Here is a 116,891-nt window from a genome sequence, read left to right on the forward strand (position 1 = left end):
TTGGAACAATGTAGATTGACCTGAGGTCTGGCGCCTATCCGCTTTCGCCCCCCCCCCCTCAGTGTGCATTGGTTACTGCCTGGACACCCTTATAAACATTTCCGGCTATGCCTCGGTTTGTAGAAAGTATTTAGTTATTTATTTATTGTCATTCAGTGCTTTGTGATACCCAGGGGTAGAAATGTGATTTTATTTTTTGTTTGGTTAGCCACTATGCTATTTGTCTTGTTGCATCATGCGCTTGGCCAGGGGAGGTCATGGAGCACCAAGTCTCCACGGCAACCTTTAGACGCTATCTATATGTCAGCTACTTTGCTTATAATTTGTCCAGTTAAAGTGATTCATAAACAAATGTTGCTTGTTTACTTACTATTTTTCCAGCATACATTTTTTTTAACCCATCAATAGGACAGCATTTATTCTGACCTCACATGTTTAGAGCATAGAGAGGGATCTTAGCCTAATAACCCACAGCATCATGGATCCCCCATCTGGTTTAAAAGCAGGAGGTGATTTTTCTTTCTTCATATCAAAGTGTACATCTTTGCCTGGAGAGAAAATTGCTTTTTCTAGCTTCAATCTCAAACAATAAAAGCCTCTACTGGATCTGCATCTATATCAAAAAGCCTTCACCGGATCCTTTGGAGACTCACTGAATTGATAATGCTTCTCATCGCTGCAGCTCTCCAGCAATAACCTGTGGAGATCCCCAAACCCGCTCATATTTCATGTCATATTTATGCCCCAGATCAAATAGAAAGTGATGTATTATCAAGTAGAAGTTCCCAGAAAAAACTAAAGGAGTATCTTTAGAAAAAATGGTAAATGGATGCTATTGTATGCAGTGTTTGTCTTATGTAACCTTAATTTCTCTTAAGGCTTTTTACACATTTTGAAAAATATTACAATTTTAAAAGATCTATTTTCATGAAACCCACACAGATGAGATGGTATAAGCGCTGAAGCTGTCCGTTATAAATCTGCATCTCCCCAGACTTAACTGAGCTGCTGTTTTGTTCAGCCCTGTACTGGTTTCCTCTTCCAACCCACCGGCTGTCCTTTTCTGTTAGTGTTAAACATGATAATGAATGAATGTCTGCAGTCAGTTTTAAATGTTCCTGTTTTAGATGTTCCTAAGTGGCCAGTGAATTAGTTACTGCAGCTTTGTAAGCATTTTTCTCACTGAAAGGTACCTGAACTCCTAATTTTTTATAGGTGCCTATATATCAGAATATAGAGGCCATGAAAGAAGGAGGGAAACAACCTGCTATAAACCACTTTATGTAGCTCTCTGTCGAAGGAAGAGAATTAGATCCGTTAGAGAAAAATAACACAGTTTTGCTCTTCAAAGCATTACCCAGAACCAGACATTTCAATGGTATAGCTTGCCAGACCAGATTTATCCACAGTGTCTCTTCATTATGTAGCTACCTAGAAATATGAAAAAAAAAAACAAGCCTGTGGCTGCATATTATCCCTCTGCTTGTTGCCAGGTTACAGGGCCAATAGAATGGGATTAGGGAGAAGCTGTATAACTGATCACATCAAACCTGTTCAAAGCAAAACTGTGGAAAAATTTAGCTCAGAGCGGAAGAGTAGAATAAATTATTACAGCATTTTACATTTGCATCATGAATTTAATAACTCCATGAAATTCATCTTAGTGAGTTTAAACATTAAAGGAAAACATCATTCACTTTTTTTGATTTTTTTTTTTTTTTTTTTGCAAATTTATTGTACGTCAAAAAAAGAAACCCCCAAAAATCTTTATTAGAGAAATATTTTCCACTGATAATCACTGAGATGTGTCCATGTGCTTAGACCCCTCCTGTTGAGCTGACTGAATATCCTTTGGAATATAACACATCCATGTCTATATAAGGTCTCACTGTTAACAGAGCAGATCAAACCAGCAAGCACACAAAGTCAAATAATCGCTTGCAGACCCTGGAGACCAGAATGTTTCAGAACTAAAATCAGAGTTGATCCAAAAGTGTTCCTGTAGCGTTAAACTTTCAAAAAGTCATCCTGATCACTATGTTTAGTTTAAAATAAAAGATGTTTTGAATAACTGCACCCATTTTAGATCTAGCCACTCAACCCAACTGGGTAATCAGTGAAGAACGGCCCCAGTTAGAAAGGTAACCAAGAAACCCACCCGTTAGAGTGGCAGAGCTCCAGCACCCATCCTAAGCTATAAAATATGTATCCAGAAGGTCAAACAATGTAAATATACATCTTCAATCAGGCCTTTTGGAGCAGTAGGGTGGTGAGCATGGCAGCCAGTTTGTGTTTTGTGGAAATAAGTCATACATTTAGTCAGATGAGGGGAAACTAGATGAAACCAAATGGATCCTTTTGGCCTGAATGTAACACAGTATCACAGCATGTACTGCTACCTGGCCAACAATATTTCAATATGAAGCATGGGGGTGGCAGCATCATACTGCGGGGTGTGTTTTCTGAGGCAGGAACAAGACTAACAGCCTGGAGAGACGATAAGATGACAGGAGAAAAATAATTTAAAAAATCACTAAAGTAAAACAGCTCCAGAGGTCTCTGCATTTCAGCCTCAGGGGATTATTCATCTTTCAGCACAAAAAAGACCCCATGTAAGGAAAATCTGATTTCAGGAGTATTTTTTGTTCTCTGGCCAAAGACTGGACTTAGATTCAGTCTCAGAGAAGGTCTAAGAACATCTGTCCTCTGATGCTCCCTGTGTATTGAAATTAATGCAATTGGTTAGATTTAAAACAGCTCAAATGTGGATGGAGGAGATCATCTGATGACTGATGCTCCCCATCAAACATGGCTGAACTGGAAGATCCTCTGACAGGACCAGGAGAAAAAAGTTTTTTTGTGGATGGTTGGTGCAGAATTTTAAAAGAACATTAAACTTTGGAATAAAGCTTTAGCACCAAAAACCTCCTAGCATCAACAACAACCAAATAATAATTCAATTTTTTTCTTTACATTTGCATCCAGAGGGTTGGGGGACTTGAGGAAAGGTTGCTATCCAAGGGTCTCCTTGGATATGATGATGAGGCATGCCCGAGGATGATGTCAGAGAAGCAGTTTAACAGAGAGGACGAAGAATTATCCAATTGGCTCAGAAATTTCATTCAATACTTTTCTAATATGCAATTATGCATTCTTTGGTGATTCAAGGATAGAAATAAATACTTTTAGATCTATAATTACATTATCTATGGTGACCTGGATCAATATCTGCTTGCATATGTGCTAGTGACAGGACCAAACAGAGCTCAGAAAGAGGGAATACTCTAAATTGATTGGTCATCATGACTGGACTATTTTTTTTTATTTGATTGGGATATTCATTTATTTAATGGAATATCTATTGACAATTTATCAATAGCAGTATTTATCTAATTTTGAATTAAAGGGCTCTCCATACTTCTATGGTTCAAAGAACCACTGGCTGATCCTATATGGAAATAATACACCAGCTCGGAGCAAACAGTTCCCTTCTAAACCAGAGGGTGGCAGCAGTGATCCTCTAACTAGTTTGACTTTTCAATGCAGAAATGAGCCATTCAAATCAATATACTAGCACTAAAGAACAGATTTTGTGTTTTTTTCAATAAGTAGTTATTTATTTAATTAAAGATCCATTGCTCGGCTCATTTGTTGTTTAGATTATTGAGAACAGTAAATGATTCACTTAGGCATCATAAATATGTGTGTCATTTTATTTAATCAGGGATTTATATGGTAAATGTTGACATTTTTAAAATCATTCTCCTCTTTGTTGATAATGATTGGTGTAGATTTACTCCTACACCAATAGGTAATATGGTTATAAACTTCTGGTTCTCTGGTCTTTATGTTCCAGTTAAGCACAACTGGGACTTTTCCTGTTTGCATTTGGGATCCTTTTCAATTTCTCCATGTGTGATCCAAGGGTAAATAACACATACACACTATTCTTGCTATATGTAGTGAGGGTCATGTGTTGACTCACACCTATTTTAAGTCATGTTTAACCCTTAGTTAAACTTTTTCATTACTAGTGCATATTTCACTGGTGAATATTTTCAATCATCCAGGTCATAGTTATTCCAAAAAAATAAAAAACAATCCATTGGACTTTGTTTCCAAGTTTGAAGATATTTCATCTCCCACCCAGGAAGCCTTTTCAACTCAAAATGTCAGAAATAGCTTTGAGTTCGAGGCTTTATAGAGTGGACCAAAAACAGTGCATATTGTGCATTATGCAGATATGCAAAGTGCAATATGCAAAAAAGTGCATATTTTACCCCGACCTCAACCAGCGTTTAGATTGTGATTACTGTTGCAGTCTCACCTTCCAAGAGGCCCTGATAATCAGGGAGATAGTCACCTGGTGTGTATGAGTGATCACATGTGCTCAGTGGAAAGCAGGGACCAATCCGATCTCAAATATGTCCACTGTCCTCCCAGATTAGCATCTCTAAACAAGCAGAAGGCTGAAAGCTATTTTATTTCTCTTATCAACATAAACTCATACCGGTGTCCATGCACTGCAAACATTGTCCATTTAAATAAGTCTTTCCATCTTAGATCTAGCTCAAACGTCGTTTTGATCATTTTGAGCTTGCCATACTAAGCAGGAGCAGATTATGAGAAGATTAGACTCAGAAATAAGTGCAACAATCTGCCGGATCAGTGAGATAGTTGCAGTCGAACAGAACGATCCCCAATTGTCTTTGTGTTTTTTCTGTTACTCCACCAGTAGTTCATATACAGGGAAAACGCTCAGGGCAAAGTTTGTCCCCTTTTAGCTACGCAATATGCTAACCCAACATGGTGTCACCCACTGGATGCACCACGAACCCTGTTTTTATAAGCAACTCATTCTAAGCTTTGGGAGAGCTCCCAGATTTTAAATGTTTTTAGACTTTAACAGAATATGTATTTATGAAAGAAATACTTGATTTCCAACTTATAGAAAACAAAATAGTTTCACACCGCCCCTTAAAAAGTTGTAAAAAAAATCACTGGACAGTTTTTACAGACGTCACTATGCCTAAACAAGGAAACTAGGACAGCAAAACGTCTTCACTTTAAAGCCACAACTATGGCCAACCATGATATGATGTAACATCCGTAATTATGGAGTTCAAGGTTCCCCAATATGTTGTTTCCAGTCATGACAGTTTAGAGAGACCACTTAACCTGATATTGATGTTTTTGGACTGTGGAAGAAGGCCAAAGTACTCAAAGAGAACCCATCCATGCACAGGGAGAACATGCAAACTCCATACAGGAAGACCTAGGCACCTTTTGCTGCTAGGCAACATTGCTACCAACTGTGCCTCTTTGCAGCTGTAATGAGACCATAACATTTTGTGAATATGTTAAAAGAATACTTAGATGGGGAGTTAATAAAAAAAAAGCAATAGTCAAAGATAGGGTTTCTTATCTAAAATTTGAGTAAAATGTGAAGCATCTATCTAAGACTACTATTTCAACATCCACAGTAAAAAAAATAAAAAATAAAATAAAAAGATGTCTCCTCAATTTTAAACAAAAAGGTCATAATGGTGTCTACAGGTGTATCTCTGTGTGCAATCAATATGAAATAGGCATACATCTTTAGGTCATGGCATACTGAGTTATGAGGAATTTGGGTTACACCACCTAACTAACAATGCTGTTAAAAGCTTTACTGACAAATCTTACCTAACTGCTTGAATGTGCATAGCATGTTAAGAATTGCAGCACCAAAACGGACAGATTTATCACTCCTATGAATGTGATATATGTGTCTGACATCCAGTTGTGTTTTTGTGTCTAAAGGTTGAAGTGGATCATGCTACTCCATGCGAGAGTGAAACACAAAAGGACAACCTGCATCTGCTCTACAGAATAATTCTTCAATGAGAGACATGAGAGAATGAGAGTCCCCTCTAGTGTGTCCTAGGTTAATAGTAGTATCACAGTTTTTAAAACATCCCATAATAACCGTCTAGTAGGAAGCAACAAAACAAAGGTATGCTCTGCTCCAGTCTTTATCGTCCAATCCCACAAGGTGTGAAGGCGTCCATGGTTTCATTTACATGCATACATACATTTTTTTTATTTCATTCTGCAATTTAGTGCCTTATCCAGCAGATGGCGCCTCAGGCAGCTGCCAGTGTCACCTGTTGGCAAGGCCGGCCCTGCCTTAGGTTACAGGATTTGGTAAATTTCTTTAAACATTAATTTGCTTTTATTTCATGTTGAGGCAGTGGGTGCGCTGTATAGCATACAGTTATTAACCTTTGACTGAAGACATTCTGTTCTTCAATGATCTGATGAAGAGGAGGCTCACTGTTTGCCATAGTGTTCTTTGTTTTATTTAAAATTCTTATTTGTGAAATTTTACCAAATTTGATCTCACATACAGAATGACTTTAGTCTTCCAGATCATGAAGTAAGTTTACATTTATCAACATGATTTTCATGAGTTAGCAGCTAAAGTAATAATATTTAAAACTAACAGTTATGTAAAATAACCTTAAACCAAAGGAAAAAAATGAGGTTATAAAATCCAATTTCACTATATTTGCGGACAACGCATTTTATAGTCTATATGGGACATTAAATCTAATAACATGAGAGGTAAACAATCATTTTTAATGCTATGTGTAAGTCAGTGGTTAGTGCAGGTTGAAATTCTAAGCTTCTGCTTCAGGAAAAGATCTAAACTATTGATTTAAAGTGTGCATTTAGCTATTTTTGAATGAACAAAAAAAGACTTATTCTAAAACTTTCATTTCTCCTGTTGTTGTACTTAGAGGCAGTGGTGGACAGTAACCTATATTTACTTGATTACTTTATTTAAGTACTTTTTTCGAGTATCTTCACTTTACTTGAATATTTTTTGGGGGGACACTCATAACTTTCACATCACTACATTTCAAAGTCAAATATTGTACTTTTTACATCACTATATTTTTAGGAAGCTACTTGTTACTTTGCTTTGTAATCCGCTATTGCTTTTTTTCTTCCTTGAAATGCAATTTCACCATGGCAGATAGCAGACGCAGGTTTATACATTTTATTAAGGCTTTAGTCATTGCCATGTGGCCCAGTTATTTAGTAATTTTCTCAAATCAGAGATGTTGTTTCTTTGTGATAATAGATTCAACCGTAAACCTCTATTCCACAGTAAAAGTGTGAGGAGAATCAAGACTCTCCTGTTTTCTTTTTGGTTTGTTTTGAACATGAAATAATTGTTTGTGGCATTGTTATGCTGGAGTCCTTTTAAAGGTGGTGTAGAATCTGCAGCAGGTGTTTCTACGCATCAATAAATCAGGTGATTTCTGAAAGTTACAAGGTTATTTAAAATGAATTTCCTTTCTATCTCCTCTTTCTTTCATCTTTTCTCTTTTTTTCTTCTTCTTCTTCTGTTTTTTCCCATTCTATTCTATTTACATTGCAGTGTTCATATAATCTGTTATACTCCCTGCATAATTATAATAAAGCAATTTATATGCATGAAACAAGAGGAACACTATGGCGATAGCCCTACTACTCCACTTGTGAAAGTAAAATCTGTTGGGCTCTTTTTGGCATCAAGACAATTATTCTTATTGCCACATTGCTAGACAGGACACTGATAATAAAAAAATAAATAAATAAAATAAAATTAAATTACAAAGAAAAATACTGATATTATAACATTTTGTTTGTATTTTTGACTACTTACGTGCTTTTAAAAACATGTACTTTTAACATGCAAACATGTACTTTTAACAACTACAAGTAACTGTTACTTGTAGTTGAGTAAGATTTGACTGTGAGTATCAATTCTTCTACTTAAGTACTACCATTGAGTACTTTGTCCACCACTGCTTAGACGCAGGTTTTCAGTTTTTGTGTTTAAATTTATGACAATAATGTTTTAACAAGGAATTGGCTAAGGAAAGTTTTGACTTCTTTAGCAATATCATGCATTATCCAGCGCTATCAACAACTCATACTTAGAGGGATTCTTTTTCCCTCTATTTATTTATGCCTTAAACGAGATGTGTGGAGTATTGTTCATTATTTTAAGAACACTTCATTTCAACATTCATGGTACGGTGCAATGTGAGCCAATGCATCATCTCTTCATGTCAGATGCTAGTTTTTAAACCTCACGATGAATAAGTCAGATGGTTTCTCTCCTTTTTATTTGTGGGGACTTGGTGCTTATTCAACAAACCACAGGATGTTTGTCCCCCCGCTTTGTTCTTGTTCCATCTTCAATGAAGCGCAGGTCCAGAGGAGGAAGCAACAATAGAGGAAGCAATACTTTTGTTATGGAAAAAGGCCAAACTTCTGCTGGCTGTTTTAGAGAGACAAACTATTTTAAGCTTTATTTTTTTATCTAAAGCTTATCGATATCATTAAGGCTCACAATTGTTGTGACAGATAAAAACATATAAAATTAATTTAAAAAAAAACAGATTTTCTAAAAAAAAAATAAAAAATAAAATAAAAGGATGCCAATGCCATTTAGTTCAGTTGTAGCATTTGTTTTTTCTTCATGTTTGATTTCATTCTTGGCTGTGCTCTTATTATTTAAAAATGTTATATTTCCTTTCGTGATTTTGTCCATTGATGTTTATTTTCCCTTTGTGTCATCGACTGATAGAATAATCCTAAAGCCCATATCCTGACATGAATGCCTCCATGTTATAGTTTAGGAGTATTTTGTCAAACAAAGGGTGTTTTTTTAGTTCCACTGATTCATACCCTTTTGTCACTACAGCGTCACTGGGGGCTGGTGCCTCTTTCCAGTGGCCAGTAGGCTAGAGGTGGGGAAAACTCATCGGATTGCCAGACCCTTACAAGGCAATGCATATTTTTTTATGCTGTGGGAAAAGGCCAAAATGCCTGGGAGAAGGCCACACATGCATGGAGAGAAATGTGCATTTCATGCAAGCGTTTCGGCTGCAAGGCAACAGTGCTAACCATTATTCCACTGAGCAGACCTGTTTTCACTTTCAGACAAGCCTTTTATAATCAATCTGTCATGTTACCATAACAAACTCTCACTGTTTTTTTTTTTGTTTTAAGATTTTATCCATGATCTTGCAATCTATCCCGCGGTCTGAGGAGATTTTAATCAGGTCTAGATCTTTTTGGGAAAGTTTACTTTTTGTTCCAGACTTGAAGATTACACCATGCTGTTGTCTCTGCTAAAGACTGGCAGTGCTTTGCTGAAATCCTGCAGTTCTGTTAGCTTCTGGACCCTTAAAGCCTGCTTTCCTACCCTGAATAGTGTTCTTAGTGTTGACCCTGTGAAAGAAGAAAGGCCAGTTGTTTTTATTTTTATTTTTTTGGAGGAACATCCCATTTTTCTAACCTCATAGTACACATTTTTTTATCTCATTACTGATAAAAAAAAACTTATTACGTAGTGCTGATTTCTTTTCCCTAACATACTTTTTTCAGTGAGACCCTTTGTGGCTTTTCCTGAAGGTTGGCTTAATGCCAGGAAAATCTGACTAGAAAAACAGAATTTTAGTTCAAGCTAATCAATCACTACAGCAGCTTGCATGAGTGAAAGGAAAATTCTGTCTTGATAAATCCATATCTTAAGCACACGCGAACTATGCAACTAGATTAGAACATCTTCTTTTCCCACTTTGCCTAAAGAGTTGTTTTTCATCAAAATGTACTGAATCTAAGTCCTATTACAAAGTCAAGAAGATAATTGATTTATTATTGTTTTAGTGTTCTCCTCTAATCTTTTCCCTGTACGTACACCAACAGCTGCACCTCCAGTCATCAGTCTATCAAGCTTCTGAAGTGTGCGGATGACACCACTCTCATGTGACTTATCTCTGTTGTTGATGAGTTCGCCTACAGGTGGGAGGTTGACCATCTGGCCACCTGGTGCAGGGAGAACAACCTGGAGCCCAATGCTCTAAAAACAGTGGAGGTGGTTTTAGACTTCAGGAAGAACTCAGCCCCAGCTATCCCCATCGCCCTCTGTGACTCCACATTTGACAATGTGGAGTCTTTCTGCTTCCTGGGAACTATCATTTCACAGAACTTTAAGTGGAAGCTGAACCAACAGAGGATGTACTTCCTCCAGCTAAGTATATAAAAATATATGTTTAAAGTAAATGAAGTATGGAGTCTGAGGGCTTTCATTGAAAAGACCACTAGAGGGAGACACCTGTATTCTGTTTTACATTTTCTGCACCTCATTTTAGCAGCTTGGCCATTCTTAACTTGTTAAACTTCAATTTATTAATTATAATTTTTGGCTCAGAGTTAAAAACAGAAAGAAAAAACATGAGCAACTCTTCCGTGGATCATCTACATATCTTTAATGAATCTTGCTTCAGACTTTCTCTTTGTTTGATCATATTTTATGTGTTTTCACAATGTTGCTGCTCCCATAAAAAAATAAATAAATAAAATAAACATTAAAACCTAAAGCTTTACAGTTTTTTTTAGAACTAGATTAAAGATATTTCTAAACTCTAATGGGAGATTTTTTTTCTGTTTACTTCTAGATTAAAGGTATAGTGGAGGATTTTTGCAAATTTTTTGAAAAGACCTGCCCTCCCTACTTTAAAAAACAGATGCATATATAAAACCCTGTACCCGCTCCCGAGAGGGAACGCCTATTAAATGCGTGCGAGAGCATGCACAAGGCATGCATGCTGTGTTTAAAAGTTGCTGTTTGCATCGCTCATACAAGCTTACTTTCCAAAAGCAGATTTGCATTTTTTCCACTAAGTCAGACTCAAAATGGGGACGAGCACATAGGACGACCTTATGTAAACATATCAGCAGAATGATTGACAATTAGGAGGACCACTTATTTAGAAGACCCATCCGGAAAAAGAACATCCTCCACTTTACCTTTGAATATGTCCAGGGTCACAAAAACCTAAAATCCCTTATTAAAACATTAACATATGTTGCAGAAGAGGTTATTTTAATATGATTAGTTAAATTAAAAAGTTTATTAAATATTTTTAGACTTTAATAAAAAAAAAAAAACAGACATTAGACTTAGGTAAAGAGGTAAAGTAATTTTTATTTATAGAAACCATCCATCCATAATCTGCTGCTTATCCATCAGTTTAACAGAGGGCTGGTGCTTATCTCCAGCAAAGAGGAGAGACAAATGCTGGACAGGTTGCCAGTCCATCGTACGGCAACACATAGACATATAACCACACACTCTAACACCTAAAGTGATGCCAATTAACCCAACAGTCTTTTTTATAGACTGTGAAAACAAGTTGGAGTACCCAGAGAGAAGCCACACATGCACAGAGATGACATGCAAACTCCAAGTGAGGAATCAAACCCAGGACTTACTTGCTGCACGGCAGATATGCAACAAACTCCAACAGCTTTATACAGAAACATTTCATTTTAAAACTCAATTCAAATCCAAAAATATTTTGTTTTTCCCAAAGGGAAATTAGATTTCATAACTTATAGGATGTTTTCTTTGTTCAGATAGTTGTAGATGTTAATATCTGTGGGCAGGAAGGATCTTCTTTATGCCTTGCAGTGAATCTGAAAATTGTATCTACATTCAAACAAAAAATGATTAATCATTTGTCCCTAATAAAAAAAAAAATTGTAAAAAGTTTCCCTCCAAGAGTATACCAGAATATCATTACAGTGCAACTATTGTGTAATGTTGCAATAATGAAAAAGATTGATTTGGATTAATCCATGTTTTTTTGACAAAAGTTTATTTTTCCTCATCTGTTCCTGTTTGGCTGTGACACCACCCTGGAGAGAAATATCAGCTGTGCTGCTGCCATCAACACCTTTGTTTATAGATGTTGGAGATCGGCCTGTTTTTCCAGTGTAGTCCTGTTTCTCTGATTGTGACTGGCTGGATGTGCTCTCTTCATGGTCTGACATGGGAGTTGGTTGGAGCTTGTCTTGGCTGTGTGTTTCCTGGACGGGGCCGCCTTTTACAGCTGCTTTCTGTATGTCTGCTTCGGTCTCCTTGAACCCCAGTCGGCCTCAGCAGATGGCTGCTCACACTGAGCCTGGTTCTGCTGGAGGTTTCTTCCTGTTAAAAGGGAGTTTTTCCTCTCCACTATCGCTACATGCATACTTAGTGTGAGGGATTCCATCCGAGTCAGTGAGTCAATGCAATCAACTGGTTTTCCATAGATAGAAAACTTTGAATCAATTTGACTGGATGATCCGGTGAACTGTAAAGTGCCTTGAGATGAGATGTTGCGAATTAGTACTATAAAAATAAACTGAATTAAATTTTTTTCCATCATTAGAATGTGACCATTGCTCTTCCTGAAAATACATGATCTTAGTTGCTGGGACCTACATTTTTGACATGAATAAGGCAAAGTGACGGATCTTCCCAAGGAGCCATGTTTGTCAATGAAAAATCTAATTTTAACTGTACCCAATCTGTGATTGTTACCATAGGGGCGTGATTTTCTTTTATTGTGCTTCATGAATAAAAAGCAAAACCTTTCTGTAAAGTACGGCTCATGTCCTTATTTATTTTTTCCTTTTTTTTTCTCTTGGACAAAGGTTTTTAGGACTCAAGAGCCAACGCTGGTCTAGTTCATTGATTCCCAAAATTGGGGTCATGAACACACTTGCACTTCTTTCATCAACCAGTTTAGGTCTTGAAATCCACTATAGAAATTAAACAAAATTATAAACATAGGTGTAAAAGTAATTAAAGATATAAAAGCATAATTCAAAAATGGAGAAAATCAACTATTCTGGCCATTGATGATGTCTGTTACGTTATTACTTCTGTAGTTAATTGATTTTGAAAAAATGTTTTTAAACTCAAGCAATAGTTTGCGTTGTAAGTCAAATGCGTTACCATTTAATTGAGTCAGAAGCTGAAAGGTTTGGGAACCTCTGCTCTAGTTCATAAAGAAAGTAGAATAGAAATCATTCATAAGTTAACCTTGTACTTTTAATCTATTTATTCATTTTTGGTCTCAATCATTCAATAGCTATGTATCATTCAGATAAAATAATTCCTACTTCTGGCAGGTTTAGATTTGAAACTATTTCCGTTCAGTCAAGAGGTTTGATTTAAATAGGGAATAAGAGAGGCGTCTCCCAAAAGATAATACAACAATGTAAAACAAACCTAAAGGCATTTTGAAGCTCAATTAAATTCAGTTTATTAATACAGCACCAATTCCCAACACTTGTCATCTCCAGGCACTTTAGAGACAATTCAAACATACAGTCAGATTGGTTCAAAGTTGTTCTTTTCCCTTCTCAAGAATCAGTGAAAGCAGCACCCAGACATCTATATAATACTGATCAGATATTGTATGCTCCAAAGAGTATTCTTTTTTTTTAACTATACAGTATATCTTCCATAATGAGCCACAAGTCTTTAAGGCTGGAAATGTCTTTATTATCACCCTGATTTTTAGCTCCCTGTTCAAATATTCTGTCAGATTTAAGTCATAGAAGCATGTTGGTAAAATCAAAAGATGTCTTTAAGTCTAAATCTCCTGTGGGTAAGGTAGTTCATCCCTTAACTGTTGATATTTATATCTTCCTGTGGTAAGATGTTGTGAACTTTGGTTTATGATGTAAGGGTAATAAAATATTTTGCAGCTGGCAGAAAAATAAATCTCATAAACTACATTATAATGTGTTCATGTTCAGCGTATGTGTATGTGGTTCCTATAAATCCTTGAATCACTGCCTCTGAGCCGTGTCATTCGACCTTATATGGTTCTTCTGCTGCTGTTCCTTTAAAACCCACTCTGTTATTGGCGCCCAGCCCAGAAAGTTTATTTCCCTTTTCCCATCCAGCCACATGGACAGGGCTCCGTCACACAGACAGACAGAGAAAGAGAGAGTGGGAGTTTTATCTCTGAGAGCACCGACTCCACAAGCACTACCACCAGCAGCAGCCTGATCATCCCTATCTTCCACCAAGGACATCTTCATCATCTGGGGTGCGAACATCCCCAAAAAGCTGTCACAACTTTAGAAAAGTGAGGTGAGTCTGAAAACATACATGAGGTCATATCTGCTCTGTCTGCTGACTCTAGTGCCTAACTTTACAGTGAGCTTTAAACATTCTGCTGCCGCATGAGAGCTTTTGTGTTTTGACAACAAAGGCTCTTTTAACAAATCTATAATCCCCCTTCCACTGGTTATAGGCCAGCAGTATGTAGTCATTTGGATGGGAACTCTAACACTCTCTGCTTTGTTTAAGGTTTCTGTTGAACAAGACTTAAAATAAGTGTTTATGAAATCAGAAATGAGGTTGGAGGACCAGAACTTGAGACACAATCCAACATCCTCCGCTTTGCTGCAGTAGTAAAACATCCTCAGCTTGTCTCTGTGTGGAAAGCAAACACAGACGCTCTATGTCTGCTGCTGCTGAAGTTTGTGGATTGTAATTTTCTTGTGGAGATGAGGTAACAGGGCAGACACACCCTAAAGGCTCAGAGTCAGAGCAGGAAAAATGGCCAGGGGTGTGGGAGGCTATCCACGGCAGCCTTGAGTGACTCGCATGCTGGGAGGAAGCAGTGGATGTGTTGGAATTTCCATTCTGTTTGGAACACAGGAATTTTGGCCTGGATATGGAGTTTGATGGGAGGAGTCAGCTCACTGTGACACCGGCCATGTGACTGCTCTGAAACAACTACTGAATGAGCTTTTTTTTCCTTTCCAATCCTGCACTTGCACTTATTTATTACTGTATTCGCCCTGGAATGTGTTTGGAATGTATATCATTTCCTTTTTGAGAACAAGTTAATTTTTGCACGTGCTGATGAAGATTCCCAGTCATCCAGGGCATAGTCATTCCTAAAAAGTAAAAAAAACAAAAACCCACTGGACTTTGTTTTTCAAGTTTGAAGACATTTTGCTTCCCATCCAGGAAGCTTTATCAATTCAAAATAAAAGTTACGCCTTTTATTTTTTCATTTCAGATCTTTAATATTTTTTTAATTAATTTTGATTTTGAATTGATAAAGCTTCCTGGATGGGAAACAAAACATCTTCAAACTTCAAAACTAAGTCCAGTGGATTGTTTTTTTTTTTTTTTTACTTTTTTGGAATTAGTTTTGCATGATGTGTTTAAAGCCTCACTTCCTGATGCATTTCCCCCTAAATCTACACATTCACATTCAGTCTGGATGATTGTAACTCTGTGTTTTTGGCATGAGAGCCCTGCTTTTGTTTAAAGAGATCACAGACGTACAGGCATGGCTGGACAGGGAGAACCGAGGCGGAAGTAGGAGGTTGGGGTGGATTGAGTCAACACAGGATTGTTTCTCAGACTTTTCACTTCTGGTCTCATGCCTCTCAATGGAGCGCTGCAGACCGTCACGGTCTGGATTAAGTGAAATCAAAGTGTGAAAATTTTATATTTTCAGCTTCTTGATCAGGAACTCATTGCAGTGCTTCCCTTCTTTCTTTCTTCCTGATCTGGAAGCTGCATTTCACAATTTCCTGACTGTGAAAAAAATGCAAGCTTTTGTGGAAAAAATTACTTCTTTCATAACTTCGACCTCTCATTACTCTCTTAACCTAAGGGCTATGTACTACTATTCATTTCTCTCTGTTTTAGAAGAAGTACAGTATTCATATAAATGGACTTTTCCAGTTGCTCCAACCCATGAAGAGAATCAGTATTCAGATTTTACAAAACACACAAGTTTGTCCCCTTCTATAAGTTATCCTAAAGCATTGCCTTGTATTCCTGCCATCATTTTGACCAGCTTTTCTGCCCTTGCTGTTTAAAAATAAAGAATCTCCACAGCATGACGTTATCACCACCATGTTTCATACTGAAAAGAAGAAGAGAGGAAGTGCGAACATTTTGCATACAGACAAGAAAGTTCAGTTTCAGAGTTGCAAGGCAAGCTGCAAGCAGGGCAGGAGTCCTTTTTACTTTCATGTTGCCAATCTTCTTTAATCTTCCGTTCATTTCTCCCATAATCAAAATTAAAATCCTCTTGCCTGCAAGTCTAAATACTGCTGCGAATAATGTTTAAAACTTGGGACATTGTTTTCTAACCAATAAGCTTTAAATGTTTTTTTTTTTTTTTTCTCCCTGTCTGCTGTGCTCCTTGGTCTTCATGAAGCTGTTGGTTCACTAAGGTCCTTTAACAAAGCCCAGGGGGCCTACACCCAGCAGCTGGAGTTTTATTGATGAGCCTATTTAACAATTTAAAGGCATCGTAGTAAAAGGGGGCTGAATACAAATTCACAGCTAACTTTTCAGATCTGTATTAATAATGTAAATTTTAAATTGAGTGTAAGTTTCTTACCACTTTACTGATAGCTTGTGTTGGTTTGTAATGAGAATTTAAAGGAGCATAACTTCACAAGATTTGAACAATGTATAAGAGATGATAGATAGGTTTGATAAACAACTGATAAACAGCTGATTAATTTTTGGATAGAAACTTTCCCCTAAACGTTTCTCCTTTGGGCTCGTTTGCTGCAGTGAAGGCTAAACTGAATTCAGACATAAAATCAGCTGATGGGTAAAAGAGCATAAACGTAGAAAACTAAAGCTTGAAGTAACTTCTATTAAGAATACTTAAGTATGAAATTAGTGCACTTTTAGTGTACTTGAATAAACTACTTTTTGCTAAGGGTTGCTCTGCAGACTTTCTAATCTTGCCATCAATCTGATCAAATAATTTTAAAATGTAACTTTATTGATCTCACAATGGAGAAATTAACTCTCTTCATATAACGCATCCCCTTTGGGGAGCAGTGGGCTGCCACTGTGTTAAGCCTAGGAGGCAATCTGGGGTTAAGGGTCTTGCTCAGAGAGCCAGAGTGGCAGTCTGTTGAAGTGGGTTTTGAATTCACAACCTCAGGTTTCCTGTGTCCTAACCACTAGGCGGCCACTCCCCAATAATCCACATCAGTCCTCCTGATATATATAAATACCTCATGGAAGGACCCTTAATGTTACTACAGTAAGAAAGAAAAACATTAAGCTGAACAGTTTGGATTCGATTTGGAGGATTAGCTCTAAATTGATTATCTCAAAGTTATAAATAATAAAGAAAATAGAGTATATTTAGCTGCGTATGTGAGGGAAGTTAATAGAAATATTTACTGGCATTTCTCTAGTTATTCTCATTTGGATAAATGCTGATATTTTTTTTTACATATTATGATATATATATTTTTTACTATTTTTCAAGGCTGCACTTTTAAAAAGATGAAATTGTCCAGAGAACTCATCCAAACGAAATTTCTCTCTTTTTTTTTACACTTGTCTAAACAAAATGACAAATAAAATCGAAGACTAAGTCTAATATATGTTATTTCTAACAAATAAGAAATAGCTATTTAATTCATGGGAAGTTATTTAGTGACAAACTAGTTTAAATATCTTTTTAAAAATTATTACAGGGTCAGATTTGTAAACAACAGAAGTGCATAATGTGCTGACAGTTTTACGTGATCTAATCTGGGTGTAGAAAATGCAAATTCCTTTCAAGCATCAAGATAAGAAGCAACATTTTACAGAAACTAAACCTGGACTTTGTGTCATTCATCCACAGGAGAGTCCTGAGCTGATTATCTGGTTTTGGTCGAAATACTAACGGCAGTTGTTTTTTTTCAACAAACAGGGGAAAATGCCTCCATGTTGCTCAATTAATCCTTAAAGCTACAGTGTGTAATTTTCAGCGACATCTAGCGGTCAGACTGCAGACCGCAGCAACATGAACATCTCCCCCCCACCGCTTCTCCCCAACAACAGTACGGCGAGCGTTACGGGACAAAATTTCTTCCACGACGTCCACATCACCTACCCTCTCAAGTGATGAGGTTTGTTTACATAGATAATTTTACAGATAGTATTTCATTAGTCTGTGTAGGGTATAGATTTCATGTAGACTTAAGATAATAAATATACCCGTTATTTTTTCTACATCGTTGTGACGTTTTGGTGAGCTGCTTTGCATGGTGATATAAACAGACGAAGTAATGGTAGTCATTAGTTTAACAGCGAGATTGTGTTCGCTGGAAGAATATATATTCCCCGTTTACAGAGTCCAAGTCATTTTGGTGGCACGGGGGTTACAACGCGAGGAAGAGGGAGAGGACGAGGGCGAAGGCAGGGAGGCCGTGCTGCTAGGGCCAGGCGAGAGAGGGGTGCCAGCGGGGTGAGAGCAGAGGAGGAAACGCTTGAAGATCTCCAAAGGAGCCGGAGAGAAGTAACCGAGGTATATATCCAGAAAATTATTTTACAGAAAATTACTGAATCATTACCTATGAAACGTCAGGGACGTTGCTGAATAAGTATACTGGAGAGGAACAGCATCATCACGCCGCAGCATGTTATTGTTTTAGACAGGTCTGAGCATCCTGTACTCCAAAAACTGCAGTGACATTAGACAATTGTGTGTGTAGGATTAATTACCTGTCCAAGAGAAAACTGGCAACTTGAGCGTCACTTTGAAAACCTTTTTCCTCCATCAGTGACTTCCATCGTGTAAATGCCGTGCCAATGTTGATCCGTGTTTTTTGTCGTTTCTTGTCACGCTTGCGTTTATTCTCGTCGTGTTTCCGCTTCTTAGATGACGGGGGTTCGGTGTCCGCCGTTTTTCGTTGTGATACAGAGTAGGCATGATCCTCCATTCGTCTGATGTTTGGCCAAACAGTTTGCAAAGTCACTTACGCCTGCCGCCTTGTTCACCTTTCTTGTTACTGATGCGCAGTATACCTGCTTCTTCTTCTTCTTTGGTTTCAGGCAGACTAAACGCTTCTCAGGCATAATACTGCCATCTACTGTTCAGTACCGTCTCAGTTCATCTCTCTCAACTTGCCGTAGTTATTTTCGAGCGTCATGGGAGATCTCGCAATCGCTAGTTTGTTGCCTCTGCGCTTGCCGTAGCGCAAAGATGTCAGCCTCCATGGCTGCGAGACCCGCTCCTATGTAATTATAAATAACGAATTCTAAGGCAACGCAAATATTATGGTTAAAAGGCTGAGCTCATAGGTGATGATAAATAACATAGTTATGTATAATATATTAAATTTCTGACTTTATATGCCTGTAATTATTACACACTGTAGCTTTAACAGCTTGATAAAGGCTTATTGGTGATTTATTCTCTTTTCTCCATCAACAACAGGGTTACTCATCATAACAAACTACCACGGCGGCAGCATTTCCTGTTTTGTGCCTTTCACCTCTTTATGTCTTGTGGGAATTTATTCCAAAGCAAAGTTCTTCCTGGTCTGTTGATTGTTATAAAAACAGACCCTTTCTTCTGGACTCTTGCATTGACCAACCAGCTTTAATCAGATCCACATACAGGTGCTGGTCATAAAATTAGAATATCATGAAAAAGTAGATTGATTTCAGTAATTCCATTTAAAAAGTGAAACTTGTATATTATATTCATACATTACATACAAACTCATATACACTATATTGCCAAAAGTATTTGCTCACCCATCCAAATTATTGGAATCAGGTGTTCCAATCACTTCCATGGCCACAGGTGTATAAATTCAAGCACCTAGGCATGCAGACTGTTTTTACAAACATTTGTGAAAGAATGGGTCGCTCTCAGGAGCTCAGTGAATTCCAGCGTGGAACTGTGATAGGATGCCACCTGTGCAACAAATCCAGTCGTGAAATTTCCTCGCTCCTAAATATTCCACAGTCAACTGTCAGCTGTATTATAAGAAAATGGAAGTGTTTGGGAACGACAGCAACTCAGCCACGAAGTGGTAGGCCACGTAAAGTGACGGAGCGGGGTCAGCGGATGCTGACGCGCATAGTGCGAAGAGGTCGCCAACTTTCTGCAGAGTCAATCACTACAGACCTCCAAACTTCATGTAGCTCAAGAACAGTGCGCAGAGAGCTTCATGGAATGGGTTTCCATGGGCGAGCAGCTGCATCCAAGCCATACATCACCAAGTGCAATGCAAAGCGTCGGATGCGGTGGTGTAAAGCACGCCGCCACTGGACTCTAGAGCAGTGGAGACGCGTTCTCTGGAGTGACGAATCGCGCTTCTCCATCTGGCAATCTGATGGACGGGTCTGGGTTTGGCGGTTGCCAGGAGAACGGTACTTGTCTGACTGCATTGTGCCAAGTGTAAAGTTTGGTGGAGGGGGGATTATGGTGTGGGGTTGTTTTTCAGGAGCTGGGCTTGGCCCCTTAGTTCCAGTGAAAGGAACTCTGAATGCTTCAGCATCCCAAGACATTTTGGACAATTCCATGCTCCCAACTTTGTGGGAACAGTTTGGAGCTGGCCCCTTCCTCTTCCAACATGACTGTGCACCAGTGCACAAAGCAAGGTCCATAAAGACATGGATGACAGAGTCTGGTGTGGATGAACTTGACTGGCCTGCACAGAGTCCTGACCTCAACCCGATAGAACACCTTTGGGATGAATTAGAGCGGAGACTGAGAGCCAGGCCTTCTCGTCCAACATCAGTGTGCGACCTCACAAATGCGCTTCTGGAAGAATGGTCAAAAATTCCCATAAACACACTCCTAAACCTTGTGGACAGCCTTCCCAGAAGAGTTGAAGCTGTTCTAGCTGCAAAGGGTGGACCGACGTCATATTGAACCCTATGGATTAGGAACGGGATGTCACTTAAGCTCATATGTGAGTCAAGGCAGGTGAGCAAATACTTTTGGCAATATAGTGTATTTCAGATGTTTATTTTGTTTAATTTTGATGATTACAAATGACAACAAATGAAAATCTCAAATTCATCATATCAGAAAATTAGAATATTGTGAAAAGGTTCAAAATTGATGGCCCCTGGTGCCACACTCTAATCAGCTAATTAACTCAAACCACCTGCAAAAGCCTTTAAATGGTCTTTCAGTCTAGTTCTATAGGCTACACAATCATGGGGAAGACTGCTGACTTGACAGTTGTCCAAAAGACGACCATCGACACCTTGCACAAGGAGGGCAAGACACAAAAGGTCATCGCTAAAGAGGCTGGCTGTTCACAGAGCTCAGTGTCCAAGCACATTAATAGAGAGGCGAAGGGAAGGAAAAGATGTGGTCGAAAAAAGTGTACAAGCAAGAGAGATAACCGCACCCTGGAGAGGATTGTGAAACAAAACCCCTTCAAAAATGTGGGGGAGATTCACAAAGAGTGGACTGCAGCTGGAGTGAGTGCTTCAAGAACCACCACACACAGACGTATGAAAGACATGGGTTTCTGCTGTCGCATTCCTTGTGTCAAGCCACTCTTGAACCACAGACAGCGTCAGAAGCGTCTAAAGAGAAACAGGACTGGACTGCTGGTGAGTGGTCCAAAGTCATGTTCTCTGATGAAAGTAAATTTTGCATTTCCTTTGGAAATCAAGGTCCCAGAGTCTGGAGGAAAAGAAGAGAGGCACTTCATCCACGTTGCTTGAAGTCCAGTGTAAAGTTTCCACAGTCAGTGATGGTTTGGGGTGCCATGTCATCTGCTGGTGTTGGTCCATTGTGTTTTCTGAGGTCCAGGGTCAACGCAGCCACATACCAGGAAGTTTTAGAGCACTTCATGCTTCCTGCAGCTGACCAACTTTTTGGAGATGCAGATTTCATTTTCCAACAGGACTTGGCACCTGCACACAGTGCCACAGCTACCAGTACCTGGTTGAAGGACCATGGTATCCCTGTTCTTAATTGGCCAGCAAACTCTCCTGACCTTAACCCCATAGAAAATCTATGGGGTATTGTGAAGAAGAAGATGCAATACACCAGACCCAACAATTCAGAAGAGCTAAAAGCCACTATTAGAGCAACCTGGGCTATCATAACACCTGAGCAGTGCCACAGACTGATCGACTCCATGCCACGCCGCATTGCTGCAGTAATACAGGCCAAAGGAGGCCCAACTAAATACTGAGTGCTGTACATGCTCATACTTTTCATGTTCATACTTTTCAGTTGGCCAACATTTCTATAAATCCTTTGTTTTTATTGGTCTTCAGTAATATTCTAATTTTCTGATATGATGAATTTGAGATTTTCATTTGTTGTCATTTGTAATCATCAAAATTAAACAAAATAAACATCTGAAATATATGAGTTTGTATGTAATGTATGAATATAATATACAAGTTTCACTTTTTAAATGGAATTACTGAAATCAATCTACTTTTTCATGATATTCTAATTTTATGACCAGCACCTGTAGATGGCAGTCAGGCTGACATATTTAATTTAAAACAAATAATTAAAATTAAAAATCATTTGTTTTACAGTGAAACAGGTATTTATAATTTTCTACATTAGGCAGCTATTATTAGTTCTATTCAGTTTATTTATATAGCACCAATTCACAAAATGGCATCTCAAGACACTTTACAGTTTAACCAGATCATACAGTCAAAGTTGGCAGTACAAAAAATAAAAAAAGGGCACATTTGTTGACCCTAATATTTATCATAAAGATAATTTATCTTTGCAGGTTAGTTCATTTACAGCCTGTGTTACAGCTAAGAATGCACCAATAATGATATCCTACATTAATATTGCTGGTTATGGCTTAAAATACAATATTTACAGATTAAACATATATTCCATTACCATTTAACCACTGTTTGCAGTTCTGACATGTGATTTTAGTATTGATATATTCTGCATCTCTTGTCAATAGTTTATTTTCAAAGCTTATGTATTTCGTACTTGATTAAAAGCCGAACACAAACAGTTATGGAGCAAACATCTTAGTCAACAAGTATTGACAGGAATAGGGTTTTTGTCAAATTCCGTTCAAGGACAATGGGAAAAAACATATCTGATAGTTTTAAGGTTAAGATAAAACCTTTTTACTCTGATCTTTTATTTACAGCTATAAAAAAGGCCCATGTTTTAAAACAAATGTTTGCGGTTTGTGAGGAGCAGTGAGCATATTTAAATTAGAAACAGTTGGAAAAGAAACAAAAGTATAGAGCTGCTTCCTTTAACAGTAGTTTTATCTCAGTATTGTATTTAGATTGCCATGGATGTAGTTCATGGCTAAAGGACTGGTGAAAATCTCTCAAATAAGCTACATGTTTAAATAACAGTTTTCCCTAAAGATTGATCACAAGGTAGAAAAGAACCAATATGCATGTTTAAAACTTTACGTCAGGGAACCAGTGAGGTTGTCTCAGCTTCAACCCATCATGGCACACAGAGCATGTTGGTGCCTGTTTACGGCAGCTCTTTTCAAAGAAACTCTGTTGCCTTTGGGGGTTTTTGTGTTTCCACTGTGTGCAAAGGATCAGCGAAAACACGTCATCATAAATAAATTGTAATGTTAAAAACTCTCATCATGAAGTTCCTGTTTTTGCTTTGATGCTTTTAAAGACTAGAACTGGTCAAGTCACATCTCTTAAACGCTCTGGGCCACGTCCCACCTTATCTCATGACTAAGATCTTTTTATGGCTGATGGGTTTTACTCAGAACAAGGCAACACAGTGCAGATCCCTCCTACTTTTATTCCACTGTAATATATCACACTAAGTGCAGATTAGTTGAAGGAGGAGACTTGCAGGGCTGCCAAGCAGAGGAGGGAGGAGTGGCCCACCTGTCAGGAGAGAGGAGCAGTGCTCCGCTGCTACCTGCTGAACTGTCAAAGAGCAGAGCATGGGAGACGGCTGAGAGACGTTCGCTTTCGAGTCTGTCCGTCCATCAGGTGGAGATTTAAAATGGGTGGCTCGCAAAGCCAGGATCGGAAGAAGAGCATCAGGCGAACCAGTTTAAGGAGCGTGGTTAAAGACCTAACGTGAGTCTTTTCTCACTTTAAAAATCTCTCAACATAATCCTGAAGGTCTACCAGTTAGACACACGGGTTAAACGTTACAAACTAAAAGCTGCAAAACTGTGTAGCCGGTGTCTTGTTTCGCATTCAGTATGACACCGACCTCTGTTCGCACATAGATGCAAATACTCACACACCCTCATAAGGCAGATAAGGCTGCATGCGGACAAGCTGGGCAATGTTTGCTTCTGTGGACTTAGAAGAATGTGGCTGAACGTTTTTAGCAGACAAATCACACAGATGTTATCCCACTCAGAAAACAACCAAAAATTAAGAGTCACGTCTGTTTTGAAAAAAGGAGTTCATCACATGTTTGACTTTTTTTTTTTTTTAGGATAGAACCATAGTTGCTTTATTACAGTACGATCTCACTGTGAGAAATTTAGCTTGACTGTGTCAATGTTTGCTTGAGGCGGCTTGTGGCCTGCAGATCAGCTTCAGCTCCTGTTTTTAGCTTGAACAGTTTCCATACAGAAAGAAAACAAAAATGCATAAGCTTCTTTTTTGTGGTTGTTTTCTAGAAACCAGGATGAAGCACAGCACTATTTCACACCAACAGGAGGAAAAGCAAACATTTAAACCAGTTCCAGTGGTATTGTTAGACAAAACCAGGAGTTACTCAAGCTTTAATGTAGTCATATTTTATTGGGACGTTGAGGACACTCCCTCCTCTCCTCCACATTAAACCAACAATGAGTTCAGGCAGAAGTTATTCCTGATTCTGGCTGCCTGTTTCCAAACTGGTTTCCAAGTTCTCCGCCTCCTCTGACCGGATCCAGGCTTTACTCTGCTGGGTTTTGGTCGTGAGCAGGTTGGGAAGACAAGAATCGGCGAACCGCTCGCGAGCTTTCTCCCAGTTCTTGTGGGACTTGGATCGGGGTGCCGAGACGTCGTCCACGGACATGACGCCACCCGCTCCCAGACCTGACTGGGACTTTCTGATTTTCAGCTCGATCTGTCAGAAGGACAGCAGGTCATCACAGTTTGCAACAGGTTTACACAAGATGTATCGATCCATTTTTTTTTATGGCCGGTCAGTTTCTGGACTGTACAATTATATCATTATATCATGTAAAATAAAAAAGGTTGTAGATTCTAGTCTTCTAGATGAACTGGGGAATCTGATCTGTCTTAAACTCCTATTTTGCCTAAAAGTACATCCTGTCTGTGAAACCGTTTACAGGCTGCAAACATTCAGGGTTTCTCGGTTCTGATGCAGAACAGATTTTTCAGAAGGAAAAAGGTTGACTGATTAGGACGTCTGATTAACAAAGGATTATCTTACCGGATCCTTCATCCCCCTTCCCTCCTTTCCCAGTCCTTCTCCTTTTTTCCAGCCCATTTTTTCCAGCATCTTCCTCCCCTTGTTGACTTCACTGATCTCCCTTCAAATGAGACACACAAAAAAACATGAATCCAACATTCAAGGTTTCTTTATCAGTTTCTTTGTAAAAATTAGTTTGAGTTTCTTGGCTTTTGAGTCATTCCTCTTAATAAAAAAAACCCTAAACATCAGTGTAAAATTATGGCAGATTATGATTTTACATATTGAATCAGCAAAAAACAAAAAAAAAGCAAAGAGAGAAATATTTAAACAGTACAATGGGAATAAAATCAGACATTTTTCTCTCTCCTGGATTATCCAGAATATCACTCTGTACTAACTCCCTATTATCCTTTAGATGACCCTTACTCGTGCACAGAAGCTGGGGCATCATCTCTCTGGAAAACACCTTCGCTGCCGACAGTCTGCCGCCGGGACTCTGCTCTGTCCTTATATTTAGGGTTCTTCAGGGATTTGGTCTCCTCATACTCATTGCTCTGTATTAGTAAAATAAGGATAACAACATGTTTACCAGATAAAAACAAGGAATTTGAATCCCAAACCCAGATGTAGTAGTAAAAGACTCACATGCAGGCCATATTTGGCCTTCATTTGCTTCAGCTCTTTCTGTCTCAGGGATTCTTTATCCTCTTTGCTGAGGCCTGGACCGTCTAGAAACAAGGACACCTTCGGTTTGGAACATTTTAAACAAACTAAACAAATGCTCATTTTTCTCTGTGGGATTTGATCTCTCACCCGTGGTCTCCTCTCTCCTGTGCTTGCTGATGTGAGCCATCACTTGTCCGGGTTCACAACCATCACAGGTATCAGTGCCTGAGTGGATGTGGAAGGACAGCACCGTCTCCCCCATCTTAACTTCATCTCCGTGCATGAGAGCCTGAGGCTCCGACTTGGTTTTGGGCTGTGAATGGAAATCTCACTCAGGAAATCACAGCTTAACTGGACGTTTTGCCTTTTTCTGAACTCACTGACCTGTAAGATACGGTTTCCATTGATTACCGTCCCGTTCTGGCTTCCCTGGTCCACCAGCATATAGCTCTGCTGTTCCTGGTCGAAATACACCTCTGCGTGGAACTGGAACCAAACATTTGGAAAAACTGTGTGAAAACATCTGAATGATTTACGACCCTGCAGGAAAAGCGGAGACATGTACCTTGCTGACTCCCATCTCTGGTATTCGAACTGCATGGTTCATCTCTTTTTCTCTGCAAACAAATACAAAGTGTAGAGGATTAACTTTTTCTCACATTATACAACATTACAACTATCCAACATTATATTACAATAATCAAATCTTCCTTTAAAGCAGCATCTCTTCTGGAAGATGCTGCTTTGTTTAGTTTTTCCACATTTTTCTATGCCACACTCGAATTTTAATGGAATTTGTTGGGAACGTATGTAAAGCTCGAGAAAAAGGAAAAGCCAAAATGTTTCACAAATAGAGGTGAGCATTTAGTGGCCTGTAGAACAGAGAACCAACCTGCCGAATGTGGCTGAAGAGTCGGCTGTGATGATGAACAGGGTTCCCACCTGCAGCACCGGAGACCTGACCACGGTCACTCTTACACACGGAGGCCAAAAGCTATTCACTGGAAGAAACCAAAGAGGCCAGCTGGTTTAGCCAGCTGAACGAACAGACACGGGAAGCATCAGAGGAATCAAACGAGCCAAAGGGACTTCTAGCTTTGAGGGACTGTGTCACATTCCAGCCTTATTTCTTCTCACCTTCTTGGCTCTGCACTTCCATTTCTGACTCTGGACTCTCCCTGGAATGTTTGGGGCTGGAACACGATGAAGGTGATGAGGTGGACTCACAGTCCTCTCTCTCAGACTCTGTGATCTCACCCTCCTCTGGCTCACTGTTGGCCTCAGACTCATCGCTCCGAGCCAGGCTCTTCTTCTTCTTCTTTTTCCTCTTCTTCTTTTCCGACTTGGATTTTTTCCTCTTCTTCCTCGAACTGCTCCTATCCTCGTGGTGGGAGCCATTTTTCAGCCTCTTTCTCCTCGACGGCGATTTGTCCCTTTCTTTCCCCCGTCTTGAAGAGTCTCTTTTACTCTTTGACAATTCTGGGCTACGAGACCTTTGATGCAGTTTTCGGGACTCGGCCCGTTCAGTTTCTTCTGTTTCCAACTTTGCCTCATCCCCTTTGTGTTCCTGCCACCGGACAGTCAGCAGTGAGTGAGATTACTGTATCTTAAGGCAACGGGGCAGCTGACTTTTATGGTTGATCCCAGATCTCAGTCACAGCATTATTTCATGGGTTTCAGTCTCTAAAGTGGACTCTCTCTGATGCCGTGAAGATAACCTATTTATAGCCATAAATGACCCTGTTAAAACCAACTACAGACCAACATCACTTGTTCCCATGGCAACGAGCATGAGGGTGATAAATGGTTAAATTGATAAATATCATACACTAGGGAGGAATTATTAAAGAAGCATACAAATTAGCTTAACAATGTCCTAAAGCAATCGTCATAATCAGGAGCGGATTTAGGAAATTTGGGGCCCTAGGCAAAGACAGGCAGGGGGCCTTCTCAATTGAGAAGACAACACATAAAACATCATAGAGACACCGAAATTTTAATAGCATAGAAATCCATTATTTGTTCTACGTTTTGTCCCTCTCTTCTTGTCCCTTTCCTTGTTGTTTTCCTCTCTTTGTTTTGTACTCAGCTGGTTTTTACTGCTGTCTCAAAAAGAACGAACGATTTTTCCAAGCACTACGCTCGCTTAGCTGATTGCTCCTTCCTGTGTTTCCAAAAAGGCGATGGCAAAAGTAAATAACAAAGTCATTCTTTTCACTGTAGACAAGCCATGATCTGCTTATCTGTTCTCTATTTGTCAATTGTATGAAATAATATGAATGCGTCGTTTCTACTTGGTTTGAGGCTAACCTTAAAAGTAGGGCTGGACGATATAGAAAAAAAGCTTATCGATAAAAACAAATGCATATTGATCGATATCGATAATTATTGAAAAGATTTGAAACCATATTTCCATATATGTGCAGCTCTGCCTGGACTTTTTATGATATTGCTAAATGATTTAATTTCAGTAAAGAACACAAACACAGACTTCCAATTAAATATTTATTGAATCAACTTTTTTAACCATAACAATTGTTTTAAAGAAAAATAACTTAAGAGACCTGGGTTATGTTATTAAATACTGACAAAGAATAAACTAAAGTGACCAGAAAAGTGACCAAAATAAATATAACAAATAAATAAATAGAATAACCTATTTGGGTGGGAATAGTACACCACCAGCTTGTGGTAATTAAAAGATTGTAGGACTAGGCTACCATGTAAACTCCAGTCAATAAGAACAAAAACCCAAATCAACTCACCCTTTAACCTAGCATTTCTATGGGGTATTTTTTCTCACCCCCATTCTTCTAGAGGTGCTGCTGGCACCTCGTTATGGTTCAGCTTAGGTTCCTGCTATATATATATTTTTTTTTTTTTTTTCCCCCGAAATTCCCGAAGATTCCTCGGAGGAGAGCCGCGCCAGGGCCTACACAGCTCGTAGTCCTGCGGGTGTGAGCGGCTTAGATGATAAGAAAAAAAAAAGTTGGTTGTGTTATTAGACTTCGTTTTCACTGGTTTCCTACACATTTTACAGATGACTGTGGTTTGTTTTTTATCCGACTTGCCATGACCGGAATACTGCCAAACTGGTGAACTACAAAAACCCTTCTTTGGAACAATTTCCTCCGCCTCTCCTTGCTGCGACATCTTCATGTGCTCTGTGTTGTGGTTTGAGAGGGCGGCGCTTTGTGACGGCGTGCCTGGGTCCGCGATTGTGATTGGTTGGACGGAAGTAGTGACTAGCATAAACCTACATTATAGGCTACAATGAGAAGGAAGGAAAACTGCCTTTCTTTATTGAACTTTTATCAACACTATTTTTTTCTATTGCGCCACACGTCTATCGATCGATATATGTTATTGAATTATCGCCCAGCCCTAGAGTTCAAGTTTGCTACGCCAGAGCGGATCTAGAAAAAGTGTTTCCATGTCCCACTTTGAGCATAACACCTTAAAAAGCTTAAAAACTTGTTTGAACTTGCCTTTTCCATCAAGTTTTCCTGATGCGATGCTTCAAAATGCGCATCAGAGAAAGCTGATGGAAACGCACATATAGTAAGTGTTGGAATTTTCAGTCAGTTTAACTTCCACAAGAAAAAGTTATGTTTCTAGATGTTTTGAATATTTTTGCCAGGTTATGAACCATTGTGTCAGTGTGTTTCATTCATTTTCAAGTTATACCTCGGTGGGAGGGAGGTTTCCAGTAAGAGCAAATCCTCATTTTAGCCAAAGAGTTTGTCACATCTTGAACCTAGGTCAGAAAAACAGCCTTTTTCAGTCCACTATCCTGCGTTGTCACAAACGGAATAAAGATTTTATCTTTCTTTAAAGAGACTGAGACCCATGAAAGCTAAGAGAACTTGAGGAAAGTACAACTTAAAAAAGCCAGCCGTCAGCCACCTCATATTTCTGAGCAACGATGCGCTGTACCTGGCCGGGTCATTACTTACCCCCCCATCCTGATAAGATGACTTCTTTACTCCTTTTGGGAACTTTCTCCATTTCTTGTCAGGAACATTCTCTGGCAGAGATTCAACAGCACTCTGGACAGCAGGAACTTCAATCTTGGAATGAAACTGATACCGTCCACTTTCTGCATCGTAGTAGTAGTATATGCCAGTGTTGGCATCATAGTACAGCTGGCTGACCTTTGGAAAAAGGGGGGGAACAATGAGAACGCTTACAATTAAGCTGAACCTGCAACCCAACTAAAATTAATCTAAATAAAAAAACAACAAACCGAGTCATAGTAGAAGCCTGTGCTGTGATCATAATACATCCCAGTCGTCTCATCAAAGACAAAGCCAGTCTGTGTCATGGCTTCTTCAGCCGTGGCCCTGAGCATGTCGGCTATGGAGCCCACATCACCTCCCTGAAACAGACATTTTATCAAACAAATGAATCCAGGGTCAACTCAGATTTTACTTTAAGATCCAATGACATTATTAGTGTCATCTCAAACAAAACGTTACCTCCGTTGCAGCTACTTCGCTGCTTTCTGCAGGAGCGGTCACATCTGCTGCTTCATTTGTCGGTAGTGCTTCTGCTGCTGTGGTGTAGTCGCTGACCTCCGCAGCCACCGCTGCTGGCGCCGTCTCCAGACTTTGTTGGGATTCAGCCCCCTCCGCGTTCTGACTGTAACCTCCATAATAGTAATTGTAGTAATCTAAAATACAGAAAAATTTTACAGAACATTTTTTTGTGATATCAACCTGCAGTAAAATCTTTATCCTGAGATGATGTGTAAATTCACCTGTTTCTGTCCATACGTATTCTTCCGTCTGAGTTTCCCGGTTTACCCTGCTTTTTTCTTTCTTCTTTCGCTCATGAATCTCTGCGCTGAGCTGGTCAACCTGGGGTGGTACAAAAACAACAACGCTTTTCTTGTAGGATTTTAACACATTTCAGCTAAGACTGCGGCAGTCTGAATTAAGCCTAACCTTATTTCCTACGACTAAACCTTTCTATTCATCATGTCTTGTAAAAGCATTAGTAGCTTGTTTTTACATCTGCTACTTTGTAACTAGAGACAGACCAATTCATCACCTCTAAGGGAAGAGAGGAGCAAGCGCAGTTTAACCAAGGTACAGATAAATGGGTTAGTGAGGGAGGTAGAAAGTTGGATACATTTGGGGGACTGTTTGACAGTGTTGGTCTAGTGGTTAGAGCAGTGCGCTTGAGCTCTGAGAAGGTTGAAAGTAACCGGTTTGATCCCCGCAGCCTGCACTCTTGGGGCTACATTCTCACTGCAGACCTTTATGCTCAATTTCAATTTTTTTTTTGTGAAATCCGATTTGTTTTGCGTTGCCTTTCATATTTCGAAATATATGCGACTTGTATGTGATCTCCTGTGTGAACTGCAGTCATACAACGCAAGTGTCCCGCATGTGCAGTAGAGGACGCAATGACGTCAAAGGCCAGCATGCTCTATGTTTATGGAAGTAAACATGGATGGTAGTACCGTTGGCATCTAGCCGTCTTTTCCAACCATTAAAACTCAATCTTTTCAATATGGTTAAACATAAATACTGCTCTCCGCATCATCGTCTGCCATGGTTGTTTTTTTTCTTACCGCTTCTGCATAGCAAGACGCAGAATAGTGACCTGTGTCAGGTATTAAAGATGTTCAGGCCGGATAAATCCGACCCGGCCGTTTAGACACAGGTTGTATTTGAAAAATCAGATTCGTATCGGATTCAGGACCACATAGCCAAGTGGCCTTGGTCAGATTGGAAAAAAAATCGGATCCGTTTTGCCATGAAAAGATCAGATCCAGGTCGCATATGGGCCAAAAAAATCGAATTTGGTTAACTTTAGGCTGCAGTGTGAACGTAGCCTTGGTCTCTGAGCAAAACCCACACCGCTCCGAGGGTGCCGCACTGCTCCCAAAGGGATGGTTTAAATGCAGATAGTGAAATTCTCCAGTGTGAGATCAATAAAGTTAAACTACATGTTTGGAGGTACAGTAGTGAAGTGAAAAATAAATGACACATTCAGAGTCTGGTGTGTTGACTGATCATACTTACAAGGGCAGCACTGCGTTTATCTAAGATAGTAATTCTAAAATCTATAAATGATGTTATAGAACAATTTTGTTCCTAAAAGAAGCTTCAGACAATTAAATATGTTGTGTTTAATTAAGACTTGCAGAGTAGACTGCACTGGTAAGAGGCTTTATTCTGGAACCCAGAGTGGTTAACAGCTTTAAATAGTTTTATACAAAACAAATAAAATACAAATCCATAGAAAGCAAAAGCATCACACCTGTCTATAAGATTTAACATGAGAAAAAAAATGATTGAATGTCTCTTTAGAACCATATACCCAGCTACTCCCTACTTTAAAGTCCATAACACCTGGACCCCTGATCAGTATAATATATTAGTGAGCATGTCACACATTTCTGAATTGCTTTTGAAATAAATTAATTTTCCATATCACACATTTTCACTACTTTGTGAGAAGTTTGTACTTGTTACAAAAGGTGTGAATACTTCTGCCGTGCTCTGAATCCTACTCAGATCAAATCCAGGACGCTGCTGGTGTTAATGAGGACCGACCTGCTTCCTCAGGTCCTCGTTGTAGCTCTCGGTGCTCTTCTGCAGTCTCTCGGAGTTGCTCAGCTGCTTCTCTAACTTGGTCAGCTCGGCACGGCACTCTTTCAGCTCCTGCTTCAGCGACTCAACCCTCAGACGGAGCTCAGCCACCCCACACTCCGAGTCTTCCTCTCTTCCTTCTTCCTCCTCCATTAGGAACGCTGGAACAAAAACAGTCAAAGCTCCAGCACGAATAATACAATATAACCCAAGCCATTTAACAAACCATTTATTAAGTCAGAAACTCATGTCTGATATGCATTCGCTACACGGTAGATATAAAGTTCTAACAATAATGAATTGGATTCCTCCGGACTCCATGTTTCTTTCTTACCGTATGTTTTTTCTTCCACCGGAAGGCGAATTTTTCCTCAAGGCAGCGACCTGAAAGTTGAACATAGACATCTTGTAACTTCCATGCGTGTTGGACACAGTCCAGTACATGTTTTGGAGACAATTAGAACAGTTACAGTTGTGGCAGCTGATATATTTACAGTCCACCCTCGCAACCGCCATTAACTCTCGGCGGAAGTGACTCTTCTTCGACGTCTGGCGCCAATCAAAAAGGGCGGCGTCGCCACCTAGCGGTTGACAACAATTATGTCTCTGCTTCAATCAATTTAAAGTTTGTTAAACCTTTAAAACTCATGAAAAAGGGGGACGAGTCACCTTTAAAAATGGTTTTATCGTTCCTGCAGTTAACTACACATGTCTTTAATCGTTAACTGGGAATTTTATATCTAAGGTTGTCCTCTTTAAAGGGAAACACAGTGGAATGATGTGGGCCTCACATGGAAAACATCCATGATCTATAGACCCATTTAATACAGTTTAACATTATTAAAAATATCTTAATTTATTTCAGTAACTGACTCAAGATAAATGAAAAGATAAATTGATGTTTGTAAGCTTTTCTGTCAATAATCAGGTTTTTGCTCTTACAGCTAATTAAAAAAAGGATTAGAATAATAAGCCAGGTTGATTTAAAAGAAAAAAAAACATATAGAAAAATGCAGCGTTAATTAAAAATTTATGTTTAACCCCTCAAGTTGTATTTGCTTTGTAATCTGACAAGTCTTTATTATTCTGTAATATTTACTCTACTTTACTATATGGGACTGTACATGGGCAGTAAAAAAAAAAATTTTTACTCATGTATTCACACTATATAGAAACAATTGTGGTTTCATACAGATGTAATTTTGTAAATTTGACATCCAAATTACCATAAATTAGTGGCGATTTTGGTGCCTTGTCCAAATTATTAATTAATATTGAGTTTTTTTTTATTGTTTGTCCCATTTTTAAAGTTGATTTCAAATATGCCACAATTTATTTTGAAGTCTGGATGTAGAGATGTAATGCGATTACTTCTAAAAGAGAAAGAAAAGAGGGTGTGGAGCATGTTCTTAAAGCTTAGAGCCGGCCTTTTCTGGCCCCCACCATTCTTAGTCCTTTTGCAATCAGTATATTTCCGGCTCATTCAACATTGCCAAATTCCAAAAGGTACACTGACCTTTAAACACAAGCTACATGGATGTTTTATTAAGCTATATATAGCTTAATATCTTGTGCATAGTTATAATCCAGAGACATGCTTGAATTGATTTTTCCCCCCAAGAAACATCTTTGGAAGTGCTGGGGTCGAAGGACAGGTGTCATGTTTGCCCTTTATATAGTTTTTTTAATCAACAGTGCAAATCAATGGAAGCCCGTTTCCGCAACTCTGTTAAAAAAAATAAAAATGAAAAAATATCTCATTATAATGAAATAGTAACTCATTATAATGAGATACTATCTCATTATTGTGACACTGAGACCAATGAGCTGACCTATGCCACAGCTACAGTGATCCTAGAGATGCTTGGCTATAAGATAGTTGAGAATGACCGAGCAAAGATCCTATGGGACTTCAAAATCCAGACTGACAAACGGGTGATGGCTAACCAACCAGACATTGTGTTGATCGACGAACAGCAGAAGAAGGCAGTAGTGATAGATGTGGCAATCCCAAGCGACAGCAACATCAAGAAGAAAGAACACGAGAAGCTTGAGAAATACCAAGGGCTGAAAGTGGAGCTAGAAAAGATGTGGAAAGTAAGAGCAGCAGTGGTGCCAGTGATAATTGGAGCACTTGGGGATGTGACCCCCAAACTGGGAGAGTGGCTACAGCAGATTCCAGGTAAAACATCAGAGGTCTCTGTCCAGAAGAGCGCAGTCCTAGGAACAGCTAAGATACTGCGCAGAACCCTCAAACTCCCAGGCCTCTGGTAGAGGACCCGAGCTTGAGGATGACACATACCACCCCACGAGGGGTGAGAAAACAGTTTTATTTATATATATATACATATATACACTCACCTGCCACTTTTTTAGGTACACCTGTGCAACTGCTCGTTAACACTTAATTTCTAAGCAGCCAATCACATGGCGGCAACTCAGTGCATTTAGGCATGTAGACATGGTCAAGACAATCTCCTGCAGTTCAAACCGAGCATCAGTATGGGGAAGAAAGTATGGAGAGATATTTGTGCCATCGGTTTGAGCGCGCAGGAACCAATCCGAGCGCGCAGTGAGACAACACGCGCGCGCGCAAAACCGGTCTGGCGCGCGCTCAACTCTGAAAAACCCTCTCAACACACTGTTCTCGCGCTCAGTTTCATCTCTGCGCGTGCTCGAATCCGTCTCTGCTCGCGCTCGCTCGACCTGCTCTCTCTCTGCGCTCAACACCAGCTGTGCGCTCGGCTGTTTCTCCGCTCGCTCGACTCTCTGCGCTCGCAACTTCAGCAATGTATGTAAATGAACCATACCATCAGCCAATCACACCCAGCTTCTTTTCATCCAATGAAAGCATTCCTTCCTTCTTCTTCTTTTCTATCATGGCGGTTCGCAAGCAACTTCAAGGTGCATACCGCCACCTACTGTTCATGAGTGTGTAGCAACATTGTTTTACATCTATTAAATTCTATTTTTTAATTTTGCATTCTGAAGATAACTAAATAATGCTTTCCTTAATCTATAAACATCCTTTATATTTCCTTTATTTCCCAATAATCCTTTAAGACTCCATTCTTGGCCTGTCATTTCAACTACTCTTCTCAATTTTTCCCTTTCAGGTTCATATGTTTTACAGTTCATTAATATGTAAGCATTCGTTCCAAATACTACATCCGGTTAGATGAAAAATAAATAAATAAATAAATAAAAACACAATCAGGAAAATCAAACTACTCTTACAGTTATTTTGTCAACATTCCTAAGATAGTACTATAAAATATCTTGAATTATCTCAAATAAACTTCAGTAAAACAGTTATTAGATCATTGCCTCATCCATCTCTTTTACCTGCTATTGACTTGGATTTAAATTTGCTGTTTTAAAAGAAAAATAAGGAGGATATTTCAGGTTCCAGTATGGTTCAACAGTATATAGATAATGTTTTGGATCATATTGGCCTTACTCTTAGCTTTTGTGGCGGGTGTTTCTTCTTTTTGTTGTTTTTTATGGAGGTTGGCAAACAACAATTACCGCCACCAACTGAAAAATCCTGTTTATCAAATTATTCTTTTTAATATATATAATAAAGAATAACCCTCTTATTTAGAGTCCATCTGTAAAAGGTCTTCTAAATAATAATTGTTAAATTTCAGATCACGTCTGCTGTCTGAATAATTGCGTTTAAATTAATATAACGGTCGCTGATCTAAAATGAGAGCAAACTAAACTTCTTAATGGAACGATTTCTTCAATCCATTGTAAGGCCAATATGATCCAAAACATTTCTCCTTTGTAGGCTGAATTCCATCACTGATTCTTTTACCCGATTTAAAAATAAATTATGAAACTAAAACAAAACACCATTCCTAATATTGGAATATTTTGAAGCATCCATAAAAAATTTAACATATCCATAATATTTTTTATCTATATATTGTTAAACCTGAAATATCCTCCTTATTTTTCTTTTAAAACATCAAATTTAAATCCATGTCAATAGCAGGTAAAAGAGATGGATGAGGCAATGATCTAATAACTGTTTTACTGAAGTTTATTTGAGATAATTCAAGATATTTTATAGTACTATCTTAGGAATGTTGACAAAATAACTGTAAGAGTTGTTTGATTTTCCTGATTGTGTTTTTATTTATTTATGTATTTTTTTTCATCTAACCGGATGTAGTATTTGGAACGAATGCTTACATATTAATGAACTGTAAAACATATGAACCTGAAAGGGAAAAATTGAGAAGAGTAGTTGAAATGACAGGCCAAGAATGGAGTCTTAAAGGATTATTGGGAAATAAAGGAAATATAAAGGATGTTTATAGATTAAGGAAAGCATTATTTAGTTATCTTCAGAATGCAAAATTAAAAAATAGAATTTAATAGATGTAAAACAATGTTGCTACACACTCATGAACAGTAGGTGGCGGTATGCACCTTAAAGTTGCTTGCGATCCGCCATGATAGAAAAGAAGAAGAAGAAGGAAGGAATGCTTTCATTGGATGAAAAGAAGCTGAGTGTGATTGGCTGATGGTATGGTTCATTTACATACATTGCTGAAGTTGCGAGCGCAGAGAGTCGAGCGAGCGGAGAAACAGCCGAGCGCACAGCTGGTGTTGAGCGCGGAGAGAGAGCAGGTCGAGCGAGCGCGAGCAGAGACGGATTCGAGCACGCGCAGAGATGAAACTGAGCGCGAGAGTTGAGCGCGCGCCAGACCGGTTTTGCGCGCGCGCGTGTTGTCTCACTGCGCGCTCGGATTGGTTCCTGCGCGCTCAAACCGATGGCACAAATATCTCTCCATAAGAAAGGTGATTTGAGTGACTTTAAACGTGACATGATTGTTGGTGCTAGAAGGGCTGGTCTGAGTATTTCAGAAACTGCTGATCTACTGGGATTTTCACGCACAACCATCTGTAGGGTTTACAGAGAATGGTCAGAAAAAGAAAAAACATCCAGTGAGCGGCAGTTCTGTGGGCGGAAATGCTTTGTTGATGCCAGAGGTCAGAGGAGAATGATCAGACTGGTTCGAGCTGATAGAAGGGCAACAGTGATTCAAATAACCACCCGTTACAACCAAGGTGGGCAGAAGAGCATCTCTGAACGCACAGTACGTCGAAATTTGAGGCAGATGGGCTACAGCAGCAGAAGACCACACCGGGTGCCACTCCTTTCAGCTAAGAACAGGAAACTGAGGCTACAATTTGCACAAGCTCATCGAAATTGGACAATAGAAGATTGGAAAAACGTTGCCTGGTCTGATGAGTCTCGATTTCTGCTGCGACATTCGGATGGTAGGGTCAGAATTTGGCGTCTACAACATGAAAGCATGGATCCATCCTGCCTTGTATCAACGGATCAGGCTGGTGGTGGTGGTGTCATGGTGTGGGGAATATTTTCTTGTCACTCTTTGGGCCCCTTGGTACCAATTGAGCATCGTTGCAACGCCACAGCCTACCTGAGTAATGTTGCTGACCATGTCCATCCCTTTATGACCACAATGTACCCAACTTCTGATGGCTACTTTCAGCAGGATAATGCGCCATGTCATAAAGCTGGAATCATCTCAGACTGGTTTCTTGAACATGACAATGAGTTCACTGTACTCAAATGGCCTCCACAGTCACCAGATCTCAATCCAAGGAAGTGGCCGGTGAGTGTATATATATATATATATATATATATATATATATATATATATATATATATATATATATATATATATATATATATATATATATATATATATATATAGGATATAGTATAGTATTTATATACTAGTATAATATATAATGAGATACTATACTATACTTTGACACTATTTTATATATATATATATATATATATATATAGTATTTATTTAGTAGTATAATATAATAATGAGATAGTATCTTGTTATAATGAGATACTATCTCATTATAATGAGTAACTATCTCATCACAATGAGATATTATCTCATTATTTTGACACTATAATATATATATATATATAGGATATAGTATAGCATTTATATAGTAGTATAATATATAATAACATACTATCTCATTATAATGAGATACTATCTCATTATTTTGACACTATAATATATATATTGGATATATCATAGTATTTATATAGTAGTATAATATCTAATGAGATGGGAAGTGGCGGTCTAGTGGTTAGGGCATAGGGCTTTGAATCCTGAGGTTGTGAGTTTGATCCCCCACAGTGCATCACTTTCGCTGTGACTCCATGCTTGCCCATCTCACAGCCGATGTGAAAAACAAGGTGAAACAAATGAACGCTGTGCTTGTTGTTATTCCGGGAGGTCTGACAAAGGAACTTCAACCGCTCGACATCGGTGTGAACCGGCCGTTCAAAGTAAGGCTGCGAGCGGCGTGGGAGTGATGGATGAACGACGGAGACCACAGTTTCACGAAAAGTGTAAGTCAGCACCGGGCAAGTTACGCCACAGTTTGCGGATGGATTGTTGATGCTTGGGCTAACGTGTCTGCTGGCACTGTTGTTTGAGCTTTCGCAAAAGCCGGGATCATTTCCGAGGAGCCGCCCGGCACGGAAAGTGACTCTGACAGCGAAGAAGGGGAAACTGGCATGTCTGATTTAGCGCAGCTGTTTAATTCAGAAGCAGAGGATGATGACTTCGATGGGTTTGATTAAGACTTTGTAATAAATACATGAATAAAGCACAATCATACTCAGTTTTGCTCCCGCTCTATTTTTAAATACGCAGTAGAGGTATTTAAACGTAGTAGAGGACATGCACCTGTATATAAAACCCGCGCCCTATAGTCCGGTGCGCCTTATGTGTATGTTAAATACAGTAATGGCACACATAACTGAGACTGCGCCTTTTAGTACAGTGCGCCTTCTGGTCGTGAAAATATGGTAATATCCCTCTGGGATTATTAGAGTATATTAAATAAAAATATAAAATAAAAAAATAAAAAGAGATACTATCTCCTTATATTGAGTTACTATCTCATTATAATGAGATAATTTATTTTTTTAACAGAGTGGTGGAAACAGGCTTCCATACAAACCAAAACACCTTGCAGTAATCATTGTTGTAAACCCTAACTTGAATCTAGTCAGCTAGATTCAAGTTAGTTGGACAACCCTGCATCAATGATTTTTTTTTTTACACTTGAGGCTAAAATTATTCAGGCAAATTCTGAAGTAGTCATTTTCCTTCAACCACAATGTTTATTTCTGACAGACAATCACAGACATCTCCCAATTAAAATAAGAGCAGTTCATCGCCTAAAGGATGGAAATTATTTATCAAAGTGACAACAATTAAATTAAAATTTTCTGACACACTTTCTATATGTTTCCACATAAGAGTCTTATTAACTTATATTTAGTTAATGTGTCTGAGATTGCAAGTCCTGTCTGCCCTCATACTAATCTGCAGCTCACTCCACTGATTCTCCATCCGATTCAAGGCGGGACACTTGGTGGTTGGATGTTACAGCTTAATGTTATCTCCAGTCTGAAGAATCATGTTTGTAGGGTTCAAAAATCAGTGAAGCCGTGTTGACTCACTGCGCCCTTAACATTTCCAAAGACAAGTTGTCCAGATGATTTGTCCAAAAATCCACGGAGACGTTATTGCATTTAAAAATGTCTTAGTGAGTTGATAGGATAAATGGGTGCCAAACATACATACAAAAAATAAGGACGACAAAGGTCAAAAAACCATTTGACTCCACTCTGTGAGATACACAACAACCCAAACTCCCATGATGCATCATCTTTAAAAAGTGACACGTATGCTTCCTCAAACCAAAGAAGTAATGAAAATAATAACAAAATAACCACAATAGCTAATTATACAAATTCCCCAAATTAATATGAATTACCAATACTATTTAATAATCTCAAGAAAAGTTAATTTAGCAAGAAAAACAAAACATTAACCATAATGCATACCAAGAAAAAAACAATGTTGGTCAAATTAAAATGTTAATTAAAGGCTAAATCTGTGAGAGGTAGAATTATTAGTATTTATCTCTCATATCTCGTATCTTTCATTTTGGACTTTAGCATTTTCAGCTGTTTGCCAGCAGCTGTTTCACATCTGCTTTTGTCAATCTATGATTTAAAGAAGCTTTGTTGTAATCCTAAAAATTACTGTAAATAAATTAGGTTTTATTATTCCAATAACTAAGATCTACCAGCAGGATGTAAACAAATTATTTTGGGTCATATATTCTTATATTTCATAAGACCTAACAGCCACCACTACAAAATATAAGTTTAACAGAAAAAGGAAGGAACAAGTTAAATATACATGAGATTTAAGATTTATTAGATTGTTGTTTTTTTAAGTTCTAAGAAACAGAAACTATTACAGGTCAGTTTACCTACATAGGATAAGAAATAGGTTAACATGTTTGTATAAAATGTAAGTAAGAAACAACAAAAAGGTACAAATTTGAGGTTAAGCTGGGGGAGCAAGTTACATTCAGTATTTTGTTCACCATCCAGCGGATGGCACCCACATCATTAAAACACTGTCATTTACTGAATTATTCAATACTGATCAAAGATTGTTTCAAACACATTTTTTGGTTTGTAAAACTTGTAAGCTTATAGACAATTTTAAAAAGTGAAAAACAGATTGTCTTAGTTTGCTATTCATATAAGGACTTGGCTGTATTGATATCCATGGACTATTGTAAAGATTAGCAGACCTCTTTGTTCTGTTTGTTGTCTTTTCTAACAGACAGATCTCGGTTTAATGTCCCTAAACTATGTTTTTATACAGATATCCAGGTTTTGATTGCAGTGACTGACTTTCAACAGTAGATGTCAGTAAAGCACAAGCAATCTGGGAATAATAGTTTCCAGAAGCCTTATAAAAATAAAAAGAAACGTGCTGCAAATAGATTTGATTTGGATATTTCTTTCTCACCACAGAGTGTGGAAAAATACTGTGAAAATAAACACATCTGTTAGCAGTTTTCCTATTTATGAAAGAGTCCTCTGCCTTGTTACGTAGCGTCCGTTAAAACTTCCTCACAAGGCAGAGAAAGAAGTGTCATTTTGCTGACTCAAAATATTTTTCAGCCCATCCTTGTTCCTCTCCCTCATCCTTTGTCTATATCTCTGTCTCTCTCTCTTTGGTCAGAATTCAGTTACCCTTCATCTCCCACTCCTTTCTTTATGGATCTTCCTCTTCTGACCTTTTTTTCCCCTGTTTGTGCGTTCAATAGTTTCCTGGAATGTCTGGTCCTGAGTTACAGGACACAGCCAAGGCGAGGCTATTTAGACTGATGTAGGCCTGCAGGAAGGACAGTTACATAACCACGTGGCTTCTCTATTGCTTTTGATTTTACTTATAGTGAGAGAGATTTAAAGGATGGAGATGTTCCCAAGTACGACACACTGACCAAACAGATTTGGATCATTAGTCACAGTTACCCTAAAGTCTGAATGTGATTCAACATGTTAGGCTTTTTTGTTTCTTTAGGGATTTACTGTTTTCTTAGAAATGTCTGCAGGGTTTCTCCTGCTGTGCCTGAAATCTGAGCTCTTTAAGCTTGTGTTTGGATTCTGGTGAAGCGTCAGACTTCTTGGCCAAAACTCTGAGGGCTTGTGTTGGTGGAGGCAAAGCAGCCTCAAAGAAAGGTCTGGTCTTTTATCAGTGGGACCAATACCCCTGCTTCCTGCTGCCCAGTAAAGATTACCGCTTCCAGTTTTAGGCAGGAAAATTATGATTCAAGATTTGCTTAAAGATAAAAGATTTTAAAAAGTTAATTTATTGGGAAACTTGATATGTAATAGCTCTGATTTTATGCATGTTGTTTGATACTTTGACTTTTATGCTTCCTGGTGTAAAATCCCTTTGAAATGCTGCAGTCAATGCATGAGCTGTTCCAATTCTCTCCAGCCACAAGCCTAAGATAGAGCGCAAAAATAAGTGGGTAGAACAGAAACTCCTCCCTTTCTGGTTAGATGTGGAAACTCTGAGTCTTACTGAGGTTATGTGTTTTTGCTCCTTAATGGAAATTCAGTTTGCTCCCTGTCCTTCTGCTTCATAACAAAACATCTGGTCATGGGGAACAGACTGAAAAGAACTCTATTTCATTAATGGTTTAATTCATTTTGTGGGATTAGACGTGGAAAGTGGTTGAATAAAAATAAGCATAACCTTATTATTTTAACTGACACTGAATAGACCAAACTTTTTCTTAGAGAGGGTCATTCAATTATCCATGTTAGATAAAGATAAGAAACAAAGAGAGATGTTGTTTGTTTTACATTTTCTTTTATTACTTTATTCCAATTCTAAATAAATCACTATATTTATAGAGCTCTTTGTACATCCAAAGTGCTTTACAGGCCCCCAAATTAAAAAGAAAATGAAGCATTTAAAAATGACATTTACACACAGTACACCTAATTCACAACCTGTTGATTAAATGAATGTATTTAAGGCCTCTGCTGTCAGCAAACTGTCTTTGTGCCTCATCATGAAGCCATTAATCAGCCAAGATATCAGGAAGACGTTTCTTGTTTATAGATCTAGATGCCTGAATAATAATAGCTGACCTTTATTGATCTCACATTGGAGAAATTTACCTTTGTATTTAACCTATCTCCTTGGGGAGCATAGGGTTGCTCCCCAAGGAATGCACCGTTCATGTGCTCCAACAATTATAGATGTGTGACCTCAAAGAGTGTTAAAAGACTGGTTCTGCCTTAAAAGAATGTGGTTTTGGTGCAAAATATGCAAATAAAACCTTAAACAAAAGCAAAAAACCAGTGAAGATGCTGTCTGAAGTTGGTCAGAGAGATTTCTTTGTCATATATAGTGAAAAACGTCCTTTGATGAAATTGACCGAACGGTTACTCAGTGATAAAGAAATCATAACTTTAAAAGCAACATTTAGAGGATGATTACAGTTTCTAAATGGACGCAGGAAGAAAGACATCAGAATTTGAAGTCATTTTCTGTGGTCTAAAGACACTAAAATGGAAAAACCATGATGGCCGTCTTAAGTTTTAGCTTGCAATCCTGAAACACCAAAAGTGGTTCCCCTATTTCACAGGTTAGGAGGTTTTAAGACAGAATAGACACAGAAGTATCACACTGTTTAAAGCCAATGCAATTAAACAGGAAAAAAATAGCAGAGTTATGTTTACAGAGTTCAAAGTATTTTTCTCCCAAAGAAGCATTTTTGCTCAACTTTGAGTTAAAAAAATTACGTGTGAGTTAATTTTAGTCTTTCTAGAGAGCTACTATATTAGGGCTACAACTAATTATTTAGCAATTCTATTAATCTGTCGATAAGTTTTTCGATTAATAATTGGAAAGCAAAAGGTTCCTTAAAGGAGACTTTTTACTAAATTAAAACAGGTTTAACTAAAAGTTTTCCACTTGAGGAGTTCTGGATAAAGCATATTGACAGATTTTTTTAATGTTAAATGCAAAATTTTAATACATTTTTTTTTACACTTTTTGGTGTAATTTCTGCTCTAAGCGGGTCACTCTATTAGCTAAAGACACGTTTAAGATTCTACATACTGCATTTAACTATTAATCGATTACTAATTTAGTTGACAATTATTTTAATAATCAATTAATCACAATTAATCAGATTAATTGTTTCAGCTCAAAATGTTATCTGGATCTGGATTGACTCTTTAATCTGATTAAATTTTGCTGAGACATTCTTAGTAAAAGTATAGTAACTCCAGATTCTAATGAAAATAATTTTAAAAAATCTCTCTTCGTACTAATTTCTGTGAATGATTTTGTATATCCTAACTGATCTGATCTGACCTGATCTAAACACTTTTCATAGTAGGTACAGGGAATGATAGCCAAAACCTTCTTTCTGGAATCATGAATGTGAGGAAGATTTGCAGTCAAAAGTGGTTCAAGCTTCTGCCTTTAAATTGGTTCATTTACGAGATAAAACAAATAAATCCTGCCTCTAGTTGTGCTTTGAGACAAAGATTTAGACGATGATTTGAAAGAAAAAAAATAGAAATAGCACTTTATTGATCTCAGAGTGGAGAAATTAACTTTCTGCATTTAACCCATCTTCTTGGGGAGCAGTGGGCTGCCAATGTGTGGCGCCCAGGGAGCAGTGTGGGTACTTGCAACCCTCTCAGCGAACAAGCGCAGTGCTCTAACCATTAGACCAACACTCCCCTAACCTCTCATTAAGTCTGAACCAAACTTAATGAGAGATGAGGTGTGATTCCTCCGTGCTCCTGTAGGATTTTATGGAAAACCATAAATCTGAAGACAGACACACTGTCCTTAATGAACCGAAAAATATACATGTAACTGTGGTTGTTTGGGAAAAACTGTAAAAAGGAGAAAGTTAAGCTGGAAGCGATGTCACCCCTTCTCAAAGATTTTCTTAATGATTATATTGACATAAAAACTTATACCATCAAAAAGGTAAAATAGTATGATAATAATTGTTTGTATTAGGAACAAAATGTCCTGTGAACCATTTAAAGTTATCACGGCGTCTTTAGCTAAATGTATGTGGAGAGAGTTCATGTTCAACATAAATGTTTTGTATTTCTCAACTGCATTCATCTTTTCAAATTTTTTAAATATTTTATTTTTCTTCCAAGAAAACCTTTTTTTTCATCATTTTTTCCTCAGTAAATTATTTTCCATCTTCCTGAGATTTCTTGTCAACATACACAAATTTCTCAGTTACCTCTTATTTTTGAAACCATGCATCAGTAATTACACGGTTCTGTGTTTAGTGGTTCCCTCAGACAGACAGAACCCAGCCAGGTAGTTCTCCTGAGGCTATCCAACAGAACCGGTTCCCCCAGTCGTGCATGCCTTCCTGCTGCTGCATGGAAGAAACATTTAGCTGTTGAAGAGCCTGAGGGTGGAGGCGGTGGCGGGGGGAGTCTTTTAAGATCCAGCCCCCACATTCCTAACCTCCTTCTGGACTATAAAATGCAGAGCCCCAAGAGTTCAGCTCCTCCTCTACCTCCTACTCCTCCCTCTGTGTTTGTTTTGTGGCGTGCTCCTTCTATGTCAGAGTAGAGGAGCGTTCTGACAGGGACATACCATTCTTCAACCGCAGGGGAAGTCATCAAAGCAGCAGTGAGCTTCAGAGCTTAAAGCTCACTTCCTTTCCACCCACTGCATTTTTAGTCTGTGGGCTGTTCCGAGGTGGAGCAGGGGGGATGGAGGGGGTTCAGAGGAGGAGGAGAGAGTCAGGAGAACATTGAGATACCAGCTGATCAGAGCTGAGGTATTCAGCCACGGAGGGACTGTCAGAGTGACTGGAAATTACTGAAAGACGAAGAGGGGATACAGAAAAAAGGCACACATTGAGAAAAAAAGAGATGTTTCCTTCATTTCACGTGAATCTGAGAACTCATGGGGAGATGTGAGGGTTTCTGTCAGGGTGGGAACCTGAAGAGGAGTGTCAGAGGAGAACTGGAAGCTGAGTCTTGGTGACTGGTGAGTCAGCTCAAGGTTGGAGGACTTGGCGGAATAAGGAGCGATGTCTTGGCTGTCCCCAGTGTCATGGGCCAAATGGACATGGACGGCGGTCCGAGGGGGAGAGGAGGATGGAGAGGGGCAGGAGGATGGAGAGGGGCAGGAGGCCAGCGAGAGAAGGGAGCAGTGGAGAAGGAGAGAAGAGGAAGAGGAGGAGGAGAGATCTCAAGGCAGCAGGCAAGTGTTGTGCTGAAGCTGTGAGACCACAGGCAGAGTTTCTGCACAGGAGGAATGTGGGGGGGATTCAGGAAACTATCATCTTGGGAAAATCTTTAGTGATATATCTGTCACCACGTGTATGTCGACATTCTGCATCTTGGTGACGCATTTCTGTTGTGTTTGTGCTTTAAATTGCCCCTAAATGTCTCTCTCTCTGCCTCATAACCACTACTTTATTTCTAACAGACACAAATCTTTAAAGGATTCACCCAAACATGTGTTTAAATCATCAGGGTCTGCAGCCACCACGTGTCTGCTTTGATAACAGTGTTATCTCGGCCTCTGTTCCGCCGAGATACCAATACAACGACTACTTTCAGATGACTTCCACCCTTCCACTTCTGCACTGATAGGCTATCACTTCTCTGAGCTTTAACATGATCACATCCAATAGATAAATCTGATTTGATCTTTGCCATCAACTCAAATTAAATGAAGGATCAATACATGCCTAAAATGAAAATGTCATTTTATTTTACATTTCTCATGTCGCAGACTGCATTGTTCTTCGAATGTGACAGGATATAGTAGGTTGTCCTACATGCACTTCCTCTTCCTCTGTGTATGTTTCGACTTCAGTTATGCTTTCTCCTGCTCTGTTTTAGATCAGATAGAGTGTTAAAGGGTTCTACAACAATCAGCAGCCAGGTTAAGCTCACTAATGGTTTATTTTTGTCTTTAGTTGTTACAATGGCTGAGAGGTTTTGCAAGACATGTGCATAAATCAACTATGTGATATGGTGTTAAGTCACAAACTCACACGTTTTAATCTTTAAGTGTGCTTTTAGGATAAATTCTTCCAATACAGGAGACAATAACAAAGCCAACAACTCTTTTTGGTTGTAACATGATCATAACTGCTAAGTTATGTAATAGTTTTCTTCCTTTTGCTCATGTTTGCATGTTTGCAGCTCTGACTCCGAGGGTCATTTTGACACCCCTGAAGCAGCGACTCCCGTCCGTGCCCCTCAGCCTGTCCCAAGAGAGCTGGAGAACAACAACACCAATGCAGACAAAACAGGTGAGGCCACTGCAGAGCAGCTACAGACAGGAAAACAGAACAAAAAATAGGAGGGGAAGAGCTGGTTCAAAAACGGTTACTGGTATGTTTGTCACCCTGAGGGAAACCTGAAGGTTCTTATTAACATTTCAAAAAAACTCAACAAATCAAAGGAAATGGGTTTTCACATACAGGCCACTATTCATTTTTCAAGGTTGCTATGGAAACAAGAGTCTTTTTATGTTGCTCTAACTATTCAGGGTTTCACATCAATACAAACAAAAGACAATAAAAAAAAATCCTAACTTTAAAGGCAAATGTGACACATATCTGCGCTGTGTATATAAATCTCTTACTTTAGCTTTATATATTTATGTATATATATATATGTATACATATGTATATATGTATACATATATATATATATATATATATACGTATATATATATATATATATATATATATATATATATATATATATATATATATATATATATATATATACGTATATATATATATATATATATATATATATATATATATATATATATATATATATATATATATATATATATATATAAAGGTTATTTAGCATCTGAACATTCAGTAAACTACTCTCAGAGTTTCTGGTATGTTTTGGGGTGTGATTAGCAGTGATGCTCTAACACCGTCATTTGATTCACGTTAGGAGGAGCTTATGGAGCAGTGTGGGAACGACCTTTGCTCTGGAATCCAACAGGTTGAACAAAAGCTGTGAGCTTTAGCTAGCTCTGCTTTGTGCTGGCCACTGTCAGGGGTCGCAGCGGGGAGACGGGCTGAACGCAGCATGTCACTACATGTTTCTTTTTGCCAGGGCTTATGAGGCGACTGCTGTTTCAAAACAAGTTCATCCATCCTGTAAAACAGCTCCGGCAACATTTTCTTAAAGTGAAGTTCTAATTGAAAAGAAAGAAAATTGTTTTTACAACCTTACATCCTTTAAAGATGGCAAGGATATGACTCATTTGTGTAGATTTTTATAATAATATAAAACCTTGAACTCTATTAGTTTTGGAAACCCTTAGGGTTTATTTTTTATTATAAATATTATTGCATGCTTAAATAGTAAAAAACCTTTAAAAGGTTTTGCAATATGTTAAAGGTTTAGGGCAAAGTGTTGCATGTAAGCTGCTCATCTTTAAGCTCTGGCCCCAAACATGACCCAATTACCCAAATAAATATTATTTGTTTTGGATATAATTAATCCATACCTGTAAACACATTCTAGGCTTCTAGATTGACAATCACTGCTTGGCAATAGATCCATTGTAAGGATCATTACTGAACCGCTCTGTCTTATTTTATTGAACAATTGCTTTCAATTATAGGTAGTATATCATAAGAAAAATTAGCCTTGACAGATTGCTTCTGCAGGTTTTCTTGTACCTATATGTGGTGATCATTGGGTGAGCAGCCGAGTGTAACCTTGACAGGTCCCAGGTTGATCATAGGTCTTACATATCTCAAACATTTCAGTCTATTGCTGAAATTAAAGCTGAAAATGGTTTAACCATGTAAAGTTTACAGCATTTATTTTGCTGACAGTTTTGGTGAGTTAGAAGGTAAATGCACGGCACAGGTTAGGTAACAAATGGAGAACGATACTTTCTTTTCTTCTTTTTTTAACTACTCATTTTCTGGTTTCCTGCTGCCGCTAGCTGTGTTCAGTGGATTATGCTTGATTGAATGCAGATATGAAAAGCAAGGTGGGATTTAGTTACAGTTTTATTTTCGTTGTCTTTGTTTTTTTTATCACTAAAACACCTACAGTTGTAGCCATTAAAAATTTACCCACTTTCCTTTATTAGTCCTTGGCTGTTCCTCTACAATTCCCTTTTAAACATCAACATTTGTACTAACATATTCTTTGTATCATGATTTGTGGACAGATCTAAAGTGAAGCGTCATCTCCTGGTCAGAGCCTGTAATTCAGTAAAAGGATGGAGTCAGATTTAAAAAATATGCAAGAGGGGGTCACTCCAGTGGCTGGAAGTTGCAGGGCATTTCGCTGGGAGTTGGAGGGAAGTGGGCTGCCATTCTGTTGGCATTTGACAGGGAAGGGCCATTTTGAATGCTACTGTAGACAATAGCTTTAGCATTTTTGCTTATTAATGGTAGAATAATTTTTTTCTGCTTGTAATATATATTTTTCTTTTTCTAATTAAACAGCTTGATCCATGGGTCCCTGCTTCCAGGGGTTAGTGTTGTGGATTTCAGTTTCGTAGGCATCCTCACCAGGAACAGATTATCCTGTGAAATACTTTTCTACTCATTACAGATCTCCTATGTCCTGGCTTTTCTGTCTAACCTAAATATTTAGGATCAACAAAGGCGTTTTAATTTTAGTAATTGTAGCATGCATTTATGCTCCCTTAACCACATTGTTTATTAATTGCGTAGTACTGTAAAAAGGTTGTTAAAAAGGCTGAACCACAGAGTGCTTTCTCTTTGTTAAAAGAAAATAATTCACCGCCTTTCTTTTCTTTCATTTCACCAAAACTTAATTCTGCCTGATGAATAAAATCAAGAAATCACTGATTATAAATCTGTCTGACAATATAAGCTAGAAAGATATTAAAACGCAAAACATAATTGCAGACTTTCAAAATCTAAAGAAATTTGAGAACAAATGAGAAATTAGTCAGTGACATCAACCAATCTATAGAAGGTTACAAATCGTTGTTTTTTTTTTTTGGACAGTGAAACACTTGAGTTTTTATCCTGTTTAGAAAAAAAAAAACACGGATCAATGATGAACTTGCTTTCATTAATCAAGTCAGTAAGAAAAAAAACACATCTACAGCTCCAAAAGCTTTGCTTGCTTCAGTTGTGGTCAGTGTTGAGGTGGTTAGGCGAAAACTACTGCTGACCAGGAAGAACATAAAAACCTGTCCTACATTTGATGGGACTTGTTTGGAAACGTGCATCCGATGGTTAATCTGCTATCACAGGGTTTCAGAAATAGCACAACATAGCAGCAGAGAGCATCTGTGGTGCCAGTGTGATTCATTTAGATTACTCTGCTGCTTCAGGACCTGGATGACTGGCTGTAATTGATGGAATGTTAAATTCTGCCTTTGAGTTTGTACCTATGGTCATATTAGGACATAAACAAAGCAGCATTTTGAAATTAAGCAGGTTACACGGGAGCTGGCTTTGCTAGTCTCCAAGCAACAAGGTGTTACATTAACAGAGCGATGAGGATGACAGACTTACTGAAATATGCAGCAGTCAGTGTCAAAATGTTCCCTGGAGCTGATATTTACATCATAGCTGCCACTCTGTTATTTTTCCACTCAAAATAAAGGCAGGTCTTTGTTACTGTGCTTTAACGTTATAGGAGTATTAGTAAGACATCACCATGGAAACAGCCGCAACTAGAACAGTCTGCTGGCGAGTAACCTGGTTTCAGTAACCAATCAGATATCATGTACATCTGAGTTTACCAGTTGATCACAGATATTCACTCAGAACAAGTCTACTTTCAAGGTTAATAACGTTATTAATGATTTTGCATTGTTTCTCCTTTAATTTTTCCAGATTTGGAGCAGGAGGAGAACCTGATAGTGACTATTCCTGTCAGAGATCCAGATACCACACCGAGCCACAGCATGGGTCAGGAGGAACCTGTGGTACCTGTGGAAGGTCAGCTGGAAATAGAAGTCCAAAATCAAGATGAAGAGCAAGCAGAGCAACCTTTAGAAAACCATGATTCTTTTCCTCTTCCTGATTCATCCCCTCTAAAGGAAGAGGCTCAGATCCCAGCTCTAGATTCAGAGCCATCCAAAGACATAAAGGTCTGTGATGCAGATGTAGTCCCAGATCTGGCACCAGCTCCAGACCCAACTGACCCAGATTCAGTACCAATCAATGAACCTGGAGCATCAAATGCTTCACAGCCTCCTGAGGAGAAAGCTGTTTCTGATGTAGAGGAAAACCTGGATGTGCTCTCCAACCATACAGAACCTGAACAAAAGACGAAAAGTATCAAGTCCAAGCCTCCATCCCTGAAAATAAAGGCCCCAGTAAGTCCTCTGCCTCATACAGAGGAGGAACAAGAACTTTCAGTTCCAAAGGCATCATACAGCCTTAACCTTGACCAGCTTGATGACAGCTTTAACCCCTTCACCAGTGGCGGATCCAAAATCCAGAACTCTCCTCCACCATGTGGCTCAAGCTCTCTCCCCAGGCTAGAGCCACCTTGCGAGTCGTTGCCTGTCAGTGAGGCCACTAAAATATCAAAAGGAGACTCAGAAACCATAGATCCATCTTCAGAAGCGAAGCCTGTGGTGCTGGAGTTTGGTCTGGACGATGGAATGGTCAGGAAGCCCCCTCCAAAGAAATTAGGGGGGAAAAGGACAACCAGCAAAATTGCTGCAAAGAAGCAAAAGCCAAAAGATTCAGAGACCCCTTGCAAACCAGCAGCAGGACCGACAGTGTTGGAGACACAACCAGAACCAGTGTCAGAAACCGCTCCTGAGCCTAGTTCCCAATCTATACCAGAGCCTGCTTCAGAACAGCTTCCAGAACCCGTTGCAACGGACTCCTCCGCACCTCTGAATCTAGATGACCTCCCTATTCCTAAAAGCGGAACTTATAACTTTGACCCCAGTCAATGGGACGACCCCAACTTCAATCCGTTTGGTAGCAACAGCAAGGTTAGCAGCTCTCCTGTGCTGCCGAAGGCCTCATACAGCTTTGACCCGGACAATTTTGATGAATCCATAGATCCTTTTAAACCATCTCAATCCCTAAACAACGAGGATTCATCCTGCACTGCCTCTCAGCCTGAGACAAAAATAAAAGAGCATGGCAAACCCAAGGCAAGGCAGACCCCAGGGGAGAAGAAAGTGAAGCAGATTCCAAAGAAAAGCAAAGAGAGAGCATCCACGTAAGTGTTCTTTTTGAACAATCAAAACAAAAACCCTTAAATTCAGCACTTTAGTATTTCCAGCACCTTACAAAACTATTCATACCCCTTTAACTTTTTCATGTTATGTTACATCACAATAACAGATTTCGATTAGTAGTTGTTTCTGATTTATTTGTTTAATTAAGAAATACACCGAGCCCCTCTAAACACTTTGTAAAACTATTGCATCCCTTACTTACTGACAGCCATTTGGTCTCTGTCTTAACTAGCTTTTCATATCTGCAGATTTACACACTTTCCCTTCGTAAAAAAGGATTCAGAACATTGATTTTTTAGGTTTTTCCATTGGGACTCAATTGAATTCAATTCTGGGCTTTTGACTGAGTTATCCAAGCACACAAATGTGCAGCATAAAAATGCATCTATATCTCTAAAATGCATTATATCTGATTGTCCAAACAAGTTGTCATGCGCACAGAAAATTCCCAATTGACCGTCATTACACCTAAGCCTCCTTCTCACAACAATGACAACAGATATTTTTGCATGCATGTCTGCACCTGATTTTTAAATCATAAAGAGAATTAAATATAACACATACATTTCGTTGTGCATATCATAAATTATCAAGGAGATTCCAGTTGTTAATTAATAACATTATATCATACGCGTATAGTCCTCCATGTATTTTGCATGTTCTGATGATTTGTGTATGTCCTTCAAATTCATGAAAGCAAACATTCTTAATAGTTTGCTATTGCATTCATTTAACAGATGAAATAATCTAAACTGGTTAGGTGATCAGCTTTGTTCATCAATTTAGTAGGTCTGGCCCAATTGGTTTTTTTAAGTGTAGAACAAAATGTGCGGTTAAGGTATTTTCTGACCAAAGAGCCCTGATCCACATGTTTGCTGTGCCTGTGGCTTTTAGTCATATTAAAAATAATTTATTTGTAAATTTTTTAACAATAGTTCCCTTTCTGTCAACACATTCACCAATACATCAACCAGTTACTCAGCTTAGTGCTGAATGACCTATCATAGTAACAGTTTGCTCTGCATTTAGCTGTATTAGAAATTATCAAACTTTTAAATGTTCACTGGTGAAATAAAGTAAAACAATAAATCATCTTCCTTCCACTTTACCTTAATGCACTACTTTGTGTTACTCTATCGCACAAAACACCAATAAAACTTAAAGTTTGAGGTTGTGATGTGACAAAATCTGAAAAAAAAATCATGGACTCTTTCAAGTCATTGCTAATAAAAGTATGCAGAGGAAAAGATACATGCTGGCCACTGAAGATACTCTTAAACAGAGACTAGACAGATTGAGCTGCACAGTCCAAGTTTAAGCTTTCCCCTACTCTGTCTGCATTTGCCTGAACTTTAATCTACTTGCCAAGTGACTAACATGCTGACACCTTTCCTCGCTCACAGCCTCTCCCTTTATCTCTTGGCCTTTTTTCCTCTTCATGGTCCCTTGTCAATATCCTCCCTGCTTTATCCCTCTTCATCCTCCATCTTTCCTCCTGTGTCTGTGGCTCAATCCTCAAAAATCTTTGCTTTCCTTCGTCCACTTTCATCGACCTCAGGACATCTGAGCAAGTCAAGTTTCTCTGTTTTCTGTTGTAAGTACTCTCTCTATCCAAACATGGTTTCACTCATGTCCATCGAAGCATGTGCTTTGCCTGCACTGACCGAGGATCTTATGCTCTGATTTGCTCTATATCTTAGTGTGATTATTCCATTTGTCTTGCTAAATCACATACCTGTGTACACATGTGTAACTATGGAAACTGTAAACAATAACACCTTTATAAGGGTTCTTTTTTTTTATAGAAATAAAATTATTTCATCAACGTCATTCTCTTGTTTTGCAGGAATTCCTGTAAAGTGCAGAAATACGATGAGAGCCAGTCGCTGGTCCTCGACGTGTGCAGTCAGGTGATTTTCTTTCTTTACTTTTTTTCATTTTTCTGTCTGGGTGCTTCAATGGAAATATTTTACCTTACTATAGCAACACTGCAGCGTTCATTATTCAGCAGCTGTGCAACCTCTCGGCCTCAGCATACTCCTACAATCACACACACTGTGTCCCACCAGGTGAGAGGGGCATCAGCAGTGTTCCAGCTCTGCAGTCCAGTCTTGGCATGGTGACAGAGTGCTGACTTATCACTCTGCAGCCTCATATTAGTCTGGTGCGCTCATTCCCTGAACATTATGAAAATGACTGTACCAAAACAGAACACTAGATAATGAATTCATCAGAACAGGGGCTCTGCAGCCCGGCTCTTACAGCCCTACAATGACTTTTAATATAAAGTTGATACTAACGGTTACTTTTAGTTTTATTTTTACTATCTCAATCACAAACAGTTTTTTCTGTTTATTTTAGAAAAAGGTCGAAATTTAAAAAACTGCTTTTGTAAAATATAGATTTTTGTCCTATGAAACATAACAGTTAAATACAAACAATGCAGGTCTTTTATGCTCTGGGAAATTCTTATCAGGCGAGGCCGAGAGCAATTATATTAAAGGATGGAAAAGGCTGCAAATACGAGGTCAAGACTGTTCAGGGTTTTTCCATTGAGTGCTACAGTTTTAAAAAAAAACATGATTGCTTTTACGTTTTGTTTCCAATCATTTATTCTTTTAAATGTTGGACAGAATGTATGGAGTGCCAACCATGACTTTAGATCTTCTTTTCTTTTATCAAAAATGCCCACATGCCAAAAAGCTTCATGATGCATTGCACTCTGACAATGTTTTCCAGACCTCCAAATGTAACTAACATCAGCTATAAGATGTTTCTTCACAAATGAAATCTTTTCTTTGTACACCGAACATATCAGGAATGTTTAAAACTAACCTTTATCTAATTTTTATGCAGTTTAGTACAGAAATATGTTTATTTTCTTGAAACTGTTTGCAAATTTACTAAAATTAACAAACATCTTCTTTACTTTAAAAGCATGTTCCCGTGTATTTGCCGCCTTGAACACCGGCTAGTATAAATTTCCCCTTTTCTAAAATGATATTATTTTATTATAATTGTAACCCAGGGAAACAGGAAGATTTGAATCAAAGAAAGAAATTTAAGAACATGTTTGTCTATTTAGAAATAGAAGAAATATTTATGAAAAAGTCCAGTGCTGCAACTACTGATCATTGTTTTGCGACTTATTTAATATGTAGGCTTTTTTCCCCCCAGATTACTTGATCAAGAATAACAAAAACACCATTATAGGAGACCTTTCACAAGATTTAAAGATGGTGAAACTATGTGACTCTAGAAGTTCTGAAAAGGGCATATTTACAGGCAAAAATATATATTTTTAATCTTAACCCAATTCATGTTTGATGCACACGGTTTTAAAACCTCTGCATCATGAGTGGGATTTTTCTTTTAAACATAACTTATATAATCAAAGAGACATGTAAACAGACAGAAATAATGTGGTAAAAAAATGATTATTACTCTTTTAGGGAAAACTGATATTGATTTTCTTTTTCTGTCTTTTGAAAGAATGCTAAAAAAAGGCTGATAATTATTTCATTATCATTTATTTCATGGTTGCTCTTTTAGGAAACAGGAAATTTTAGATTCTGTATGCTCAAGTTTATGATAATTCTATGATAATTATTTTACTTAATCTGATTAATTGTTTAGGTCCTGTTACATTTATTTAAAAGGATTCTTTTCCTCCCCTTGAATAAATGTTTAGCTGCAGTAAATGGCTAATTTATTAAAAGGCTTTTTATACATCAATACCAGTGTTTCCAAAAGCATTCTATTTAAGTATCAGATATCAAGCATGTAGAAAATAGATTTGGTTGTAATAAAGTTAATGTCTTCCCCTCTAACTTCCAGGGTGAAGATGAAGTGGTGGTTCAGACCCCAGAGATCACTCAGCGGGTTCATCACGCCACAGATGAGGAGAAGCTGGCCTCTACCGCCATGATTGGCCAGGATGAGAGAGAAGGGCAGGATTGCAGTAAACCAACCGAGAAGAAACAGACATCCAGTGATTTACCTACTGCTGATGGTAAATTTAGAATGGATAAAAATATAGAAATGCTCCTGATAGAGGAATTCGCTGTGAGCTTAAAGTTACATTTATTTGAGATTTTTGCAAAGGTGATCCCTAAAAAAAAATCAAAATGTGGATTGAGGAAACTGCCAAATCAGATAAAAAGGAGTCCCACCTCATATGATAGAAATGTTTGAAATGGATTAAACTTATGAGTTAAAAATGTAGAAAGATGATGTTGATGCTGTAACATACACAATTGTAGCCATTCAAAATGGCCCTTCCCAGTCCAATGCCAGCTGAATGGCAGCCCACTTCCCTGCAACTCCCAGCAAAATCCCCTCCAATCTGACTCCACCCTTTCACTGAAATACAGGGTCTGACCAGGAGATGATGCTGCTCTTTAGATCTTAATGTCCACAAATCATGACAGAAAGAATATTTTAGTACAAAGATTGATGTTTAAAAAGAAATTTTAGGGGACCAGCTAAGGACCATCCAAGGGCCCATCAAGGAAATTGGGGAAATGTTGAATGACTATTACTGTAAGTTCTCAGCAGCTGCTTTTTAGAGTGTGTCAGATACCAAAACAGAAGCAAATATGAAAAAGGCATGGAGAACGTTTTGTACACAGCCTTAAATCAGCAGAACAGAGGCTTCGTCTGCCCCACATGAAATAAATACAAGATAATTCAGCTGGGAAAAAATGGCTCCCTACATATTGATATTTAGAAAGATATTTGCAAGTGGTGTATGTAATCTTCCAGTTTGATAAAACATTTAAGACCTTGTTTTAAATAGTGATGTTAATTTAATTAAGTTTCTGGTATTATGTGTAACAAAGGAAAGCTGTCACTTTTTATCTGATTGATGAATGCTTCTTTACTCCTGCATTTTTTGTTTATATTATATTAATTATATTAATAATGTATTTCTTTTTTTAAAAGGTCCTGAGATCAAGATTACAGATCATCTGCTGGAGCCGGACACCTTCAGTCTGAAAGATGATCTAGTAGGTGGAGGAAAAGAGGCTGCATGAATTATTGAGTGGTGCTGCTGTCTGCTGCATCACCTGTCTTTAATCTACATGGTTGCTTATGGTGATTTCCTGAAAAAATACATATAATTTTAGACTGAAGACATTTAGCACTCTTTTCCCAGAGTCTTACTTATCAAGACATCTGTTCTTCTGAACTACTGCATGTGGAATTGTTTATAAAGTTTGAAAGTCATAAATTCTGGTGCATCACCTCATATCAGTGTTTGTAATCTTCCACAAAAGGAGATACCGATGCACCAGACTGCTAAACTGAGCAGTGATGACCCTAAGCCAGCAGCTCTGTCACAGGACAGCATTCCTCTGACTGAGATGGACAAAGCTGCAGTGCTGACCCTGATCAGAGAAGAGGTGCTTCACGCCCACGTTCACATACAAAGAATTTGCTTTAACATGATTAACTTTTTTTTTCTGGTTCCCAACTTGACATTCTTTATCTATTTATTTAACTGGGAACAGATCATCACTAAAGAGATTGAAGTCAGTGAATGGAAACGAAAATATGAGGAGAGCAGAGCAGAGGTGATGGAAATGAGGTGGGTAGTTTCTGCTTCTCTGCCAACCTTCTTTACGTTTACAGAATGATACCTTAATAACTGATCAAACGTTATCAGTGATTCAAAAAGACAAAAATAATGTTCACACTTGATTGCTTTGTGCTTGGCAGGAAAATAGTTGCAGAATATGAAGCAACAGTTGCACAGATGATTGGTGAGTTGCTGCCACCTAGTGGTGATTTTATCTCTATAATCTTGTTTGTTCCTCAGACTTTCAAACCAAAGCACTGCATGTCTTCCCCCTCTTTTTAATCATATTAAAGGTCTACTTCCAAATATATATATAAAAAAAAACCTATTAAAGGCCATAAAAGATTAAGAAATTGAAATTAGGGAAAAAAAACCTCAAACTAAATCATGGATCTGTGATCTTTTGACCTTTCAACCTGGCTTAAACTGATAAACATCCGGATTTTTTGTTTTTAGCAGTTTCTCAGTTTGTTTGTGTAATAATTGTATTGAACTTTAACCACAAAGTATCACAATATTTCATTTTTGTGTACATTATATTAGAAATCATATGATTTTATTATAATTTTTTTGGATAATTTGATGTAAATATCTACATCTCGTAAAAGGAAAACGGTTTTAAGGTTTTTGTCTTGTTTTGACACCTTAAATTAGAATCAAATGGTGGTTCTTTAAAAAGACTACAAACAATTTCTGAGGTAGGGGTTTTTCAAAGCTTAAGTTACATATAGCTCAATTTAGGGGGAAAATGCTCTTTGGATTATCAAAACCCCTGATCTATTTGATCAGATTTTGTATAAGACTGTGTTATACTGTTATTCACTGCTTCTCTAATAAGTGTAAAATCTCAAAGCTGTGTTTGTTTTTGCCAAAGCTATATTTTTTCTTATTAACTTTTCCTCAAATTGGAATCATTATGAATTAATCATAATATTTATAATATTAGTATATTAAAGTGTTTCGCTAAAAAAGTCCAGGCAAACATTGGGCTTTCTCCTGCTTCACTGCTGCCAATATCACATCTCACATGTTTTTATGACCTTTCACCTCTACTCTGTCTTCAGGAAGCATGTGATCAATAAAACTGAGGTCAAGTTACAGTGAGCTAAACACAGTGTGATGTTTTTAATGACCAAGGAGCATTGCGGTACAAAGGGCAGCACTAATCTCATCAATCCCTCACAGAAGCATTAGATGATTGTTTTTTTTTTTTTTTTTTTTTTTACATCTTCCATGTAACTTTTTATGTGACAAAACAACTAAAGCTGCTGAGAGTGAAGTGGGAAAAAAAGATACACAATTTGTATTTTCTTTTACAAAATTAGAACCTGTACAAATACTAAAGGACACGCCATGTAGATCAGGAGATGTAGGGAAGGTTACAGTTTAGCTCATGAAACAACACACTCATGTATCCCAGCTGGAGGAAATGAGCTGCGGGTCCTTAGGCAAGACCCTTCATACTAATGCCTGCTTTGGGGAGTGGAGGCCTAGTGGTTAGGGCATTGTGCTTGGAATACTGAGGTTCTGAGTTCAAGCCCCACTCCCACAGGATGCCACTCTGGATACCTGAGATAGGGACCCCCACACTGCTCCCCCAGCCCTGCACAATGGCACTGCTCTGTACTGGTGACAGTGTAATGACAATCAAAAACGCTGAAAAAAAAGAAAAAACTAAGGTGAAGGTCCTAAAACTAGAAAAACTGGAGAGCTTCCTACAGATTATCAATATTTCTGCAGGATCTGAAGAGATTTACAGCTCTGTTAGCAAAAAAAAATAGCAAAGCTATTGGTAAAAGAAATTTATAGGAAGTTTGACACCAGAGCAGCTAACATTATGGGAGAAAATGCTCTCTATAGAGTATGCCAATATGGAAAATTGTGACTTAAAAGGGATAAAAGCAGCTGAGAGAAATCAAGATTGATAGAAATCTGTCCCAGGCTGCAGATCACTTGTTACTGGGGAAGAGCTTCCCTTTAGAGCAACGCAATATCAGCAATTTCCAAATGTCTGGCCGCTTGAAGCAACATCGCTTTGTTAAAAACACATAAAAAAAAAAATCTATTCAACAATAAGATAAAAATGCAATTTGTTAGTTTAAAAATGTCCTCTGATTTCTGAAGAAAATGTGTTAATGGACTAAATTTATAAACCCTCTCTTGAAAAGGCTGACCCCTGAAAGAGCTTTTCACTACACCCATATAAACACCAACATACTTATTCACTCATTTCAGGTGCCTTGCTCACATAGAATTAATCCAACAACCTTGCATTTCAAATTGACTACCAGAGTATTCTTTGTGAGCTCTTCTTTCTTTAATATTACTAGGCCTGCCCAAGGCTGCTTTGTTAAAGAGGGTCTTATTGGTTCCTCATACATTAAGGTTACAATCAAAATAAAGTATGTTGCATATAAACAACAGAAATTAATGTTATGAATAACATTCTTCTTTCTTTAAAGTCAAATTTAAACCTGAAATTATTGTAATAAAGATGTGAGGGAATTTAAGCCCCATATCCAAGATTCATAAAATATCCATGATTTAACTTCTCTTATTACATGATGAATCACAACATTTTATTTTATGTATTTTGTCATGTCTATAGTACCAAGTAGACATTGGTGGTGGTGCTTTGGAGGGTCCTATGCATTATTTAGCAGGCTGAACATTTTCTGTATCTATGGGAGATGTGAATCATTTTCTGCTCCGCTGTCCTACGGGGTCCCCCAGGGTTCAATTTGAGGGCCTTTGCTTTTCGTGTCTGTACCTAGGTTAGGTTGTCTATTAAACCTTTTTTATTGTGTATTGAGCATAATAACCTAGCAGAAATTGTCAGAACCCTCCTGTTGCTCTTTGCTAACTGGCAATGTATCATAAGCCCACAGTAACCTTGATTTTAGACTTTAAACTGATGTAAGAAAAAATGAAAAATTAAGTTTGAAACAATAATTCACACATTCATCACATTGCAGTTTTATTACTGTAATTCCTGCCAAAATGTGTTGTAATATAATAAAATAAGCAAATATTCAGAGCACAGGAATACTTCTGTATGGCTCTTATGCAGTTTTAGGTCATTATAAACCCAGAAGTCCAAAGAAACACACACTGTCAATGTTTCTCTAAATGCTCCTTCATGTTGACCTTAATGTTGTTAAAGCAGGCTTTAGGCCAGAGCATACATTCTGAAGCCTGTCTGTTTTGTTTTTTTTTTTGCAGAGGATCAGCAGCAGAACAAGAGCCTCTCCTCCAGTAAGTCCGTCCGGCAGCTGACTCTAGAGAGAGATCAGGCTGTGGCTGACCTTAACTCCGTGGAGAGATCCTTCGCAGATCTCTTCAGGCGGTATGAGAACATGAAAGGAGTCTTAGAGGGATTTAAGAAGGTCAGTGTGAATCTAGAGAACTGTAGATCAGAATCCTTTAAGAATAAATAAATAAAATCCACTTGCACATCTTGCAATGATACATACAGAATGAGGAGGTGCTGAAGAAGTGTGCACAAGATTACCTGCTACGTATCAAGCAGGAGGAGCAGCGATATCAAACCCTAAAGCTCCATGCTGAGGAGAAGCTGGACAAGTGAGATTTACCATATTCAAGCTGATTTCAAGCTAAATAAAAAAAAATAGATAAAAAATATAAGAAAAGGCATAACATTTGTCGCTTCTCTTTTCTTTCTATTAACGTCCTCTTCATCAGGGCCAATGAGGAGATAGCCCAGGTACGCGCCAAGGCAGATGTTGAGAGCGTGGCGCTGAATGCAAGCCTGAGAAAGGAGCAGATGAAGGTGGAGTCTCTGGAAAGAGCCGTCCTTCAAAAGGTAAGGACATAAAAATGAACAAATCTGACCAGATACACCTAATTCTATGAGTCTAAACACCAGAGGAGGCTAGTAAAGAGTTACAATCACTTGAATACATTTTTTTATACTTCTCCCTTTAGTAGAGAGTTATTTTACTGAAATATTGCTCCTCTTCTCTTGATCTTTGACTGTTCCATCCATCACGACTTCACTGAATAAAAAACAAGTTCCAGACAAAGACAAACAGTTAAAGTTTATGTCAAAATGAGTGCTCTTTTTTCAAACACAAGCTTACTTGAAACTACCATGACATTTGGAGATAAAGCTAATATGCAGTAAGGAGTAAAGAATGTGACTGGTGGTACTGGTTTCGAGGTTTTATGTCAAAAAGAAAATTGGTTTGGAAAAATGTTTCTTCTTCCTGGAATTGTTATTTTTCATTTACATTATTTATTTATTATCCAGTTTTATTATAATCTTTAAAATACCAGAATTTCACATTTTGTTCTGTCTTTATTGCATAATTTTAAATATCAGATGTTGTGAGGTGTATTTGTGTAGCCTTTATCAAATACTTTTTTACTCTCTCACTACTAAGTATAAAGAAGTTGTGTTATTCCAACCTGAGGAGTGTTTCAGCAGGTTGTTCAAAGGAATCTGCCACGCGGAAGTAATTAAAGGAAAGACATTCAAACCTGTATCATGTAGTTGGTTTTCTCTCCACCTGACTGTTCAAACCTCTCATCTCTTCCCATTAAATTTGAGTTATTTTAAGTATTTATTCTTCTAACTTTTAAAAACTTTTATATTTATATTGTTTTGACAGATTAAACTATTTTTAAAGTTGGCCAATTCATCGTGATTTTCCTAAAGCAGGCACCCTCTGGTATGGTCAGATCACTATCATGCACATCATTGTGGAGTTTCTAAAATGCATCAATGATCAATGGAGAAATTATTTATGCGTGTCATAAATGGAATTTTATCAAAAATAAATACTTTTTTTGTCAAATCTATTAAAATTTGAAGTCATATGTCTTAAAACCCTCAATTGTTTAAACAAACACAAATCTTATTCCTGATTCAATGCAGTGCATTACCATAAAATAACAAACACAACTGGTGAAGTAGTTACAGCTTTCTACTAACAGAATGCATATTTTTTTATCTTTAGCATATTTAGCTAATGATGTTTCTTTTTTTATTTCATTTTTGTTATTAAGGTATATAACATATTATTCACTGACTGTAAATCCACTAATCAAAGCGCTATGACACAAAACTAAACCCTAAAGGGCAGTTTTTCACTTCTTCTTAACCAAAGGATTTGAGTCAGAGCAAGAAAGGTGTCCAAGAGAAACTTAAATTTCCTCTTTTATTTTCTTCCTCTCTGACAGAATCAAGAAATTGAGGAGCTGACCAAGATCTGCGATGAGCTAATTGCTAAGCTGGGAACTGATTGAAGAGACTTCAGTGACGTCGACATCTTCAGCGTCCTTCAGCTCGAGCCCAAGATGTTTGTTACAGCATCATGTGATAGAGATCCAGCACAAATGAGAACATGTTAACTGACCACACACGTATTTTATGTTACAAAAGCTACAAAATCATCAGCAGCCGTGTTTTATTTTTACTTTAATATTTAGTCAGTGCTTTTAAAGATTAAATATCATCAAAGTTGTAAAGATTTCTTACAGATCGTTTGTATATTGCTCTTTTGTTTAACCGTCTTCATCATCATTTTATACTGCAAGTTTCTAGAAACTGAGGGCAAAGACGACCCAGGCACTTTTTTCATCCCAGCACATGTTCACCGTAATGACCTCTATATGAAGGCTGTAAAAAAAAAAAGATTTTTACTGAGTGCCTAAACCGATTGAACTTTATTAATTTTCTGCTCTTCTGCATAGTTCTTTTCTTCTGATGGGTTCATATTTACAATTTTCTTAAATTTGTATATATATATATATATATATATATATATATATATATATATATATATATATATATATATATATATATATATATATATATATATATATATATATATATATATATATATATATACCTAAACCTAAAATGTACATCATTATCCATAATTCCTGAGCATGAAGCACTTAAGAAAAACAATCTGATTTGATGATATTAGAAAATGTGGAGTAACTTTATCCTTGTGCCATTTTGTTTTTGTTTTACTCTGCTTATTGGTGGAAAAACCCTCTCAGACTTTTAGTTTTATATCATTTTTGAAGATCAGGATGTTGCTAATGTGATTTTTTTCTCTTTCCTTTCAAGCTGTTGCCAATGTGCACTGTAAGCAGTATGACCATTATGTTTCTAACTGGTTGTAATGAGTTTGCAGTGGTTTGGCCTTTCCTCTGGTTCTTATGGCGTTAGGTGGGGTAGGTGTTCACTTTTACTCCTGCAAAAACAAAACATCCAGCTTATTTCTGGTCTGAACTTGAAGGAGTTGTCATCATAAGCAACCTTTATCTATTGGAAATAAAAGACAGATTTTTGTATGTAAATCCTCTTGTACTTCTGCACAATCAGATGCCAAATATCATCGGGAACTGAAAGAGGCTTTGGTATGACTCCATGTCCCATTGTGATGATGTCATGTTCGCTTGAAGCTGGTTTTCAAAGATAATCTATGTTGTGGTACAATATGTATATTTTATACTTAATGGAAAGAATATTCAGAGTTATGTCCCCCTGATGTTTGTACATGTTAAGAACTGAGTATGCCCCGATTGTATCTAACTGCTATATTTTGTGAATTCTTAAATAAATTGATATGATTTACCAGTATGCTTTCTCTGTTGACCCTAAAACAACTCTTATAGTGTTTATATCTATTATAAATTCAGATTAGTTTGCTTTAAATGCTGAAGCTAAAAAGTAGTCCAAGATAGTGGACTTCCACCAAGATAAAACTCAAGTTGCAAACAGTCCATAAATTCATGCAAAGCTATTGGAAACCCACAGTTTGCTAACTATTTCAACATAGGATCAAGTACTGAGTTAACGTTAGGAAAAATCCTCGGCAGCACCCCACCTCCAAGCTTTAGTTTGAGTGAAAATATAATCTTTGTGCCAAAGGAGTCAAACTTCTTGATTCTTAAATAAAAAAAAAGACTAAAAACTCAATTTCTTGTCCAAAATATCGGCAAGTATACACCTAAAAGGGTGATCATCATCTGAACGTTATGCCCTATCTAAATGTTTTTTGTTAATATCAACATCCTGAATATGTTTAAGTTTTGGACCATTTCAGAAAACCAAAGTGGCCTAATGCTCATTTGTTCTGGTTTAGCTGCAGGATGTTTAGTCTGGTTCAGCATTTCCCTGTTCTGTTGCAGCTTGAATGACACAATGAAAAATTCCTTTTTTTCTTTTTCTTTTACTTCTTCGGCTTAATCCTAACCATAAATCCCATTAAAAGTTAAGAATGGACAGAAAACAGTAGCTCTTTGTTGCCTATTTTCGTCACAAAATTATTCTAAAATTGATAATAATTTGAAAAAAATTGCATCCATTGACGGAACCATTTTTATCTACATTTATTTTCCTTTCAAACATAAAGACGTCTTTTATAGAAATCAAAATAGTAGGAATACCATCAACAATCTGTTCACTAGTTTCAACTTTTCTTTTATAAAAATTGGTAAGTTAACATGCAAAGTCAATAAACATGTGAGGACTAACTTAACTTTTGCAAAGACACTTTTCAACTTATTTCTTTAAACTGGAGAGAGGACAGGCTTATTTTCTTTTACATGTAACTCCTGAAAATTACTATTTTATGCAAACGCTCATAAAAATCCTCTTCTGTCTGCGTTTTCCCTCCACAGGGGGGCGTCCTTGAGCAGCTCAGTGGGATGTTAGGGTGTCAGAAAAGGACTCTTTAATCCTCCCACTCAACCCTTTGGCAACAGTTATTTTTTTCCCTCTCTGTTGACTTTTTGACCAGTAAAATGTGTTTCTTGGCGCGTTGGCTAAAGTTATGAAATGTTCAGTCATACCAAGAGTTTTAAAAATATTCTTCTTCAAAGTTGTCGACTACCCCTGAGTCACAATTAAATAAAAATAATCTAAAATTACGCAAACATTTCTTCGAGTAAAGTATCAGCACTTAAGTGTATTTAATGTTAAATTCTTTTTATGTCCTGACACTAAAATAATTACGAAAAATATATTTAAAAAAATAATAACAATAAAACTAGAGAAACATTTCTTCACTTATTAATAGGTCTTCATATTTAAGACTGATTTTAAATAGGAATTATTGATATAAGAAAACTTTCCAGATTAAATAGAGAGGCGAAGCGGATTGGCTGTGGAGTTATCCAATAATAATTACCGTGAGGGCAGGAGGCGGGGTCAGGATGCTGAGGCGTCCTCTGATTGGCTGTTCTCGGTAGTGAGTAGTGGTCATGGAGGGGGCTACCAGCTGTGCTGGGAGGCCAGATAAAACAGCCTGGAAAGTACTAAGGAGACAAAGAAGCGCTGCTGTAGCCTCCATCCCTTCCAACAGGTTAAAAACCACCCAACCAGAGTCTGCTTGTTCCTCTGCATCACAGTAAGTCTTCCTTCTTTGTTTTATCTTCTGCAAACTGCTCGAAACCCTTTTTAATTGTTGCCTGATAACTTTTGTAAAGACATTTTTCATGATTACTCTGTCTTTGCAGTTTAAACCTATATAAATGAACTTAGTTTTTTGGGGGCTCATCTAAACTTTTAATTTAAAAGTTAATGGCAAATAAGCTAACAAATAAAGTCACATTGGATATATCCATTCAGCTATAAGTGATTTTTAATTTCATGCTTTCTGAAGCCATACGAACTGTTTTTCTTTACATTTTCTACACACAAATATTAATCTATTTTATTGATTGTTTTTTTTAGACAGACAGACACAGAGTTATCTGTTTATTTCTACACATAAAAGTTGTTCTATGTTGTTCTTCTAACTGTCAGAAGTCATTTATTAAGTCATCATTACACTAAATCTGTTTGTAATTCAATCTCAGCATCAATCCAGATGTTCTGTAAAGGCATCACAGGTTTGTTGGAAAACATCATAGTAAAAAAGATGCACCATTTAAAAAAAGGATTTTATTTGCAGGTTAATATTTTGAAAAGTAAATCTGAACTCAAATATATTTAGCTGTGCCAATGAGAAATAAAATGTAAGTTGACTAATAGTTTCTGGGAGCAAATTATTAAGATATTAGGAGGTATGAAGCACAATACATCAAACATTAAACATCTTTTCAATCTGCATCATCTCCAGATAGAAAGAATATGGTAAAACTCCAACACCCAAAATCAAATTCTACCCCACACACACACACACACCCCAACCCCAGTATCACCAGATTTCCATGGGAACCTGGAACCATGGGAATGTTATCAAAATCAGGGCTAGAATAAAGCATGTTGGTGGCAGTATGGTGCTGTGGGGATGTTTTCTCAATCAGGGTTTGGTGACAGACTGTGAAGGTTTATTTTCCAGTGACACTAACTTGCAGTCAGAGCGCTTGTTCATTAACTTTGGGGTATCTTTAATCAAAGGAACTCTTTTCTTTTTTTCCTTTCAAAAAACATCACTTCACCGATTCATAGGATAAAAAAGGGATAGAGAATTGTCACTAGGAGGCCTTTAAAGTTTCCTGCTGTCTATAGTAATATTTAGGGGAGCTGAACCGCATGTTTTACTTTGACTCCCCAGCGACATCCCACGCAGTTTGACAATTTATTGACCTTTCACCCAAGGAGGTGTTTATACAAGCGTCTGCAGTTTGCTGGGCTTTCACCATGACGTCAACTCGGAAAGTTGCCCCCCCCATTCCTTACCTAATGAAGAGTTTTCCTCCTAACTTTCTTCTTTCCATACCTTAAGTCCCCTGGGGGGGTTGTGGTCCCAGAGCCGACAAGTTCAAAGCTTTTCATTAAATATTTGGTTTCAGTTTTCTCTCTTTGCTGAAGTTCAGAGAGTTCACATGGACCTCGAGTCCCAGATCAGCAGATAAAGAGACATTGAGCGCCCTGTCTTCAGGAGCTCCCATTTATCTCCCAGTTAGACAGATAGAAAAAGGCCTGATGTTAGTTTTCAACCAAAACACTCCAACTCTTGCTTAGAGGCATTTTTACTGACAGAACTTCAAGTTTTTGATTCAGAGTTTATATTTATTAGCAGAATAAAAACCATATGCTGAAAGCAAGTGTGGTAAATTTTGGTTCTATACTTGTGGTTTCACTAAGGGCCTGTGGAAACGTGATATGATGGCCAAACCAGGATTTTATCATGGCTCCCACTTATTCCCTGACATCATATGCAAAAAGCAGCACAAAGAAACCCAAAAGTGTCTGTTGACAACAGTTTTGTAAAGCAGATAATAAAAGTCACATGTTGTCGTATCTCTCTGTAGAAAACTCATCTTGTCTCCAGTATGGTGAACCAACTCTTAATGGCGTTGCTATGCATGTCGGCACTGATCAGTGCCCAGACAGACCCCAGCAAGCCTGCAATCCAGCTGCGGCTAGCGGGGGAGAAGAAGAAACACTACGAGGGTCGAGTGGAAGTTTTCTACAACGGAGAGTGGGGGACAGTGTGTGATGATGACTTCACCATCCAAGCTGCACAAGTGGTGTGCAGAGAGCTGGGCTTCATGGATGCTGTGTCCTGGTCTCCTTCAGCCAAGTTTGGAAAGGGGGAAGGTGAGAAATGAAGGCTCTGTTGTTAGAAATTCTCCTAAATGAGTGAAATCGATTGAAAAACTTCCTGAAATGTAACCAGAGGAGCAGGGATCAGGGGTTTTTAGGATGTTGGTGGGTGATCTCTGACTCCTACAACCACATACATTTAGAGGCAGGCAGCATATGTCTGCTCTCAGCTCCGTTTGCTCCCTGGGAATCTCTGAATGAGTTCCAGGTTTTCCCCGTCTGAGAGGTAATCCCCTCTGGCGCTGTTTTCCTCATCAGCACATCCGTCCGCTCAGACTGGCGATCCACTGGAAGTGCTGTGACCCAGACATAAAAACTCCTTCGTTTTTTGCTTTTTTTTCTCCATCTTATATTGTTTCATCCGTTGCCTTAGAAACATAGATGGCATCCTCATCTCTGTTTGTTCTGTCAGTTGCTATAAATTCAGCCTGGACTGCTGTTAAGGCCCCACTCTTCCTCCTCTAGGATGAGGACTTGCTAATTAAAGGCAGAGTAACTAGATTTCCAGTTAAATTCTTGAAGTACAGCAGTTATTATGGAAATTTCGGTATAATAGCTACTTTTATTAACCCCAGCAGGCCCACACATGTCATGATGTCAGTATTGTTTAGAATTTTTGTAAAAGATAGTAAATTAATCATGGGTTCATTGACTTTTAATCTCTAAATAAGGATAGAAATTTTATTTTGTCCAGTTATGTGATGTTGATTGTGTGGTTTTTGCCACCCTCAGCGTTTAGCACATGAGTGAAAAAGTTTTAAATGTGCTCTCGTCTGACCAGAGTACATTCCTCTACATGGTTTGCAGTTTTCTGCAAACCAGACTCTTGCAGGTTTTTTTTTTTTAATAACTGTTGCAGCTCTTACGTAAAAAGCCGTATTTGTTTTAGCACCCATCTAAATACATTACCCCTTACCCTGAGCTGGGAAAAACTACCCCCTCCTCCAGACATGCAGAGTTTGCGGTTGTGATAAAATGACAAAATGTTGGAAAGGTTTAATGAGGTGAAAACTTTTGCAATGCATCTGCATCACCAGAAACTCTGAAGAGACACATTGCCAAAGGAGTTTGATCTACAGCATAATTGTATAACAGTAACTTCCTTTTTAGAACAATATAGTTAATCGACTATTATTTAGAAGTTTTAGTTAGACTGGCTGATATTACTATCCTCTATTTCTTGGCTAACTTTGCAGTAATCGCTCGTTATTAAAATGATTAAACTGTGCTCTTTGCTTCTCTCTGAGGGCCTTTTAAAATCCCGGAAAACATTTAAATCGTTTTTTTACTACTGCATTAATCACTGGTATTTTTTGCTCAAAAGCCCGTAGAGACTTTGCTGGATCTCACCCCAAAATCAAAGTCAATTTTTGTGCTGTAAGATTCCTCCATCCAGAGGTAATGGAGGGAAAGCGCTGTGTGACCATGCAGTCAAAGACTTGGTATGATCACAATGTTCCTCAGGAACATGTGGAGTCTGTCTAAGGGATGGCAGCACGTTGAAGGTTCCCATGACTACAGCGGCGTGGTTTTCCTCATGCATGGTTTGGATCTGCCAGCTGTGCAGCAGAAGATCGCTTCAGTCTGAGCGGGTTTTAGTCACGTTTTGTCAGCCAACTAACTGCTACCGACAGTAAGCACCATTTCTTCAATTGAAATGCTAAGAAACTTGTTGAGGGAGAGTAATTCCAGGCTAAAGCTGTCAGGTTTGATAGAAAAGCTTCCCTGAAATTTCATTTTAAAGCAGCAAAGTGTAACTTTTAACCACTAGGGGCGCCAGACCTGTAACTAAGAGGTTTACATCCCTGAAGGCTATGGGCAGCATAATAAAACAGTTTCAGTGGTGAGTTTTTATAACCTAACAACAGCTTTTTAAGGTTAGCTCTTGTGTTAAGGGAAGCTCAGACCGCCATGTAACTTACATAGAGGAGCTTTTAAGGAGGGCGGCTCACATGAAGCTTTAATGCATATTAAATTAAGCAAAAATGTGGGCTTCACACATTTTGCTTTAATAAAGTGATTATCTAGTTAAACTGAAACCCAAGAAGACATATGTATTACAGCTGTGTGGGGGCAAGAGGCGGCATACACCCTGGACAGGTCGCCAGTCCATCGCAGGACAACACAGAGAAAAACCATTCACACACACCTAAGGACAATTTAGAGGAGCCAATTAAACTAACAGTCATGTTTTAGGACTGTGGGAAAAAGCCAGAGTACCAAGAGAGAACCCACGCATGCTCAGGGAGAACATGCATACTCCATGCAAAAAAGACCCCAGGCTGGGAATCAAACCCAGAACCTTCTTGCTGCAAGGCAGCAGTGCTACCCACTGCTCCACTGAGCAGCCTGTATTTTTCAACTTCTTTAGTAAAAACCGAAATGCTTTAATGTCCTCTACTATCAACCGCAGTCAAAGCACAGCAGGAGCTCTACCTGCTGGCAGTTTGTAGCTGATTGCCTTTTGTTGGTCAACTTGTTGACTGATCAGATTCTCTGCTGCTGTGCTAAACTGTTTCAGATCTTATTCCAGGGAGCTGTACTACTTTGCTTTATTTGTTTATTAATCTTAGTGAACACTCATCATACCCACAGTGCCTTTATCTTTATGCTCTTCTTTACATAGATTATGGAGGATTAAATCCATTATGTTGGTGAATATTTGCAGTCATTGAGCTCATAGTAATTCCAAAAATGTAAAAAAAAGTGTAAAAAAAAAACATTTGGACTTTGTTTTCCACTTTTTGCTTCCCTTTTAGTAAGCTTTTTCAATCAAAATGTCAGAATTAGCATTGAGTTCAAAGCTTTATAGAGTGGCACAAAAAAGCCTTGTTATTGTTAGAAAACAATTTTCATGTTTCTAAGCCATAAGAAGGCTTTGTTGGTCCACACTTTAGAGCTTGGAACTCAACGCTAATCCAGACATTTTGAATTGAAAAAAGCTTCCTAGATGGGAAGCGAAATGTCTTCAGACTTGGAAAATAATGTCCAGTGGTTTGTTTTTTTACTTTTTGGGAATTACATTCCTGACTATCAATAAGGGATGTAATGTCTCCACATGAATCCTTTACTGAGTAAATCTGTCCGTAATGTCACTCAGTAGATAGTTCAGAATTTCCTCCAGTTTGATGCAGAAAATATAGAGGAGAAACCCGGCTGCAGTGATGGAATTCATCCATGAAGTCTATAATGAAATCATCCTGGTGCCATCTTGAAAATATTGCCTGATCAAGGGGTTTCCCGAAACAACAGAAAAGAAAAAACAAGAGAAGGCTTTTACTTTGTAGGTTAAGAATATTCGCCCCCAAACACAAGACATCATTTAGACGTTTGTTTGATTTAGTCAAGATATAGTTGCTGAAAATTTAACTGTGTTGGTCAGTCTGATTTTGTCCCACATTAGTGCAATAATCTGAAAATTATGGCTTTTCACTTTTCAACCAAATGTAGATGTCGTTTGGACGAAAATAATTAGTTTTCAAATGTTTTCAACATGTTTTTGTTTGGTGGCATGCAATGAGTTCTTTGCAAAAATAAATCAGACTGCTGCAGCCTGTCTATAATGCTGCTGCCACAGTCCTGATCAACATCGGAAAGTTAAATCATTACATATCAGTATTTAAGTCGTTGTACTGATTCCCTGTGTATCTAAAAATAGATTTATATCTTAGGGTTGCTTTCTAAGGAACTGAAGCACCAAACTATCTAGACCAGGCCTAAGAGATTTATCATGAATACAGATTATACTTATCGTAATATTAGTTAGCTGTATTTATCCTACTTTAGATTTGACCAGCTGTTGGCTAAAATATTCCAAGAGTTATGAACCTACATTTTTTTTTCAATAAGGAACTATTTGTAATTAACTGAGACAAAGACATTTCTCATATTGCTAAAGGCCAATAAATGATGGAAGCACAGATGAAAATAAAAGGATAAGCACATACAATTATGGATATTTACCAATATTGTGGCCTTCCAACTATAGCCTAGGGTCCTCAGATCATCAGTGATCCAATTACTTCCTGTTTTATACTTACTCCAGGGAGTCAGTTTTTAGCTCCTATAATTCTAAGATTTGGAATCAACTCCCCGACTGAACAGATGTCTTTTAGAAGCAGCTCCTTGAAGTTATGACGAAAGTAGAACCATTTTTATTGCAGTTTTTAAGAACTTCAGTTATTATTTTGCTAATTCCAAGCTATCTTAGTGATGCTTAAAATGTAATATTTGTTTACCGCATTTCTTTCCTCTATTTTCTTTTCTCTTGTTTATTATTTTCCTGTAAAGGAACCTTTATCACTGAGGGGAAAATATGCAAATGTAAAAGTCGTTCTGGAGAAATGGTTAGCTATGTAAAAGTAGTTCACATCTGTAGAGAGAAATTACATGGAAAAAAACAGTTAAAATGTCCCTATTACTATTAATCAATAAAACCCGACTAATGGAAGTGGGATCATCCAGTCAATTCAATAGAATTCAATTGAATTATAAAGCGCCAATTCACAACATATGTCATCTCATTGCACTTTACAATTCAACCAGATCGATTCAAAGTTTTCAATATAAAGAAAACCAGTTGATTGCATCGACTCATTGACTCTTCAGCTGTCCCTCATACCAAGCATGCTTGTAGCGACAGTGGAGAGGAAAAACTCAATTTTAACAGGAACAAACCTCCAGCAGAACAAGGCTCAGTGTGAGCGGCCATCTGCTGAGGCAGACTGAGGTTCAAGGAGACAGAAGCAGAGATAGAAAAGGACACTGTCAACCAGCTCCACAGGCAGCCTTTGAAAACACACAGCCACGCAGACGAGCTCTGAGCCAGCTCCCAATTCAAAGAACGAAAAGAGCACATTCAGCCAGTCACAGTAAGAGAAACACACTACACTGAAAAACAGGACGAGCTCGAACATCTCTAAACAAAGGTGTTGATGGCAGCACCACTGCTGATATTTCTCTTCAGGATGGAGTCACAGCCAAACAGGAAGAGACCAGATGAAGCTATTATGAGAAAAAGCAGAGAGAGCATAATGTTAGTGATTGAACCAACAGATTTTGCAGTGGGAGAATAGAGACAGAATGAAGCAGAATGATGAAATAGGGGTCCCTATGTCCTCCAGCTGTCTAAGCCTATAGCAGCATAGCTATAGAGATAGCCCTGGATAACCTGAGCATCTCTAACTATAAGCTTTATCAAAAAGGACAATTTTAAGTCTACCCTTAAAAGTAGACAGTGTGTCTGCATTGCTCATATATATTCCACAGGAGAGGAACCTTTACCTTGCTGGATATTGGGTAAAAGACTTGATAGAGCCTTCATGTGCTTAATCTTATCTCTCCGTTTTAAATATTATATTGTCTTTGCTTTTCCTTCTCTACCATTTAAAAATAAATGCTTTGAATTACCTGATACATATTTGCTATACAAATAAACCTGCCTTCTTTTTTGCTGCAGGTCATATCTGGCTAGACAACGTGCACTGCACCGGTACAGAGAAGAGCCTGGCTCACTGCAAGTCAAACGGTTTTGGAGTTTCTGACTGCAAACATTCAGAGGATGTCGGGGTGGTGTGCTCCCAGAAACGCATCCCAGGCTTCAAGTTCATCAGGAACCAGGCACTCAGTGGGGAGGTAGGCTCACAGAGACATCTGCTGTATGAAAATGATCAAATGTGCACTAAAAGCATGGTTCAAGTTCACACATGTAACCACAGATAGACAGAGGACAGGCTTTGGATGAAAGAAAAGTCAAGTTTTTATTCAAATCGTTCCAACTTTTCTCTCAGGGATTGTACTCTAATAAATCATGGTCTTATCACAAGCTTAACATCTTTATCAGAAATCTCATTTCGATTAGACTCAAAATTTTACTGCTCATTTTTTGGTGTAATAAATACAGCTAACTATTCTATTTCTGGTCTAAAAAGTCTCCCAGTGACTCACATTAGTATATTAAGAGTGTCCAGACCTGAGCGGCGCTCTGCAGGCCAGCAGATCATGGTGATGACTCAGAGCATAGGAATATCATCCCGTCTGCCTGCAGAAAGCTCCTCTGTACCGGATGGAAAGTCAGTGTGGGCTTGTGAACGTGACAGTAGGAGAGGAAGGGAGGGAGGGAGTTTGAGGGAGACGATGCAGACATTCCTTCAGCATGTCTGAAAACAAGTGGCCAAAAACAAGCTGCTGGAGTTTGTGTTGCTTCATTTTCACTTAAAACTGAAGCAGCGTTCGTTTGGCAGCTTCAAAGAAAGGCAGTGCTTTCCCCACATTCATGCTGGAGAGTTTTTGTTTGTTTATACATGATGTGTGGTGGAGGTGTTGGCTGCAGCAGCCAGAACAGTGAATATATGTTTGCTTCAGTGTAAAGTTAAGATAACATACTGAAGGAAAGAAAAAAATAAAGAGCTTGTTTATCATTTGCTTGCCTTGTTCCGTGTTTGGAATGATGGAAATGAAGGAGAGGTGAGATTAAATGCTTAATGTGGGCTGCTGAACACACTTCACTTATTCCTATGTTGTTTTTACAGGTTGTACATGTCGGTAACACCTCCTTGTTCTCTATGTGCTCAGTATGTTTAGGCTTTCTGGTGTGTTAGTGCAGTTCAGTCCCCCACCCTGTAAATATTTCTTCAGTCTGACCAACGTCTTTTAAGTCTCAGAGAAGAGGAAAAGGGAAAAGGTGTAGCTACACCTCTTTAGGGCTGCTTGACCTGACAGCAGCAATGAGCAACCTGTTTATTCTCAGCATGAATCGACATTTTGTGTCGGGTCTAAAATAGTGAACATTCCCAGCTGTGGGCATTACCACCAGTCAGTGGATAAAACCGTCCACCTGTTTTCTTATCCCTTCAACTTGTCCACATGTTACAAACTTAGAGGTATTTCATATGGATCATGTGGGATAGATCAGGAGTTCCCAAAGTAGAGGAAGTTTACCCCCCCAAGGGCTGTCTCAAAGCCCCTGGGGGGGATGTAATCCCTAAGTAGAGAGAAAAATGTATCATTAAATATCATAATTATGAGCGTCTAATGAAATAAGTTGATGTAACATTAAATGATCTAATTACATGATATAAATATGAAAAATACTGGCATTAATGCACTTTCACATTTTTCCAACCACCATTAAACTTCACAAAGAAGAAGTGTTAAAAATACAAACAAAAGTCCTATTAAATGTTTAAAAATACGTCTGAAATGATGAATTATACAATTAAATGTTATTTATAACTATTTCACTTTATGCATAATTAAATGTAGAGTAATTCTATGCATTTGTTTTGGGGTCCTCATACAACTTTTTCATCCAAAATATGATACTGGTATTGCAGCTTTAATTAGCGAATGATCCGATATTAGTATGTAATAAAAGAAAAGGATTGCTCAAGTGACCTTCCTCAAACAGCTGACTCATTTCTCATTCACCAAAGAGCTTTCGGAGATGTTAGAGAAATATTCTGATATTCATTTATTGATATTGGGGAGTTTTCTCTCATATATGTATCGGATTGGGACAGCCCTACTATTTTTATGGGGGGTCTCCAGTCTGTTGTTTTGCTATTTTTTTGATACAGGCTGAAATGTTTGGGATCTCCTGGGATAGATTGACGGATATCTGTGATGTCTGCATCCAAAGCCAGACTGCTTGTATGTCTGCATACAACCACAAACCTACACTTCAACACTGAAACAGTTAAAATCATTCAAAAGCAGGTTCATACGTTGACTGAATCTGTATTTAATCAAATTATTCACCTATTTAGGATTGTGTGTTGAGATATCTTGTTGTAGAGCTGCCGTCTGTTGCTAACCATCTGCTCCATATGCTTTGAAAGGATGCATTAAATAAAAAACAAGTGTGCTGATCCCCATTTTCACTTACTGGTGGTGAATCTGACATAGTGGAGAATTTACAAATCTTCCTTTGGAAAATAAGCTTATATGAGCAATGCAAACAGGAAATTCTAAGCCGTGCTTGCACGAGAAGAAATGGGCTCCTGCATGCTCTCGCATGCATTTAAATAGCGTTGCCTATCAGGAGCGGGTACTCGGTTGTGCATGTGCATTTTTTTTTAAATGGAGAGGGCGGAACTTTTAAAAAGTTCGCAAAGATCCCCCTCTTTACCTTTGATACTTGTTTTAAAGTTTTGCAAGACTTTTGATGTGTCAGAAATATTGCAAACCATCTATCTTTTTCATTCTCCTTCATTATTAGGCACTAATTTTAACTTTTCCATCTCATAAAAATCAACTTAAATCCATATAATTTGGATGTAATGTTTGGAAACTTCAAAGGGTTTGAATACTTTGAAAGAAGCTGCACTATTTGGATTTAGTGTCAAAGTATTATTATTGACTAATCTGAAAGCATACTTCCAATTTCAAATGGTTATCCCCTAAAAGTATAATAATAGACCAATCATTCCTGAACAATAGAATCATCATTATTAATTTAACTAAAGTATTTTTATAAGCCTCATCAATAACAGAATATTAATCTGTACCAGCCTAGTTTTCCACGGTGCAGTGTTGTTGTTGTTGTTGTGTACTAATGACTGATGTGGTGTTTCAGATGATGGTCAGTAGGATATTTTCCCTCTAATTAAGTGGGGATGATCTACCCAGCTGTGCAATGTTGTGACGTTCATGCTGGAAAATCAGCGTGCAGAGGGGGAGGACCTATTTCCAGATAATTAGATGGTGCAAGTTTGATAGCAGTCATTCTTAGAGGATGTTTTTGTATTTTCCGGCACGTTTTGTGCCACACTTTACCTGTGCTATCATTATGTAATAATGTTTTTGTGATTAAAAAGGTGCAGTAGATGGAAAGGTAGGCTCACGCTGGTTTAAAGGACTCTGAGAATGGTGTGAAAGCTTTTCATGTTTGTTTTAAAAATGCTGTCGACTCTAACCATTTTTAAGAATTGGTTGCATTCTGCTGAACCTTACGATAACTGTATGTTAATTATTTCATTTATTAGCGTTTTCTGAAACCAGTCTTTGACAAAACAGTGTTATAGACAATTTTATCAATGCTTAGATCATGCCTTCTTAATCAGGGTCTTCCTCTTCACCCAAAAAAGACGCCTGCATCTAGAATTACAGTTCAAAGATCAACACTTCTTCATTCTGTGTAAAATTACTCCAATTATATTTGATTTAATTGTGATTTAATTTGAACCTCTTTATTTCTTGTTGCTTATTTCAAACATGAGAAAGAAGTAAACTAAAAGGTACGCCGAGATTTTGGGGGCGAATGTTAACCCTTTGCTATTGTACCGGCATCAGCAGATTCATGCATGCATTCAGCAGCCATGCTTTGAAATCATGTGAAGGGCATGCACTGTTGCTCCCTCCATATGATATCCATTGTTATTCTTTTGTTTCATTTGCCAGTTAATATTTCTTTTCATTGAAATTAAGACTTGTATAACTTTTTTTTTAAACAATGGCCCCATTTGTATTATGTATAAAAAGAAAAAAACAAGCAATATTGGCCTTAAAAAATATGCAATCTCCATATTTAGGGAATTCAGACTGATGTCAAAATAATCAAGTGTTGGCATCTACTAGTCCATTTCTAGACTAAATCTAAGTTGTTGACTCGCTTTTTTAATTGCTTGTTCTCTTGCATGTGTTTTAGCACGACAGTGACTCTTCAGTTAAAGTTGGCAGAGAAAGAACATTTTGTTCCTGAAGCGATGAGTTAAAATGAAGCAGCTGCAGTCCTCCAGAGCATGTTTGCTTGAACAAACCAGATACCCTGGGACTCATCAGTTAAATTTCAGACTCCAGCTGAAACAGGAGAACACACCAGTTAGGTGGTTTTAATGCAATAAAACTTGGCAAAGGTTATGCACCTTCCTCTATTCTCATGGTGACAGCTGAGCAGGAGTTTGATTCGCTTTCAGCAACATGCTTTAAACAGAAAAGGATGGAGGGGTGATTTATGTCCGGAAACTCCAGTACCAGCAGTTAGAGCACATGTTGAGCAGCTGGATCCTCTTGTTGCTTTATTTCTCCTTTGTGTCTCACATTAACCAAGCGGAAGATCCCAGTTTTATGAGGTGGTGTCTTCACAATGTTAACCCCCTCACAGGGGACATATATCACCAGCAAATGTGATTCAAAACTGAAGTCTTTATGTTGCAAAACTTGAACCATAAGTGTTAATGGGTTATTAACAGAGATAAAATTATGTCAGGTTTTATTATAATTTGGCATAGGGAAATATTCTAGTTGGTTGATATTGGATTTCATGTCAAACATTTAGTCAAGTTCTAGTTTTTATAGTCACTGCATGAAAAAGGGTACCTGCATGTGATCTACAGTATGATGCTTCTAGTTGTGAAATTTAGATTCCTGCCTGCCTAGCTTCAGTTTTATTGGTTATAAATTACTGCCAAACTAAGGCCAAAATGGAAGCTGGACACTAAAGACAATCCAGATGCAAAGCCTACCAGTTATCAGTCACGTAGGTTTGGCAGTCTGGGGTCCAGTGAGGCAGGAACTGGGGTGTGGCAGATGTGAAAGTCATTGCTGAAGAGTCTGGCTGTTCGTCTAAACTGAAGCGTGATCAGTGTTCATTCCTGCCAAGTTTTGTAATGTGGGCTGGACAGCAGGAGAATGGGCGGGGCGCTTTTTACACACGTGTTGTCGAACGTGCTGAAAAAAGGAGGCTGTGGAGGCTGGATAGAAAATCCCAGTAGTGGAAGCGTTAGTCAGAGAGCGGCTGAACCACAGCCTCATGTTCACACACCTCCGTTCTGAGGGAGGCCCGGTCAGAAAAAATTCTGCTCTTCCTTTGGAAAAACTGTAGCTCAGTTTAGTGACTAACTCCCTGAGGGTCTGCTCTCCTGTCTGCCCTCAGTTACCGCCTACGAACAAGAAAATCCTTTAAAAGGATTCCTGACCAACATTACTGACAATGACGTACAGCAAGATTCAGCAAACGTGACGAAATATTCATTAAACTTTCCTACATTTGGATGACCTGATCTAATAATAACTACTTGGGAGTTGGTTGAACCTGATTATGTTTTTACATAACCCACTGAAATTATTACAATAGTACATGCTTGTATGTAGTCAAAACTGAGAAAATAGGAAAAAGAACATAAATTCAGAGTGGATGGAGAAGTCAAAAAGGCATTTAAAGAAGTTGATTCTCCATATTTAAGATTTGTTTGTGTGGTATGGTAAGCTTCAGCTATTTCCCTCTAAAAGTTGGCTTTATAACTTAGCACTAGTTAAGAAGAAGCTCCAAGCAATATGTTGGGTCCATGCGTCACGCTGAGTTAATCCTTTATTTTTTATACAGCATTAAAGGTAACCTAGATGAGGAGCTCCCAGCCTCCTTATTCACCCTAACTTAAAAAACTATAATACATGCTGTTTTAATAGATTTCCCAAATTTGTAGCTCTTTTAACAAATCCTGTAATCATTTAAGATTAATAAAGTCCAAGTTAGATCTGTTTAGTTTGAATTAAGCTAGATCTAAGGTTGTTCTGATACCAACAAAACTAGAATAAATCCTTTAAACCAATACAGTAAAGGTTTAACAAATCTAATGTGTTGATTTTAGTTCTGACATTTCTAGTTCCATTTGGTTGAAGGCAATCCAGACTCTTTATTAATCTTGTCAAACAGTAATTCAGTATATAGAACTGCTTTGTGTCATTTTACGTTTTGTATTATTGCAAATCTTCATATTTTTTAGAGCTTAAAAATGAGACAGTTTATGATGTCTCTTTGGTCTGGACCCCGCAGAGCTAAAAACGATCTGGTCTGTATAGTTGGGGTACAGCCAGATGGTATAAAGCTGAGTTTATGCTTGGTGGTCAGGGTTCGGGAGGCTGGTGGGCGCCTGGAATGATCCCAGCTGTGCATATCTGTCCACTTCTCGTCAGTCCCACAGATTCAGACAGCCAGTTCTCCAACTTTGAGCTAAATGCAGCACAGCTTAAAGCCGTCTCAGTTCCTCTCTTCTCACCTAACCTCTGACCTGCCATTTGTCAAAAAATGTCATTTTTCTTGCATTTTTTACTCATTTTTTGTACTAAAACCTACAAGCTCAGTTTATTTTGCTTTTAATTTGCAGACAAAGTAACAATTAAGATCTAGAGCGCCAAGTCTTTGATTATGGTAAAGTATCTGACCCGTCATCCCTGCCAAGAACAGACAGAAAACACTCTGTCACGCTCTGACTAGAAAGACTCCCTTGGTGAAAGGGTAGTCTTTACCCGGTCTAACCGCTGCGGTCAGTGGGAGGACCAGGGTTCTTCCTGAGATGTTGGAGACTCCTCCTGCTCCGCAGTCATGAATGCTAAGAGACCGTGAAGCCTTGAACATTCCCCGAGGCTGACGCCATGTCAGGAAACCACTTTGTGGGCAAATGTTTAATATTCTGGGAAACATGCCGGACTTAAAACTGGATGTTACAAAAGCACCACGTTCAGCAGTTTAAAAAAAACATCTACGAATCCAAGTTGTTTTTGGCATCGAGGGGTCAACCTCACACCCATTTGGGAGCAAAGGACAGAAGCAGAACAATGCCAGAGTTATTAACTATTTTCAAATTAAGGTCTTGAGGTGAAAGGTAACCCTTCCCATTTGATTCGTCAGCAGCTGGCTGAGTGTAACCTTAAGTAGACAGAGAAACCTTCACTGCTCTCATCAACTACACTCACGGTTGGATCTTCTCTGTTTACCAGAATTTTCATATTTCGAGTATGAATTGGTTTAATTTGTAGCATGTGTGAAATCTAAGAATTTCACAAGAATTTCCCCTCCAGTAAGCTGCCTCTTTCCTCCCTGAAGGGCTTCACATTTCTTGACTGATAGTCAACGGCTGTGTTGTATTTATCATATATCAAGTGGACATGATGTGTGCCAGTTCCTGTAAATAACACTCTGCAGATATCTTACCAGATGGCGATTTATTTGCGATTATGTTCCCTTTTCTTGTTGCATAACCCCTGTTTATAAGCAAACACTCTGGGTCTGGATAGTCTCTGGGGAAAGCAGGATGCCACAGAGCTTGATGCAACGTGGAACGGCACGTTTTTCAAAGCAGGTTGGAGAAACGGGATTTAGTGTGAGGAGGCTTTATATGACGAATCCTGCAGATGAGTGATCAAATGAGGTGTTATATGCAGATTGTTTTAGGTGATTCCCAAAATAAAAAACAGTGATGGGCATAAGCGTTGCACGTGACTGTGCCCTGGAATGAGCTGCAAGTCCTGCATCTGTAAAAGATGATTGTATACTACAAGTCTAAATGGATAGACGCTATGTAGGCATTCTACAGGCTGTAAACAGACCAATATGATAAAAGTTTTAGTTGTTATGCTCAGTACCTCCAGTGTTTTTCTGTGGTTTTGTGCCCCAAAGGATGTTTTTGTGGCTTTTTTTTTTTTATTATTTATGGTTTTTTTCTGTTTTATGGCAAAAACAATAGACTTTCTTAAAAAAAAAAGACAAGTTTTGCATAATCAGATTCATAATCAGAAATACTTTAGTAATCCCAGAGGGAAATTACATTTGTTACACACTACAGTTACAGTTTATATATATATATATATATATATATATATATATATATAAATATACAACAAACAACACATATATATATATATATATATATATATATATATATATATATATATATATATATATATATATATATATATATATATATATATATAAAAAAATATATACACATATAGCTCTTCTGTGTATATATATATATATATATGTATATACACTATATTGCCAAAAGTATTTGCTCACCTGCCTTGACTCACATATGAGCTTAAGTGACATCCCGTTCCTAATCCATAGGGTTCAATATGACGTCGGTCCACCCTTTGCAGCTAGAACAGCTTCAACTCTTCTGGGAAGGCTGTCCACAAGGTTTAGGAGTGTGTTTATGGGAATTTTTGACCATTCTTCCAGAAGCGCATTTGTGAGGTCGCACACTGATGTTGGACGAGAAGGCCTGGCTCTCAGTCTCCGCTCTAATTCATCCCAAAGGTGTTCTATCGGGTTGAGGTCAGGACTCTGTGCAGGCCAGTCAAGTTCATCCACACCAGACTCTGTCATCCATGTCTTTATGGACCTTGCTTTGTGCACTGGTGCACAGTCATGTTGGAAGAGGAAGGGGCCAGCTCCAAACTGTTCCCACAAAGTTGGGAGCATGGAATTGTCCAAAATGTCTTGGTATGCTGAAGCATTCAGAGTTCCTTTCCTTGGAACTAAGGGGCCAAGCCCAGCTCCTGAAAAACAACCCCACACCATAATCCCCCCTTCACCAAACTTTACACTTGGCACAATGCAGTCAGACAAGTACCGTTCTCCTGGCAACCGCCAAACCCAGACCCGTCCATCAGATTGCCAGATGGAGAAGCGCGATTCGTCACTCCAGAGAACGCGTCTCCACTGCTCTAGAGTCCAGTGGCGGCGTGCTTTACACCACCGCATCCGACGCTTTGCATTGCACTTGGTGATGTATGGCTTGGATGCAGCTGCTCGACCATGGAAACCCATTCCATGAAGCTCTCTGCGCACTGTTCTTGAGCTAATCTGAAGGCCACATGAAGTTTGGAGGTCTGTAGTGATTGACTCTGCAGAAAGTTGGCGACCTCTTCGCACTATGCGCGTCAGCATCCGCTGACCCCGCTCCGTCAGTTTGCGTGGCCTACCACTTCGTGGCTGAGTTGCTGTCGTTCCCAAACACTTCCATTTTCTTATAATACAGCTGACAGTTGACTGTGGAATATTTAGGAGCGAGGAAATTTCTCGACTGGATTTGTTGCACAGGTGGCATCCTATCACAGTTCCACGCTGGAATTCACTGAGCTCCTGAGAGCGACCCATTCTTTCACAAATGTTTGTAAAAACAGTCTGCATGCCTAGGTGCTTGAATTTATACACCTGTGGCCATGGAAGTGATTGGAACACCTGATTCCAATAATTTGGATGGGTGAGCAAATACTTTTGGCAATATAGTGTATGTATATATATGTGTGTATATATATATATATATATATATATATATATATATATATATATATATATATAAATAAATAATAATAAACCGTGAACCGAACCGTGGATTTTGTGAACTGTTCCACCCCTAAAATATATATATATATATATTGTGGGATTACTATGTGTGTATATATGTGTATGTATAACTTAATCCAAGTAAAGTGATAGTCTAGGGGATAAAACCCTAAAACAGGCCTGGCTTTTCTTCTAGAGGGTTAACATCTAAACTTCTCAGCATTTTACCTACAGTACAACCGTATCAGTTCATTATTATTATTCTAAGCCATTTAAACAGGGATTTTATAAAACATCATTGCTTTAGGCTATTTGCAACCACATTTATCATTTGATCAGCATATCAGGAAAGTGACTGATGGTTGTTTTTTTTTTTGCATGTCTCCATCTTAGAGGCTCTAATCAAACTTTGCCTTGGCTTGTCAGGGTCTGACAGTGCAAGTGGAGGATGTAAGGATCAGGGCCACCTACTCTCACAGAAAAAGGATCCCCATCACAGAGGGATTTGTGGAGGTGAGAGATGGAGGCAAGTGGAGGCAGATCTGCAGCGAGGAGTGGAGCGAGATGAACAGCAGAGTCATCTGCGGCATGTACGGTTTCCCCTCTGAGAAACCTTTCAACGTCCGACCCTACAAGTGAGTTATGGCTCTGTGGCAGACATCAAGCTTTCAGTCGGGCTAATTTAGCCTATGGAAAGTCTGTTTATGTGTTTGAAGTTTTACTTTTGGTTGAGTTAAAAACAGTTTTTGGAACGAGTAAACACTGAGATGTAGCTGTTTAGTGAATTCTTTCAAATTCACACATTTAAGAAGTGAAAGCAGTCATTTGTGGCGTACCAGGCCGGCTGGTATCCTACGCTCTTTATGCTAAATATATAGAACTGCTGGAATGTTGTTACTCTTTTTTTAGGATGTTTTTTTCTATTGGTGGGTTTTCTAAGTGTAGGGCCGATAAAACCTAAACTAAACAGATGTTAGGAAACATTACACAATCTGCTTTGTTTACTCTGCCGGTCACTCATCCATTTTTCCTCTCTGAGATTAAACAGTCCTGGCCCTGCAGATTGTTTTTTCCATCAGAAGAAGTTGTAACAGATGAACCGTAGATGTGGACTTGGAGGAAACTGAATGTACTTCAGTCTAAAACAGTGGCTTTTTTGGGTGTTTTATTCATGTGTGTGCTGACATGGGAATATATTTAACTGATCTCCATCCCATTTAAAGCTGCACGGAGCGCCCAACACTATGAAAACAGCGAAATCATGAGCTGACTGAGATCAAAGCCAGATTTCTTTACATGAACCGTCAATCATACGGATGACTGGTTGTAATTCTGCAGCCCGATCTGGACATTTTATTATTATTTTATTTTTTTTACATTTTGCTTGGAATGTCTGCTGCATTGGAAAATGAAATATCCCGCCCAGCAGGTCAGCAGTGGGCCCCGCAATAAATATTTAAACCATCAGGCAGATTACAAAGAAACACTGAACAGTTTTCAATCTACCAGGATAAAAGCATTTGTTTCAAATTATGTTTCAATGTGACACAGTCTCACTTTTTATTAAGAGAGAGAAAATTTGTCTTAATAGGGGAAAAAAAGAGATTTACATGAAAAATGTATATAAAAATTAGCCCCATAGCATAATTTTAGTTTGACATTTACTTAAAAAAAATACTTTTGAGTTCAACTTAGGAAGCATCAGAATAAGCCTAAATTATCTGCTTTATCTTTATATATTAGCTTTTTTTTTAGTGACCCTTAGTTTATGATTTCCATTCATGCACAAAGAATCCTGCATCCCATCTTCAGCAAACCTGCTCAAATGAACAAGGCCTGATGGACTAAATAGTGATGAGTGAATTGAGGCGATTTCAAAGCAGGGCCGTACCCAAACATTAGAGATGTCCCGATCCAGGTTTTTGCACTTCCGATCCGATAGCGATATTGTTTTTGGACTTCCGATCCGATACCGATACTGGCCGATACCAGCCTATCCGAGCATGTATTTAAGTTTAAGTTAAAGTATTTAGCCTTAGTTGTAAGACTCATGTTGAAAAGGGTTTTAGTACTCTTGATGACATCTAGCCAGCTGAATTAGGTGAGATTGAATAAAACACAATGATTGGTAACAACAAACTTACCTGTTTATTAAGAGATAAACACAAACTGGACAAAATTATGAATAGCAATCTGAAATTGCACAGTGAACAGTAAAACCGTAAACAGTTAAAGGTGCAAGTATTGCTGTAAGTGTTAATAAAAATGCAAAACAGACAAGAGTGGAACATAGTCTATTAACTTAGAATCAGGACTCTACTCTTGAAAAAAGACACTGCTTAAAAAAAAATCAGTGCAAATAATAGTGAACTATTACACAAAAATGCCTTATACTCCCCAATCTCCTCCACACCCAGTCTCCATCTACACATCGTGCAGGATAAAATAATCCCACACTGCTGACATTTTCCCCGCTATCTTCCAATTCACCTGTTTTAATGGTTAGGCCGGGAGACGGACCCAAAAAGACCTGTGGGTGTGTTGAAGGTGTTCTGGAAAATGCGGACCGGATTCGGGGAACACTGGCGCAAAATAGTGGAATGGATCGTTTCAATCGGCGAAACTGGACCAGATCGGCAGTCTGGATCGGCATTTTTGCATGCCTTGCCGATACGCATTTTTTTGCCAATATCGGCGTCCGATGCGATACGTGGATCGGATCGGGACAAGCTTACCAAACATCGCAGTATAGTTGCTCCAGATGACCATCCTTTGCCATCGCTGGTTTAGAACGTTTCTTTAAAAGTCAAATTATTAACCCTTTGGTTATTTCTCCTCAGAATGTTGGCTAAACGCCGTAAGAAGAACTACTGGGGCTTCTCCGTCAACTGCACAGGCAACGAGGCCGACCTGTCAGACTGCAAACTTGGTAAAGAGATCCAGCTCAAAGGCAACAACACATGTCGGCGGGGCATGCCTGCTGTGGTCAGCTGCGTACCTGGACGGGCCTTCGCTCCGAGCGTCAGCATGGGTTTCAGGAAGGCCTACAGGGTGGAGGTTGGTCTGACGACTAATACCGTGGCTCAGTTAGCTGTTCACTCCACTGCTGATCTCAACCTCCTTACATTTTGTTATCATCACATTCCTCATTTGGTCTTTATTGGGATTTTATGTGATAATTGTGCAAACATTTCAACTCTTTTTATTTGAAATGATCCTCATCTACAGTATGTACATGTGTTTATTCATTCAGCAACCCTTAGTCCGTCTAAGAGGGGGGGCCATGATCGGCGAGGGCCGAGTGGAGGTGCTGAAGAACGGAGAATGGGGGACCGTCTGTGATGATAACTGGAACATCAGAGCGGCCACGGTGGTGTGTCGAGAGCTCGGCTTCGGCAGCGCCAAAGAGGCCCTGGCTGGAGGCAAAATGGGTCAAGGTAACCAGATGTTTGATGCTAAAATATATATTCTGATGTATAATAATTTGACTCCTTGTAAAGAACTAAAGTATCCAGGACTGTACAGTAGCAGCTGTTCAAAATGACCTTTCCCAGTCAAACACCAGCTGAATGGGCGCCTAATCCCCTGCAACTCGCAGCAAAATCCCCTCCATGAACCCGACATATGTTTTTACTCTGACTTTTACTCAGAGTCTGACCAGGATGAGAGGACGCTTCTCTTTAGATCCTAATGTCTACAAATCATGATAGAAAGAATATTTTCGTACAAAGATTGATGTTTAAAAAAGGAATCGTAGGGGACCATCCAAGGGCTCAAGGAAAGGGGGGAATTTGAATGGCTACTACTGTATGTCCAGCTGTGAAAATGAAAGCAGCTCACCTGCACCACCTCTATATCTTCTGCTTCTGCTTCTTTGTCCCACTTCAGTCTGTCTAGACCTGAGGTCAGCACATGAAGCCAGTAGGGAATGTATGGAGCGGCACATTCATGTTTTCACTCTGAGCTTAACTCTGAATCAGTGAAATGCAATATCCCACAGCTACAGAAAATTCATACAGCTGCAGGAAAAGTTGTTTTTTTCCTCCTCTACCCTCTAAACAGAAGAGTGCACAAAATGTTCCAGAGAAGAAAACATGTTTTATGGGTTTTAGGAGAGGAATTCTTGGTTGGAGAGTGGACAAGCTTGTATAAGGGACTAACCTCTCATCCTGCGACTTTGTAAAGAAAATAAGAATGCATGTCCATGAGATCTTATCTTACAAAATATTTATTGTTTTTGATTGAAAATAAAATAATTAACATTTACCAGCTGTAAAATGAACCTGATTTGGAGAAGGCGGCCTCTTTTGTCCGACCTGTCATGATACAGCCCGGCGAACATCTGGAGAGTGATTACAGATGGTTCAGCATTTTCTTACCGCCCTTCAGAGGTTCGTTTCATCTGTCAAAGCTGACTGCTTGCTTCCTTTGCAGTGTAATGTTACAGTCATCTTCCCCTAGTAGAACATTCTGTCCAAAAAAGCAAAGCTCTTCACTAGAAAAGGGGACTTATGCTGTTTCACTTGATTTCAGCAGGTATTTGGAGGTTCTAAACCCAAACAAATCGACGTGTAACTAAAAGATGAGATATAAGTTCATTGATAACAAAGAGGTTACAGGTGCTGGAAGATGATCTTAAATAGTTTTGTTGAGGTTTCTTTTATTTTATGTAGTTATTAACTGATTTTTGTGTTTGTTTGTTTCCCTGCAGGGGTGGGGTCTGTCCACATGAATGAGGTGGAGTGCTCTGGGTTTGAAAAGTCTCTGACTGAATGTTACTTCAACCGCGACTCTTTAGGCTGCAGCCATGAGGAAGACGCTGCAGTCAGGTGCAATGTTCCTGCCATGGGCTTCAACACCCGGGTGGGTCAGCTGCATCCGGTTTATGGATCGAAAGGAAATGTCAAATAGAAGCTGAACGTAATTGGTAGCCATCTCTCTCCTCAGCTTCGGTTAAATGGCGGGCGTAACTCCTACGAGGGCCGCGTGGAAGTGCTGGCAGAGAGGAACGGCTCTCTGGTGTGGGGCACGGTGTGCAGCGACAGCTGGGGAACCATGGAGGCCATGGTGGTGTGCAGACAGCTGGGACTGGGCTTCGCCAGCCACGCCTTCCAGGTAATATTTCTTCAAACAGCCAAACACAAAGCCTTGTGTTTCATCATCTTCTCATAACCCAAATATAGTTTTTCTCTACCAGAGTTTCTGTCTGTTTAAAAAGGTAATATTTTACTTCTAAAACCCAAATATGAGGATCCATCCCTATAAATGCTAGTGGAAGTATAGGCTGAAGTTTGACATGTCCTGACCAGACATAGCTATTTTTCTCCTTTTTGTTTTTACCTCAAGTAAAGGAAAAGAATTTCTCTTTCTGAAGGAGTTTGCACAGGTTTTTACTTGTTATCATTTAAAGTGAAAACTACCAGTCAGAAAAAGTCCTGGAGATGGGAGATTTTTTTCCCTTTGGTCATATTATTCCTAAGGATTTTTTTTTTTTTTTTGCCTGTCCTGCACAGTCAATTTACTCTGTGCTATTTATCATATGATTACACTCTATTATCTTACGTATTTTAACAAGAAAGCAGTCAGAACTTGTAACCAGACTCTAATTTGAAGGAAAGGAATCACATTTCCGAACATCTGTGATCAGTTTCCACAATGTAATGCTTATAAAACACAGATTTAACTCCTTGCAGTTCTGGAGGCAGGAGATGATGATGGGTTACGGCCACATGAGAATGGATGAGATTACGTCAGCCTGCATGCTGGTACTTCCCAGCTTTAACCCTGTTCACTGAATCAGTTTCCATCAGCTCTTTCTCTAATAGCTTTATTCATCCCAGAAGGCAAAAAATACAGGCAGCTAGGAGAAAAATTTAATGGATGTAAAGGTGGAGTAGATTGAACTTAAATGAGACCTTTGAAGCTCCTGTTATTAAAACATATGTCCTCACTGAGGCAGCGTCAACCTTCAGTCCTGATTATCAGTTATGCAAGTGAATTGAGGGGGATGGGGTTGATGAGGGCAGAGAGGCTTCAGAGTGGGAGAAGGAGTATTGCAGAGCAAGACCTCTTCAGACCCACCAGTCTGCTTCATTTCTTACCCATAAATGGTTTTCCAGGCAAACCTGACCGCCAGATGGAACATATGATGTTAAATCTACACCCCTGCATATCTGCTCCTCTCCTTAGCCCACCAGCAGATACATGAACGTCCCCCAGCTGGGGCTTTGTTCACACGTGTTCTCCGCTTTCAAGACAGTTGGTGGAAAGTCTGACTTTTCCCATTCGCCAGATTTCCATTTAGTCTGCAAAATTGTGCAACAAGGCTTAGTCAGGGCAGGAGGTGGGGGGGGGATCATCTGGGCAAACCCTCGGTTTTTGTACAGTGTGAGGGTTTGGTTGAACTATCTGGTAAGATTTATGCCAACGGTTGGATAATGGATTTCATAATGTGCACAATAAAAAACAAAATGAGAGAAAGTTTTAAAAAGCTAGAAGTGGATAAACAGAAGTTTTTATGGAACTTGTTTATTGCTGACATGTTGCTTCTGCCGCAGCTGGAAAGTAACGCTATAACATCTGCCTGAAATCTTCAGGAGACCTGGTACTGGCAGGGAGACGCGTCCGCTGATGCTGTGGTGATGAGCGGAGTGAGATGTTCAGGAACCGAGCTGACTCTGGATCAGTGTCTGCATCATGGCAAACATGTTAGCTGTCAGAAAGGAGGCGGACGCTTTGCTGCCGGGGTTTCCTGCACACAGAGTAAGAAAAAGAACGAAAGCCCTTCATATATGTACAATATTGAAAATTATGTACTGTAACCTATTTTATGCCAGTATGCAGGGTGTGCTAAAGAACATAGAAATAGAACTGTTAAATATATTATGGTGACACATTTTGTTCTGTTATAACCAAAAAACTCAAACCAAAAGCACATCGAAAAGTCATTGTGATGGATCGACAGAGTGACTGTAGAGCAGATAGTAAAGGATAGATTTTTTCTTTTTTTTTTTTAGAAACTTGCGATTCATTATTCATTTAGCTTTTTTTACCCTCTAAAATCAGACCAGATTGGATCTTTGGATCCTCTATAATAGCGCCTCATAGTGGGCACCTAAAAGGTATTGGAAGCTTAAGCAGGTTTTATAAATTTATGTTTTAGTTTAATTTCCCCAATAGAATTACATTAAAATACCAAATAATATGTTTTCAGATTTGTTTTTTCATTTATTTCTTTTCATCATCTCAAAACCCCGAAAATACAAATAAATGGCAACAAAATTCCTACGAATTATATTTAACCAAATAAGGTTCTGTTTTATTATTAGGTCATGAAAAATGTACGTCTCTAAACCACTTTTATTTGGCTAAACTCAGGACATAATGGCTTTTTGGATTTCAAAGGTTGCAGACTCCTGATCCAGAGCAACCCTTTAAACTATTAACTTCAGCATCTAGATAGAGGAAGAGTATAAATGTCCCCCTAAACCGACAGGCCATCCAAGGAGAGTATCTTTAATAAATGATGTCAAGAGTCCCATGGTAACTCTGCAGACCTGCCAACAGGACATTTGTTAGTCATACAGTATAACCCTAACACTAACCCTTCATCATGGAAGAGGAAAACCATCGTCCAAAGCAGGAGTGTCCAAAAGTTTTGGCCATGGAGGACAAAATGTCTTTTCAGGGGGCACAAAATTTTGATCAAAACTTTTTCTTTCTTTTCTTTCCTACCCAACAGTAATGATGTCATCTCTTTCCTAATTTCTATAAGAAAGAGATAAATATTTAGATCTAAAACTAGTCTTGTGGGTGTGCCTTTAAAAAGAAAAAAGTAGCAAACAATGTCCTAAAATAAGGAAGGTTTATAATCTTTGTGCAGTTTCGGTGTGCAACAAGAAGAGTATGTGGATATGCTCTATTGTAATATTAAATGTAATTAAAAGCAAAACAGATGGTACTTTGTCTTAAACCTGACATTGTCTGACCTAAGTCACTTTTGGTAAATGAAAATTACAACTAAACATTTCAAAAACATTTACCTGCATCCATTGCCTCAGCTGACAAACTATATGTATGCCATTCTTGAAGTCTTGTATAGGGCCTCATTCCATAGGGTCACAAATGGCCCCGAGGCTGCACTTTGGGCAGCCTTAAGCAGATAAAACCTAAAGTAAAAATGTTTGGCCTACATGCAAAGCATTCTGTTTACACGAGAACACCCCCCCATGGTGGCACACGGTGGTGGCTGCATAATGCTTGGTTATTTATAATGACATTCACAGGGGAGTATATGGCATAATAAATAACCAAAATTTAGGACTGGTTAGAAGCATAAAAAGACTGGAACCAGGGAGGAATTTTCATTTCCAGGATATCGGCGCTCAACATTAAGGCAGAAAAACATGCTCAGTTATTGTTGGCTAATATATTCCAGTTTTGAGCCTGGGTTTTTTATTGCTGATCAGCTAGTTTGGACTCAGTTTTACAGTAGTTTATAGTTTCTAGTCAGAGCAAATTAATTTTAGAATGGGCCAGTCAAATTCCAGACCTAAATTCAATTCACATTTGAACATTTTGTTTTTTGAATCTATGAAGGTGAGAGAGACATAATTTGATATAATAAAAGCGATGCTGCATAAACAAACAGCATTGGCTCTAACTAAAGAGGGCTGGATCCATAGGGGAAAAAAAAAAAAAAAGAGTCAAATGATCTTAAGTTTTTAGGCAACAGAAAAGATGTGATTATTACCTAATCAGGTGTATTTTTGGCACTCAAAATAAAATTTAAAAAAAGAGGGATACCATTTAATTTTAAGTCTCATTGTCCCTCAGGGGAACTAGTCCTTGAAGTTACAGGTCCAGCACCCCCTAGTGGCTAAAGGTTTCAGTGTTTCAAAGTTGTAATTGCAGTAAATGGGATTAAAAAAAACAATTTGTGACTCTGGGAGGGATAATAAAAAACTAAAAATATTTAAGATTAAAACTGGTTTTCACTGGTTAAATATTTTTGAATGGATCAATTTATCCTCTGAAACAATGATCACCTGCTTGATGTTGCTCTATACATTAAAATGTCTATAAAATAGCAGTCTTTGTTTATGTGACAAAATGAAAAAAGTTTAATACTTGTGGCACTGTGTATGATAGGTGCTTTCCAAACTGCCCAAAGTGTTTTATTTCCAGGATTGGTTTTAAGGAATTTGTCTTTTAAGCTGGGATCTGTCCCTCATCCTTTTCTCCCCCTATGCAGCGGCTCCAGACCTGGTCCTCAGCGCTCAGGTGGTGGAGCAGACCACATACCTTGAGGACAGGCCCATGTATGCCCTGCAGTGTGCCCATGAAGAACGCTGTCTGTCCAGCACGGCCGACAAAGCCAGCCCAGACTCCTACCGCCGCCTTCTACGCTTCTCCTCCCAGATCCAGAACAATGGCCTATCAGACTTCAGACCGCGGGCGTCGCCTCATTCCTGGACCTGGCACGAGTGTCACAGGTGAGGCCCCACCAGGGCATGCTGGATGTTGGATCAAACTAACATGATTTAAACAAGGATTCCAGAGTTTTTATAAAGTGTCCAGATCTACGGACACTGTGATATCTAAACACTCCTTTCCCTGTATAATCCAGACACTACCACAGCATGGAGGTTTTCACCCACTATGACTTGATAAGTCTGAACGGCACTAAAGTTGCAGAGGGACATAAAGCCAGCTTCTGTCTGGAGGACACCCACTGTGACGAAGGTGAGGTCAAACACTTTACTTCCTTATTTCTAATAATTAACATTTAGATTAAAGTCTCCAACAGCGAAGGTTATTTCTTTAATAACGTTAGAGTTCTTTAAACGTAAACTGTAAACGTCTGCTCTGAACTCAGGTATACAGAAAAGGTACGAATGCGCCAACTTTGGCTCTCAGGGCATCACCGTCGGCTGCTGGGACACCTACAGACACGACATAGACTGTCAGTGGATCGACATCACAGATGTGAAGCCGGGAGATTACATCTTCCAGGTACTAAATCTGCTCTCTTAGTGGTGGACCAGACCGTCACTAACTGGAACAAACTTCCAGAAAACTGTAAAGTTCCTTTAAATCTAGACTAAAAACACATTTCAGGATTGCCTTCGACTGTTCTAATTAAACAGTTCAACTGAAACATCATTAGTTCAACTTTTTTATTTTCTTTAGTCCAATTATTTTTAATATTCTTGTTTGTTTTTGCATTTTTTATTTTATTTTTTTCCTACTTGCTTTGATTGTTTTATTTTCCTATATTTTAATCTTGTAAAGCACTTTGCATTCTTTGTACTGAATTGTGATATACAAATAAATTTGCCTTGCCTTGCCTTGCCTTAACTGTTCATCTACGCTACTGTTGCATAACTGAGCGTCAGCCCATGAAAAATCTGATTTCTGACGCCGCTTTCCTTCTTTCAGGTCTTGATAAACCCAAACTTTGAAGTTGCAGAATCGGATTACACCAACAATATAATGAAGTGTCGCACTCGCTACGACGGACACCGGATATGGACCTACAACTGTCATATAGGTGAGAGGATTTTCCTCTTCCACATCCTGACATCTTCTCTGGTTTTGAACATTCTGGTGGAGTAAAGGAATGATTTTTCCATCAGAAAGCCTTCTGCCGAGGTTTAAGGATGCATTTTGCATTGGTGAATATTTTCATGTTGTGTTTATCAACAGAAACATGATCCTAATTTAAAATCCCAAAGAACAGAACCAAGAGGAACATGGTGGTCCAAAAGGCCCACAGTCACATAAACTAAGAAGTATATAATTACTTTTAAATTGTGAAACTCTTTAATTACAGGACACTGCAGATAGATCGATATAACTAGAGACACAGATATACACATATATAGCATTTTATTATTTAGGAGTTATTTGGACTTAGACTGATTTTATTTTGTCATTTTGTACACACAAGTGTCTACAAAATGAAATTGAATGCGTTGTAGCGCTACTCCTCATAGAACAGGTGGATAAAGGGGTCAACTTTGCTCAACCTACAGATAAAATAAAACAGTACATATGTAAAAGGATAAATATCACATATTGATGAGCTGGAAAACTGTCTTTAAAACCTCCTATTACATAATTACAACAAAATGAATGGAACATGTTGAAACTTTTATTAACAAAAAGGAAAAAAAAGTTAAATCATGACATTTCTTCATTTAGACGTTAGTTATATAAACAAATCAACACTTGTTAACATTTTTAAACTGTGCAACAAAAGGAAAGTAACACTTCTTGAATAAGGCCAGGCCACTTAAAAGATTATAGTTCAAACCAGAATAAAATGAACGATCCAGATGAACTGAAATCCTGAAAATATCTTTTGGATCCTTTGCAGAGATCTTTGACTTGTTAGTGCTGACCAACAGTGAACAGTCAGAGGTCGGGTTCAGCTATAAAAACACTCAGGGTGTGTTTGATTTCAGCAGCTGAATTCCTCCAAGGACCCGGTCTATCTGGACTGGCTCCTTGCAGCTCCGTGAAATTAAAGAGGCTGGAAGAGTTTTGGCGGTGGATCCAAACAAGTCCAGCCTTCTCTGGCATTCACCGCCCATACGCTCTGTTGGCTTGCAACTGTAAAAGTTGAAACACAAAGCAGACAAAGAATGGATGCAGAACTTCTCAATACTGCTGGGTGCCAATAACATTTTCGAGGAGCTTCAGCAGCAGTACTTTCATCTATTTATAGTCCCCAAACTGCAGAGATCTGAGCTTAAATGTGAAGGGACAGATAAAACCTTTCAATAAATCAAACATTACCCGCCACATATCTGACTCAATAACCATTTAAAACAACTATTTTCATTCATTTCAGACGGAACTATTAACGTAATTGCATTATATTCATCACTGTATGGCGCCATTTTCCTTTTTCCTCTGAGCACTGAACAGTCAGCTTGCATGGACTACATGGGATACACAAAGATACACCGGACCCGTCCTTCAAAACAGGCAAAAAGAAAGCTGCATTTGTTATTTGTCCAAACAGGCCTCGGCTCCACGCTATGACGAATCTTGCCTCCGGAGGATGCAGCCCCTGAATTTAAACTCGGCAGAGATTTGCCTCTTTTTTTTTTTCTAGAAAGTGAACCATCAGTCACTTTCATCCTGCCAATACAACAACTGATTGGATTCCTTAAGGCTGTCCAGCCCATCCGTAGAAACGAGAGACGAAAAAAAAAACAAAAAAAATGGACAAAGAACAAAATACTAATTTAAAATCAGCCCTGTAGGTGCAGCATAGCTGTTTGAAATTTAAAGAAATACTGATGATATCTAAATGTGTGACTTCACAGGTGGCACGTTAAGTTCAGACGCTGAAGACATGTTTCCAGGACTGCTGACCAACCAGCTCTCTCACAGGTAGACCAGAGCAGAACATCGCAAAGGACGGCACCAGGAGGACTTTTGGCAACCACTAGAGGGAGCCGCGTGCCGGGTTGTTATTGTGCTCAGGGTTCAGCTGGTACAATAAATAATGGCTCAATAGGAAAAATGAACTGAATGCATTTACCCTATTCAGTTGTCTTTTGCTGTTTTTTGTGCTTGTTTTTTTATTTTTTTTATTTTGTCATTATGACCTGGTGCTCACGATGCAATAATGATCGCAGCCGCGTAACTTATTAAACCCCGGTGTGGCGATCGCTGCATTGGAAACCAAAGTTTTAAATGTGTGGGGACTTCTTCAAACCACAACCCAGACACCATATTACCTAGAAAGAGTAGTTCTTCCTTTGCATGGACTCAATTTATCCTCTATTTAAAACATTGCACTGTATACTAAACAGCTGTGATGAAAAGCAGCTTTAGAAATCATCATAATGTGTTGAAGAGTCCAGAATTAGCTCATCATACCATAAAAATATAATTATATAGGAAGCGCCGTGCCAAAGCATTGGGCACGAAGGCGCTTCACTGCAAAAACAATCCAGAAATAAGTAAAAAATTGCTTAAATTAAGTATATTTAGCCTTAATTTGAGCAGGTAAATAAGATGATTTGCCAATGGAATGAGTATTTTCACTCTTAAAATAAGATAGTTAGATAATATTTACTTGAAATAAGACGATAAAATAGTTTTTTCTTATTTTAAAAGGAAATTGTCTTGTTCCATTGGCAAAGTGTCTGTTTTACCTCCTCAAATCAAGGAAAAACACACTTATTTTAAGAAAAAATAACTTATTGAGGTTTATATTTTTTGCAGTGTTTGCAGAAACTAAACTCCTGTTGTCAAGATTGGATTGAACAGGTAAAAGTTACGGAAAAATGACATCCAATTCTAAATTGAAAATAAAGTGGACATTTCTAATTTCTGAAAATGTTGAATACAAAGCTTTGGATTCACTTCCTGCAGTGCTTGTAGATGTATCCGACATATTTTAAGTCAGAAATTTAAGTTGGGATTAAAGAGAAACAAAGAACTTTGTACACTCATGTTCATTTAAACTATCTCCATCAGGGACTATGGTCACATTGTGAAAATACTGTAACAGCCTCATGTGTTTGTGAAAATACTTTATGTATCTGTAAATGAGTTTGAATGTAGAAACGGAAGAATCCTTCATTTTGCAAGGATCCGTTTCTGATGGTTTTTAATATATTGAAGTAAATGTGGAAATGCATTAGGATTTTAAATAAAACCTGTTGAAAGCAGACAGTCTCTCTTTGATTAAATATATGAATAAAGACGTTAAATAAGTTTGCTCTGTAATTACCGGTTTTAAGGCTCAGAGTCTTGTAAGTATCTGTGCAGTCTGCCTCGCCCCCGGATGCCTAAGGCTCTGGACACCATCCGTTTGGCCACGGCGCAGTCCGTCCTGGGACGCTCCCTCACCGGCTGGAGGAACTCTTTAAGGAGGACGAAAAGTATTCAATCTACATCTATAACAAGCTAGATTTAACCCTAATAGTCCTCATGGGAGCTGAAAGTGTCCCACCTGCTCTTCTGACAGCCTTGCCCTGTGCTTTTTTACTCCCTTGGAAAAGAGCTCGAGCCTTCAGCATTGGATGGCAGATGGAGAGGGCGTGCAGCGCTGTAAACAAAACACACAACCTCCGTTTGTTTTAGTGGCCGTCAGCTCAAACACGGCTCATCAGGTTTAGGGAAAAAAAAGCTCCGACCTGCTTCCTGGCTGGAGAAAACACCAAGAGCGTGTGTGTCGTCCACCCACTTGATCTTCATCCCACCGTCACTGAGGCAAAAATGGGAGAACAGAGGTGAAAAGAGCTCGCTCTGGATTATGGATAAGATGTAAACGACAAGGAAAGTAAAACCATGAGTGAAAAGTTTTCAATTATATTAAAATATAAACAAACTAGAAGAATCTTTCAGATTATAGTTGTATTTTTTAGGGGCTGCTGTTTATAATAGATCTAAACATTAAAAAAAAATTTAGAATGAGTTAATCGCTATTTGAATACAGCAGTCAATTATTGCTCTCTAAGCAATCATTTGCAAAATAAATATTGTGTACACCAATATTTTAAGGACAATATATCTGCTAGATAATGTGAAAAATAAGTTTCTATATATGCTAAGCCACAGACCAGAGCTTTGACCTAAGAATGTGTGAGAAGACAAAGTTCATACCAATAAAACTATTGAAAGTGTTTCTACTTAACAGCGGCCACCTTTAATCTGGTCATGGGTGAGTCAAAGGATGTGTGTCCCAGGCAGAAATTAGAAAAAAATTTTTCATTCATAATGCATTTACTTACAAAAAAAATTATGATAGGCTAATTATTATATACATATAAAAGGGGTGAGAATTGGTATGCGTGGTGCTATACAATACTTACCAAGATACTTGGGTCACAATGCGATATTATCACAATATTGCAATATGTTGCAATATTTTTCCTAGCTAACAATAAAGTATATTAATAGAAAAGCAAGTGTTGTATGTGTTCATCAGAAGATATTGATCATTTAGCTATTTTGGTATCCATGTTGTTTGGGGTTTGAATCAATCCATGTCTTCCACTGTGGCTGCCTCATCTACAGATATGGTGCCGCGCCGCACAGCAACAGGTTTCCATGGTGCAGTGCAGAGGTAGACCATTTTCCCCTCATTATTTTAGGTAAAAATGTTTTGCTTTGTTTTTTTATTATTGATATTAGGAACAGAAATATTTATATTATATCGGGCAGCTGGAATAATAATAACATAATGGATTTAATCCTCCATAATCTATGTAAAGAAGAGCGTTTGAAGGCACTGTGGGTACGATGAGTGTTCACTAAGATTAATAAACAAATAAAGCAAACTAGTACAGCTCCCTGGAATAAGATCTGAAACTGTTTAGCACAGCAGCAGAGAATCTGATCAGCCAATAAATTCAGCAACAAAAGGCAATCAGCTACAAACTGCCAGCAGGTAGAGCTCCTGCTGTGCTTTTCCTGTGTTTGATAGTGGAGGAAATCAAAGCATTTCGATTTTTACTAAGCAAGTTGAAAAATATGGGCTGTTCAAGTGAGTAGCACTGCTGCTTTGCAGCAAGAAGGTTCCAGGTTCGATTCCTGGCTCAGGGTCTTTCTGCATGGAGATGGCATGTTCTTCCTGTGCATTCATGGGTTTTCTCCAGGTTTTCCAGCTTCCTCCCACTGTCCAAAAACGCAACTAATTAATTGGCTCCTTTAAATTCTCCTTAGGTGTGAGTTTGTGCATGAATGGTTTTATGTTAGCTATTCTAGCCAAGTGTCCTTTGTTCTTTAGGACTGTTTTAACTCTAAGTTTTAGTATAAGACTAAAATAAAATTTGATTTAACAATAACTTTATTGACAAAAGGCAAAAAAAATCCTAATTCTAATTATTTCTACTAAAAAGAACACCCGTCCCTATGGGAATGGCTCTCATTTCCACCCTAAAAATGTAACCTTTAACTTTTTGTAACCTTCGTCTAGTGGCGACCACATTAGTGTTCATTTTACAGGAGAGCTAATGGTAGGCTAGAAGCGTTAGCTCCATGGAAGAAGGGAACAAGGAAAAATATCAACTTTAACTAAACCATTTATGGGTCGTCATTTCCAAAAACCTCATACATTTGAATGTACAAACAATGAAAATAAAAACAACATTGCTAATTAACTCTAAAACGATGTTGCGATGTTAAAAGGCTAAACATTGTCATTTTCCACAACAGTCGAGTGACATCTGAATTCATTACAACCACTTTTGGTTAATGTGTCTACAGGCTTTGATAATGTAGAACAAATCAAAATATTTCTAAAAATATTTTAGGTTTTCTGAAAAAACATCATGACTAAACTTTACTGTAATTGGAGAATCACGTCTTTCAGATACCAATTGAATAAATTATTTTTATCAATTTCTGCAAGTAAACATTTGAAGGGCGGCCTTCAGTTGGTTGGATCCTTTCTGAGTTGGTATATTTAGGATCTCAACTCTTTTGCAACGTTTCTACAGAATGATGCTGCCACCAGTTTTCTTTTGTGTAATCTGGACTACTGCTCCATAATTTGGGCAACACCTACAGAAAATAACCGGAACAAATGACAGTTTGCACAAAATAAAGCAGCTCGGCTTGTCCTAAACTGTTCTTCTAGAACAAGTATTAGAGACATGCATAATCAGTTAGCATGGCTGCTATATATATATATATCAAATATACTCTGATTAAAGTCTTTAAAAAAATGTATTATTACAAAAGCACCTGAAATTATTTATAATAGATTGACTTTTTTGGTGACATTCATAATAATTCCAATTGCCAATCAAGTGAAACACGTTTTTGGTTACCTGCTTGTCGAACAAATCAACTTTAGAGAATATTGTGCTCTAGAGCCAAGCTGGCATTCTTCCTGTAATTCTTGGGTTTCAGAGATGTACAATGTTAGCTTTTCCAAAAGGCTTAGACTTTATGTATTTACTTTGGAGTGACTGTAACATCTACGGAATTAAGTCATTCATAATGAGCACTAGTAACTGAGATGTTTTGTAATTTACACAATACCCAGAGATTGGTAATGTTTTTTACATAGGAGAGCTCATACTATATTGTTATGTATATTTGTGCGTATGTTATATATATAAAGTTGTATTGTGTGTGTGTGTGTGTGTGTGTGTGTGGGTGTACCTGCCCAGCCCTCAGAGTGAGGACCATTTTTACAATTTCACCATCAAATTTAGGACCAGTTGTTGCAAAGTGAAGACATTTTGGGGGTCCTCACATGCCACTTTGCTAATGTATAGGTTTAGCTAAGGTGTCAATTGGTTAGGGTGAGGTATTAATTGGTAATGGTTAGGTTTAGGGTTAGTTTTAGGGTTAGGGCATAGAAGGGGTTGAAAATGACTGAAAATAAATTGAAGTCCATGGGAGTCAATGCGTGGTCCTCACTACGATGGCAGAACAAGTATGGGTGTGTACTTCTGTGTATGGGTTCATTGTTACACAGTTTTGATGTAATATCTGATTTAAAAAAATGTTAAGCCCCTAGGAAGAATGGCTACTTCTTTGACTCAGAAGCTGATGGGGATCTAAATAAATAAACCAGTGTTTGGCAGTGGGGCTGGTGTGTTTAGGGGGTTTGCAGCATTAGTGTTTTGTTTACAGGCCAACATTTAAGCTTGTTTCTCTTTATGTCTAGAACACCTTCTTACCCCCTTTCCTAGTGCATGGATGCCATTTTTATATATCCTTGTCTTTTAACTTTGCAGTTATGCAATATTTTATACTGATTTGTTGCATAACACCAGATATTAGAAGTAGAAACAAAGCAATCAGAACTGTGTGGCTTACTTCAAATCTGTTTCCTTAATGAGTTTTATGATAAAAAGTCGAAAAAAGGATTTTTATTCAGAGTAATATGTGGATCATGCCTTTATATTCTCACCTATATTGAGCAAAGGCATCCAGAATGTCTTCAGTCTTGAAAATAACTGGGAAGTCGTAGATCTCAATGACGTGGCTGAAGTCATCAGAGTTGAGGAACACGTTCTCGTAGATAGAGTAGTCATTGTGAACAAGTTCAATGGAGACATCTCTCTCCTTTAGCTGCATCTTGATCTGAAAGAACGACAGACAGCAGCACAGTCAAGTAAACACCAGGAGCATCACGGAGCTTTATGTTCAGCTAAAATGTTCCACACTTCAGCAAGATTTAGGTTCAAGAGTAACCTTTTAAATGTACCAACATGTTTCTCCTGACTCAAATTAAGAGAAATGTTCTGACTTGGATCTTATAGACCATCTATAGAGGGAGCTAAAGATAAGGGTGATGGTAAGGAGGGCACCCAACCCAAAAGACTTGGACCTGATTGAAAAGGGAATAATTATTTTTTAACTATTTTCATTAAATATAAAAGGCTATTTATAAAACCTCAAATAGCATCGATAAACTACCTGTTTTGTCACATCGTCCATGTCTGTGCTCTCCTCCTCAGTCTCAACCTTGTCCAAATCTTCTCCCGTTGCTTCTTCCAACTTCATCTCTGAAAATGACAACTGCGTCTGGTCCCAGACAGCATTCTCCTTCTCCTGCAGCCGCGGCGTCAATGTTTCAATCCTTTCCTGAAGACAAAGTTCTGAATCGTTCTCAGTCGTAGCGGTTACGTAGTCGGCGAGACACGGTTCCAGTCCAGAGAAGGCGCGGTCTGATGTTTGCTCTGCTGCTTTAGCGGAGGAATGAGAATCTGCAGGACTGCAGCTAATCTGAGCAGAACTTTTTAAGTCATTGTTTGCAGGGGAGCCAATGGAGCTGTGCAGAGACAGCCTCTCACGAGCGGCTCGCGGCATGTAGAGAGGCTTGTCCGGCCTTTTAGGTGCTCTGTTCTGTGACAGGATAGAAGGTTTCGCCTTGACGTTGGATTCTTTTGTTGCTCTGCTGCCGGGGGGCGCTTCAGAGAAGCAGCTGGTGCTCTCTGCATCACTGTCTTCTTCCAATTCAACCCTAAATGAAATAGACATCTTCACACTATTGGCTTCTCTGATTTAATCAACAAACAAAAAACACCTTAATTGCTGTATAACTGTTGTTGATATTACTGTACCTGAGCTCAGAGGGGCAGACCACCACCCTACGGCACCAACTCTCCCCCACAGAGAAGGTAGTGAGCTCTGGTATGTCTTCAACCGTCCTGTGAATCAGGTATCTCAGTCTGCTTGGTAAAGGAGGGAACAGGAGCACGCTGCATGGAAACGCATGGAGGGAAGGCGAGCAAAGGTGTGAGCCGCTGTCATTTCTACATTTTCAATTAAAGACCTTTACAGGAATGGAAGCTATTCAACTGAATAAAAGAGCTTCAAAAACCTCCTAAATGCATCTTAAACTATCAAATATTGCAAAGTTTAACAAAATCTATAAAACTTTCAAAGTTGATTTCATCCTTTCACCTAACCTAAGAATATGGCACAGGTAATACTAATTTATTCTCTGTCTTTCTTGTTTTAGAAGCTGATTGACAATATGTCACATATATGGGAAATCATTTCTATACGACAACAAAAATAAGCAGACATGGGGAACAACTGATTTTTTTAAACATTTCTTCTCACAAATTGCTCAGGTTTTACACATAATTCCACTGTTTACAAGCTTTTTCTAAAATATACAAAAAAGTGACAATAATAACATGATCAAAGTTGATTTCTGTCCCTTTTATATTGTTTAAATAATGAAGTTCAGACCCATTTTTAAAAGTAGTTATAGTTTCTTTTTAAAATACATGATCAACGTATTTCAGCTCAGCTACTAAATGATGTACCCCTGATGTGATATTTGGTTTTCAGCTGCAAGGTAAAATGTTTCCCAAACCTTTCCCTATCAGTCTCTTAATTTGGTTTAATATTTTCATACTATTAAACCCTCCTCTCACCAAAAGGCACAGAAACCAACCATATCAGTCTGCAATGTAACTATCAGTAAGCAGAGACAGCATTTGCTTACGGGCCCACGACCTCTTAGGGGCCCCATCACTGATATCTGGTTGGCCCCCTAAGCAATTGTAGACTAAAAATTCCTCTTAAACCCACCTGATACTATAGTGACTGACTGTATTTATACCACAACACATGCCAGATTTCAACATGATGGTGAGCCGTTACACCAAAACCAAAGCAGACAGTGGTGGTTTTAATTACTATGTTATTATAACTGAGTATAGTTCATTAGACAGTTGGTAAAAAATACACTCATATGTTTCAAACCACAATAAAAATCTTAAAAGAACGATGTATTTGAGTATTTTATTTTTTACACTACGACTTGGAATTATGGGTAACCCAGAGCATAGATAAGTGTAGGTAAGCATCTCCCTGAAATTAATTTTTTGGAACTTGGGATGTCTGTAACATGTGGTGGTGCGCAGTCACCAATGGTTCCATTCAAGGTTCCCAGTCACTATTGTTCTAGGTGTGATCATATACTACTGAGAACTGCATAATTGTATCTGCTTGGCCGATTTATGGAACTGTCGCTACGTGTTGTACTTCCTATGGGGCCCACCCAGATAATGTTGCTTAGGGGCCTATTGTTGTGTCGTTACGCCATTGCCAGTCAGTTCCCAATTAGGCGCTCCACAGAGGTACTGCATGGGGGGTCATGAAAGTTTTGGTTGATTAGATATTTTTTTATATTCCCTCCCTAAATTTTTTTAATATAAACATCTTTAAAGACACATTAACATGAATTCAGTCTTTCAGTCATCAATGCACACATTCAATGACACACAGGAGCTCTTTTAAGCTGGGCACCGTTTCATTCACAACACCTGTCCCATCAACCAGGAATCAGAATCAGAAATACTTTAATAATCCCAGGAAGAAATTACTTTCGTTACATTACTCTATATGTAATAGAGTGACCATAGGACCAGTTTTATGTAACACTATTTTATACAATATATATATAATTAGAGGGCCGCAACAACATGTTTTAGATAGATAGATAGATAGATAGATAGATAGATAGATAGATAGATAGATAGATAGATAGATAGATAGATAGATAGATAGATAGATAGATAGATAGATAGATAGATAGATAGATGACACTCTTAATAACATGTTTTTCAGTTTGTTTGTCTCTCCTCCTGACTATACTTGTTTATTGTGACATAGCCCCTGGCATATTTGTTTGTTTATTTGTATATTTTATATATTATTGTTGACTTTAAGTAAAAAAAATAAATAAAATTACAGGCAGCAAAAACTACCCAGCAAGGTTTGTCATTACTTACGTTTTAAACTTTCCTTTCTGTAGGTATGTTTCCAGATCATCCACAGTAAGAAGCAAAAACTGATTTTCTTGCTTCGGGAGATAAGTGCCATCGAAACAAGGGACCGCCAGGATGCAAGATGGGAAAGACTGCTGGTGTGTAATTACACAGGGTGAACTATTGCACTATTAGACTGTTGGAAATATTACTACCTAATAAATACTAAAGAGCAATTTAAAGAGTCGAAGAAGACATGCAGGACTGGTTTAAACTAGAGGTTGGCCCATGTAGGGAGGCTTTAGAACTGCTATCATATTAACTATTGCAAAGGGTTTCCATCAGCGTTCCATCCTTCCTACTTCCTGCTGCGGGAACAGAATATCCGGTCTGGGCCTTTCAAAATAAAGGTTCTTCTACTTCTTCTTTTCTATTATGGAGGATTGCAAGCAACTTTAAGCTGCATACCGCCACCTACTGTACACGAGTGTGTAGCAACATGACTTTATATCAAATTCTATTTTTTTAATTTTGTTTTCTGTAGATAAATAAATAATGCTTTCCTTAAACTATGAATATCCTTTATATTTCCTTCATTTCCCAATAATCCATTAAGAATCCATTATTTGCCTGTCCTTTCAACCATCCTTCTCAATTTCTCCCTTTCATGTTCATAAGTTTACAGTTCAGTACATGTTCTACATTTTCTTTTTCTCCACATCCTTCACATTTATCATTATTTTTAAATATAAATTGTCAATTAAATAGGTATAAGCCACTCTTGATCTGATGATTATTGCTTCTTCCCTTTTGTTTCTCTCATTAATGATTCTATTTAATACAAATTTTTGTACCTTACATAATCCTCTTCCTTTCTTATCTTCTTTCCACCTCTTTTGCCATTTTTCAATTTCTTTACTCTTAATAAGTGATTTTCCTTTCCCTTTCCCAAAAGGAATTGTAATTGTTCCCTCTAAAGCCCTTTTTGCTACTTACACGTTTTACTTACACCTTCATCTGCTGGAACCCAACATAAGAGAATATCAGTGCCACCCCTTTATAATCTGAATAGACTGTACTGGATACTGATACTAAATCTGTTCTATCATTTTCTTCTCCCTGAATATTTTCTAAAACTGCTTTGTAATCTGTACAGACCACCACCCTGTCTGCTCTAACCATTGTAAGCTTAGTATAACTGCCACCATTTCTGCTGTGAAAACAGACATTGAACTGATATTCTTTTAGAAATATATATTTTAAACTCTGGTACATATATTCCTATTCCCACACATCCTTCAAAATAAAGGTTACGTCGGTATATATATATATATATATATATATATATATATACATATACACTCACCGGCCACTTTATTATGTACACCTGTCCAACTGCTCGTTAACACTTAATTTCTAAGCAGCCAATCACATGGCGGAAACTCAGTGCATTTAGGCATGTAGACATGGTCAAGACAATCTCCTGCAGTTCAAACCGAGCATCAGTACGGGGAAGAAAGGTGATTTGAGTGACTTTGAACGTGGCATGATTGTTGGTGCCAGAAGGGCTGGTGTGAGTATTTCAGAAACTGCTGATCTACTGGGATTTTCACACACAACCATCTCTAGGGTTTACAGAGAATGGTCCGAAAAAGGAAAAGATCCAGTGAGCGGCAGTTCTGTGGGCGGAAATGCCTTGTTGATGGTCAGAAGAGAATGGCCAGACTGGTTCAAGCTGATAGAAGGGCAACAGCGACTCAAATAACCACCCGTTACAACCAAGGTGGGCAGAAGAGCATCTCTGAACGCACAGTACGTGGAACTTCGAGGCAGATGGGCTACAGCAGCAGAAGACCACACCGGGTGCCACTCCTTTCAGCTAAGAACAGGAAACTGAGGCTACAATTTGCACAAGCTCATCGAAATTGGACAATAGAAGATTGGAAAAACGTTGCCTGGTCTGATGAGTCTCGATTTCTGCTGCGACATTCGGATGGTAGGGTCAGAATTTGGCGTCTACAACATGAAAGCATGGATCCATCCTGCCTTGTATCAACGGTTCAGGCTGGTGGTGTCATGGTGTGGGGAATATTTTCTTGGCACTCTTTGGGCCCCTTGGTACCAATTGAGCATCGTTGCAACGCCACAGCCTACCTGAGTATTGTTGCTGACCATGTCCATCCCTTTATGACCACAATGTACCCAACTTCTGATGGCTACTTTCAGCAGGATAATGCGCCATGTCATAAAGCTGGAATCATCTCAGACTGGTTTCTTTAACATGACAATGAGTTCACTGTACTCAAATGGCCTCCACCGTCACCAGATCTCAATCCAATAGAGCATCTTTGGGATGTGGTGGAACGGGAGATTCGCATCATGGATGTGCAGCCGACAAATCTGCGGCAACTGTGTGATGCCATCATGTCAATATGGACCAAACTCCCTGAGGAATGCTTCCAGCACCTTGTTGAATCTATGCCATGAAGAATTGAGGCAGTTCTGAAGGCAAAAGGGGGTCCAACCCCTTACTAGCATGGGGTACCTAATAAAGTGGCCGGTGAGTGTATATTAAATTTAATTCAGTTTATTTATTTAGCGCCAGTTCACAACACGTCATCTCAAGGCACTTTACAGTTCGACCAGATCATACAGTCAAATTGATTCAAAGTTTTCTATCTAAGGAAAACCAGTTGATTGCATCGATTCATTGACTCGAATACAATCCCTCACACTAAGCATGCTTGTAGTGACAGTGGAGAGGAAAAACTCCTTTTAAACAGGAAGAAACCACCAGCAGAACCAGGCTCAGTGTGAGCGGCCATCTGCTGAGGCCGACTGGGGTTCAAGGAGACAGAAGCAGAGATACAAAAGCAGCTGTAAAAGGCGGCCCCGTCCAGGAAATACATAGCCAGGCAGACAAGCTCCAAGCCAACTCCCATGTCAGAGGACGAAGAGAGCACATCCAGCCAGTCACGGTCAGAGAAACAGGACTACACTGGAAAAAAAAGGCCGATCTCCAACATCCACAAACAAAGGTGTTGATGGGAGATATATATATATATATATATATATATATATATATATATATATATATAGAAGTATTGAGTACATGTATATACAATTATGTAGTCATAGATTTCAATGGGCTCACATTTCTTTGTTAAATATGGACCATGCATACAAAATGTGAAACACTAAGAAACCCTGTTTTTGTTTTGAACAGCCATATGCCATAAAGAACCTAAATACGTCAGCTTATTCTGAGTTTATCTTTTTGAAGTAATAAGCGGAAATGCTTTAATTGATTTTGGATGTATTTAAACCACTATCTCCCTACATGTGTAAATAAAGAACAACAAAAAAAAGACCAGGAATTCAGCTTAATTCAATTTATTTAAATAAAACATGACAATCATGGACAAGTATCCAACAAACAAAATGGCAACGATGTGCCATGGAGCTTCCTAACCGACTACGCTGGTTAATGCTAATGAATAATATGGTGGTACTCGTGACGTATAATGCAGTTGGATATGATAAGTCTAGTATGATGCCACATAAATGACTTGGTAAATATGCTCTGCCTTCAACCCCTGAAAACAAACCCTTACATTCTTTCACACAAAGGAAACACGGGTTAAGCCATGGTTGAAGCCATTAAATGACTGTTGTGTTCACAAATTGGCTCTAAAAACTAAACACAATCTGTAGATTTACGTTATCAAAACCGACATGGAGGAGGCAATGAACAAAATGGCACATTTTATAAAGTCACACATCCTGAGTATAAAAAGACGAGAACAGGAATGTAGAAACAAAGCAGTAAACAAAGGGGTATTTATAAATCACAAGAAAAAAGGATCACATTGAAATTATATTTCTAATTCTAAGGTTGAGGTTTATGTTTAGATGGGGAGTATCTGATCAGACACCAGGCTATAAACCCAAGTAGGAAATAGAACTAAATCGTGTTCCAAAATAGAAAAATGCTGAATGCAAAGTGTATTTCAGTTCATTCCTGTCGATTTGTCCTGCAACTACTGATCACAACTGTTGTTTTTTATGCTTTTCTCTCTTTTGAGGGAAGGATGCCATTTTTGCCATTTCATTTGCATGTTAAAGTGGAAACACTCATCGGACCCTCAGGAGTATGGAAGGCAATTCAAACATCGTTGCATCAGAAAAAAAAATGTTTTATCTTCCAGAGCTGATAGTTCTGTCTTCAAAGATGCTGATTTCAACCTGAAAAAAAAGGGTAAGTTAAGGACAATAACACAAACACATTTGAGTGCGTGTTTTATATCATGAGAGAAATGTTTGACAAAGTTCAAATGTTGTGTTTTCATAAACTTTAAGTAGAAAATCGTGATAACAGAAAGATTACAAAGACAAGTATGTGTCTGTATAATCTATATAACAGGTTTTGATTTATTAATGGTTTACAGAAATAAGTAAAATTTTCAATTAATGGGCCATATGACCAAATCCACGAGTTCCTGAACTTCAGGAAGCTCCTTTGTTTCATGTCTTTAATTTCTGGATTAACCCCAGTGTGTCTGACCTCATTAATCATGAGGATATTAAACTGACACACTTAGATTGATAAGTTTCTCCATACATACAGTCCATTTACTGAATATAAACACTTATCAACAAATCAATCACTTATTAACAAATCAGTCAGTCAAGACTAAAAGTCAACCCTGGTTCAATCAGGGTTGACTTTTTAACTTTTCTTAGGTCTCTGCTGTGTTAAACCTTTACCAGATTTAATCAGAAATTTGAATCTGAATAATTCTATATGTGTGTTTTGATTAGCACAGTTCAGGATACGACTCTGAGGCCTCTCTCTATGGGGTCAGTCAGCAGTAAGCCTCTGGGAGCATAAATCTTCTCATTCTGGTCCTTTATGTATCTGGCAATCTTCTTTAACACCTACACATAAAACCAGTGAAAATCAGAATTAAAAAATAATGCGCCATGAAATTTGACACAAGAAAAAACGCAGGCCACAGAGGGCATCCCGGTGTCACCTTTTCATAGTGCGTCTCCATACAGAGGAAGATGGTATAGGCAGTCAGGCAAGCCAAGCAGCCTTCCAGATAAGATTTCCCCCCAAGCTTCTCTGCCTCAGCATATAGGTTGTTCAGTGTCTGCATGGTCTCCTCAAACTGCTGCTTATCAAGCTAGAAAAACACCAACAGTTTAGTTCTGACATCTCTTCACAAAACTGAAAATAAAGAACCACATCAACCATAAAATACCCTCGACTCAAGCTCGGAGGGGAACTTGGTCTGGAACTTGCATATTGTTCCTGAGCTGTAGTCTCTCTGGATGAAGACCTTGGAGGACACAGCTGGCTGCTGGAGGTCCTGTAAGCTGTGGGTCTGGAACAATAACACATTAGGCAGGTTAATAAACACACGAGCCAAGAACATAACCTACAGGTGCTGGTCATAAAATTAGAATATCATGAAAAAGTTGATTGATTTCAGTAATTCCATTTAAAAAGTGAAACTTGTATATTATATTCATACATTACATACAAACTCATATATTTCAGATGTTTATTTTGTTTAATTTTGATGATTACAAATGACAACAAATGAAAATCTCAAATTCATCATATCAGAAAATTAGAATATTGTGAAAAGGTTCAAAATTGATGGCCCCTGGTGCCACACTCTAATCAGCTAATTAACTCAAACCACCTGCAAAAGCCTTTAAATGGTCTTTCAGTCTAGTTCTATAGGCTACACAATCATGGGGAAGACTGCTGACTTGACAGTTGTCCAAAAGACGACCATCGACACCTTGCACAAGGAGGGCAAGACACAAAAGGTCATCGCTAAAGAGGCTGGCTGTTCACAGAGCTCAGTGTCCAAGCACATTAATAGAGAGGCGAAGGGAAGGAAAAGATGTGGTCGAAAAAAGTGTACAAGCAAGAGAGATAACCGCACCCTGGAGAGGATTGTGAAACAAAACCCATTCAAAAATGTGGGGGAGATTCACAAAGAGTGGACTGCAGCTGGAGTGAGTGCTTCAAGAACCACCACACACAGACGTATGAAAGACATGGGTTTCTGCTGTCGCATTCCTTGTGTCAAGCCACTCTTGAACCACAGACAGCGTCAGAAGCGTCTTGCCTGGGCTAAAGAGAAACAGGACTGGACTGCTGGTGAGTGGTCCAAAGTCATGTTCTCTGATGAAAGTAAATTTTGCATTTCCTTTGGAAATCAAGGTCCCAGAGTCTGGAGGAAAAGAAGAGAGGCACTTCATCCACGTTGTTTGAAGTCCAGTGTAAAGTTTCCACAGTCAGTGATGGTTTGGGGTGCCATGTCATCTGCTGGTGTTGGTCCATTGTGTTTTCTGAGGTCCAGGGTCAACGCAGCCACATACCAGGAAGTTTTAGAGCACTTCATGCTTCCTGCAGCTGACCAACTTTTTGGAGATGCAGATTTCATTTTCCAACAGGACTTGGCACCTGCACACAGTGCCAAAGCTACCAGTACCTGGTTGAAGGACCATGGTATCCCTGTTCTTAATTGGCCAGCAAACTCTCCTGACCTTAACCCCATAGAAAATCTATGGGGTATTGTGAAGAAGAAGATGCAATACACCAGACCCAACAATTCAGAAGAGCTAAAAGCCACTATTAGAGCAACCTGGGCTATCATAACACCTGAGCAGTGCCACAGACTGATCGACTCCATGCCACGCCGCATTGCTGCAGTAATACAGGCCAAAGGAGGCCCAACTAAATACTGAGTGCTGTACATGCTCATACTTTTCATGTTCATACTTTTCAGTTGGCCAACATTTCTATAAATCCTTTGTTTTTATTGGTCTTCAGTAATATTCTAATTTTCTGATATGATGAATTTGAGATTTTCATTTGTTGTCATTTGTAATCATCAAAATTAAACAAAATAAACATCTGAAATATATGAGTTTGTATGTAATGTATGAATATAATATACAAGTTTCACTTTTTAAATGGAATTACTGAAATCAATCTACTTTTTCATGATATTCTAATTTTATGACCAGCACCTGTACAGGAGGCTGATTCACCAAAATCCTTATGCTGAAATTGTGCCTATTTTTTATTTAAAAAATATTTACACACCTGCTAGATTAAGACTTAAAATGATTAGTTTCTCTTGTTTTTAAATCAGAAATGAAAGGCAACTCATTAAAAAAAACTTAAAATATTTATATTTTGACAAAAAAGGACCTCCTTAAATGGCTAGAGGTAAGTCCTTATAAGACCAACTTGCATGTTTCTGCTCCTTTTTGACATCTTTGAGGTTGGAAGACCTCCTTACCATTAATTTTTATCTTTGGCTTCCACCACAGAAAACTAGCCCCACCCGCCAGTGGCCAAAATCATTGTTGCCTGTGAGTGGTCTAGCCTCGATCAACACTCCAGGCCCTAGAACTGGCGGGCCAATCACATCGCAGAGATGTGTTGTGAATTTTTGGATGCAAAGCGGGCGGGACGACAAAGCTGCGCGACACTGGAGGAAGCACAACAGGGAAAATGGCAAAAGCTATTGAACAGTTCTCATTTGATTCAGCTTTGGAAGGATTAGATTTGGGGTTTTCGTTGAAACGTGAGCAGGAAGAGGCTCTACACATTCATTTTTAAGAAGGGCGTATTCGCCGTTTTACCGACAGGCTGTTTGTTTACACTCCCCCACCAGCTTTCTGTTCCACTTCCTACGTCACAGTCAGTTGCGCTTATTGGTCAGAGCGTTGGCCAATAGGCGCAGCCATGGTTTAAAAAAAATCAGGGTTGTTTATCAACAATCTGTCTCATTCATCAGGGTCAGACTAAATTACACATTTAATGTCACATTTAGGTCTGGTTTATCAGGCTAGGCACCTCTACCTCTCCATGTGGTTAATGTGCAATTTGCTTATACATTTTTTATTTTTTGGTTGGAAAGGGATCTATAAATAATTCTAGACAAACAGAAATTATCTTAGATGTTTTCCATTCAAGATAAATATGCTGTAGAGGCTAACCATACCCTGCAAATATACACACACACACACTTCAAATTCACATTTTACCACTGCTGCACATCATTCACTGCTCACGAATCGATTCAGAAAGAAACCCAAATGTCTCCGACAAGTCAAGCCAACATTAAATATGAACAGATTCAGCCAGAAACACTGGTTAACCATCCTCCATCACCGGGGCCCCTTCAGGCCCAGCCGGTAAATTTATGGATACGCCGCTGGTTGAGGGGAAGATATTTGCGTTATCAACCCTGATTATTTGAGAAAGCCATAGAACGCGAGGGAATAGACCTTCCTGGATCAACGAAAATTACCATCCATGATCAAAAATGAAAACAGAAATCAGGATTCTCGCCAAGGATAGCCGTTAGCTAAACTAGGTTAGCCCATGTCATTTTAGCCGTCCGTCAGGTAAATTATTAAACCCTCCCAACAAAATGGTTTTTGCCATCTTAAACGCTGTTCGAGACAAATTTGTGTTCTGAAACGTTTTAAACTGCGTTAAAACCAACATTTACCTCAGCCATGGCGGACGCCCGTCTTGTAGCCACAGCGCATCCGTATCTCACTACTTCCGGTTTGGGGTTTTCAAAGTAAAATACGACTAAAAGGAAACTTTCTGTCAGCTAAGACTTTCACTAAAACCCCTTTTGTTTTTATTGAATTTTATAACCTGTTGCGCTTGAAAACACTCTAGGATAACACCAAAATGTTCTAAATTTGCCATTTCAAACATCTGCTGCAAGGGCTTGAGATTTCCGGTTCTTTAAACAATTTAATAAAATCTGCAGTCAACATGCAGGAAATTACAACTGCTTACATAGAATGACACTGAACTTTTAGTTTCAATAAACTTTATTGAATCATGGTCTTTTTGATCGAAACTGGTTCCATTCGCTGTATTCATCTTAGTCGAACAGACCGAAGCCCATGTCATCGTCTGATTCCTCGGACTCCTCCTTAACCTCCTCCTTTGCAGCTGGAGCTGCAGCAGTCTCTGCAGCAGCTGCCGGTGCTGCGACAGCAGCAAAGGCAGTAGGATCAGCCAGGTAAGCCTTAACCTGTGGACATGGACAAAAAAAAATGTTGCAGTGTTAATTCCACTCATTTTAGGGAAAGAACATTCAATTTCAATCACTGCTGTCTGAAACTAAGACCTTGTCTCACCACAGAGCTCAGCAGGCAAGGTTTCATAAAATCATGCTCTTTTTTGCAGGTTGATCGACAGTGTAGCACTTTACAGGCAACACTGAAACCTTTCCTGCAAATTTCAATGCACCAAGTAAATCCAAAAAAATTACCTTTTCTGCCAGGGGGAAGGAGTAATCCGTTTCCACAGCAACAGCCAGGACTCTCTTGTAGCCATTGATGACAGAGTGGGGGACTGAAGCCAAAGTGGGGTAGCCAATCTCCAGGCACACACTGGCGATGTTCCTCACACCCTACAAGATTTCGATTTTGTATTCATTAGTGCAACATGCAGCTTAAAATCTGCCAAAAAGTACTTCTAATAACATTTTCAGATTAACATCTCACCTCCAAGAACCTTGCATGCAGTGAAGCCTCAGTGATGTCGAGCACCTCAGGGCTGTACACACTGCCATTATCATACACTTGCTGGATAATAAGTCCGAAGGAGAATGGCGAGATGTTCAGCATGTTGAGCAGCGTGGCTTCGCTGGCACCAACCTTGTCACCAGTCTTGATGAGGCCAACATCACTCTACAACAGGAAAATGGCTTATTAGATGTGTGACTAAAAAAAGTCTCCTGAACAACAGCTTCACCATTTATACATTTAATTAACCATGTCAAAACAACAAAAAACTCACCAAGATTTCAATGGTTCCTCTGGAGATTTTGGTAGTGATACCCAGAGCCTGGAAGAAAGAAGTCTTCTCAGGACCTAGTCCAGTATTCTGGGCTGGCACCGTCACATCACAGGGGGCGATGGCTCCAGCACGGGCAGCTGCAGGTACCTATAATCAAATGGTAACGGTTTATCCTTTCCGCTACGACCAATTTAGAAACTATTACGTTAAAGCCAGCTTGTTTGAAACCTTACGTCCCTGACAGTCAAAGGGAAATGAGAGACAGGGATAGCGAGGAAACAGGTTACTGTTTGCAGGGGGAACGACAATACAGTACTGCACAGGCTGCATTGTAACTTATCCTGCACATAGACTATGAGATGAACATTTCTTGCATAACCTTTTAATCATCATGTTAACAGTAAAAAAAATAATAATCCCAAAATACACAATGTTGTAATTTTGAGCATGAACTTTTTATTTGACCCAAAGCACCATTAAAAATTAATAAATTTCCATCTGGTATTTTCCAAATTAAGGTATGAAAGGTCACTATAAACCATGCATATACTGTCACCTTTCTACACATGTAGAAACCTTAGATTTTAGCACATGTAGGCTTTTTAATACAGAAATTTAATTCTAGATTAATAGATCAAAAAATTGAATACCTATTGATTGTTTACCTTATTCTCCAGCAGCAGGTCCCGGATCTCCGTCAGATCCTCCTTGGTGAAGACAAATCCCACATTCCCTTTAATGTGGGGCAGGAGCCTGTGAATTTAAACCATCTGAAATTATAAAGTTGCAATATAAGCAATGGTTTTAACGCAACAAAACTGTTAAGTGTCTGAGACCTTGCGTCCCTAGCAGTCGGGTAAAGCCAACAGACAGGGATAGCTGGAGACATGTTACTTTTAGCAGGGGGAACGACAATACAGCACCACACTAGCTGCACAGTAGATATCCTGCTAGATCTTAACCAAAGACAGAATGTAATCAACTTACTTCTCCAGAGCTGGATTGTTCTCCAGGTGACCACGGATGGCTTTGCGCATCATGGTGTTTTTACCCATCAACACCACGGCTTTTCCACGCAGAGACAGACGGATGGTCTGCATCTGCTTGGAGCCCACGTTGTCTGCCCCCACGATGAAGCATTTTGGATAATCATCCAACAGTTGCTGTAACAGACCACTACATGTCAAGACATTACAGAGAGAAATGCGGTTATAAAAGGAGCCTATATATTAAATAAATCAATACTCACGATGATTTTCAGAAAGTAGTTGGACTTCCACGTGGCCCTGTCTTCCCTGGGCATCTTGGCTGTGCTTCCAGGGATCGCTTAACAGCTGGTTTAAAGACAAGGTGTAATCTCTAAAGAGAGAAAACATCGAAGTGTGACATTTCTAAAAAGAAGTTAAACGAAAACATACAGTGCGATCCCAAAAAGGGAAACATGTCCTTCATAGCTAATGCTACATGGCTAACAGGAGGCTAGCGAAAGCCTAAAAGGCCGCGATAAGTAAAACCGCTATCAGAAAAAATATACGAGTCAGTAAAGTATTCAGACATACAGAAAATGTGTTTATGTCATCAGTAAGACTCTTTAAAAACATAAGGGTCATTTAAACACCGACTAATGTCGTGCTTTTCAGGGAACGACGTGAAACACTCACCGCGCAGTAGGGTCGCGTGAAAGAAAGAGGAAAAGGAGGGTCCGCGAGATCTTTATATGGCTTTGAACCGACCAATCGCAGAGGAGATAGAACAAAACCGGATCCCATACGCCATATTATGAGTGGCAAATTGTGTAGGGAAACGTTTCCGCTTTTATTTTCCTGCTTGGTTAGTAGTAGTAGTAGTATAAATAATAGATTATTATTATTATTATTATTATTATTTATTATTATTATCTGGGCCTTTAGTTCTATGTTACTCGAAAACGCCCCTAAAATGTTCTGATGTTAACGCGCTGACTTGATGATTTTGACCATTTATTAGCTCATTTTCACATCAGTCATCTGACACTTGATGAAAAACTTAAATAGAATATACGCATTCTAAACGTTTAAGACAAATGCAATAAAGTGTTAAATATTATGACGGGCAGTTGATGGGGGCAGAGTAAATAAGAAGAAAATATATATGCAGGACTGATTAGATCAGATATCATTGTTAATATTTCAGCAGCAGAGGCAACTGTACAAAAATTTGATTGTATTCAATACCAAGCATTGAGGTTATTTACAGAGGCAATTAAAACCACTCCAACTGCAGCATTATTAATAGAAATGGGAGAAATGCCACTTGCATTTAGAAGAGAGCAATTAACATCTAAATACTGGACTAATTTAAAAGGTCCTAGACAGGATCATCCAACTCATCAAGCAATAAAACCCTGTTTGGAAAAAGAAAAGTTTTGTTGGATTGTGAGGAATAAAATAATAGAATTCAAAATACATCAGTATAAACCAATTTAGTATAAACCAAACAGTTCCATTATCAATAATACAGCCTTGGATTATTCCAGACATCAATGTAGATTTTACTTTGTTAATAATTTTTTTAATTTTATTTTGCAGATTTAATAGAGGATTTAACTATCAATTTTATTAAATAGGAATTTAAACAGAAAATAAAGGATGAATGGCAAAAAGAATGGGAGAAAGGAAAAGAGGACATTGGTTTTATTATGCTCAAAAGAAAACTGG

The 116,891-nt window shown here is 38.5% G+C and overlaps 6 protein-coding genes across 10 annotated transcripts; 2 read left to right on the forward strand and 4 right to left on the reverse strand.

Annotated features, from left to right (window-relative positions):
* The first annotated feature begins 13,804 nt into the window (after window positions 1–13,804).
* On the forward strand, window positions 13,805–63,233 carry LOC119780121 (transforming acidic coiled-coil-containing protein 1-like). Of its 3 annotated transcripts, none has more exons than XM_038280026.1 (13): window positions 13,805–13,975; window positions 46,893–47,002; window positions 50,561–51,911; window positions 53,777–53,840; window positions 55,768–55,942; window positions 56,875–56,939; window positions 57,207–57,335; window positions 57,444–57,520; window positions 57,652–57,695; window positions 60,734–60,897; window positions 60,987–61,093; window positions 61,214–61,334; window positions 62,714–63,233. In XM_038280026.1, the coding sequence occupies exons 3-13, from the start codon at window positions 50,632–50,634 to the stop codon at window positions 62,777–62,779; spliced, it is 2,292 nt and encodes a 763-aa protein (XP_038135954.1). In that variant the 5' UTR covers window positions 13,805–13,975; window positions 46,893–47,002; window positions 50,561–50,631; the 3' UTR covers window positions 62,780–63,233. The 3 variants fall into 3 exon arrangements, with proteins under 3 accessions (XP_038135954.1, XP_038135955.1, XP_038135953.1); XM_038280027.1 differs by lacking the exon at window positions 13,805–13,975 and adding an exon at window positions 23,445–23,695; XM_038280025.1 differs by lacking the exon at window positions 13,805–13,975 and adding an exon at window positions 45,256–45,939.
* aggf1 (angiogenic factor with G patch and FHA domains 1) lies at window positions 24,050–32,831 on the reverse strand. 2 transcript variants are annotated; one of them, XM_038280028.1, is made up of 16 exons: window positions 32,737–32,831; window positions 32,601–32,650; window positions 32,231–32,427; window positions 30,424–30,523; window positions 30,143–30,336; window positions 29,911–30,042; window positions 29,621–29,818; window positions 26,802–27,231; window positions 26,557–26,665; window positions 26,230–26,281; window positions 26,049–26,150; window positions 25,812–25,977; window positions 25,644–25,726; window positions 25,425–25,552; window positions 25,017–25,116; window positions 24,050–24,686 (listed from the first exon to the last, which is right to left on the reverse strand). In XM_038280028.1, the coding sequence occupies exons 3-16, from the start codon at window positions 32,417–32,419 to the stop codon at window positions 24,441–24,443; spliced, it is 2,229 nt and encodes a 742-aa protein (XP_038135956.1). In that variant the 5' UTR covers window positions 32,420–32,427; window positions 32,601–32,650; window positions 32,737–32,831; the 3' UTR covers window positions 24,050–24,440. The 2 variants fall into 2 exon arrangements, with proteins under 2 accessions (XP_038135956.1, XP_038135957.1); XM_038280029.1 differs by lacking the exon at window positions 26,802–27,231 and adding an exon at window positions 29,352–29,421.
* A 2,527-nt stretch (window positions 63,234–65,760) lies between the features above and the next one.
* loxl2a (lysyl oxidase-like 2a) lies at window positions 65,761–95,974 on the forward strand. The gene is made up of 14 exons (XM_038280030.1): window positions 65,761–65,898; window positions 67,751–68,039; window positions 73,504–73,679; window positions 83,542–83,750; window positions 85,956–86,172; window positions 86,369–86,552; window positions 87,827–87,978; window positions 88,063–88,230; window positions 89,712–89,877; window positions 92,369–92,609; window positions 92,744–92,859; window positions 92,993–93,129; window positions 93,556–93,667; window positions 95,454–95,974. Exons 2-14 carry the CDS (start codon window positions 67,772–67,774, stop codon window positions 95,522–95,524), a joined length of 2,217 nt encoding a protein of 738 aa, XP_038135958.1. The 5' UTR covers window positions 65,761–65,898; window positions 67,751–67,771; the 3' UTR covers window positions 95,525–95,974.
* r3hcc1 (R3H domain and coiled-coil containing 1) lies at window positions 93,923–104,647 on the reverse strand. The gene is made up of 9 exons (XM_038280008.1): window positions 104,606–104,647; window positions 104,355–104,518; window positions 102,168–102,305; window positions 101,521–102,067; window positions 101,012–101,184; window positions 97,278–97,348; window positions 97,094–97,189; window positions 96,872–97,004; window positions 93,923–94,731 (listed from the first exon to the last, which is right to left on the reverse strand). The coding sequence occupies exons 1-8, from the start codon at window positions 104,645–104,647 to the stop codon at window positions 96,877–96,879; spliced, it is 1,359 nt and encodes a 452-aa protein (XP_038135936.1). The 3' UTR covers window positions 93,923–94,731; window positions 96,872–96,876.
* A 3,060-nt stretch (window positions 104,648–107,707) lies between these two features.
* On the reverse strand, window positions 107,708–112,966 carry golga7 (golgin A7). Of its 2 annotated transcripts, none has more exons than XM_038280034.1 (5): window positions 112,883–112,966; window positions 109,598–109,720; window positions 109,367–109,519; window positions 109,167–109,268; window positions 107,708–108,575 (listed from the first exon to the last, which is right to left on the reverse strand). In XM_038280034.1, the coding sequence occupies exons 1-5, from the start codon at window positions 112,889–112,891 to the stop codon at window positions 108,528–108,530; spliced, it is 435 nt and encodes a 144-aa protein (XP_038135962.1). In that variant the 5' UTR covers window positions 112,892–112,966; the 3' UTR covers window positions 107,708–108,527. The 2 variants fall into 2 exon arrangements, with proteins under 2 accessions (XP_038135962.1, XP_038135961.1); XM_038280033.1 differs by lacking the exon at window positions 112,883–112,966 and adding an exon at window positions 111,396–111,542 and having other exon boundaries at window positions 109,598–109,781.
* A 240-nt stretch (window positions 112,967–113,206) lies between these two features.
* On the reverse strand, window positions 113,207–115,979 carry rplp0 (ribosomal protein, large, P0). Its single transcript, XM_038280031.1, has 8 exons — window positions 115,857–115,979; window positions 115,445–115,554; window positions 115,183–115,358; window positions 114,861–114,948; window positions 114,196–114,342; window positions 113,901–114,086; window positions 113,666–113,806; window positions 113,207–113,425 (listed from the first exon to the last, which is right to left on the reverse strand). The coding sequence occupies exons 2-8, from the start codon at window positions 115,496–115,498 to the stop codon at window positions 113,273–113,275; spliced, it is 945 nt and encodes a 314-aa protein (XP_038135959.1). The 5' UTR covers window positions 115,499–115,554; window positions 115,857–115,979; the 3' UTR covers window positions 113,207–113,272.
* Window positions 115,980–116,891: the final 912 nt, after the last annotated feature.

Source organism: Cyprinodon tularosa, unplaced genomic scaffold (genome assembly GCF_016077235.1).
Source record: "Cyprinodon tularosa strain WSP-4 unplaced genomic scaffold, ASM1607723v1 ctg155, whole genome shotgun sequence".
Lineage (NCBI taxonomy): Eukaryota > Metazoa > Chordata > Actinopteri > Cyprinodontiformes > Cyprinodontidae > Cyprinodon > Cyprinodon tularosa.

Coding starts and splice junctions, on each gene's coding strand:
- golga7 (XM_038280033.1), bottom strand. CDS start 109,771: ATGTTCTTGGCTCGTGTGTTTATTAACCTGCCTAATGTGTTATTGTTC. Junction 109,520..109,597: donor CCTCCGAGCTTGAGTCGAGG/GTATTTTATGGT, acceptor GTGTTTTTCTAG/CTTGATAAGCAGCAGTTTGA. Junction 108,576..109,166: donor TAGAGAGAGGCCTCAGAGTC/GTATCCTGAACT, acceptor CTTTTTTTTCAG/GTTGAAATCAGCATCTTTGA.
- rplp0 (XM_038280031.1), bottom strand. CDS start 115,498: ATGCCCAGGGAAGACAGGGCCACGTGGAAGTCCAACTACTTTCTGAAA. Junction 114,343..114,860: donor ACCTGCTGCTGGAGAATAAG/GTAAACAATCAA, acceptor ATTTGATTATAG/GTACCTGCAGCTGCCCGTGC. Junction 113,426..113,665: donor CCTTCCCCCTGGCAGAAAAG/GTAATTTTTTTG, acceptor CCATGTCCACAG/GTTAAGGCTTACCTGGCTGA.
- aggf1 (XM_038280028.1), bottom strand. CDS start 32,419: ATGGAGGAGGAAGAAGGAAGAGAGGAAGACTCGGAGTGTGGGGTGGCT. Junction 26,282..26,556: donor TCTTCAGCCACATTCGGCAG/GTTGGTTCTCTG, acceptor ATTTGTTTGCAG/AGAAAAAGAGATGAACCATG. Junction 25,117..25,424: donor GCCCCAGCTTCTGTGCACGA/GTAAGGGTCATC, acceptor TCTCATTTGAAG/GGAGATCAGTGAAGTCAACA.
- r3hcc1 (XM_038280008.1), bottom strand. CDS start 104,647: ATGATAGCAGTTCTAAAGCCTCCCTACATGGGCCAACCTCTA. Junction 101,185..101,520: donor TGGACGATGTGACAAAACAG/GTAGTTTATCGA, acceptor TCGTTCTTTCAG/ATCAAGATGCAGCTAAAGGA. Junction 97,349..101,011: donor GATGCCTTTGCTCAATATAG/GTGAGAATATAA, acceptor TTTTTGCCTCAG/TGACGGTGGGATGAAGATCA.
- LOC119780121 (XM_038280025.1), top strand. CDS start 45,767: ATGTCTTGGCTGTCCCCAGTGTCATGGGCCAAATGGACATGGACGGCG. Junction 47,003..50,560: donor CACCAATGCAGACAAAACAG/GTGAGGCCACTG, acceptor TAATTTTTCCAG/ATTTGGAGCAGGAGGAGAAC. Junction 51,912..53,776: donor AGCAAAGAGAGAGCATCCAC/GTAAGTGTTCTT, acceptor CTTGTTTTGCAG/GAATTCCTGTAAAGTGCAGA.
- loxl2a (XM_038280030.1), top strand. CDS start 67,772: ATGGTGAACCAACTCTTAATGGCGTTGCTATGCATGTCGGCACTGATC. Junction 87,979..88,062: donor CCATGGGCTTCAACACCCGG/GTGGGTCAGCTG, acceptor CTCTCTCCTCAG/CTTCGGTTAAATGGCGGGCG. Junction 92,860..92,992: donor GGACACCCACTGTGACGAAG/GTGAGGTCAAAC, acceptor CTCTGAACTCAG/GTATACAGAAAAGGTACGAA.